Source organism: Ornithorhynchus anatinus, chromosome 4 (genome assembly GCF_004115215.2).
Source record: "Ornithorhynchus anatinus isolate Pmale09 chromosome 4, mOrnAna1.pri.v4, whole genome shotgun sequence".
Taxonomy (NCBI): domain Eukaryota; kingdom Metazoa; phylum Chordata; class Mammalia; order Monotremata; family Ornithorhynchidae; genus Ornithorhynchus; species Ornithorhynchus anatinus.
This window is the reverse complement of record NC_041731.1, coordinates 103,338,039-103,482,217: the sequence shown is the minus strand read 5'-3', so window position 1 is coordinate 103,482,217 and position 144,179 is coordinate 103,338,039. Positions and strand designations below refer to the sequence as shown.

The 144,179-nt window shown below is 44.7% G+C and overlaps 2 protein-coding genes and 3 non-coding genes across 9 annotated transcripts; 1 reads left to right on the top strand and 4 right to left on the bottom strand.

The window, feature by feature from the left end:
* Window positions 1–18,165: 18,165 nt before the first annotated feature.
* On the bottom strand, window positions 18,166–18,303 carry LOC114811373. Its single transcript, XR_003759077.1, has one exon. It is a non-coding gene; the product is annotated as a small nucleolar RNA SNORA7 (small nucleolar RNA).
* A 7,201-nt stretch (window positions 18,304–25,504) lies between these two features.
* On the bottom strand, window positions 25,505–94,882 carry MCOLN2 (mucolipin TRP cation channel 2). Of its 3 annotated transcripts, none has more exons than XM_029064109.2 (14): window positions 94,767–94,882; window positions 76,163–76,322; window positions 66,064–66,237; window positions 64,310–64,463; window positions 62,617–62,704; window positions 62,424–62,520; window positions 61,857–61,956; window positions 50,102–50,214; window positions 45,377–45,526; window positions 44,589–44,690; window positions 44,356–44,478; window positions 38,807–39,013; window positions 36,113–36,234; window positions 25,505–26,425 (listed from the first exon to the last, which is right to left on the bottom strand). In XM_029064109.2, exons 1-14 carry the CDS (start codon window positions 94,871–94,873, stop codon window positions 26,389–26,391), a joined length of 1,734 nt encoding a protein of 577 aa, XP_028919942.1. In that variant the 5' UTR covers window positions 94,874–94,882; the 3' UTR covers window positions 25,505–26,388. The 3 variants fall into 3 exon arrangements, with proteins under 3 accessions (XP_028919942.1, XP_028919944.1, XP_039767817.1); XM_029064111.2 differs by having other exon boundaries at window positions 66,064–66,210; XM_039911883.1 differs by lacking the exon at window positions 94,767–94,882 and adding an exon at window positions 92,485–92,506.
* Window positions 70,117–70,254, bottom strand: LOC114811612. Its single transcript, XR_003759308.1, has one exon. It is a non-coding gene; the product is annotated as a small nucleolar RNA SNORA7 (small nucleolar RNA).
* Window positions 73,950–74,087, top strand: LOC114811685. Its single transcript, XR_003759381.1, has one exon. It is a non-coding gene; the product is annotated as a small nucleolar RNA SNORA7 (small nucleolar RNA).
* A 10,635-nt stretch (window positions 94,883–105,517) lies between the features above and the next one.
* MCOLN3 (mucolipin TRP cation channel 3) lies at window positions 105,518–143,383 on the bottom strand. 3 transcript variants are annotated; one of them, XM_029063034.2, is made up of 14 exons: window positions 143,201–143,383; window positions 140,150–140,403; window positions 135,933–136,100; window positions 126,512–126,665; window positions 125,297–125,381; window positions 125,124–125,220; window positions 120,543–120,642; window positions 117,923–118,035; window positions 117,670–117,819; window positions 113,062–113,190; window positions 112,857–112,979; window positions 111,016–111,222; window positions 109,522–109,655; window positions 105,518–107,095 (listed from the first exon to the last, which is right to left on the bottom strand). In XM_029063034.2, the coding sequence occupies exons 2-14, from the start codon at window positions 140,396–140,398 to the stop codon at window positions 107,086–107,088; spliced, it is 1,719 nt and encodes a 572-aa protein (XP_028918867.1). In that variant the 5' UTR covers window positions 140,399–140,403; window positions 143,201–143,383; the 3' UTR covers window positions 105,518–107,085. The 3 variants fall into 3 exon arrangements, with proteins under 3 accessions (XP_028918867.1, XP_028918865.1, XP_028918866.1); XM_029063032.2 differs by lacking the exon at window positions 143,201–143,383 and having other exon boundaries at window positions 140,150–140,542; XM_029063033.2 differs by lacking the exon at window positions 143,201–143,383 and having other exon boundaries at window positions 113,089–113,190; window positions 140,150–140,541.
* Window positions 143,384–144,179: the final 796 nt, after the last annotated feature.

Genomic DNA, 144,179 nt, shown 5'->3' with positions numbered 1-144,179 from the left:
AGATACAGGTTGTTCCATGTGGGGCTCACAGTCTTAAGTCCCATTTTACAGAAGAGGTGACTGAGGCACAGAGAAGTTAAGTGACTTGCCCAAGGTCAAGCAGCAGGCAAGTGGCGGATCCAGGATTAGGAATTGAATACCGAAGTGCAGAGCTGATGAGAAGCACTAAAGCAGCAACAGGTGGGGAACTAGGAGGCAGAATCAGGAGAACCAGGCTAAGCATTCCCAAATCTCCACTCACTCAGGTTAACAAGGTCCAGCGCTCATTCTGTTCTTCATTTGGCAACTAACTTTGATTCCCTAAATTGCCTTTGCAAGGCATTTGCCTTTTGCAAGGACCGCCGACGTAGTCCACGTGAGCTTTGCGTAATTATGGAGGGGGTTCCTAATATGGGACACCTCACAGAATGGCACCTAGAGAGTTTCCAGGCCTCTACCAGTCTCAGCTACGGGAGGTGGAGTCAAGCAGAGGCATAGCCATTCCATTCCTAGCTTGGCAGCGTCTAGCGAGTGGAAGGCAATCTGCTACAAGTCAAAACTCACCTGTACTGGGCAGCAGCGACATAGGAGAGAGTTGAGGGTGGAGATTCAAGTTTACTGTGCCAAAGAAGGCAGTAGTAAACCATTTTCATATTTTATCAAGAACACTACCGGATTGATTGCAGATGGAGCCAGGGTGTTCCGGGAGAGATGTGATCATGGAGTTGCAATAGGTTGGAGATGACTCGACAGCATAAGACAAGACACAGTGCAGGAAATGATGTGGGATTGAAATCAGATCCATACTGTTAAGGGACAGAAGAGAGGCCCTGGCATGGCTAAGGAAGCAGTGTGGCCCATTACGACTACTAGTCAATCAGTCAGTCAATCGTATTTATTGAGCACTTACTGAGAGCAGAGCATCGTACTAAGCACTATACTATATACTATAGTATATACTATACTATACTTGGTAGAGTATAATATAATAGATATGACTACTACAGCTACAGCAGCATGGCTCAGTGGAAAGAGCCACGGGTCATGGGTTCTAATCCCGGCTCCGCCACCTGTCAGCTGTGTGACTTTGGGCAAGTCACTTCACTTCTCGGTACCTCAGTTACCTCATCTGGAAAATGGGGATTAAGACTGAGAGCCTCATGTGGGACAACCTGATTACCTGTATCCACCCCAGTGCTCGGCACATAGTAAGTGCTTAACAAATACCAACATTATACCAACATTTATTATTAACTACTACTATAACTGCTATTGGAACTTGCCTACTGATTAAAGCACAGCTCCCTGAGTCAGAAGGCCCGGAGTTATAATCCTGTCTCTGTCACTTGTCTGCTGTGCAATCTCGGGCAAGTCACTTCACTTCTCTGGGCCTCAGTTCCCTCATCTGTAAAATGGGGATTAAGACTGTGAGCCCCATGTGGGACAGGGACTGTGCTTAACTGGATTACCTTGTACCCACCCCAGCACTTAGAACATTGCCAGCCACATAGTAAGCACTTCAGAAATACCATTTAAAAAATACCAAAAAACCTTCTCTAGTCCCTGTCCTTTTACAGCAAAAACTGTAGGGCTCTTTACTTTGCCCCAGTGTGAAGAGCCCTACAATTTGCTCCACTTTGCCCCCGTGTGAAGCAGAACTTTCTTCCTTTCCTCGGGAATTCCTCAGTGTCAGCCCTCTCCCCGTCTTCCCTGTGCCTTCCAGAACCCGGAAAGTGAAGCACTTTCCCTCCCCACAGCACTTGCGTATATTTGTATATATTATTCATTACTCTATTTATTTTATTAATGATGTGTATATATCTATGATTTTATTTCTCTTGATAGTATTGATGCCTGACTAGTTGTTTTGGTTTCTGTCTCCCCCCTTTTAGACTGTGAGCCCGTTGTTAGGCAAGGATTGTCTCTATCTGTTGCTGAATTGTACATTCCAAGCACTTTGTACAGTGCTCTGCACACAGTAAGCGCTCAATAAATATGATTGAATGAATGAATGAAGCAGTGTGGTTTAAGGGACATAGTGTGGGCTTGGGAGTCAGAAGGACCTGGGTTCTAATCCTGATTCAGCCACATGTCTGCTGTGTGACCTTGAGCAAGTCACTTCACTTCTCTGAGCCTCAGTTACCTCATCTGTAAATTGGGGATTAAGACTGTGAGTGTCCCACATGGGACAGGGACTGTTTCCAACCAGATTAACTTGTTTCTACCCCAAGGCTTAGAACAATGAGTGCATATAGTAAGTGCTAAACAAATACCATAATGATCATTAATACCCTGCTCTCCTTGCTATCATTCAAGCAATGTGGTCAATAACCCCCTTCTCTCCCAACTGTTTCCTCTCTCCTCTCCATCTCTCAATGCCACACACAGCTTGCAGGATACCTGCCATATCAGATTGTTTTTCTTTTAAGGAGATAACCCATTTAATTATCAGTCAGCCTCAAAAGACTGAAAGATAAGACTTGGGAAATCCAAAAAAATTAAGTGACTTTTCAGAGTCACTCCCCTCTCAGGGTCACACCTGGAGAGTTTCCAGTCCTCTACTAGTCTCTGCTACGGGAGGGAGAGTCAAGCAGAAGCCTGTCCATTCCATTCCTAGGTTGGCCAGTGGCTAGCGAGTGGAAGATAAGCTGCTACAAGTCAAAACTCACCTGTGCCGGCCAGCAGCGGCATGCGAGAGAGTCAAGTTTACTACATGGAATAAGGCAATGGTAAACCACTTCCGTATATTTACCAAGAAAACTCTATTGATACATTACCAGAATGATGGCACATGGAGGCGGGGCGTTCTGGGAGAGATGTGTCCATGGTGTCGCTATGAGTCGGAGACAACTCGATGGCCTAAGACAAGGCAAGATAAGTCATTAGAGGTGGGAGAAAAGAATACATTCTCTAGTCCACCTCTGTGTAAAATGTGAGATTAGAAAAATCTCCCTACAGTCCTCTCTACAGCATCCATTCCTCGCATCTAGGATTTTTACTTTAGAAGAAATGAAACAATGATGATAATAATAATAATAAGATTTCTTAAGTGCTAACTATATGCCAGGCACTGGTGTAGGTACAAGATAATCAAATTGTACACAATCTCTTGTCCCGCACAGGACTCACAGTCTTGATCCCCATTTTTCAGATGTGGAAACTCAGGCACAGAGAAGTTAAGTGACTTGCCTAAGGTCATACAGCAGACAAGTGGCAGAGATGAAAAGATACCAGCCGTGGAAGAAAGCAATGCTGATAGAACTTGATTTTCTTCAGGATGGCAACATTTCTTCAGAAGGAAAAGAATCCTGGTTTTCTGCTGAGGTTTTGTACTTACTTTGTGAAAAAGAAAATGAGAGTCAGTCATATTAATTAATGTATGGGGTCTGGTAGGATATGATGTCCATTGTCACTGTGGGACTGAAGAGTACCTGACCAGGTCATTAGATAGCGGAACCACTGCTTACCCTCTGCCCACCCACCGGGATTATAGGATATTTCGTTCCTGATCTGCTGCGGCCGAGAAGTGGCCATTATCTTCATCTTCCCTCTTTCCTTCAGTCAGATCAGGGTGTGGCTGCCTAACTCCCCCAGGTGATAAAGGCCCAGGTTCATACATTTTTAAAATTCAGAAGCTGTCTGCCTTCAGAAGCAGCATGGCTTAGGAGTCAGAAGGTCATGGGTTCTAATCCTGGCTCTGCCACTTGTCTGCTGGGTGACCTTGGGCAAGTCACTTCATTTCTCTGGTCCTTAGTTACCTCATCTGTAAAATGGGGAACAAGATTGTGAAGCCCGTCAGGACAGGAATCGTGACCAACTCGATTTGCTTGTATCCACCCCAGCGGTTAGTACAGTGCCTGACATAGTAAGCGCTTAACAAATACCATCATTATTATTATTACTTCACATCTACTCAGCCCCTGGTTCTTCTGCCTTCACACCACCTCAGGCTGTTTACTCCTATTCACTGTCTTCTTCACTCCCAAGGCCCCAGGGACAATTCAACCATCTCCTCAGCGTTCCCTTAAACACTGGACTCCTCACTCTCTTGGCCTCAAGGACAATTCAACCATCTCCTCAGCGTTCCCTTAAACACTGGACTCTTCACTCCATTGGCCCCAAGGACAATTCAACCATCTCCTCAGCGTTCCCCTAAAAAATGGACTTTTCACTTTCAAGGCCCCAAGGACAATTCAACCATCCCTCACCCCCCTCCACCCAACAACACCCCCCCCCCAGACTCACTGGAAAAGGAGTTGTTGGCTCTCTTCTTGCACCCCAGTGCTGCTTTTGCACCATTCCCCATGCCTTTCTTTCCCCTCCTTTGAAGCCCATATTGTCCACCCCTACAACCCACTCCAGATTCTAGTAACCGTCATCTCCAGCCCTGATCTCTCTCTCTCTCTCTGCAGTCTCACATTTCCTCTTGCCTTCAAGACATCTTTCCTTGGATGCCCTCCCATTACCTCAAGCTTAACATGGCTAAAAGAGAACTCCTTATCTTCCCACCCAAACCCTGTCCTCTGCCTGACTTTCCCATCACTGATCATCATCCTTCCTGTCTCACAAGCCCGTAACCTTGGTAATATCCTTGACTCCTCTCATTCAACCCATATGTTCAATCTTGTCAGTCCCACCTTCACAACATTGCTAAAATCTGCCCTTTCCTCTCCATCCATATTGCTATCATGTTAATGCAATCATTCATGCATTCATTCATTCAATAGTATTTATTGAGCGCTTACTATGTGCAAATCACTGTACTAAACGCTTGGAATGTACAAATCGGCAACAGACAGAGACAGTCCCCGCTCATTGACGGGCTTACACACTCATCCTACCCAACCTGGATTACTGTATCACCCTCCTTGCTGGTGTCCCAGATTCCTGTCTCTCCTACTCCAGTCCATTCTTCACTCTGCTGCCTGGATCATTTTTTTTCTAAAACGTTCAGGGCATGTCTCCCCACTCCCCCCGCAAATTCCACTGGTTACTCGTCCATCTCCATATCAAACAAAAACTCCTCACCATTGGCTTTAAAGCAGTCCATCACCTTGCCCCCTCCTACCTCACCTCACTACTCTCCTACTACAACCCAGCCTGCACACTTTGCTCCTCTAATGTCAACCTTCTCCCTGTGCCTCCATCTCAGTGATCGACCTAGGGCAAGTCACTTAATCTTTGTGGGTCTTGGTTTTCTCACCTGTTAAATGGGGATAAGATAGAATGGGAATCCTGATTGGGATAAGGACTGTGCCTGGTATGATAACCTTGGATCTGCCCAAGCACTTAGCCCATAGTAAAGTCTCAGTGAATACTATAATTACAGTGTTATCCTCTGAAGGTAGGTAAGTAACACAGGAAAGATCTATTGCAGTTGTGATGTTGCAAAGATGTCCCTATCACAAATTCAACCCCAACCATATTCACAGCCTTCTCATAAGACTTATTATGAGTAGTAACTGTGATAATAATAATTGATATTTGTAATATTAGTTAAGCACTTACTATGTGTCAAGCAATCCACTTAAGCACTGGGGTAGGTACACGATAATCAGGTCCCACATGGGGCTCACAGTCTAAGTAAGAGGGAGAACAAATACTGAATCCCCATTTTGCAGATGAGGGAACTAAGGCACAGAGAATAATAATAATGGCATTTGATAATAATAATGTTGGTATTTGTTAAGCGCTTACTATGTGCAGAGCACTGTTCTAAGCGCTGGGGTAGATACAGGGTAATCAGGTTGTCCCACATGAGGCTCACAGTTAATCCCCATTTTCCAGATGAGGTAACTGAGGCACGGAGAAGTTAAGTGACTTGCCCACAGTCACACAGCTGACAAGTGGCAGAGCCGGGATTTGAACCCATGACCTCTGACTCCAAAGCCCGGGCTCTTTCCACTAAGCCATGCTGCTTCGATTAGCTTTGATTAGCTCTTACTACGTGCTTGGCACTGTACTAAGTGCCGTGATGGATACAAGCAAGTCGGGTTGGACACAATTACGGTCCAACACCGCGCTCATAGTCTCCATCCCCATTTTACAGATGTGGTCACTGAGGCAAAGAAGTGAAGTGACTAGCGCAAGGCCACACAGCAGATAAGTGATGAAGCCGAGATTAGAATCCATGACCTTCCGACTCCCAGGCCCCTTTTCTATCCATTACTCCATGCTGTTTTGTGACTTTTTCAAGGTCACACGGCAGACAAGTAGCCAAGCTGGAATTAGAAACCGGATTCTCTGACTCCCACACCCTTACTCTTTCCACTGCACCACACCACGTCACTTACCAGAAACATCAAAACCAAGGGCTACAGCCAGGCTACTTCTAGGATCCTAAAATTCTTTCCTTGGATGTGACTGATGGAGACCAGCATTCCTATGTATTGAGCACCTCCTGTGTGAACTAGGGAATTGGAAGCAAGCTATCAAAGTAGGAGACACAGTTCCTGTCCTAGAAGAGTCTCTAACAATCAATCAGTGGTATTTATTGTGCACTTACAGTGCTTACTTTGTGCAGAGCACTGTACCAAGCTCTTGATGGGCTAGAAAGGCTGTTACGAATCACACACATAGAATTGGAACTGGAGGGGAACATAGCTCATCGTTATTATCATCAGTAATAATTACTGAGTGCTTAGCACTGTGCTAAGTGCTGGGGAGAATCTCCCAGAAGCAATGATTACTGCCCTGCAGGAGACAGCAATCGAATGGGTTGGTCACGCAGACAAAAATTATTTACAAACAGTGGGAGCAAGATGGGAGACCACGGAACAGGAAATAATAAAAATGAATTTATGTAAGTAAATAAGAATTGAGGATAGGAATAAACTATAGACATGCAATGGGGAGTATAAGATTGAAGAGCCTGGGTTGTTGGGAATTAATCAGGGGAGGCTTCCTGGGGAAGGTGGGCTTTTAGGAGGCCTTTGAATGTAGGTGGATACAACCCGGTCCTCTCCCAGACTTCCCTATCACCGTGGATGGCACGACCACCCTTCCCGTCTCTCGGGCCCGCGATCTCGGTGTCATCCTTGACTCGTCTCTCTCGTTCACCCCACGCGTCCTATCCGTTACCGACACCTGCCGGTTTCACCTCTACGATATCGCCGAGATCCGCCCTTTCCTCTCCACCCAGACGGCTACCTTACTGCTACGGGCTCTCGTTATATCCCGGCTAGACTACTGTGTTGGCCTTCTCTCTGACCTCCCTTCCTCCTCTCTCGCCCCGCTCCACTCTATTCTTCACTCCGCTGCCCGGCTCATCTTCCTGCAGAAACGATCTGGGCATGTCACTCCCCTTCTTAAACAACTCCAGTGGTTGCCTATCGACCTCCGCTCCAAACAGAAACTCCTCACTCTAGGCTTCGAGGCTCTCCATCAGCTTGCCCCTTCCTACCTCTCCTCCCTTCTCTCTTTCCACCGCCCACCCCGCACGCTCCGCTCCTCCGCCGCCCACCTCCTCGCCGTCCCTCGGTCTCGCCCGTCCCGCCGTCGACCCCCGGGCCACGTCCTCCCGTGGTCCCGGAACACCCTCCCTCCTCACCTCCGCCAAACCGATTCTCTTTCCCTCTTCAAAACCCTACTTAAAACTCACCTCCTCCGAGAGGCCTTCCCAGACTGAGCTCCTCTTCTCCCTCTACTCCCTCTACCACCCCCCCTTCACCTCTCCGCAGCTAAACCCTCTTTTCCCCCCATTTCCCTCTGCTCCTCCCCCTCTCCCGTCCCATCCCTTAACACTGTACTCGTCCGCTCAACTGTATATATTTTCATTACCCTATTTATTTTGTTAATGAAATGTACATTGCCTTGATTCTATTTAGTTGCCATTGTTTTTACAAGATGTTCTTCCCCTCGACTCTATTTATCGCCATGGTTCTTGTCTGTCCGTCTCCCCCGATTAGACGGTAAGCCCGTCAAACGGCAGGGACTGTCTCTATCTGTTGCCGACTTGTTCATTCCAAGCGCTTAGTACAGTGCTCTGCACATAGTAAGCGCTCAATAAATACTATTGAATGAATGAATGAACTGGAAGCAACAAAGGTAAGCAATACATGGATAAATATGTGGAACCAATGAATCAATCCACTCACATGTGTGCTAACTGCAGCATGGCCTAGAAACAGCCTGGGCTAGTGAAAAGCACATGGGCCTGCTCTGTGACCTAGGGCAAGTCACTTCATCTTTGTGGGTCTAGGGGATAAGATGGAATAGGACTGCTGATTAAGATAATAACTCATCTGACAATCTTGGATCTACCCAACCATTTAGCACATAATAAAGGCATAATAAGTACTATAGTTATTCAGTCACATTTGTTAAGCACTTGCTATGGGCCGAACATTGTACCAAGCACTTGGGAAAGCACAACACAACAAAAAACGGTGACATCCACTGTCCACAATGAGCTTACTTACAATGTTATCCGCTGAAGGCAGGTAAGTGGCATAGGGTTCTAATCCCACCTCTTCCACTTGTCTCCTGCATGACTTTAGTCTAGTCACTTCACTTCAAGTCACTGTACTTGACACATGGTGAGCGCTTAACAAATATCACAATTATTATTACATAGGCTTCTCCTGTAGACTGTAAGCTTGTCAAGAGCAAGAAATGTGTCAACCAGCTCTCTTATGTCACTATATTGTCCTCTCCCAAGCACTTAGTACAGTACAGTCTATACTTCACTCTGCTGCCCAGATTATCTTTCTCCTGAAATGTTTTGGGCATGTCACTCCCCTCCTCAAAAATCTCCGGTGGTTGCCTATCAACCTTTGCATGAAGCAAAAACTCCTCACTCTTGCTCTCACTTCAAAGCTCTCCATCCCCCGGCCCCCGCTACCTCACCTCCCTTCTCTCCTTCTACAGCCCAGCCTGCACACTTCACTCCTCTGTCGCTAACCACCTCATTGTGCCTCATTCTCGCCTGTCCCGCCGTCGACCCCGGCCCGTGGCCCACATCCTCCCTCTGGCCTGGAACGCCCTCCCTCCTCACATCCGCCAAACTAGCTCTCTTCCCCTCTTCAGAGCCCTACTGAGAGCTCACCTCCTCCAGGAGGCCTTCCCAGACTCAGCCCCCCTTTTCTTCTGCTCCTCCTCCCCTCCCCATTGTCCCTACTCTCTCCCTCTGCTCTACCCCCTTCCCCGCGGTTGGCGGTCAGCCGTGAGATAGATGAGATTGAGGCACAGTAAGGTTAGCATCAGAGAAGTGAAGTATGCGGGCTGGGTTGTAGTAGGAGAGAAGCAAGGTGAGGTAGGAAGGGGCAAGGTGAATGAATGCTTTAAAGCCAATGGTGAGGGTTGCGAAGGGAAGAAGAGGAGCCAGTAAAGGACACTGAGAAGTAGGGGTGAGCCAAAGAGACTTAATCTTGATAGGAAAAAAAATGGCCAATTCTAAATAGTATGGAAGAAGCAGCGTGCTCTAATGGAAAGAACACAGGCCTGGGAGTCAGAGCACCTGGGTTCTAATCCTGACTCCTTCACTTGCCTGCTAACTCCTAACGCCTCTGTGTCTTAGTTACCTTAACAGTAAAATGGGCATTAAATCCTCCTCCCTCCAATTTACACTGTGAGCCCCATATGGGACAGGGCCTAGGTCCAACAGGATAAACTTGTATCTACGCTACAGCTTAGAGACGTGTGTGATTCATAGTAATTTCTTAATAGATACCTTAAAAATAGTATTCAAAATCAGTGGTTCAACAGCATTTGTGAAAACCTTTTTAAAGGTTTAAAACCAATCTGAATTATTTGAAGGAATATCAGTCTATTCACTTGATGATAATAATAATGTTGGTATTTGTTAAGCGCTTACTATGTGCAGAGCACTGTTCTAAGCGCTGGGGTAGATACAGGGTTATCAGGATGTTCCACGTGAGGTTAACAGTTAATCCCCATTTTACAGATGAGGTCACTGAGGCACAGAGAAGTTAAGTGACTTGCCCAAAGTCACACAGCTGACAAGGGGCAGAGCCGGGATTCGAACCCAGACCTCTGACTCCCAAGCCCGGGGTCTTTCCACTGAGCCATGCTGCTTGAGTCACTGAGCCACACTTCCACACAACTAGGATGAACACCAGCCTTGCTTCCCTAGAATCTATTTAGTCAGGGAGAGTCAATCCCTACCCTTCAAGGGGAAGCTGACGCTAGGACCAAAGATGATGTTTGTTCCTAGTCTGAAAAGTCTTTCTTAACATACCACCTCCACCAACATGGGGAAGTTCCAACCACATCCTGAAAAGAGAAGCAAGTCAAGAGTGGAACTTCCTCTAGACCCCAGACAAAGACTAAAGGATATATCTAAAATGAGTATATTCTTGCCTCTGTAGCTGTCAAGGGATAAGATCCTTTTAGTGAAGAAAGGGGTTTACCTAATCTGGTTTTATATTGTGAGGTCTTTGTGGACGGGGGATGCGTCTATCAAGTCTCCTGTACTGCATTTCAGAAAGGCAGTCTGAGCAGGAGATTGTAGGCCAGACTGAAGAGGGTCGAGACTGGAGATAATTTATTTATATATCTGTAATTTATTTATTTGTATTGACATCTGTTCCCCCCTCTGGGATGTAAACTCGTTGTGGGCAGGGTATGTGTCTGTTTATTGTTGTATTATATTCTCCCAAGCGCTTAGTACAGTGCTCTGCACACAGCGAGTGCTCAATAAATATAACTGAATGAATGAGTGAATGAATGAGGTAGGTAAACCGGTAAGCAGGTCGATGCCATAGTCTGCCAGAGTGGAAATTATGGCCTAAATGCTTAGCACCGGTCTTGGTTTACAGTAAGCGCTCGATCAATATCATTTATGGATTGATGGGCTTTTTAGGGCATAATCAATCAGTGGTATTTATTGAGTGCTATGTGCAGAGTACTGAAATAAGCACTTGGGAGAGTGCAGTGCAACAGATTGGACACGTTCCCCGCAAACAATGAGCTTACAGGGCCTAGGTTAAGGGGAATCAGATGTTGGTATGATCACAAATTCGGGGATTGCATCCAACTATCCTCCGCTCCTCAGCTTTGTGACCTTGGGCAAGTCACTTAACCTCTCTGAGCCTCAGTTCCCTCATCTCTAAAATGGGGATGAAGACTGTGAGACCTATGTGGGACAACCTAATTACCTTGTATCTCCCCCAGCGCTTAGAACAGTGCTTAGCACATAGTACATGCTTAACAAATATCATTATTATTATCATTAACTACCCAATAAAGCCTCTAGTGAGAGCCACTAGTGGACCATAAGTCTAACCGGAGGTCTGTATGCTTATTACAGTGCATGGCATCCAGTGGACACTCAATAAATGCTCTTAGGCACTTGGCACTACTGACCCCAGTGGCAACAGAAATACAGTTCTCAATCAATCATTAATTATTTATTGGGCACTTATTGTGTGCAGAGCACTGTACTAAGCAGTGTTGGTTTATGAATAGAGCACGGGCTTGGGATTCAGAAATGCCTGGGTTCCAGAGAAGCAGCGTGGCTCAGTGGAAAGAGTCCGGGCTTGGAAGTCAGAGATCATGGGTTCGATTCCCGGCTCTGCCACTTGTCAGCTGTGTGACCGTGGGCAAGTCACTTAACTTCTCTGTGCCTCAGTTACCTCATCTGTAAAATGGGGATGAAGACTGTGAGCCTCACGTGGGACAACCTGATTACCCTGTATCTACCCCAGCGCTCAGAACAGTGCTCTGCACATAGTAAGTGCTTAACAAATACCAACATTATTATTATTAAGTGGGAAGTCGGAATTAGAACCCAGGTCCTAGAACCCAGAACCACAGAGACCGGAGAGGAGAGACCAAAGGATTCGGTCCATTTCTGCAGATCGATGGAAAGCAAACTTGGTGACATGGCATTCACAGGGATTTCCAGGGTGACAAACAGGACTCTGGACAGGAGCCTGAACAAGCCGTAATATATTTTCCCGACTCACAGTTATTTCACAAACTTTCTCCGTTAAGTTGGTGTTAGAAAAAAATCATTATTAACGCCTGCATTCTAGATGCTTTACAGAAGGCTGGATGTGGGTTCACCACATATTTATTTTAAAATATAAGTTCATATATTTTATATGTACCTGTCCATTACAATTTAGCAGGGAGGCAGACACATACAGATTTGAAAATAAAATTCAGACAGAGTCAAGGGCAACAAAAAAGCCTTATAACTTGCTTACCTGCTGGATCGGCAGTCATTTTGGATTTAATTATTAAGCATTTAAAAAGGATTCCATAAGACATCAAGGGAAATGAAGGTTTCCAGGCATGAGAAGGTATTTAAAAAAATACAGAAAGTGCCCCTTATGCCAATTGTTAGAGAAGATTTTTAGAAATGGGTAGCTGCTATATTATGTTTTCTTAAATTCTCTGAATGGTATTGAGATCAGAAACAGGATTTCTATTATGGGTTTTTGGCAAAAAAACCCAAAACCCAAACATTATCTTTCAAATACTAAATACTCTTGATGTATGAAATCAAAGATTTTAGAACTGAATAACCAACATGTAAGCTCCTTGTGAACAGGGAACTTGTCTACCAACTTGGTTAATTGATCCATCGATCCAATGTATTTACTGAGCATTAACTGTGTGCAGAGCACTGTACAAAGCGCTTGGGAGAGTGCAATGTAACAGAGCTGGTAGACTTGTTCCCTGCCCACAACGAGCTTCCAATCTAGGAGGATACGGTATTCTCCCAAGGGCTTAATACAGTACTCCGCAGGCAGAAAGTGCTCAATAAATATCACCGATGTATTGATGCAGCCAAGAAAATTATTTTGAGAAGAGTAATCAGATGAAATACAGTCAAACCTTTACTCCACTTTTCCTGCCACCACTTTGGTTGAAGACCTCATCACTCTGGTTGAGTTATTGAAGTAGCTTCTTTTACTGGTTTTCCTGTCTCAAACCTCTCACCACTTCGGTCTGTCCTACAAAGAGCAGCATGAATCATCTTTTAAAAACAACTCTAAAGAATGTACCACTTCTCTCCTCAAAAATGTCCGGTATCATCCAATCTCCACCCAAGAGTACCTACCTACTCTCTTCTCCCTCTACACTCAAGTTGGTCAGGAAATGAGTCTACCAACTCATTAATAATAGTGGTATTGGTTAAGCACATACTAGGTGCCAGGTGCTGTACTAAGCACTGGGGTGGATACAGGTAAATCGGGTTGGACACAGACCCTGCCCCACATGGGGCTCACAGTCTTAATCCCCATTTTATAGATGAGGGAATTGAGGGCCAGAGAAGTGCAGTGATTTGCCCAAGGTCACCCAGCAGACAAGTGGCAGAGCCGGGATTGCAACTCAGGTCCTTCTGACTCCCACGTTTGTGCTCTACCTACTAGGCCACTCTGTTATATCGTACTCGCCCAAGCATTTAGGGCAGTGCTCTGCACACAGTAAATGCTCAATAATACCAATGATGATGATGAGCCCTGCAAAGTAACCTTCTAACTGGTTCTAGCTTGTAACTCTCCTGCCTTTGACTCACTGCCCTAGTCTTCCTTGGCACAGAACTCCTTCCCCTCTCAGCTCCGCAAAACCACACCCCACCTCCTTCAAAACCCTCCAATAACGTCATGTCTTGTGAGCAACATTCCCTCACTAATTCCCTACTTCCCAGTTAGCTTCCCCATCAGAGAGGCTACTTTAGACCTCTTGGGGAAATAAACCTATCGGTACGTTTATTTAATTCTTTACTTTTATCGTTTGTCTCTACTCTTACAATTGACATAATAGTTGTGAAATTATTTATAGTTATAGAGATACCGTGAGAAGGCGGGCTGGGGAGGAATGGAGTGAGATGGAGAGTAGAGATGGAGAGAGTGGATAAGTAAGGTGGGCTGAGAGCCTTGAAACCTTGAATCCAGGGTCACGCAGACGGCAAGTGGCAGGGTTGGGATTAGAACCCAGGGTTCCTTACTCCAAGGTCCGTGGTCTTTCCACCATGGTTTTGTATCCAGGGCTGTCATTCGCTCAATCAATGGCATTTATTGAACACTTCCTTTGTGCAGAGCATTAAACTAAGGGCTGGGGAAAGTCCAACAGAGTTGGTCGATGTGGTCTCTGCCCACGAGTAGTTTACAGTCTTCTATAGAGAAGGCAAGCTCTTGTAGAAGCTCCTTTTATTCTGGGTCAAGCCAGTGTGATGCAGAAAGGGTGATGAGAAAGGGAAAAATAGAAATGGCTTACTTGTAAGTTTGCCCAAGCTAAATAAGCGTTCCTAAATTGAGGAAGGTGTTTCTATTGGATGGTCTAACAGTCCATTGCTTAATTTGCCTTAGGTAGTCAGCCTAAATGGATAATTCAGGCACAAAAATGGAATTTTGAGGTCCTGAATTTTCCACTTTAGATTTTCTGCAAGCACCAAATTAACTAATTTTTCCATCGTACATTTCATTTGGACTTAAAAGACCAACCAGTGAAATAGGGAGGAAGGCAATTAGTAGTTGAGATTATGAAGCTTCTAAGGCAAACCTTTCAACAAAATTCGTGGAAAAACCTTCCTATTTCTACACTACAAAGCTACATTTATCATGGTGCTGTTTTTGGTCTTTTTTTCTTTTCCTTTTTGCAGGAGGGGGCTATTTGTTAAGAATTTACTATGTTCCAGGCACTGTACTAAGCACTGGGGTAGATACAAGTTTATCAGGTTGGGCACAGTCCCTGTCCCACACGGATTAAGGCTCATAATCTTAATCCCCATTTTACAGATAAGATAACCGAGGCACAGAGGAGCTAAGTAACTTGCCCAAGTCACTCAGCAGACAAGCAGTATAGCCGGAATTAGAATCCAGGTCCTGCTGACTCCCACTAGACCCTTGCTCTACCCACTAGGCCATGCCGCTTATCATTTTGAGAGGTCCTATTTGAGAGTTGAAGCGAGACTGAAAACCGAAATGGACAAAAAATTAACAAATGGAAATACTCTCAATTCAACAAATGGACCTCCAGCATTATATTTCCTTTGAAAAAAATTCAAGCATATCAGGAAACAAATATGGAGTGCATGAGGTTTAAAGTATTTACTGTTCCATCCAAAGTTTAGCTTTTCCTTTCCCAAATAAATGCGGTAATAGGTTTAAAGTTAAAAACCAGGGAGGAGATGCAAGTCCGCCAATGTTTACAGGGAACAAGAGGGTGGAAAAGTTTATACCAGTCGCTGATCTAAATAAAACCTAGTCGAGATAACAGGCAATGCATTTTCAGCAGCAGCAGAATTGAGACGCATGTAGAGTTTTGCCCAACTTGTTGAAATATCAGGGCTCATGTCATAATTCTAGGGTCCTGTTTTCTCCCACATCCATTCCGTTACAGCACAAGACCAGCCAGTGGCTTTAGTCTAGCTGCAAGTAGAAGTCGGATGTCTCAAACTGTTGGAGGTTGGTGCCCATTTTATTAATAATAATAATGGTATTTGTTAAGTACTTACTATATGCCAAGCCCTGTTCTAAGTGCTGGGGTAGATACAAGATAATCAGGTTGTCCCACGAAAGGCTCACAACCTCACTCCCCATTTTACAGATGAGGTCACTGAGGCCCAGAGAAGTGAAGTGACTTGCCCAAGGTCACACAGCAGACATGTGGAGGAGCCAGGATTAGAATCCGGGTGCGTCTGATTACCAGGCCTGGGATCTATCCACTAAGTTATGTTGTTCCATCCTACAAGTGGCCAAATGATGGCAAGTGGCCCATTTCAGGTGTAATTTCTTGCATAGGTCTAATCCTGGCCTCATCACTTGTCCACAGTATGACCTTGGGCAAGTCACTTCATTTCTCTGTACCTCATTTCCCTCATCTATAAAATGAGGATCGAAACTGTGAGCCCCACGTGGGACAGGGACTGGGTCTAACCCGATTTGCTTGTATCCACCCCAGTGCTTAGTACAGTGCCCAGCACATAATAAGCACTTAGCAAATACCATCATTATTATTATTATAAATGCAGCAGCGTGGCTTAGTGGAAAGAGCATGGGCTTGGGAGTCAGAGGTCATGGGTTCTAATCCTGGCTCCTCCAACTTGTCAGCTGTGTGACTTTGGACAAGTTACTTCACTTCTCTGTGCTTCAGTTATCTCATCTGTAAAACGGGGAGTGAGGTTGTGAGCCTTTCGTGGGACAAATTACCTTGTATCTACCCCAGCGCTTAGAACGGTGCTTGGCACATAGTAAGCATTTAACAAATTGGGAATTAAGACTGGGAGCCCCATGTGGGCCAGGGACTGTGTCCATCCTGATTAACTTGTATTTACTGCAGCTCTCAGAACAGTGTTTAGCACACAGTAAGTGATTAACAAGTACCATAATTATTAGTATTATTATTGGAAAGGAGAGCTGCAGGTATAAGAACTTGCCACCTATACAGTCAGCTCTCACTAAACGGAAGCCTGATAAATGACCCTTTAAAAGTGTAATAATAATGTTGGCATTTGTTAAGCGCTTACTATGTGCCGAGCACTGTTCTAAGCGCTGGGATAGACACAGGGGAATCAGGTTGTCCCACGTGAGGCTCACAGTCTTAATCCCCATTTTACAGATGAGGTAACTGAGGCACCGAGAAGTTAAGTGACTTGCCCGAAGTCACACAGCTGACAAGTGGCCGAGCCGGGATTCAAACCCATGACCTCTGACTCCAAAGCCCATGCTCTTTCCACTGAGCCACGCTGCTTCAGTGAAGAGATGAAAGACTCCAAGAGTACGGGTCAAGTGCATAGATGTATGTATATACACATGCCTATATGTATGCATATATATACATGCCTATATATGTGCATATATATATATGTATATATATATATATATATATATATTCCATTTACCAAACACAAAATGAGATTATAAACTCCTTAAGAACAGCAATTGCATCATATTTGATGATGATGGTATTTGTTAAGCACTTACTATGTGCCAAGCACTGTTCTAAACCTTGGGGTAAGATACAAGGTAATCAGGTTGTCTTACATGGGGCTCACAGTCTTAATCCCCATTTTACAGGTGAGGTAAATGAGGCACAGAGAAGTTAAGTGACTTGCCCAAAGTCACGCAGCTGACAAGTGGCAGAGCCAGGATTAGAACCCACGACCTCTGACTCCCAAGCCTATGGTCTTGCCACTGAGCCACGCTGCATCTCCGTTGGTATTCCAACTCCAAATGCAGTACTTCAAAGGACAGTAAACATTAAATAAGTATGTCGCTGATTAAAAACGATCAGGTTTTTATCAGGGATTCGCTCTTTAAAGGATCTCCAAAATTTTAAATGGTGTGCTTTTAAGTTAACACTGAAAAATCCAATAGTTTAGTGGAGATAATTATAATAATAAAAGTAATAATTGTGGTATTTAAGCAGTGACTATGTACCAAGCGCTGTCATAAGCACTGGGATAGATACAAGATAATCAGGTCCCTCACTGGACTCGTAATCTAAGTACGAGGGAGTACAGATATTGAATCCCATTTAACTGTAAAATGAGGATTTAATACCTGTTTTCCTTCCTACTTACACAGTGAGCCCCATGTGGGACAGGGACTTTGTCCAACTTGATTAACCACAGTGCTTAGAACTGTATCTGACACATAGTAAGCGTTTAACAAATACCATAAAAGAGATTGTAGCCTCTTTCTTGAAAAAGAGACTGATCCTTTCTATAGTTTTTACTGTACTTAACATCAGAGCAGAAGTTTCTCCTGTGGTTTGACTATCATCCGCTTTTCATTTCCATATTTTGACCATCTTAACTCTTCCACATTTTTCCTAAAACACTTATATAAAAGAGGATAATTGCTAAACTTTCCATTCAAAAAATACATTCCTTTGCCGTCCTCTCTCCCATCCCGTCCCCCAAATTGGGAAAGATTCAATACTGATAACTTTCTGATTTCACCCACAGGCATTCAAGAATGTGAAACCAATCCTCTTGCTATTCATCCTACACAATCTACCTCATTCTTCTATCTTGTCCCTTAGCTGTTCCACAGAGTGGTCAGGTGACTGCTTGTCTAGCCTTTTGCCGTCGGGTCGTTTCCGACCCGTTGCGACACCACGGACACACCTCTCCCTGAAACGCCCCGCTCTCCATCTGCAATCGTTCTGGTAGTGGATCCAGAGAGTTTTCTTGGTAAAAATACAGAAGTGGTTTACCACTGCCTTCTTCTGTCCCGAGCCGCTGCTGCCCAGCATAGGTGAGTTTTGACTTGTAGCAGAATGCCTTCCACTGCCAAGCCACTGCCCAAGCTAGGAATGGAATGGGTAGGTCTCTGTTTGACTCTCCCTCCTGTAGCTGAGACTGGAAGAGGACTGGAAACTCTCCAAATGCGACCCTGAGAGGGGCAGATGACTGCACCGTCCTTAAAATGAACACCGAGAAGCGGCATGGCCTAGTGGAAAGAGAACAGTCAAGAGAGTCAGAGGAACTGGGTTCAATTTCTGGCTCCACCCCTTTTTTATGGTATTTGTCAAGCACTGTTCTAAGCACTGGGTTAGGTACAAATTAGGTTGGATATGGTTCCTGTTCTGCATGGGACTCACAGTCTAAGTAAGAGGGAAAACAGGTGTCCTCACTTTACAGTTGAGGAAACTGAGGCACAGAGAAGTGACTTGCCCAAAGTGACATGGCAAGAAATTGGCAGAGCTGGGATTAGAATCCAGGTCCTTCTGACTCCCAGGCCCGGGATCTCTCTACTAGGCCACGCTGCTTCTAAGCATTCATTTTGAGGGCGGGTCAGTCACCTACCCCTTGTCAGCTGTGTGACTGTGGGCAAGTCACTTCACTTCTCTGGGCTTCCGTTCCATCTGTAAAATGGGGATGAAGACTGTGAGCCTCACATGGGACAACCTCATTCCCCTGTATCTCCCCCAGAGCTTAGAACAGTGCTCTGCACATAGTAAGCGCTTAACAAATACCAACATTATTATTACCACTCTATAGGACAGCTAAGGAACAAGGTACATTGGGATAGATTATGTAGGAAAAATATGGAGGTTGGTGGTCTAGTGGGTAAAGCAGGGGCCTGGGAGTCAGAAGGACCTGGATTCTAATGCTGGCTCCGCCAGTCATCTGCTGCATGACCTTGGGCAAGTCACTTCACTTCGCTGAGCCTCAGTTACCTCATCTCTAAAATGGGAATTAAGACTATGAGCCTCTTTTGAGATAGGGACTGTGTCCAACCTGATTAACTTCTATCTACCTCATCCCTTAGAACAGCATTCGACACGTAGCGAACACAAATACCTCCATTATTATCGAATGCCCGTGCGTGAAGTCAAAAAGCTGTCTGTTGTGAGACTTTAAGCGAGTCACTTCACTGTGCCTCAGTTACCTCATATGTAAAATGGGGTTTTAGACTAAGCCCCATGTGGGACATGGATTGTGCCCAACCTGATTAGCTTGTATCTGCCCCATCGCTTAGTTCAGCGGCTGGCACACGTAGTAAGTGTTTAACAAATACCATTAAAAAAAAACAATAATAAAAAGGCACTTCTCCTTTGGGACCCATGATTTCACCTCAGTAAATTGCCAGAGCCCATAAAAGGAGATTGATGTACGCACTGCTGCTTTGCAATTAATGGTTGAAAACAAATATCTTCACTGAAAATACAGTTTTAACTATTTGAGTTGTGGCTCAAGGGATGATGCATTTATTAAGAATATGTCGCGACATACTAATGAATAGTCACGTCAGCTGACTAGAGTCAATTATTCCCAAGAGTCTTTTAGTTGCCCTAATTATATACGTAAGAAAGATGAGGTGAAAATTGTGTTTGTCTCCATGTTGGGAAGCAGTGTGCCTAGTGGAAATAACACGGGCCTGGGATCAGAGGATCTGGGTTCTAATCCCAGTTTCTCCATTTGTCGCTGTGTGACCTTGGGCAAGCTGCTTAATTTCTCTGTGCCTCAGTTCCCTCATCTGTAAAATGGGAATTAAGACTGTGAGCCCCATATGAGATAACCTGATTAATGATAATAATGTTGGTATTTGTTAAGGGCTTACTATGTGCAGAGAACTGTTTTAAGCGCTGGGGGAGATACAGGGTAATCAGGTTGTCCCACGTGAGGCTCGCAGTCTTACACCCCATTTTACAGATGAGGTCACTGAGGCCCAGAGAAGTGAAGTGACTTGCCCACAGTCACCCAGCTGACAAGTGGCGGAGCCGGGATTCAAACCCATGACTTCTGACTCCCAAGCCCGGGCCCTTGCCACTGAGCCACTCTGCTTCTCTGATTACCTTGTATCTACCCAGCGCTTAGAACAGTACTTGGCATATAGTAAGTGCTTAACAAATATGGTAATAATTATTATTATTATTCACCTCTCTGTGCCTCAGTTTCCTCAACTGCAAAACAGGGATTCAATCCCTGTTCTCCATCTTACTTAGCCCCATGTGGGACAAGGACTGTTTCTGGCCTGATTGTCTTGTATTCTCCAGCACTTAGAACAGTTCACAACACATAGTAAGCACTTAAATTCCATTAAAAAGGGCAGATTCTTTGGCAAATACCTAAGGAGAGGTTTTTCTGACTGTTAGTATCATTTCACTGTGTCATTTAAGCAACAACTGCATACATTAAGAATAAATGTTTGCAACTGTTTCCCAGTTGTGCCATAGTTTTTCTTAATACTCTTTAGGTATCTATGTGTAGATTGTGCTTGTCTTCAATATTCCTCCCATCCACCAGCCTGTTTCCCTAATAGGCACACCATGCAAAAAAAAAAAAAAATCAGAGAAGCAGTGTGTGCAGTGGAAAGAGCACTTGCCTCGGAGGCAGAGGACCTAGGTTCTAATCCCTGCCCAGCCACCTGCCTGCTGTGTGACCTTGGGTGAATCACTTCACTTCTGGTGCTTAGAATAGTGGCTGGCACATAGTAAGCACTTAAATACCATCATTATTATTCTCTCTGTCTCAGTTTCCTCAACTGTAAAATGGGAAGTCAATCCCTTTTCGCCCCCTTGCTTAGACTGTGAGCCCCGTGTGAGACAGAGACCATGTCCAGTCTGATTAACTTGGATCTACTCTAGCACTTTGAACAGTGTTTGATACAGAGCAAGCACTTAACTACCATCATCATTCTGCCTCAGCTTCAAGGATGAGCAGGAATTTCATGACTGAAAAGTCTGAATAGATATGCGTTTGTCAAGAAAGGCTTCTTGGAGGAGATAGGATTTTAGTCCAGCGTTGAAGATGGGGAGAGCGATGGCTGGTTGAATACGAAGAGGAAAGCCAGACTCTTCAGAGCCCATAATGATTTCCTCATGGACAAAGCTAACAGACTCTGTCCTATCCTAATCCTCCTTGACTTCTTATCCATCACTTGGCTGCATATCCCCCTCCCCCACCCCGACAGCACTTAATAATACTACTGATACGAATAGTAATATTTATTAAGCAGTTACCATATGTCAAGCACTGTTCTAAGTGCTGGGTAGACACTATCTAATCAGGTTGGACACAATCCCTGCCCCACATGGGGCTCATGGTCTTAATCCCCATTTTACAGATGAGGTAACTGAGGCCCAAAGAAGTTAAGTGATTTGCCCAAGGTCACGCAACAGACGAGTAGCGGAGCTGGGACTAGAACCCAGGTCCTATTGACTTCCATGCTGTTTCCACTAGGCCATGCTGCTTCACTTGCTTGCATATCCTCCTGTTCTACTATTTGCCCTACCTGTAATTTATTTTAAATGTCTGCGTTTGGATTTGTACCCTTCATTCACTCCACCCTCAGCTCTCATATACATATCCATAGTTCATTTAATGTCTGTCTCTCCCTGTAGACTGTGAACTCGTTATGGATTTCCCCTCACTATCCCTCACAACTTGCTCCTTCAGCTCTTCTATGAAGTCTGTTGCTAAATCCTGCCTGTTTTTCCTTTGCAACTTTTCCTTGATCCACCCCTTCCTCTGAACCAAAATGGCCAACACCCTAGTTCAGGATCTTGTCTGTCTGCTGGCTAGACATGTGTCTGCTTATTATTATATTGTACTCTCCCAAGGGCTTAGTACAGTGCTCTACTCACAGGAAGCGCTCAATAAATAAGAGAATAAATTAATGAATCCTAACTGGTCTTTCTGCTTCCAGCTTTTCACCTCTTCAGTCCATCCTTCATTCTACTGCCCAAATAGTTTTGTTTTTTTCTGAAAAGTCACTCTGAACACATCCCTCCTCTCTTAAAAGACCTTCAGTGGTTACTCATTCCTCTCCGCAACACGCAGAAGCTTCTGGTCATTGGCTTTAAGGCACAAAGAAGTGAAGTGACTTTCCCAAGGTCACACAGCAGACAAGTGGCAGAGCTGGGATTAGAACTCATGACCTTCTGACTCCCAGGCCCCTTCCCTAACCACTATGCCATGAGAAGCAGCGTGGCTCAGTGGAAAGAGTCCGGGCTTGGGAGTCAGAGGGCATGGGTTTGAATCCTGGCTCTGCCCCTTGTCAGCTGTGTGACTTTAGGCAGGTCACTTAACTTCTCTGTGCCTCAGTGACCTCATCTGTAAAAGGGAGATGAAGACCGTGAACTTCACGTGGGACAACCTGATTACCCTGTATCTACCCCAACGCTTAGAACAGTGCTCTGCACATAGTAAGCGCTGAACAAATACCAACATTATTATTAAGGCACGCCATCAACTCTCTCCTTCTTACTAACCACTCTGCTCCCTGACCAAATTCCAAATTTCACTTTTCATTCCTTCAAAGCTCAACTCACTATGTGTCTGGTTCTTAACACTTCCACCCCTGGCCTCTAGTTCCACACCCTCCACCGGCTAGAAATTTCCTGCGCATCCAAATCGAACACAGCCCTCTCCATCTCCAAAGTCTTTCTAAAATGCCACCTCTTCCAGGAAGTTTTCTCTGATGCATTTTTTCTTTTCCCAAGTTCCATCTGAGCACTCACAACCAAGCATTCATTTATTCAATAGTATTTACTGAGCGCTTACTGTGTGCAGAGCACTGTACTAAACCCTTGGAATGTACAATTTGGCAACAGATAGAGACAATCCCTGCCCAATGATTGGCTCACAGTCTAATGGCACGGTGCATGGCAAAGGGGATAGAGCAGGAACCTGGGAATCAGAAGGTCATGGGTTCTAATCCCAGCTCCACTTGTCAGCTGAGTGACCTTGGGCAACTCATTCAATTATCTGGGTCTATAAAATGAGGATTGAGACCGTGAGCCCCACGTGGGACAGGGCCTACATTCAACCCAATTTGCTTGTATCCACCCCAGGGCTTAGTACAGTGCTTAGAACATGGTAAGTGCTTAACAAACATCACAATTATTATTATTGATCCTATTAATGACTATATAAGTACTTACCTATACCCATATCCATCTTTCCAGTTTCTTCTCTGTCTCTGTCTCTCCCTTTAGATTATAAGCTCCTCAAGGCCATCAATCACATCTTCTACTCCTACTGAACTCTCCCAAGAGCCTACTACAATCATCTGTACCTAGTGGACGCGCAAATACAACTGATTGGTAATAGCTCAACCAATGGCATTCCTTGAGCCTTATGCATGCCAAGCACCATACTAAGAGTTTGTTGGTACGTTCCCTTCCTGCAAGGAGCTTAGAATCTCGACGGAGACAAATATTCAAGGAAATTATGGATTTGTACCTAAAAGTGCTGTGGGGCTGAAGGTGGGGTGAATAGCAAACGCCTAAAAGGGTACGGATCCCAGCGCATAGGCAATGCAGAAGGGAGAGGAAGGAAATGAGGGCTTGGTTGGGAAAGATTAGCTCACATCCTAAATCATTGTTATTGGGTTATCAACAAAGAAGAATTAGAGAGCAAATTGGAAATATTTCATATAGTCTCAGAGACAAAACTAAGAAAAAGCTTATTGATGGTAATAATAATAGGGGTATTTGTTAGGCACTCACTGTGTGCCAAACACTCTACTATTTGCTGTTGAAACAAAGTAATCAGATCAGACATAGCCCCTGTCCCACATGGGACTCACAGTTTAAGGAAGAGGGAGAACACACATTTTATAGATGAGGAAACCGAGGCCAAGAGAAGTGAAGTGAATTGCGTAAGGTCACACAGCAGACAAGTGGTAGGGAGTAGAATAAGAACGTAGGTCCCCTGATTCCCAGCATTTTCCATTAGACCATGCTTCTTCTCCGATGTATAAATTGTTTTCAGAATAATATGAACTCCCATACAACAGCGATTGGGTTTTTTGAGGATAAGTCCCTAAATATCATTTACTGCAAACATTTACTGTTTGCAAAAGCAAACATCTTAAACATATTCTCAAGATAACAGGAGAAAGACAAGTACTGAGTACAGGGTATTAGACCCAGTGGGAGCCCAATAAAACCCATTACCACTTCTCCATTAAAGCAGCTTTAAGCTTACCGTGGAGCATCTCACTTGGAAAGTTTCCAAATTTTGGGAAGAGAGCACTGATTATTCAGAATAATTGATAGATCAGAAAAAGTGAACAAAGAAAGTGAGCTTAGAAAGCGGGGCAACTGCAAAGAAAGAAATTGGATCTGACCCTAGTAGAGAAATATGGGCGGTCATTTTGAAAATAAGAGTGTACCCTAGAAAGGAGGGAAGAAATCAGAGTCAGAAAGTCTGCTTTACCCTCGCTTGTCGATTTTCTGTAGAAGGGTGAGAGCCTGCTGTGCAATAAATCTGAACAGATACCGCAATGGGCAATGGGTCAACTGGCAAGATTTTAATGAAAACACACTGTTACAATATATCCAGGATAACCTTGAGAATGGATTTTTGTTCCTTTCATTTTTTCCAGATAATACTGCAGGGAAGCAGAATAAACAGAAAGGGTTGTGTTTGGGAGGCGATTGTTCAAATAATGAATAATTGGAACACAAGAGACCCTCATTAATCATCCTGTAATCAGACAGCCTGAATATGTGGGGAATGGGCAAGAGGGTGTCGACGCCGTCTTGGATGTAAAAACGCAGCTCTTTGGGGCTAGGTAGTCCCCAAACTTAATAACTTGAATCAAATTGAAATCTTTCATGATTGCAGAAACAAACAGCACCACTTCCCCGAACTTGGCTTACAATCAAAGACTTTGATGAGTGACATTTTTACCAAGTGAACTGCGCAGGCCATGAAATCATCCAGAACTTGCCAATGTTAAGTACTTACCCTTCTGAAGGCTCCAAAATGGAGGCACAGAATTCCCCCCCCCCCCTTTACCCTGGGGCATCTGAAAACACCATGCATCCACTTTTCCCCCTACCCGCCCCCCCCCCCCCAATAACTTCAAAAGATTCCTCCATCGGGATCCTGCCTGATTCAGTCTTTGCCGTACCAGGAATTCCATTTGAAACGCTTTATTTCTAAAATGACTTCCCGTCCGGAAATAACTGGCACCTATTCAGTAAACTCAGCCCTCACTGAGCTTCCTTCTTGCCCCTTCTTTTAAGAAAAGGGGCAGAATCCCTTTCGGGAAACAAGCTGTGCTCCAAACTCCAAAGTTTAAAAGGCAATAATTTACTACCCGGTAATATAACATTCTAGCAATCAATGAAAATAGTAAACCTCTAATGCTGTCATTAAAAAAGATTTATTGAGGAAACGACTGCCTATCATAGCACGAAGGGTGTGTCACCAGGTGGAGTTATATTTTATTTCGGTTAAAACCTTGTGCAACATTCCCGCCGTCTGCCTCTCCACTTTATGCTGGCTCACCCTTCCCGGAATGAGTGGGATATTGACAAGGTGCAGGGGTGAATCAGCCTTCTCTGTGGCCTAATGAAATCACAGTTTCAATTTGCTCCGACGAGGAGAGGCACAGGAAAGCAGAACCCCCCCGTCACCCCTCCCCCCCAAAAATAAAAATAAAAATTTGAAAGCTTCCAATAATGGTAAGCTTTTAGTTCCCTGAAGAGTTAAAGGGAATACACCGATTGTTAGATAGCTTCACAGCTTCACGTAGTCCACTTAAAGAACCAAAATTGAAGAACAATTAAAGTGCAGTTGGTGATTTACTCAAATGTTTTCCAACCCATTTGAATCAACTTCCAAACAAACTGGAAACAGGAATTGGAACAGTGAACACATTACCTGTGACTATGTGACTGTGAAAAACAGTGACCAAAATACGTTATTTTCTTTAAACTAGTGATTATTGTTTGCCCCCTCCTCCCAATATTTTTAGTCTATAATTCCTGAGGTGAGAAGGGCGAGATGTTCTTCATAGGTCCAGTTCATAAAGAAGTAGCTTTGAGACTTGAGAGTCACGGTCAGCCAGCTGACCACAGTCAGGCACGGCTTCTCTTTCCTGCTCCAAAATCGAGTCTTTTTATGAAAATACGAGTCCAAACCATGGGAGAATCTGCAGTGTCATTTTTCCACAATAGCTGGAGCCTTCTCTGCATCTCCTCTGGGAACGGAGGCCTGAAGTTTCATTTTCTCTCGCCAGTGGGCTTTCAGCTAATAAGTATCAAGTTGTCATCGCTGCCTTGCCTGTTCACAGAGACGGGAGGGGGGAAACAAAAAAGATGGGCTGACCACAGAATTCTCAACCGTTACTGAGAAAGATAATGAACACAGAATATTAGTCACATTTAATCCGCCACACACTATTACATTTTTCAACACTGGATAATTTCAAAACGAGGAATTTGCCTACTTGTAGGGCCAAGGACTTGTTTTATAAAGGAAATGGGTTACTTTTTCTTTTTAATGGGTTTAAACGCTTCTTACAAATGTATGATGGAGGCTAGACAAAGATGGCCAAATCACATGCTCTCTGCCATCCCAGAAGTCTCTGGAGCAGGGATTGCAGGAAGCAGTAGTCAACCAAGTGTGAAAAGTAGCATGGCCTAGTGAAAACAGCACAGGCCTGAGAAGCAGAAGGACCTGGGTTCTAATATCCTGGCTCCGCTACATGACTCCTCTGTGATCTTGGGGAAGTCACTTAGTCACTTCACTTCTTTGTACCTCAGATACCTCATCTGCAAAATGGGGTGGGGGGTGGGGGTTTAAGACTGTGAGCCCTAGACTGTGTCCAACCTGATTAGCTTACCCCAGTGCTTAGTACAGAACCTGGCACATAGTAGGGACTTAAATACAATAAAAAACCCCAAAAAACCTTTCCTCTACCCTCTCCCACTTGTCTCTTTCTTCCTTCTCTGCCACTTTTTCTTTATGGTATTTATTAAGCACTTACAGTGCCAGGCACTGTTCTAAACGCTGGGATAGATAATAATAATAATGTTGGTATTTGTTAAGTGCTTACTATGTGCTGAACACTGTTCTAAGCGCTGGGGTAGACACAGGGGAATCAGGTTGTCCCACGTGGGGCTCACAGTCTTAAATCCCCATTTTACAGATGAGGTAACTGAGGCACCGAGAAGTGAAGTGACTTGCCCAAAGTCACACAGCTGACAAGTGGCCGAGCCAGGATTCGAACCCATGACCTCTGACTCCAAAGCCCGTGCTCTTTCCACTGAGCCACGCTGCTTCTCTAATAAAAAAAATAATCGGGTTAGATACAGTCCCTGTCCCACATAGGGCTCATACTCTTAATCCCCATTTTACAGATGAGGGAACTGAAGCACAGAGAAGTTAAGTGACTTGCCCAAGGTCACACAGCAGACAAGTGGTGGAGCCGGGATTAGAACCCTTGTTTCTATCCCACCTTCTCCTCCACTCTCCTCTTTTCCTGACGCTTTACTGTCCCACCTTCACTCAGTCATATTTATGGAGTGCTTACTGTGTGCATGACTCTGTACTAAGCACTTCCCAGAGTGTAACACAATATAACAGACACATTCCCTGTCCACAAGGAGCTTAGAGTCTTGAGAGGGGGACGGATATTAATGTATATGAATTATACATATTATTAGAGACAAAAGTACTGTGGGGCTGGGCGATGTAGAGGGAATGGGAAAAGAGGAAATGAAGGTTTAGTCTGGGTAGGCCTCTTGTTGGAGATGTGCCTTCAATAAGGCTCTGAAGATGGGGAGAGTAATTGTCGGTCTTCTGGAATCATTTGTACCATCTAGGATAACCAATTACAGCTGCTATCATTTTCTTCAGAACTTTTTTTAGTGGGGAGAGGAGGAAGAGGAAGGGAAAACACAAGCCTCCAAATCAAAAAATAGAAATTTTGCATCTGGCACCCGGGGAGTAGGACAGTTCATGGATAAAATGGGAAAATGCAGGCTCATGTAAAGTGATAGTTTAGTCTAGCCTAATAATTGTAGTATTTAAGCGCTTAGTATGTGCCATGCACTGTATTAAGCGCTGGGGTGGATACAAGCAAATCAGACTGAACACAGTCCATGTCCCACAGGGGGCTCACAGTATGAATCCCCTTTTTACAGATGAGATAACTGAGGCACAGCCGAATGAAGTGACCTGCTCAAGGCCACCGAGCCGACAAGCGGCAGGGCCGGGATTAGAGAAGCAGCGTGGCTCAGTGGAAAGAGCCCGGGCTTGGGAGTCAGAGGTCATGGGTTCGAATCCTGACTCTGCCACTTGTCAGCTGTGTGACTGTGGGCAAGTCACTTAACTTCTCTGTGCCTCAGTTACCTCATCTGTAAAATGGAGATTAACTGTGAGCCTCACATGGGACAACCTGATTACCCTGTATCTACCCCAGCGCTTAGAACAGTGCTCTGCACATAGTAAGCGCTTAACAAACACCAACATTATTATTATTATTAGAGACGATGACCTTCTGACTCCCAGTCCGGTGCTCTATCCTATATATATGCTGCTCCCCAAACCCACCACTTTGTCACATTTATCACAGACTTCATGAAAATTTAATAAAATCTGGTATATACATTAAGGACCCAGCTAAAGCTTCTGACTTTCAGCAGAGAATCCAGGCCCCAGTCTGAACATGCAAAACAATTTCAAATCCTACTGATGCACAACCCTAACTGGGCATATGATTACGGCTTCTTCAAGACATTTGACTTATGCGAGGCTCAGTGGAAAGAACACGGGTTTGGGAGTCAGAGGTCATGGGTTCGAATCCCGGGTCTGCCACTTGTCAGCTGTGTGATCTTGGGCAAGTCACTTCACTTCTCTTTGCCTCAGTTACCTCACCTGTAAAATGGGGATGAAGACTGTGAGCCCCGTGTGGGACCACCTGATTACCTTGTATCTACCCCAGCACTTAGAACAGTGCCTGGCACGTAGTTAGCACTTAAATACCATTATTATTATTATTATTATTATGGGTGCTCTGGGCTCTCACCTTGAAAACAAATGTTTATTTCAATCTTCAAATCCCTGTGCTTCCTCTATCTAGTATGTAGAAACAAAGTACTTGAAATTCCTTTCCCATTCTCCATCCTGCTAAGGCTGTGAACCCTATGTGGGATCTGATTAACTTTGATCTACTCCAGCGCTTAGGACAGTGCTTGATATACAGTGAGCACTTTAATAGCATAATAACTTAATATTTCCAATTTTAATAAAAAAATCATTTGCTACTTAACATCGTATGTCAATCATCCAATGGTATTTACTGTGCGCTTTATATGTGCAAAGGAAATTACGGAGCACTTGGGAGAGTTTGAGAAGCAGCATGGCGTAGAGGAGAGAGCACGGGCCTGGGAGTCAGAAGGTCACGGGTTCTAATCCCAGTTCTTCCACTTGTCTGCTATGTGACCTCGGGAAAGTCACTTCATTTGTCTGGGCCTCAGTTACCTCATCAGGAAAATGGGGATCGAAACTGTGAGCCCCATGTGGGACAGGGACTGTGTAGGTCTCTTAGTACGGTGCTCTACACACAGTGAGCACTCAATAAATACAGTTGAATGAATGAATTACCACAATTATTATTATTATCGTTACTTTATTATTTTTGTTACTATGTTCCAGACACTACGCTACGCTCTGGGGTAGATCTAAGCTAATCAGGTTGGACACAACTTATAAATCCAATATCCAATGCTTAGTACAGTGCCTGGCACATAATAACAACAAATAATAATAATAGTATTTGTTAAGCGCTTACCATATGCCAAGCACTGCTCTAAGCGCTGGGGTAGATACGAGGTAATCAGGTTGTCCCATGTGGGGCTCCCAGTCTTAATCCCCATTTTACAGATGAGGGAACTGAGGCCCAGACAAGTGAAGTGGCTTGCCCAAGGTCACACAGCAGACAAGTAGCAGAGCCAGGATTAGAACCCATGTCCTCTGACTCCCAAGCCCGGGCTCTTTCCACTAAACCAAGTATTATTATTATTACAATACAACATAATTAGCGGACAGGCTAAGGACCTTTCACTAGGTTTCAAACAGCTTGAGGTTTTAGGCAAACCATCTCAATGAACCCAGAAAGCTGAGAAGCAGTGTGCCTTACTGGACCGAGCACCATCCTGGGAGTCAGGAGGACCTGGGTTCTAATCCCAGCTCTGCCTCTTGTCTGCTGTGTGACCGTGGGTAATCCACCTAACCTTTCTGTGCCTCTCTTACCTCACCTGCAAAATGGGGACCAATATTGGGAGCCCCATGTAGGATATGGACTGTGTCCAACCTGATTAGCTTGGATCTACCCCAGAGCGTAGCATAGTGTCTGGAACATAGTAACAATAATAATAAAGTAACGATAATAATAACAATTGTGGTAATTCATTCATTCAACTGTATTTATTGAGTGCTCACTGTGTGTAGAGCACCATACTAAGCGCTTGCACTGTTTGTGTTAAGTGCTTACTATGTGCCGGGCACTGTGCTAAGCGCTGGGGTGGACACAAGCAAATCGGGCTGGACACTGTCCCTGTCCCACATGGGACTCATACTCTTAATCCCCTTTTACCGATGAGGTAACCGAGGCCCAGAGAAGTGAAGACTGAGTGGTCTCCAGTGGTTGCCTACCAAACTTCACATGAAACAAAAACTCTTCACTCTTGGCTTCAAAGCTGTCCATCCCCTTGCCCCCTCCTACCTCACCTCCCTCCTCTCTTTCCACAGCCCACCCCGTACACTCCGCTCCTCTGCCGCTCACTTCCTCACGATCCCTCATTCGCACCTGTCCAGCCGTCGACCCCCGGGCCACATCCTCCCGCTGTCTCGGGACGCCCTCCCTCCTCACCTCCGCCGAACTAACTCTCTTCCCCTCTTCAAAGCCCTATTGAGAGCTCACCTCCTCCAGGAGGCCTTCCCAGACTGAGCCTTCCCTTTCCCTCTGCCCCTTCTCCCCTCCCCATTCCCCCTACTCCCTCCCTCTGCTCTACCCCCTTCTCCTCCCCACAGTACTTACATATATTTGTACATAGTTATTACTCTATTTTATTAATGTGTATATATCCATGATTCTATTTATCTATTTTGACGGTATTGATGCCTGTCTACTTGTTTTGTTGTCTGTCTCCCCCTTCTAGACTGTGAGCCCGTTGTTGGGAAGGGGATTGTCTCTGTTGCCAAATTGTACTTCCCAAGGGCTTAGTAAAGTGCTCTGCACACAGTAAGCGCTCAATAAATACGATTGAATGAATGAATGAATAAAGTGACTTTCCCAAAGTCACAATCGGACAAGTAGCGGAGTCGCCATTAGAACCCAGGTCCTTCTGACTCCCAGGCCCTTACAGATACCATTTGAAAAAAAGATCCCTGAAGGCTTAGGTCACATCCTCATTTGGATCTTAGGTCTTTAGACTCCTAAAAAGAGGACCAGCTAAAGTCAATCTGCCTCTGTTTGAGCTAAAGTGCTAAGAGTGAAAGGACCATTGAAAACAAATGAGGTGAAAAGCCTTTCCCTAAATCCAAAGGGAGGATCTACTTGGCAGAATTGCTCAAAGTGCTAAACATTAGCTTTTTAACTTTATTTTTCCACTGCTACTTTGTGTACTCACCTCATTTATAATTCTCAGTTCATTTGCTGTTGATTAATTAACAGGAGCTAATGAGTTTACTTTACCTGGTGTATCTATTGTCTATTTACTTAGGCTATGGATGACTTCTGGTTTAAAAGCTCTATTCATGTTACTTTGGTTGTTTGCTGTAAAATTGCATGCTGAACAAACTTGCTTTTTAGCTGTCAGTCACTTGAGCTCCTTCTTGTCCTTATTACAACAGCTTTTCGCTTTCATTGCTAAGTGGGTCTTTGTCAGTTGGTGTTTTTTTCTTTTTTGACGGTATTTGTTAAGCGCTTAGTATGTGCCAGGCACTGTACTAAGTGCTGGGGTAGATATAAACTAATCAGGTTGGACACAATTCATGTCCCTCATGGGGCTCTTTACCCTCACTTTACAGATAAAGTAACTGAGGTGCAGAGAAGTGACCTCTCCAAGGTCACAGAGCAAAACAAGTGGCAGAGCTGGAATTAGAACCCAGGTCCCTCTGACTCCCAGACCCGTACTCTATTCACTAGGTCGTGCTGCTTCTCCAAATACTATCACACTGAAACATTTTAAATAAACTTTTTTTTTTTTATATATTAATACCTGTCTCTCCCTGGAGACTGTACGCTTGTTATGGACCGGGAAAGTATCTGCTAACTCTGTTGTACTGTACTCTCTCAAGCTGCTTAGCACAGTGCTCGTCATATATTCCCCCCTTCTAGGCTGTGAGTCCATTGTTGGGTAGGGATTGTCTCTATTTGTAGCCGAATTGTACTTTCCAAGCGCTTAGTACAGTGCTCTGTACACAGTAATCACTCAATAAATATGATTGAATTAATGTAGTAAATGCTCAAATAGTTTTTTTTAAACCCTCGCAACTTTGCTAAAATTCTCTTTCCTCTCCATCTGAACTGCTACGCCGTTAACCCAGGCATTTACGCTAAACTGCCTTGACTTCTACCTCAGCCTCCTTGCTGACCTCCCTGCCTCCTGTCTCTCCCCTCTCCAATCCATACGTCAGTCTGTTGCCTGGCTCACTTTTCTACAAAAATGTTCGGTCCACGTTTCCCCATTCCTCATGAACCTCAGGCGGTCAGCCATCGACCTCTGCGTCAAACAGCAGTTCCTTACCGTCGGCTTTAAAACTCTCAATCACATCGCCCCTTCCTATTTTACCTCGCTGCTCTCTTACCACAACCCAGCCTGCACACTTTGCTCCTCCAATGCCGACCCACTCACTTTACCTTGAGCTCGTCTACCTCGCCGCCGACCTCTCACCCACGTCCTGCCTGTGGCCTGGAACAACCTCCCGCTTCGTATCTGACAGACGATCTCCCCATCTGCCTCTTGTCTCTCCCCACCTTCAAAGCCTTATTGAAGGCACACCTCCTCCAAGAGGCTTTCCCTGACTAGGCCTCCATTTCCTCTTCTCCTCCCATCTAAATCGCCTTTGCACTTGGACTTTCTCCCTTTATTCACTCTTCCCTCAGTCCCACAGCACTTACGTACATACCCATAATTCATTTATATTTATGTCTGTAGATTGTAAGATCCTTGTGGGCATGGAACGCGTCTACTGATTCTGTTATATTGTACTCTAAATGCAGTAAGTGCTCAATAAATATGATTGGTCACTGACTGAAGGATTAAACATTATTTTGAAAACCCCCTCTAAACCGTCAACTCCCTCTACACTGTAATCTCATTACAGGCAGGGAACATGTCTATCAACCCTGCTGCATTGGTCATGGGTTCTAATCCCAGCTTGGCCACTTGTCTGCTGTGTCACTTCATTTCTCTGTGCCTCACTTCCCACATCTGCAAAATGGGGATTAAGAGTGTGAGCCTTCTGTGGGACAGGGACTCTATCCAACCTGATTACCTTGGATCTACCCCAGCGCTTAGAACAGTGCACGTCGCAAAGTAAGCACTTAACAAATACCATAATTATTATTATTATTACTAGCCCAAGAGTTTAGTACAGTGCTCAGCTCACAGTAAGCACTCAGAAAATGTAACTGATTGATTATTGTCATTCCTATTATTTCTAATCAGCAAAGGAACCGCTGTAGGTCCCTTGGGGAGAGCACTGCTCTGGAAATCAGAAGACCCGGCTCCTTAATTCTGGTTTGGCGTTGAGTTGACTAATGGGGGCGGAGACCACACAATCAACAGTGTGACTTAGTGGCTAAAGTATGGGCCCGGGAGTCAGAAGGACCTGGGTTCTAATCTCAGCTCCACCACTTGTCTGCTATGTGACCTTGGCCAAGTCACTTCACTTCTCTTGGCCTGACTTACCTCATCTGGAAAATGGGGATTAAGGGTGTGAGCCATCTGTGGGACAAGGACTGTGCCCAGCCCGATTAACTTGGTTCTACCCCAGCGCTTAGAACAGTGCTTGGCACATAGTAAGTGCTTAACATGTACCATAACAATAATAATAATTATTATTTCGAGCACTCTGCCCCATACAGCACCCCTGCCTTCCCCTAGCTTGTGGCACTCATTATTTTAAAAGTGACGTCGAGTCATTTCCGATTCATACTGACTCCGTGGATATACTTTTTTCAGAAGGTCCTGTCCTCTGCCATAATCCGCAACCTTTCTATGGGATCTTCCGTTATCGTTGTTATGGTCTCTATCCATCTAGCTGCCAGTCTTCCTCTTCCACGTTTTCCCTGGACTTTTCCTAGCATTAGTGTCTTCCCCAGAGAATCACTCCTCCTGATTATGTGTCCAAAATACACTAATCTAACTAGAGTCATTTGGCCTTCCAAAGACCATTTTGGTTTAATTTGCTCCTAATCCATTTGTTTGTCTTTCGGGCAGTCTCCTTATCCCCCTGAAAAGATGGCTGAAGGGAACAAGAGAATATGCAGCTTCTCCATCTGCAAGTCTCAGGACAGGGGTTCGACTGTCGTCTCTGACAGGAGGCTCCATCAATCAGTCAGTTAGGAAGAGGAAAAGCGGAGGGGGAAGGCGAGAGGAGCAAACAGCAAGGAGGGAGAAAAAAAGAAGGTTTTTACCGCCGCAAGTAATAGGAGAAATGGTATCTATTGGGCACCCGCTAAGAGCAATGCCGTGGTCTAAGAACTTTTCATTCAATTCAATAGCATTCAATGAGTGGTTACTGTCTGCAAAGCACTGTAGTAAGCACTTGGGAGAGTAGAACAGAAGCACAGGACATGTTCCCTGCCCACAAGGAGCTTACAGTCTAGTGGGGGGAGACAGATATATACAAAGGATTTACAAACAGTGGAAGCAGAATGAAAAAGTGACTGTACAATTGACAACATGAGAGGATGGGCATCAGTGAATCTGTAAATGTTTAGAGGTGACTATTGAGCGATTTGTTCAGCTGCTTTGTCCTGAGGTGTTATAATAATGCTCTGCACATAGTAAGCGCTTAACAAATACCAACATTATTATTATTAGTAATAATAATAGTACCTGTTGAGAGCTTACTAAGTACCAAACAGTTTTCTAAGGGCTGGAGTAGATATAAATCAATCAGGTTGGACACAGTCCCTGTCCCACATGGGGCTCACACTCTTAACCCCCATTTTTACAGATGAGGTAACTGAGGCCCAGAGAAGTTAGGTGACTTGCACGAGGTCACAAAGGAGACATGTGATGGAGCTGATATTAGAACCCAGGTCCTTCTGACTCCCAGGCCTCTGCTCTATCCACTAAGCCACATTGCTTCCCTTTTTACCGCTTCCATTTTATTGTTGGTCTCTCTCCTGCTTACACTATTGTGCTTCTTGCGTCGTCGCCCCCATTAAACGGCAAGGTCCTTGACAGAGAAGCAGCGTGGCTCAGTGGCAAGAGCCCGGGCTTAGGAGTCAGAGGTCCTGGGTTCGAATTCCGACCCTGCCACTTGTCAGCTGTGTGACTGTGGGCAAGTCACTTCACTTCTCTGGGCCTCAGTTCCCTCATCTGTAAAATGGGAATTAACTGTGAGCCTCATGTGGGACAACTGAATTAATGTATCTCCCCCAGCGCCTAGAAGAGTGCTCTGCACGTAGTAAGCGCTTAACAGATACCAACATTATTATTATTAAGACAGGGCTCGTATCTTGCTACCACTGTGCTCTCCCAAGTACTCTGCTCAGCGCCTAGCATTCTGTAGGCACCCCAACACCACTGAATGATGACACACATTCAGTATTGCACAACTGCATTTTAAAAATTCACTAATTCCGACTTGCTGACCTCTGCCCCTTGAGTCTGAACTAAGGAGGTTTTTCTGTAGCTTTAACCTTGAAATCTGTCATTTCCAAGCAGGGGAAAATAAACAGCTCATTTTAGGAACAACAACAACTAATAGCTCAGCGATACTGACCTCCTACAGCAGCAGAAACAGGACATGGAAAACGACGGTTCTCCTCGATATTCCTCTATGCCACCACATTCCTTCAGAAATTCCTGAAGATCCGTTGAAGGAAAGCCATTCTGCTGGTATTTCTTTAAAAAGCATATACACAATGATGTTACCTTTTTTTTTTTTTTTTTCTACCGGGCATGAAAAATCGCTCCCATTGTCAAAGGACCAAGCCCACCTCTTCTTAAATACGGCTCTCCCACATTGCTCGCTCAGATCCAAATGCCGATATTAACTAAGATGAATCAAGCTGTCATTACTGGAGCGAGGCAGGCAGGGCCACCGTGGGAACAGAGATAAAAATTAAAAAGCGAACTTCAGGAAGAAAGGAGGGTGGAAAAAATGGCAACAACTTTCAAGTTTTCGAGATTCCCGCAGGCCATTCCTTATTTGTGTCGTTTGCTTAATGTGTTTTCCCCCCTCCATCTTGGCTGCCGCCACAGAATAAAAAGGCAGTTTGTCATCTCTGGGGCGAGCTTTGGGAAAATTGAATGTCCAGGAAGAAGTGGTGAACATCCGTTTAAAAACAATATGTCGCATTAATGGCCGGGTGTGCTGCAAACCATGAGGCATGGCTTAGTGGACAGCGCCCGGGCTTGGGAGTCAGAAGGACCTGGGTTCTAATCCCGGCTCTGCCACATGTCTGCCGGGTGACCTTGGGCAAGTTGCTTAACTTCTCTGGGCCTCGGTTACCTCATCTCTAAAATGGGGATTAAGGCTGGGAGCCTCATGTGGGACGTGGACTGTGTCCAACGACAAACTTGTTACGGGCAGGGAGCGTATCTACTGATTCTGTTGTTTCTGTTGTATCGTACTCTCCCAAGCGCTTAGTACAGTGCTCTGCACCTAGTAAGTGCTCGATAAATATGATCGCTCGATTGATTCCTGCCGAAAACAAACTCTGACAATGAGTCGGGGCCGTGCAGATGGCGGGGGAGTCCACTCGCTGAAATGAACATCAGGAGGGGTGGGGCGGGCTCCGCCTCCGTTTCCGGCTTCCTCCCAGGCCTTTCCCAACCGACGAAGGTGAAGCCGAGCCCCGGACGCGTGAGGCTTTAAAACTCTCTTCCCCTCAGATCTTCACAGCCCCAACGGTGCTGCCGGTGCTCGCTTGATAAACCAGAGGTGCTTAGCATATCACTGGTCACCCGGTGGTGTTCCCAGGGGCCCACTTGGGTAAGACAGCTTCCAACTCCGTTTACCCGGACTAGACTGTCAGCTCGATGCGGGCAGGGAATAGAGAAACAGCATGACGTAGTGGATAGAGCACAAGCCTGGGTCAGAAGGTCATGGGTTCTAATCCCGGTTCTGCCACTTGTCTGCTGTGTGAACTTGGGAAAGCCTTTTCCCTCTGCTCCCTCTGCTGCCTCTCTGCCTCCCCCTTCACCTCCCCTCAGCTAAGCCCCTCTTTCCCCCTTTTCCCTCTGCTCCTCCCCCTCTCCCTTCCCCTCCCCTCAGCCCTGTGCTCATTTGTATAGATTTTTATTCCCCTATTTATTTTGTTAATGAGGTGTCCATCCCCTTGATTCTATTTATTGCTATTAAGTTGTCTTGTTTTTGTCCATCTGTCTCCCCCGATTAGACTGGAAGCCCGTCAATGGGCAGGGATTGTCTCTATCTGTTGCCGAGTTGTCCATTCCAAGCGCTTAGTCCAGTGCTCTGCATATAGTAAGCGCTCAATAAATACTACTGAATGAATGAATGAATTTCACTTCTTTGTGCCTCAGTTACCTCATCCGTAAAATGGGGAGAGAGACTGGGAACCCCACGTGGGACAAGGGACAGTTCCAACCAGATTTCCTTGTATCCACACCAGCGCTTAGCACAGTGCCTGGCACATAATAAGCGTTTAACCGATACTACAATTATTATGTGTCTATTGTTGTATTGTACTCTCCCAAGCGCTTAGTACGGTGCTCTGCATTCATTTATTCCATCATATTTATTGAGCACTTACTGTGTGCGGAGCCCTGTGTTAAGCACTTGGGGGAGTACAATACAACAATAAACAGACGCGTTTCCTGCCCACATCGAGCTTACAGTCTAAAGGGAGCATAAAGTCTACACAGTTAGCGCTCAGTAAATGCAACTGACTGACTGACTGACTTTACTGGAGAAGCTTAGGTGCTGGGATTTGATCCGTGAGCCAAAATGTCTTTTTCCCCTTTAAGATCTTAATAGAGTGGACGTCTTCCTCCCTCCCTCCCAAAGTGGAATGGGACAGGGCCAAGGCCCATTTATTTTAGACACACTTTAAAAGCCAATTGGTAGATGAAAATCGATTCTTCCAAAGCACACCAGAGAGCATGGGCCTGAGAGTCACGAGGTCATGGGTTCTAATCCCAGCTCTGCCCCTAGTCTGCAGGGTGACCTTGGGCAAGTCACTTCACTTCTCTGTGTTTCAGTTCCCTCATCTGCAAAATGGGGATTAAGACTGTGAGCCCCACGTGGGACAGGGACTGTGCCCAACCCAATATACTTGTATCCACCCCAGTGCTTAGTACAGTGCCTGTCACATAGAAAGAGCTTAACAAATACCATAATTATTATTATTATTATTATTTCCAGAACCTGAATCACAATCCACCCGCATAGGAGCGAACCCTCTCCCCGGCAGAGGATGCTGTTGACTAATGGATGAAAAAATCGATTTACCTTGATGGTGTCGTAGGAGTCTGTGATGAGTGCGATGAAGAGACTGAGGATCATATATATAAACAGACTGATGAAGGAATACAAATACAAGCGACTGAACAGCCACACCAGGATACTTTTCTGCTGGATTTGGGCAAATGTCGCGAACATGTCATCTCCGTTGACTAAAGAGAACAGGCACTCTGCGACTGTGTTCAGATCTTCAAACTAGAGTTGGGGGTGAAAAAGACAAATTTTAAATTCTGAAAAGCAATTGAGCTGATGGGAAAGAGAAGGGGGAGTGTTTTGGGGTGGAATTTTCTAGCACTAAAACAACACCATTCCCCCCCAATTCCCCCAAAGAAAGACATGTGTTTCTAATGTCTACAACTAGACTAATCCCTTGGCATTTGAGTCATCAGAATTTCCTGACTTGTAACGGAATATTTTACTGCCTCGGTGATTGAAAGGATCCATAGTCCCCTGTGTCGACGGGTTGAAACACTCACTGCAAAATGAAATAGACGTCACCAAAGTGCAATAATAATCCATTAGGTGAAAGAATATACTTCTCCTTCCAGAAACTCATTAGTAGAAATGGGTTGCCTGGCATTTTTAAATTCCAGGATCAAATTCAGGCTCTGAGAAATTACAGGTTTCAGTTGAAATCTGGAAGTTTTACATAGGCAGCAGTGACCTAGGACGATTCTAATTCTTCTCCCGCTATTGGTAACTGCCGGTGGAGCATTTGGTAATCCTGATAATTAATAATAATAAATGTGGCGTTTGTTAAGCACTCTTTATGTGCCAAGCACTGTACTCAATGCTGGGATGGATACAATAAATATAAGCAGATCAGACCCAATTCCCATTCCAAATGGGGCTCACAATTTAGGGGGAAGGGAGATCAGGTATTTCATCACCACTCTACAGACGATGAAACTGAGGCCCAGAGAAGTTAAGAGACTTGGCCGAGGTCATACGGCAGGCACGTGACAGAGTCAGGATTAAAACTCAGGTCTCCTGATGCTCTTTCCATGAGGCCACCTTACCTCCCTTTAGTGAGCATTCAGTTGTTTCGCTGCTTCCCTCTGGACCAGACGTTCGCTACGGGTCTTTCACCGCTGTTGTTCATCGCCAGAGCTCAGTACAGTGCGCCACAAACAGAAAGCGCTCAATAAATACCATCGATGGATTGATTCTGTCCAACCAGACTGTGCTTTGCTTTCCCCCCAAAGCTTGTCCTTTCTAGACTCTACTAGTCCTTTCTAGACTCTACTAGGGACTTCTAAAATGTACAGTCCTTTAAGCAGCGGTGGGAAGGCAGGGGTGGGGTCAGGGCTGGGAATGCAATCTCAGGACCACTTGGGTCCATCAGGGAGGGCAGTGGACTGTACGGTGGAATGACCAGGGTTCCCAGTGTGAAACACAGCCACCCTGACCCATCCCTGGCTTTAAACCAGGCAAATTAAAAGAGGAGTTGCAGATGTCAGTCACGCCGCGACAGAATCATTAATAATTCAGGTCTATTTCCAAGTACTTCATCAGAATTCAGTCAATTTAATTTTCTTAATCGCCAGAATCAGGAAATCCCATGCTTCACAAATGTTGGGAATTATAAGGGACCGGGCCTTCTACGGTAAGGGCGGCACTGGAACTGTTGACTGGGTTGGTGGTCAATGTCAAATTTACCCCCTACATTTTTACAGCAGATGAATTAGCAGTAATAGATAAGTTTCAAGAGCAGCTAATATCAGAAGGTGCAGTAAAACAGCTTAAAAACATTAAGCTGTCTGCCCTCCTGTGAATACAGAACTGAGCAGCATAGCCTAGTGAAAAGAACCAGGATTGGGAGTCAGGAGACCTGCTGTGGGATCTTGGGCAAATCACTTTACTTTTCTGTGCCTCAGTTTCCCCATCTGTACAATGGTGAATATAATAAATTTTCTCCCCCTTAAACTGTGAACTCCTTGTGAGATAAAGGACTGTGTATCCTATGACTGTATTGTTCCTACCCCAGTGCTTAGCACAGAGTAAATGTTTAGTAAAAGATTATTATTATTATTACACCTCAAAGGAGAAAAACAAAGCCCTGAGAAGTCAGTGAATTCACTCACTCAGTGCTATTTTTTGCTTTCGCCTCTTAGGAGCCAACACTGATCACTGGCTGCTCATGGGTGGTCAGCTTGCTCACTAATCAATCCATAGTTTTATTGAGCACTTACTGTGTGCAGAGCACTGTACTAAGCACTTGGGAGAGTACAACAATAACAGAGTCGGTAGATATGTTTCCTGCCCACAAGGAGCTTAGAGTCTAGAGAGGAAGACGGACATTAATACGAATAAATTTTGGACCTGTACATAAGTGCTATGGGGGGAGAGGGTGAATAAAAGGTGCAGTTTCCCCCTCCCCCCCACTCCAGAAGCATAAAGCAGCGTGGCTCAGTGGAAGGAGCTCGGGCTTGGGAGTCAGAGGTCATGGGTTCTAATGCCCGTTCAGCCGCCTGTCAGCCGTGTGACTTTGGGCAAGTCACTTCACTTCTCTGTGCCTCAGTTACCTCATCTGTAAAATGGGGATTAAGACTGTGAGCCCCATGTGGGACAACCTGGTCACCTTGTATCCCTCCAGCGCTTAGAACAGTGCTTTGCACGTAGTAAGTGCTTAACAAATACCATTATTATTATTATAAAGGTAGAAAGGGACGGAGAAAGGTTCAAAGGTAGAAAGAGACAGGGATCTAGCACATCTAGATTGTTGGCCTCTTGGCTAACATGTTTTGGGCTCCTTCAAGCCTAGCTTCAAGCCTCAGCACCAACTATTTTTTATGGTATTTGTTAAGCGCTTACTAGGTACCAGACACTACACTAAGCACTGGAGCAGATACAAGCTAATCAGGTCGGCCAAAGCCCATGACCCGCATGGGGCTCACAGTCTTAATCCCTATTTTACAGATGAGGTAACTGAGGACCAGAGAATACAAGTGATTTGCCCAAGGTCACAAGTGGTGGATCCAGGATTAGAACCCAGGTCCTTCCGGCTCCCAGGTCCTTCTGGCCCGGGCTCAATCCACTAGGCCATGCTGCTTCTCGGACTCTAAAGTTCTAGGACTTCGGTGGACACCCCGGTATCTTCTCAAACGATACATGTCTGTCTCTTAGATAAGACTAATTTGAGGGTATGTCCGAGGCAAACTCCATAATAATAATAATAATAATTATGGTAATTATTAAGCACTTGCTATGTGCAAAAGTACTGTTCTAAGTGCTGGGGTAGATGCAAGGTAATCAATTTAGACACAGTCCCTGTCCCATATGGGGCTCCAAGTCTCAATCCCCATTTTACAGATGAGGTAATTGAGACCCAGAGAAGCTAAGTGACTTGCCCAAGGTCACACATCAAACCAGGGAACACTCATGGATATCTAAACCCTTTCTCCACCAAAGCACAGATTCTTAATAATAATTAGGGTACTCTTAAGCGCTTATTATGTGTCAAGCACTGTCCTAAACACTGGGATAGAATCAAATTTATCAAGTACAAGTTAGTCTTAAGCAGGACACAAGTCACTGCACAGAGATAGAGTCCGGGGTTCCATAGTAAATGATTTCCATTTCCATCACTGACTAATAGTAATAATAATAATATTGGTATTGGTTAAGCGCTTATTATGTGCCAAGCACTGTTCTGAGCGTTGGGGTAGACACAAGATAATCAGGTTGTACTATACGGGGCTCACAGTCGTCATCCCCACTTTACAGATGAGGTAACTGAGGCACAGAGAAGTTAAGTGACTTGCCCAAGGTCACACAGCTGACAAGCAGAGGACCCATGATCTCTGACTCCCAAGCCCGGGCTCTTTCCACCGAGCCACGTTGACTAGATGAGGGGATGAAATGAAGGGAGAAAAGAGGATCTCTGAAATGGACTGTAAGCCCATCAAAGGGCAGGGACTGTCTCTGTTACCGATCTGTATATTCCAAGCGCTTAGTACAGTGCTCTGCCCATAGTAAGTGCTCAATAAATACTACTGAATGAATGGAATGGAATGATGAGGATGGTATTTGTTAAGCGCTCACTACACACCAAGCACCGTTCTAAGCGCTGATGGTCACCTCCAGCCTGGCTACAACTGCTGACTTGACTCCAGATCATACTGTGCCGCTTTTCGGGATGCCGGTTGATTAAGTGGCCTCAGAAAGTGTCCTAGTCATGGAAGTCTAACCAGGTAAATACCAAAATGGGTATTAGCGAGGAGGGTCTCCGCTTCTGAGATCCCCCTGCAGTGAGTGAACGGGGAAAAAAAACAGGCCAGGGCTTCATGCAGTGCAACTGTGCCATCTCCTGGCACGCTGACGAAACCGGCTTCTCTTCTCAACCCCCGTGAGAAGTGGCGAGCAAAACGATTCGGGTTTTTCCTAGCCTTTAACAGACTGTACTTTCCAAGGCTGAAGGTCTAACAGATGAACTCAGCTGACTGGGTCACTTTCTGAGTACGTGACAGAGTGGGAAAAATCATCAGAAATGATGGCACTTGAAATTTATTGATGTCTGCTCCTCTGTCCCCGCCCAGACTGTGAGCTCATTGTGGGCAGGGATTGCCACTCTTTGTTGCTGTAATAATAATAATGATGGTATTTATTAAGTGCTTACTATGTGCCCAGCACTGTTCTAAGTGCTGGGGTAGATACAAAGTAAGCAGGATGTCCCACGTGGGGCTCAGTCTTAATCCCCCTTTTACAGAGGAGGTAACTGAGGCACCAGAGAAGTTAAGTGACTTGCCCAAAGTCACACAGCTGATAAGTGGCAGAACCAGGATTAGAACCCACGATCTCTGACTCCCAAGCCTGTGCTCTTTCCACTAAGCCACGCTACTTCTCTTTCAAGCGCTTAGTACAGTGCTCTGCATACAGTAAGCACTTACTAAATACGACTGAATGAAAAAATGAAAGAATGAATATGGGAAACGGCATGGCTTGTGGAAAGAGCACGAGCCTGGGAGTCGGGAGATCTGGGTTCTAGTCCCGACTCCTCTACTTGCCTGCTGTGTGACCTTTGGAAATCCACATTTCTATGCCTCAGTTTCCCACCTGTAAAATTCCATTTAAAATCAAATGAAAAATAAAATAATAAAATAGCTCATCTCCCTCTTTCAGACTGTAAACCTTGTGGGAAACAGGGATTGTGTCCAAAATGATTATCTCATATCTACCCCAGCAATTAGCACAGTGCTTGGCCCATCGGCAAGGCCTTAATAAATACCATCTTTATGATTATTTTGAATTGACTGGGTTAAGATTAGACTCCTCTTTTGGCCACAAAGGAGGAGGTTTCCTCTTTTCACCCTCTCTTTTTCAGTATCCAAATGAGTTTCAATAGCCTGGAATAACAATAATAAAAATAATAATAGTATTTAAGCACTTACTCTGTGCCAAGCACTGTTCTAAGTGCTGGAGCACTGTTCTCAAGGGGTAGTACCTCATACAACAAAGGGTCTCTAAAAACTCCGGACTTGTCCCCTGACCACACAGATCAACAAAGGGGGGGAAAAACAGAATCCGACATTCAGTACCTTCTCATGGTAGGGTCCTAGGACGATCCAGCCACAGAAAGTGTAGCCCAGATAGATCATTCCGGCACAGCAACAGAAGCGGAGGACTTTGGGTAAAGAGGCCTGCATGGTCAAAATCAGCACCTGCCAGTGAACAGAACAAGGGATTGCTCCCGATCGAAGAAACAGACCGAAGGGAAGCAGGATTTGCACTCGGTACAGCGACTGAACATAAAAACGCAGGGTTGTCTTACGTTGTATGTCTGGAAATAACCCAAGTATCGTATAACTCCAACCCAAACGAACAGCGTGGAGGTTCCAAGCAAAATGCTGCACAGGTCGTAGTTTGTGAGATTCTGAGAAATTGAAGAGGAGACAGATTGATGGTGAACAAAATACACGGTGAGCCCCGTGTGGGATAGGGACTGTGTCCAACCTGATTAGCTTCTATCCACCCCAGCACATAGTCCAGCGCCTAGCACATGGTATGCACTTAACAAATAGTTACCACCTGGCGCTAATTGGGCCTCGCTTCAATTCCGTGGCTTTTTTAAGACCGTTTAACTTCCTTCTGGACCATGTAGCAGTAAGGGATTTTATCCAATTGCTCATCTCTCTTCAGTGTCAAAATGGTCTTACTAAACAGTCACCTGAGTTGGGATCACTGAATATAGAACCTAGCACAAAAACAGCGTTCCTCAAATCTTAATTACTGTATCTATAATTTATTTTAATATCTGTCTCCCCTCCACACTGTAAGCTCCTTGAGGGCAGAGAACTTCTCTATTAGGTCAGTCAATCAATCACATTTATTGAGCACTTACTGTGTGCAGAGGATTGCACTAAACACTTAGGGGAGGACAATATAACAGAGTGGACGAACATGTTCCCTGCCCACAGCGAGCTTACTGTCTAGAGGGGCAGAATAACCTGGGGAGATAAATCCATAGAAGAGAATTGAAATCTACATATTTTAAAACTTTGCTTTTCCCTACTGGATGTCAGGGTTAGAACAGTTAGGAAATAAAGGCTCAAATCTCACCTTTGCTTTGATTTCCATTTTTAATATTGATCCAATTATTGTCATCATATCGCTGATGATCACCAGGACATACCAGCCATTGATGAACTCCCAGCGGTCAGCATCGCACACGGGTCGCTTGTACTTTTCCAGGAAGAACTTCAGAAATCTCTGGGGCAAACATTGACAAAGTGTTTCTTAACAGGTAGCCCTCTGCAGGGAAATACACAAGTAGTGCTCCAAACAATCATAATCATAATAATTACGGTACTGGTTAAGCGCTTACTATGTGCCAGGCACGATAACTGTCATAGCTTCAGGTCTGCATGGCTAGAGACGTAACAACACATTACAACGGTGGCCGCTAAGACCAACTGACGCAGAAAGAGGGGAACACAAGCAACGCGGTTACTTGAGCAAGCTGCTGAAGGGAAAATGACAGGACTCCTGAATGGAACTGGAGCGGAAATTAAAGTGACCAGGTGTCCCCAAATGAGCTGAGATATCACACTCTTTGGGGTTCTGTTCCATCCACCGCTTGTCTGATTTGTGATCTTGGGCAAGTCACTGAACTTCTCTGTGCCTAAGTTATCTCCTCTGGAAAATGGGGATTAAGACTGTGAGACCCGTGTGCGACAGGGACCGTGTCCAACTTGATTTGCTTGTATCCACCCCAGCACTTAATACAGTGCCTGGCATATATTAAGGGCTTAACAAAAACCAAAAATTATTATTATTATTATTATTATCACCTTCTGCATCACCTTTGCACTTGGATTTGCTCCTTTCATTCACCCCCTGAGCCCCACAGCACTCGTGTCCATAACCATAACTTATTTATTTATATTAATGCTTGTCTCCCCCTCTCGAGTGTAAGCTCGTTGTGGGCAGGGAACGTGTTTACCAACTCTGTTATATTGTACTCACCCAAGCTCTTAGTACAGTGTTCTGCACACAGAAATTGCTCAATCAATATGACTGACTGAATACCCAGGAGGGCAAAAGCATTAGACTAGGATGATGATGATGATAGTAGTGCTGCAAAAACAACATTGCATCCATCAATCAATGCCATTTATCGAGCATTTTCTGTGTACAGAGGAATTCTAAGTGCTTGAAAAAGTAAGGTAAAATAGAGTTGGTAGATGCTATCCTTGCCCACAAAGAGCTTACGGTCTACAGGGGGAGGCAGACATGAAAAGAAATTACAGATAAGGAAAAAGGCAGATTAGAAGAACGTGTATAAGAAGCGATGCCCCTTCTCAGGGTCGCACCTGGAGAGTTTCCAGTACACTACCCGACTCAGCTACGGGAAGGAAAGGCAAGCAGAGGCCTACCCGTTCCATTCCTAGCGTGGCCAGTGGCTAGTGAGCGGAAGGTCATCTGCTACAAGTCAAAACTTACCTGTGCCGGGCAGCAGCGACATAAGAGAGGCTCAAGGGAGGAGACAAGTTTACTGCGCAGTAGAAGGCAATGGTAAAACCCTTCCATATTTTTACCAAGAAAACTCTACGGATACGCTACCAGAATGACTGCAATTGCCGAGTGGGGTGTTTCGGATGAGCTGTATCCATGGAGTCGCTATGGGTCAGAGACGACTCGACGGCATAAGACAGTATAAGTGTCGTGCACCATTTCCCTAAAAAAATATGACGGTGCCTTTACCTTCACCACCATCATCAATTATCAGTGGTATTTACTGAGCACTTCCTGTATAGCAACTGTGTTTGCTACATCCCACCTATTTCGGCCAACCCCTGTAGACTGTTGTGGGCAGACAATGTATCTACCAACTCTGTTGCACTGTATTTTCCCAAGTGCTTAGTAGAGTGCTCTGCACACAGTAAGCGTGCTCAACGCCAGCTGCAGCCGCCTGGCTCAGGTAGCCTAAGTGTTGTAGGTCACTAGCTGGGCTGGGTGGAGGCAGAGAAGAGCAGTGCAGCGGATGAAGTTTATTTATCAATCTCTCCTCTCCCTGTCCCAATCTCTCCTTCTCTCTCTTCCCTGTTCCCTTCTCTCCCTGACTCCACATACCCCACCCCTCTCCACCTACGGCAACTCATTTTCTAACTACCTATCATGAATCCTAACAGTGCTATTTATTGAGCAATTACTGTCTGCAGAGAATGATACTCCGCATTTTGGAAAGTATAACAGAGTTGATAACCACGTTCCCTGCCCTCAAGGAGTTCAGTCTAGTGGGGTAGACAGACACTAAAATAAATTCCGGCTAGCAGCAGAGTTTAGGATTACTATACGTAAGTGTTTTGGGGCTCGCCTGAATCATTTTTCTAAGGAAAAATGACTTACCCAAGGTCACACAGCAGACAAGTGGCGGAGCTGGGATTAGAACCAATGACCTTCTGACTCCCAGGCCCATGGCACTTAGGAACATATCCCTCTAGACTGTAAGCTTATTGTGTGTAGAGAATATGTCTATGGCAATATTGTATTCCCCAAGTGCTTAGTACAGTGCTCCGCACTCAGTAAGCACTCAAGAAATTTGATTGATGGACTGATGTGTTCTTATTCCCCATCAGTGTCACCATCTGCAATTTATTGTAATATCTGTCTCCCCATCTGGATTATAATCCCCTTGTGGTCAGGTACTGTGTCTGCCAACTCTATTGTCTAGTACTCTTCCAAGTGCTCAAGTAGTGCTCAATAAATACCACAGACAGAGAGGGGTGAGTATCAAAGTATTTAAGAGTTATGGACCCAACTGCATAGGGGATGCAGAATTGAGTGGGGAAATGAGAGGTTAGTCAGGGAAGATGTCTTGGAGGAGATATGATTTTACGAGGGCTTTGAACATGGGGAGGCTGGTGGTCTGTTATACTTAGTACAGTGCTTGGTAACAATAATCATTTTGGTATTTGTTAAGCACTTATTATGCACCAAGCACTGTTCTAAGCCCTGGGGTAGATACAAGCTAATCAGGTTATCCCACGTGGGGCTCACAGTCTTAATCTGCATTTTATAAATAAGGTAACTGAGGCACAGAGAAATTAATTGGCTTGCCCAAGGTCACAAAGCAGACAAGTGGCAGAGCTAGGATTAGAATCCACATCTTCTGACTTCCAAGCCCAGGTTCTTTTCACTAAACCATGCTGCTTCTCTTACATTGTACAATGTAAGTGCTTAAGTACCACAATCATTATTACTAATTACCACCATACTGATAACCAAGAATCTTTCCCTGCTCTCCCTCCTCCCCTTAGCTTTGATTTCCTGATCTCTTCCCATTCTCTGCAAACCAAAAGCACATCGATTCCTCACTTACGACCGGTCCTCTAGACTGCAAGCTCATTATGGGCAGGGAACCTGCCTGCTAATTCTGTTGAATTGTACACTCCCCAGCTCTTACTACAGTACAGTAAGCACCCAGTAAATAGCACTGATTGATTGATTGATATTTCCTCCGTTTGTGACCACTGGCAGGCCAGAGAAAACCCAGGAAGTTTCTTGGGCTACCAGAGAGCACGGAAAATCGCCATAAACTGTCAGTGGAGCTATGAAATGAAGTAAGTGTTGTTGATCCAGCTATGATATAGCTGGAGCCCGAATTTCTAGCCTCAAATTTCTGGTTTATTTACTACAGTAATAAATGCTTAATACAGTGCTCAAGAGCTCAGTACAGTGCTTTGCACAGAGTAAGCGCTCAATAAACTGCACTTGGATCCGTGACCTTTGGGCACTTGAAATCTGCCTCACCCCTCAACCCCACAGTGCTTATGCATATATCTATAAATTGTATATTATAAATCATTTATATTAATATGTGTCTCCTCCTCTAGACTGTGAGCTCGTTGTGGGAAGGGAACATGTCCGCTAACTGCTGCGATGTGCTTTCCCGGGTGTTACTATGCTTTGCACACTGTAAGGGCTCAATAAATGCCACTGATTGATAGAATAAAAAATCACTGATGATACAGTAATGAGAACATGTGACTTTTTTTTAAAAAAAGGGTAAAATTCACTCCTACTCAAATCTTTCAGCTACTTCTAAGAGGCAAAAGTAAGTTTGAGTCGGGAAACATTTAAAATGTTCAGTCTTTTGCCAGAGCAGCAGTGACTGTTTTCATTCATATTTAGATGTATTGATGTCTGTCTTCCCCTCTCTAGACTGTAAGTTCATTGTGGACAGAGAATGTGTCTGTTTATTTCAGTATCGTACCATGATTGAATGAACTTAAGAAAAGGAGAAGCAGCGTGGCTCGGTGGAAAGAGCACGGGCTTGAGAGTCAGAGGTAGCGGATTCTAATCCTGGCTCTGCCACTTGTCTGCTGTGTGACCTTGGGCAAGTCACTTAACTTCCCTGTGCCTCAGTTACCTCATCTGTAAAAATGGGGATTAAAAAAAAATGTGAGCCCCATGTGGGACAATCTGATTATCCTGTATCTAAACCAGTGCTTAGAACAGTGCTCTGCACATAGGAAGCACTTAACAAATGCCATAATTATTATTATTATGTGTGATTACTTGAAAATGTCTCACTTGTCAATAGGTACAATTTATCTCCTACACTTCAGACTGGTTATAGCGCACACACTCTCACATTTCACACATCAAGGAATCTTACTCTAAGGACTTAAACTCTGGAGTGGTGGGCATGATGGAACGCTGATCAATCAGTGGTATATATTGAACACTTACTATGTGCAGAGCCCTGAACTAAGCCATATATTACTTGTGTCAGGCATATTGAAGAAATTTAAAAGGAAATGAAAAAATGTAAGCACTTACTTTTTGCAATCTCAGAGCAAGAACAATGGATCTCGAGCAGAGAATCAGAGAAGTGAAGCAACTTAAAATGACAAATGCATCAAACACCAGAACATACTGAGTGTTCTTCTGAACTACAGGAGGAAAAAAAGCCAAAAAATTAAGATTTGGGGTTTTTTTTTGCCTATTACTTATATACTTACTTATACTTATATTACTCATATACTTATATAATTATATTGAATTTTCTTCAATAATCTGAAAAGTTATAAACCAAGTTACATTGAATCAATATAATGTTACGGTCTGCTGTGTGACCTTGGGCAAGACACTTAACTTCTCTGTGCCTCAGTTACCTCATCTGTAAAATGGAGATTAGAACTGTGAGCCCCACGTGGTACAACCTGATTAGCCTGTATCTACCTCAGCGCTTAGAACAGTGCTTGGCACATAGTAAGCACTTAACAAATACCACTGTTATTATTACTAACCATGTTATAGATTCTAGAGTTATAGTTACTTGGCTCAGTGGAGACATCATGAGCCTGGGAGTCAGAAGGACGTGGATTCTTATCCAGACGCCACGACGTGTCCGCTGTGTGACCTTGGGCAAGTCACTTCACTTCTCTGGGACTAAGTCACCTCCTCTGTAAAATGGGGACTAAGTCTGTAGCTGTGGTTTTTGTTGAGTGCCTTTGTGCCAGGCACTGTACTAAGCGCTGGGGTGGATAAAAAGCAAATCGGGTTAGACACAGTCCCTGTCCCAAGTGGGGCTCACAGGCTTAGGACTGTGTTCAACCTGAGCAGTTTGTATCCACCGCAGCACTTAGTATAATGTTGGTATTTGTTAAGCACTTACTATGTGCAGAGCACTGTTTTAAGCGCTGGGTTAGATACAGGGCCATCAGGTTGTCCCACGTGAGGCTCACAATCTCAATGCCCATTTTACAGATGAGGTAAGTGAGGCACAGAGAAGTTAAGTGACTTGCCCACAGTCACCCAGCTGACAAGTGGCAGAGCCGGGCGCATTGTAATGCTTAACAAATACCATCATCATCATTATTATTATTATTAAGTACCATGGGGCTGGGGTGAGAATCAAAGTACTTAAAGGATACACAGCCCATTCATTCATTCATTCATTCATTCATTAGTATTTATTGAGCGCTTACTATGTGCAGAGCACTATACTAAGCGCTTAGAATGTACAAATCGGTAACAGATAGAGACAGTCCCTGCCCTATGACGGGCTTACAGTCTAATCGGGGGAGATGGACAGACAAGAACAATAGCAATAAATAGAATTGAGGGGATGAACATCTCATTAAAACAATAGCAAATAAATAATAATAATGCTGGTATTTGTTAAGCACTTACTATGTGCACAGCAGTGTTCTAAGCGCTGAGGTAGCTACAGGGTAATCAAGTTGTCCCACGTGAGGCTCACAGTTAATCCCCATTTTACAGATGAGGGAACTGAGGCCCCGAGAAGTGAAGTGACTTGCCCACAGTCACACAGCTGACAAGTGGTGGAGCCGGGATTCGAACCCACGACTTCTGACTCCCAAGATCGGGCTCTTTCCACTGAGCCACGCTGCTTCCCATATTCTTGATAAATAGAATCAAGGTGATGTACATCTCATTAACAAAATAAACAGGGTAATGAAAATATATACAGTTGAAGTGGACAGCTGACACAGAGGGAGGGCGGAGAGAGGAAATATATACCAGTGACAGATGGATTGAATGGATTGATCTATGGATGGTGCTAGAAATGCTCTGGCTTCAGTTTTGGGATTCCTGAGCACAACACCCAGCGTGGCTCAGTGGAAAGAGCATGGGCTTTAGAGTCAGAGGTCATGGGTTCGAATCCAGGCTCCACCGCTTGTCAGCTGTGTGACTGTGGGCAAGTCACTTAACTTCTCTGTGCCTCAGTTCCCTCATCTGTAAAATGGGGATTAAGACTGTGAGCCTCACGTGGGGCAATCTGATTACTCTGTATCTATCCGGCGCTTAGAACAGTGCTCTGCACATAGTAAGCGCTTAACAAATACCAACATTATTATTAACACCCCAAACTGGCTTGGGGTGAGTTCCCTAACCTGGAGTCCCTAAACTCCAGAGACATTTCAAGGGCCCTCAGCCAGTCTGGCCGGATAAAGCTTTGAGGTGGCTTTTAACACCCCTCAGGGAATCTATCCCATTGAAGGCCTGTTCCCTGCTTTGAGGCTCAGAAGCTGAGTAGCAGCATAATAGTAGCCGTCTTTATTGAGCGCCCACTCAGTGCGATGCAAGGTACCATCTCCTCGGAAAGAGCAGAAACATCAAGTGACTTGATCCTCACCCACAAGAAGCTCACGCTCTAATGGGGGAGACAAACCTAAAAATATTTACAGCTGGAGAGGTCAAAAAGAAATAAATCAAGTGGACACATACCCTGTGAATACTAAGCAGCATGGCCTAGTGGAAAAAGTATGGGGTTAAGCGGTAGAGGGCCCTTTTTAGGGTATGTGTTGAGTGCTTACTAGGTGCCAGGCACTGTACTAAGCACTGGGGTAGATACAAGCTCATCAGGTTGGACAAAGTCCCGTTCCACATGGGGTTCACAACCTTAATCCCCATTTACAGATGAGGGAACTGAAGCACAGAGAAGTGAAGTGATTTGCCCGAAGTCACACAGTAGACATGTGGTGGAGCCAGGATTGGAACCCAGGTCCTTCTGACTCCCAGGTCCATGCTCTATCCAGTAAGCCATGCTGCTTCTCCAGGACCTGGGTTCTAATCCCGGCTCCACTACATTCCTGCTGTGGGACCTTGGGTAAGTCACTTAACTTCTATGGTTTTCAGTTTCCTCATCTGCAAAAATGGGGATTCGATACCTGTTTCATGCCAACTTGGACCATGAGTCCCATGTGGGGCCTGATTATCTTGTATCTACCCCAGCGCTTAGTACAGTGCTTGGCACATAGTAAGCACTTAAATCCCACATCAATTATCATCGTAATCATCATTATTACCAAGGAGAGTGTAGAGACGGTCATAACCACTAGTGTTGGTTGGAGGGATGGGATACTGGAAAATTAATGGAGGAGGTGGAATTTTAAGGAGGGATTTGAATTTGGTGAAAGCTGTGATCTGATGTGGGGGAAGGAGGAGGCTCCAAGCCGGGGGAACGGCATGAATGAGGAGACGGAGGCAGGAAAGCCGAGACAGCTAGAAGGTTAGGATGGCAGTGCTGTCGACTGAGGTGGGAAAGTTAGGAGTGGGGTGGGTTTAAGGGAAGAGATAAGGATTTTTGAATGTTGAGTTTGAGGTGCTGGCAAAACATCCAAGCTCGCTGTGGGCAGGGAATGTTCATTCCTTCATTCGGCGCATGAGCCTGGGAATCTGGAGGTCATGGGTGCTAATCCCGGCTCGGCCACTTGTCTGCTGTGTGACCTTGGGCTAGTCACTTCGCTTCTCTGGGCCTCAGTTCCCTCATCTGTAAAATGGGAATTAATGACTGTGAGCCCCACTGTACTAAACACTTGGAAGAGTGCAATATGACAATAAAAAGACACATTCACTGCCCACGTTGAGCTTACAATTTAGGGAACGGTTTAGAGTACAGGAGAGTTTAGAGTTTACAGTTTATTGCTGTACTGTACTTTCCAAGCGCTCAGTACAGTGCTCTGCATAGAGTAAGTCCTCAATAAATGCAGCTGAATAAATGAATGTGTCTGCAATATTGTTATATTATACTTTCCCAAGCACTTAGTAGAGTGCTTCGCATACAGTAAGCGCTCAGTAAATACCTCTGACGAACTGATGAAGATATCCTGGAGACATTGCAGGCCAGGTGAGAGGTCAGGGCTACAGGAAGGGGTTTGGGAGTCATGCTCGTAGAGGTGGGAATTGAAGCAGTATGGATAATAATGATAATAATAATAATAGTATTTGTTAAGCCAAATACTGGGGTAACTACAAGTTAATCAGGTTGGACACCGTCCCTGTCCCACGTGGGTCTCACAGTCTCAATCGCCATTCTACAGATGAGGAAACTGAGGCACAGAGAAGTGAAGTGCCTGCCCAACATCACTCAGCAGACGTGGCAGAGCCGGGATTAGAACTCAGGCCCTTCAGACTCCCAGGCCCGTGCCCTATCGCCCAGGATAAGTGAGTGAAAAGCGAGAAGTGGAGAAGACCTAGAATAGAATGTCACGGGTTCTAATCCCATCTCTGTAACTGAGGCACAGAGAAGTTAATTGACTTGCCCAGAGTCACACAGCTGACAAGTGGCAGAGCTGGGATTCGAACTCATGACCTCTGACTTCCAAGCCCGGGCTCTTTCCAGTGCGCCTCCCTCTCTCCCAGACCAATGGAGCGTTTCACCCCTAAGGAGGAATAATAATAATAATGGATATAGTAATAATGATGGTATTTGTTAAGCACTTACTATGTGCCAAGCACTGTTCTAAGTGCTGGAGTAGATACAAGTTAATCAGGTTGGACAGAGTCCCTGTCTCACTTGGGGTTCACTGTCGTAATTTCCATTTTACAGATGAGGGATCTGCGGCCCAGAGAAGTTAAGTGACTTGCCCAAGGTCATACAGCACACATGGCAGAGCCAGGATTAGAACCCAGATCCTTGTGACTCCTAGGCCCGTGCTCTATCCACTACACCATACTGTGATAGTTGTATTACTATTATACTATACTAGGTGCAAGAAAAGTTTCCTGACCACTGGTTTTAATGCAACATTATTTTTCTCCCCTCTATTTCTCCATTCTCTTCTCCCACTGCACCCCAGCTCCCACTTTTCTTTCCCCTCAAGTTAACTTACTCGCTGGGCCTCTAGTTCACACCCTCCACCCTCACTGTGGGCAGGGAACGTGCCCCCCAACTCCGTTATACTGTAATAATAATAATAATAATGTCGGTATTTGTTAAGCACTTACTATGTGCCGAGCACTGTTCTAAGCGCTGTGGTAGACACAAGGGAATCAGGTTGTCCCACGTGGGGCTCACAGTCTTAATCCCCATTTTACAGATGAGGTAACTGAGGCACCGAGAAGTTAAGTGACTTGCCCACAGTCACACAGCTGACGAGTGGCCGAGCCGGGATTCGAACCCGTGACCTCTGACTCCAAAGCCCGTGCTCTTTCCACTGAGCCACGCTGCTTCTCTACCCTCCCAAGTGCATTGTACAGTGCTCTGCACACAGTAAGCGCTCAAATACCACTCACCGATTTCTCCCCACTGCCCGAGTTCCCTCCCCTTCACCTCAGACAGACCATAGATCTCATCTCCAAGGCTTTTCTGAAATCTCACCTCCTCTGAGAGGGCTTCCTGATTAATCTATACTCTTTCCTCCTTATCGGAGAAGCAGGGTGGCTCAGTGGAAAGAACCCGGGCTTGGGAGTCGGAAGTCATGGGTTCGAATCCCAGATCTGCCACTTGTCACCTGGGTGACTGTGGGCAAGTCACTTCACTTCTCTGTGCCTCCGTTATTTCATCTGTAAAATGGGGATTAACTGTGAGCCTCACATGGGACAACCTGATTACCCTGTATCTACCCCAGCGCTTAGAACAGTGCTCTGCACATAGTAAACGCTTAACAGATACCAACATTATTATTATTATTACCCTCACCTTTCACATCAGCCCTTCTGCACCACCTAAGCACTTCAGTTCTCACAACTTCACTCGAATTAATGTCAATTATTTTAGGGCTTGTCTCCCTGCTAGACGGTAAACCTCTTGAGGGCAGGGACCACGTCTACGAGCTCTTCCATGCGATTAGTATAGTGCTCAGCACTCAATCCATCTTCAATAACTACTACCGATTGATGACCAGCAAGCAAATTTCTGCTCATTATTGGTGGTCACAAGAGGGAGCAATAGGCTGAGAGCCGAGAGATGCGTCCACGGAGTCGCTACGGGTCGGAAAGAAATGGATCGGAAAAGACTCGACAGCAGAAGACAAGACGGCTTTACTTACGCGCTTCTCTGCGCTTAGGAGAAGCAGCGTAGATCAGTGGAAAGAGCCCGGGCTTGGGAGCCAGAGGTCATGGGTTTGAATCCCGGCTCTGCCACTTGGCAGCTGTGTGACTGTGGGCAAGTCACTTCACTTCTCTGGGCCTCAGTGACCTCATCTGTCAAATGGGGATGAAGATTGTGAGCCTTAAGTGGGACGACCTGATGACCCGGTATCTCCCCCAGCGCTTAGAACAGTGCTCTGCACATAGTAAACGCTTAACAAATACCAGCATTATTATCATTATTATTATTAGAGTCGGGGAGAAGGGAGTCGAACGAATGAGTTGGTGCTAATGGACCTCGCTGGATTAGCAGCTCTTTCAGATTTGTGAGAAGCAGAGGGGCCTAGCGCACCGAGCACGGGCCTGGGAGTCGGAGGCTTCTTATCACTGCCACTTGTCCGCTGTAGGAACCTAGGCTAGTCACTTCACTTCTCTGGGCCTCTGTTACCTCATCTAGACCGGGAGCCCATTGTGGGCAGGGATTGTCTCTATCTGTTGCTGAATTGTACTTCCCAAGTGCTTAGGACAATGCTCTGCACACAATAAGCGCTCAATAAATACGACTGAATGAACGAATCTGTCAAATGGGGATTAAGACAGTGAGCTCTGTTTGGGACAGGGACTGTGTCCAACCCAATTATCTTGTATCTACCCCAGTGCTTTGTACAGTGCCTGGCACATTGGAAGCGCTTAACAAATACCACAATTAATATTATTATTATTTGGCTTTTGTGGAAGCAGTGTGGTCTAGCGGGTAGAGGACGGGTTTAGGAATCAGAGGACCTGGGTTATAATCCGTTCTGCCATATATCTGATATGTGACCTTGGGCAAGTCACTTACCTTCTCTGTGCCTCAGTTCTCTCATCTGCAAAAAGGGGGACCACTACCTATTACACTGCGAGTCCCACGTAAGACCAGATTATCTTTTATCTACCCCAGCACTCCCTGCAGTGCTTGGCACATAGTAAGCGCTTAACAAACAGCAGTATTATCACTTTGAGGCCAAGGCTTTGGCTCCAGCTGGTTGTCAAATCACCCCTTTTCTCAGAGAGGGCACGGACAAGAGCACTGAAGCAAACAAGCCTCTCAAAGGAAGTGGTAACGACATTTTAATTTCCATACAAATGGTCTGAAAGCTCCCTATTTTTTATGACAATTTTTATGTGCTTACTATATGCCAGGCACTGTACCGAGTGCTGGGTGATAATAATAATAATAATGTTGGTATTTGTTAAGCGCTTACTATGTGCAGGGCATTGTTCTAAGCGCTGGGGTAGATACACGGTAATCAGGTTGTCCCACGTGAGGCTCACAGTCTTAATCCCCATTTTACAGATGAGGGAACTGAGGCACACAGAAGTGAAGTGACTTGCCCACAGTCACCCAGGTGACAAGTGGCAGAGCCGGAATTTGAACCCATGACCTCTGACTCCCAAGTCCGGGCTCTTTCCACTGAGCCACCCTGCTTCTCCACAAGGCTCAAGGTGATCAGATTGGACAGAGTGCCTGCAACACATGGGGTTTACAGTCAATCTCCATTTTACAGATAAAGTAACTGAGGCACTGAGGCACAGAGAAGTTACGTGACTTACCCAAGGTCCCACAGCAGACTACCAGAACCAAAATTAGAACCCAAATCCGCAGGCTCCCAGACCTCCAAATCCTCTGACTCCCAGGCCTTTGCACTAGACCACAATGCTTCTATTCCATATACATGGCTACTAACACATTGAGGGCATGGGATGTGTCTTTCCAGCTTGGTTATATTGTAGTCTCCCAAGCACTTAATATACTACTCTGCACACAGTAAGTGCTCAATAAATACAATTGATTAATTTTTGGGGACTTCAAGTCATCCTTGACTTTAGGGGAGGCGATCCTCAGAATCACAAAAGTTCACCAAGTGACAAGTGGTGGGGTGACAGCTGGTTGAACGCTTTAAAAGTCGAGAAGTTTCGGGGGAATAGGGAAGACATGTGTAGAACAGTGTTTTAGAAAAACGACGTGGGCAGCAGAGAGCAGTGTGAACTGGAGAGGGGAGAGACCAGAAGCAGTCCGGGAGGTGGGAATATGATAAGTGCTTGGAGCAGCAGATGAAGCTTTGAACGGAGAGGAATAAGCAGATCTGTGGGAACAAGCCCCGGGATACTCCTTGAATACGTGGCTGTATTGGCAGAGAGAAAGGACTTCACAAGTGTCACAGTTATGTTGGAAAGCTCTGCATAGAAAAAGCGTGTGCCATTTAGAGAAAATAATGGCTCTGAGGATTAAAAGAGCTACATATTGGACACATTTTCCAGTTTAAATAACTCAATATGAACAGTAGTGATTGGGTTAGCTCACTTCTCACTGTTACGTCTTATCGTGGGTGGCTTCTAAATGGACTAGAAAAAAATGAAAGTTTTCAGAGATCATAATGGGCATTCGAAAGAGGGCAGTATACATAGCCACCCTCTAGAGTTTAAGCTCGTTGTGATGATGATGATGGTATTTGTTTAGCGCTTACTTTGTGCTAAACCCTGTTCTAAGCACTGGGTTAGATACAAGGTAATCAGGTTGTCCCACATGGGGCTCATAGTCTTAATCCCCATTTAACAGATGAGGTAACTGAGGTGCAGAGAAGCTAAGTGACTTGCCCCAAAGGGCAGGGGATGTGTCTGCTGTATTGCACTCTCCCAAGTGCTTAGTGCAGTGTTCCGCACACAGTAACTGCTCAATAAATGCGACTGAATGAGTGAATGTATTGTGAACTGTTAGATTGTAGGATTCAGTTTTCCACTGCCTTGGATGGAGTTTGTTCTTTTCATGTCACTGGCCCAAACTTGACAGGACAACCAAAGCAGCACAGCCTAGCGGGTAAAGCACAGGCCTGGAAGTCAGAATTCTAGCTCTGCCACTTGTCTGTTATGTGACTTTGGGCAAGGAGCTGTACTACTCTGGCCCTGTTTCCTCATCTGGAAAATGGGGATTAAGACTGTGAGCCTCATGTGGGACAGGGACTGTGTCCAACCTGATTAGTTTGTATCTACTCCAGTGCTTAGAACTGAGCTTGACGCATAATAATGCAACATAAATGCCATTATCATCAACTAAGCCCTACCAGGTGAGTCAAAATTATCCTGTCTATCCTTCACTGGTGTTCCACTTTCCTTGTCATCTTCCCCTGCCCTATTCCTAGGTACTCCTAGAAATATCCCCATATTCCCCAAAATGCCTTCCCTTCAGTCCGCTTCCACCCTACCCACTTACCCAACATTTTTTTTTTTTTTTTAAACCAAGGCCTTACATGATTCTGGCTCAAGCTGTTAGCAACAATCACTGTTTCTAGTAGGAGGAGGACAGAAAAATGATTGGCACCTCAATAGCCCCACCGCAAATCCTGACACCCACAACATCCACCTTCTGGAGGCTAGCCGATGCAGTTTTTCCCCCTTTCCCTCTTGTCCTTCCTGTCGTCACCTGTTCTGCCTACTGTTAACTGCCTGCCAGTCCTGGCCACAGTCAGGAAGCAGAGGAGGATGGAATAAGGCAGGATAATAATAATAATTAATGATAATTATGGCATTCATTAAGCTCTTACTATGTGACAGGCACTGGACTAAATGCTCGGGTGGATACAAGCAAATCGGGTTGGACATAGTCCCTGTCCCACATGGGGCTCATGGTCTCCATTCCCAATTGATGGATGAGGTAACTGAGGCCAAGAGAAGCGAAGTGACGTGTCCAAAGTCACACAACAGACAACTGGCAGAGTCAGGATTAGAACCCATAATAATAATAATGTTGGTATTTGTTAAGTACTTACTATGTGCCAAGCCCTGTTCTAAGGTCTGGAGTAGATACAAGGTAATCAGATTGTCCCAGGTTGGGGTCACAGTCTTAATCCCCATTTTACAGATGAGTTAACTGAGGCACAGAGAAGTTAAGTGACTGGTTCAAAGTCACACAGCTGATAAGTGGCAGAGCCAGGATTAGAATCCATGACCTCTGACTCCCAGGCTCATGCTCTAGACACTAAGTCATGCTTACCTTCTTGTACCACAGTGCTTAGAACAGTACTTGGCACACAGTAAGCACTTAAATACCACAATTATTATTATTATTATTATTGGAAACGAGAGTTGTCTGTGTGGGGAAAGGAACAATTTTGTGGGGAACTTGTATGTGTGGCTGAGATGGCAGATTAGAAGGGTTGTGTTCAGAGAGTGAGATTTCAGAGTTGTTGAGTGTAGGAATGGTACCATGATTGGTGGTATATTTGATGAGGGGAATGATTTCTAGGTTTTTGAAAAGCCTCATCTTCAGTGATAGATGGTGTCTTGAGGAGGGCAATCCAGTGTTGTTGCCGGCTCTTCAAGACTCCATCTGTGCCGGTCGAGAGGCTGGAGTCATGTTCCCTCTTCGAGGGTACTGTGACGGTGTGTACAGGGTCATGAAACATCCCTAATGAAGTGGAGACGTTTCTTGGTTACGTGGTAATCTATTTAGCAATTGGATCCCTTTAGGTCAAACTACTGGGGAAGGGAAAATATCGCCCTCAGACAATTTCCATCAAATAGGAAGGATTGAATTAGAATGGCAGTAAAGAGAATAAGGAACCTGAGTTGAGCAATGGAATATACAATTACGGTATTTGCTAAGTGCTTTCTATATGTGAAGCACTGTTTAAGTTCCGGGGTAGATATGAATTACTCAGGTAGGACATAAGTCTCCGCCCTATATGGGCCTCACAGAGTAGGTGGGGGTGAACTTATAAAAAGGAAAGGAATTTCAAATATTGATATTTATTAGAATGCATAAAAGAGTCACCACAGGGAAGAATCAGGGCCACTGTTTCCATCACATAAAACTGGAGTCACTGATCAGACTTGTCTTTGTGTACATTTGAATGTTTCTTAAAGCAGCAAAAGTGGAAAAGTATTGGCCAACATGTCTCTTGTTTGAATTCTGTTTCCTGAGATTTGTTTCTCAATATGGAAACATGGTATGATTTGTTTATAGAAGGAAAATTGCTCAGGTGAGAATTAACTACTATCTGATTTTTCCCATTTTTATTTTAAGAATCCAGATATCTCAGAGAGCTCGATCAAGCTTATGCTCTTTTCACAAACAATATGCAGAAGCAACACAGAGTTTAATAATAATGATGGTATTTGTTGAGCACTTACTATGTGCCAAGCACTGTTCTAAGCACTGGGGTAGATACAAGATAATACAAATACGATTGAATGAATAATCAAGTTGTCCCACGTGGGGCTCGCAGTCTTAATCCTCATTTTACAGATGAGGTCACAGACACAGAAAAGTGAAGTGACTTGCCCGAGTTCACACAGCAGACAAGTGGCGGAGCCAGAATTAGAACCCACGTCCTCTGACTCCCAAGCCCATGCTCTTGCCACTAGGCCATGCTGCTTGGCAAAGTTGGAAGCTACTAAACATTTAGGGTTCTTACATATTAGTTCTATACCTGGTCTTGTCAGTCAACTTTTCAACCTAATCTTGCTTCACAGATCCAATGCATTAAAATGGTTGTAGCCACCTCTATGACTAACAATTACTAGAGATTAATAAAAAAAACTAATTGGCTGATTTATTAAATATTAGGAATTTAAGGCATTCACATACACTTCGAAACATGCTACTAATGGGCTACTGAAACCATACTTTAATCAAAAGAACCAAATCTAAACACCAAGACCTCGTTGAAATAATCAACTTGTATAAATACGGTGGGTGCATACATGTCATACTTACTAGATCCAGATATACGCCAGTCCTTGCATTCTTGAATGTTGGCATCGCTATCGAAATAGATTTTGATTTTACCGCTGTGTGCTTTATTGTCAAAGGTGATCTGAAGAGAGAAATGTGAGGAAAATTTACCACCGAGTGAGAAGCATGATCGACAGAATCAAGGCTATCTGGTTGAAAATTTGGGACATCAAAATCAGTTTGCTGACTTAAGGACAATTACATTTTGACTATTTATTTAGTTCACTGGGATAAATACATATTAACCAAATCCCATTTACAGTTGTGACTTTTCATTTTGGTGACCTAATTGGGATCACAGGAAAAGTGATTTGGCAATTTTTCCTTACACTATCATTTTTAACCACTAGAAAAACAGGGAATATTTACAGGATTTCCAAAACTAAACTCATTAGAGACAGTGGATTGCTAAAATATACGCCGCTAAAATAAAACACGACCTTTTATTCAAAATGGTTTTTACATTGGGTTGCTCAGAACAAGGGGAAAAGCATTAAAAGCATTACCAAAAGTCAGTGTAGAAAAAAATAAAATCATAATTTCACTTACAGTATTCTGAAAGGCATAACAATCTGGTAATTCACGGGCATGAATTGACTGTAGGTCAATACCTTCGAGGTTAAAGGAGATTTCAACTTGTAAGAGCCTAAATAAAAAATATTGCTGAGTAATGAACCTGTTATATAAAGCTCCAAATGACTTTAATCCTTCATGGGGGAGAAAGTTTTTAAAATAGATTTACCGATAAAATTCCAGGCTAAAAAATGATGAATTCATCCAATCCTGGGAGTTCTTGTTTGAGAGCGTTTGTAGATCTAGGTGAATGCAATCTGTAGCAACAGAGACGGGGGGGAAATGGGAGAGTCAAAGTTAGGGATAGGCCAACATTAGCTGGTATCTCACTTCCAGGACAGGAAACAACTCTTAGAGAAAGGAAGCAATATTCTTCTAGCCAAGGAGGCAGGAATTCCTCATTTGATTTTTGTTGTACTTTAAAAAAAAGGGGGGGAGGAATTGTTAAAAAAAAAAAAGATTCAACATGGAAATGTGAAGGATGATTTGTTTATAGATGGAAAATTGCCCGGGCAAGAATTAGCAACTTCCTGATTTTTCCTATTTTTATTTTCAGAATCCAGATATTATCTTTGCCAAATTGAGATGTTGCTGTTCTGAGAGCAGCAAAGCATAGAATGGAATAATGGGTGTAGATTCAAGTGCAAGCATTAGAGGAGTAAAGTGTGCAGGCTGTGTTGTAATAGAAAATCAGTGAAGTAAGGTAGGAAGGGGAGAGGTGATTGAGTGCTTTCAAGCTGGTGTTAAGGAGTTTCTGTTTGAAGAGGAGATGGATGGGCAATCACTGGAGGTTCTTGAGGAGTGGGGAGACATGGACTGAACATTTTTATAGAAAAATGACCCAGGCAGCAGAGTAGGATATGGATTGGAGTATGGAGAGAGAGGAGGCTGGGGGGGGTCAACAAGGAGGCTGATGCAGTAGTCAAGGTGGGATACAATAAGTGTTTGGATCAGTGTATTAATAGTTTGGATGATGAGGAAAGGGCAGATTGTAGCCACGTTGTGAAGGTAGAAATGACAGGATTTGGTGACAGAGTGAATATGTGGTTGAATGACAGAGATGAGTTGCAGAGAAGGTTAAGGTTACGGGCTTGTGAGATAGAGAAGAGAGTGGTCCACAGTGATGGGAAAGATGTGGGAGGACAAGGTGTGGGTGGGAAGATGAGTTCTGTTTTAGATACATTTAGTTTGAGGTATCAGCGGGGCATCCAGGGAGAGATGTACTGTAGGCAGGAGGAAATGTGAAACTGCACACATTTGCTAACCTTTTTACTGTGCCTCGTTCTTGCTTACCTCACTGCTGACCACTCGTCCGCGTCTTGCCTATGGCCTAGAACGCCCTCCCTCCTCAAATCTGACAAACAATTACTCTCTCCCCCTTCAAAGCAGCGTGGCTCCGTGGAAAGACCCTGGGCTTGGGAGTCAGAGGTCATGGGCTTGAATCCCGGCTCTGCCACTTGTCAGCTGTGTGACTGTGGGCAAGTCACTTAACTTCTCTGGGCCTCAGTTACCTCATCTGTAAAATGGGGATTAACTGTGAGCCTCACGTGGGGCAACCTGATTACCTTGTATCTACCCCAGCGCTTAGAACAGTGCTCTGCACATAGTAAGCGCTTAATATCAACATTATTAAAGCAGTCTGAATCTCAGAGATCAGCAGATATTTCACCTTTCTCCAATCTTACTGGATCTTGGATTTCCCAGCAAAAGTCTTTTCTAGGTGAATATTTTTTAAAAGCATCAAATGGGTTAGTCTTTGCTAAATAGCTAATTACTGCATTTCAGTCACCTACTTGAACGGCTTTTTCTGGAACCATAGTGAACACTATTACAATGGCTTTGACTTTTTAGAAGATCATTACCTATGTCTATGTCGCTGTCTATATTCAGAGTGTCATTGGAAGAAAGCATTGTTCCTTTCTTGTAATGTTGTTTACAGACTTTTAAGCCAATTCTATTATCTTCATTCTCTTCATAACCAAGTGTACCCAGGGATATGTTCTTTAGCCGATGATACTGTTGGAACAAAATACCCATCCAACGGTCAAAGTTAGAGAGCAACAAAGTAGTTTTGTTAAGCAGGGGAAGTACTGGAATTTGCTCAATTCCAGACAGAGTAATGCTTTGATTTTACTTCCATTTACAGCTACACATATCATTAATAGTAACAATAATAACTGTGGTATTTGTGAAGCTCTTACTATGTGCCAAGCACTGTACTAAGGCTGGGACGGATACAAGCAATTGCAACCCACACTCTACTGGCTACCCCGTAATGCTTTGCAGACCTGAAAATGTCCAATAACTGTTTTCAGAAGCTGGGAAATAACTCCATATCACACAGCCTGCCGTGGCCTTGTGGAAAGAGCCCAGACCTGGAAGTCAGAGGATCTGGGTTCTAATCCTGCCTCTGCCACTTACCTATTGTGTGACCTTGGGCAGTCACTTTTCTGTGCCTCAGGTCCCTCATCTTCAAAATGGGGATTCAATACTCCTCCCTTCTACTTAAAATGTAGGCCCCATGTGAGACCTAATAATCTTGTATCTACCACAACTCTTAGTGCAGTGCTTAACACATAGTGAGTGCTTAACAAATGCTCCAATTATTATTATTATTATTATTAATACTACTATTATAGGGCAATGGAAGCAAAAAGGTGTAAAGATTCCTCTCAGATTCTTCCCTTCCTTCCCCCTCCTACCCTGGACAGACCACTCATACTTGACTCTTGCTTATGCTAGAACTTTATGAATTTTATCACTAAAAATTTGTTTCAGATTTAGCACCAGTTTTCAAAAGATGACAGAACTAATACCTCTTCTGGCACCCATTCTTAAGGAGCTGAAAAAAATGCACTTTCAGCTAACACTGGGAGAAAAATGTCAGCCAAATTGGAAAAACAATTTCAAAATGAGAGGGAGGGAGAGAGGAGATACTATTCAACAGATAGAGAATCAAAAGTCTGAAAAAGAGAAACGGGTTGTTTTCTACAATGTATTCATGTTTTAATCTACTCTGAAATATATTTATAGAATATTTTTAAAGTAGATTGAGCTATATTATATTTCAAACTCCCCATAAAAACAGTATGCAAAATAAAAATATCCTAAGATTAGTGCAACAATCTCAGGGTATTGCAGAAGTCACAATATTCTTACATCTGGAAATGCCTGGAAGTATGATTAAAAAGTCAAAATATACATCCTTTTGCTTGGACAATTTAACTGGAGAAAAAAGACCACTAATTTTTAATCGGGGTTTTAAAACTCATTTTATAATTTAAAAAATTGAGGGTTATTATGTATGAGACTATGGTTCACAGAATGAAAGCCTCTCATACATAATTAAAGGAAGTGACAAACCTCCTGAGTTGATTTTGACTAATTACATTTCATTCTGATAGAATTATTCCACAGCTGGAACAAACTTTAAACAACCCTACATCACTTATATCTGAAAAATGGGTACAGTAATATGCACTTGCTCTTTCCTTAACAGACTTCTTGTGAGGAGTAGAAGGGGAAAATAAGTAGATTTGGTTTCCTACAAAGAAGATACTATACAAAAAGTAGGGAATGGCATTTGTTATCCTGACAAAGATCCCAAAATGCTCACCTGATGAATAGCAAAAAAAATGCTGTCATAGACATCCTTCTGGGTATATACACTGCAACTATAGTCATCTTCATCCACGCCGGAATAGTTTTTCAGAAATAAGTGCTTAAAAGCAACAGTGTTATCTTCTTTGAAAGAAACCACCAGCTGGTTATTCAAACCAAAAAGGACAAGCTAAGAGAAAAGTTAAATTAACATATCATAATTAAAACAACTGATGGTTTCTTAAATGTTTCCTCACATGCAGCACACATTATAAATGCCTTGGGGTGTAGCCAATAATGCCTTATTTTTCAAATTAATTGAAATGATTTTTAAACTCTGTGTTTCATTAAGTTTAGGTGATAGAAATTAAACACGCCATTTAAACTTTAAAGCCGATTCTGACTTTAAAATAATGTTTACATTATTGTGAACTCTGTAGAGATAGAACATTTCACTAAAATACATAATTGACTAAAAATATATTTAAGGGGAAAGAGTGTAGTGATTTTTTTAGGCTTAAATTTTATGTAAATGTTTAGTTTCTGTACACTTCGTATATTTAAATTATTCTTCTCTCCTCCCCTTGTATTCCCCCATTCTGATTTCTCTTAGAAGCCTTTGAGTTTGGGCTCTACGAAAAAATAACTATGAAACAACCTGGAGAACAAACTTGCCTCTATTTCAAAAGATTACATTTATCTGAGAATGACTGCTATGTGACCCAATTAAGTTATGAAACATTTCTAGATATTATATCCTAATGTATCAAACCTCAGTTTAAATCAGCTGTTGAAAGCTAAAGCAATTAATATTTTTAAAGTATATAAACCTCCTAATAAAAGTCATCAACATGAAGAACTTTAAACGTAAATCATTTTCTTGAGATGCATAATTAGATTTGCATTCCCAACCAGATTTATGCTTACATATATATTTTTGGTGCTCCTTTTAAAAATTGATTATATGGGATAAATTTTCCTGATGAGAGATATTACATGCTTAATCCCAGAATAAAGGAACCAAGATGACTCATTTCTCCACATGCCAAGGATTTCACCATACAGATCTAGCTAAGAAAGGAATTAACACCTTTATAATAATGTTGGTATTTGTTAAGCGCTTACTCTGCGCCAAGCACTGTTCTAAGCACTGGGGTAGATACAAGGTAATCAGGATGTCCCACACAGGGCTCACAGTCTTCATCCCCATTTTACAGATGAGGGAACTGAGTCAAAGAGAAGTTAAGTGACTTGCCCAGGGTCACACAGCTGGCAAGCGGCGAAACCGGAATTAGAACCCATGATCTCTGACTCCCAAGCCTGGGCTCTTTCCACTGAGCCACGCTGCTGTAAGCTTGTTGTAGGCAGGGATTGTGTCTGTTATATTGCCCTCTCCCAAGCACTTAGCAAAGTGCTTTCTATATAGTAAGTGCTCAATGAATACGATTCAATGAGACAGCGTTATAATTTCAGTGATCAAAATACATGACTGTTGAACCTACATACCTTCATCTAAGTACTTTTCAAAAAGGGAAAATGGCAATATTATAAGCCAGTCATTTGATATGTATCCCGGATAGGAGTTTGTGCATTAAAGGGGCAGCAGGAAACTCAAAGGGGACGACTCACCCTGTTCTGCTACAGTGTTATCGCTCAATTCCTGAAGAGCCTTTTGTTGCAGAAAAATTACATTATAGTAGCTATCAATGCAGGGGAATGAATGAGTAGATGACAAAAATGGATTATGGCTGACCTTTTTGGAAAGAAATTCCTAGACTGTGTATTGTGTGTTCTTTTTCAACAACATTCAGTGTTATCTTCTGCATTATTAACAGCAGCATCAAGTGCGAAAAACCCAAAGCGGCTCACAATATGGTAGAGTCCGGGAAGGCTGGTGGGCAGCTGCGGGATGCCGAGGGAGAGGTTGGGTAGCATCATCCCAGCATTCCAGAAGGCCCCCACACCCACGTGAACAGTTGTTCCTGCCAACAGCCGATCTCTACTTGGGGAGATAGAATGTGAATTCTACCTACTCTAACTCACGTTGGAAGAAGATGTGAGAAGCAACGTGGCTTAGTGGCAAGAGCCCAGGCTTGGGAGTCAGAGGTCGTGGGTTCTAATCTCGGCTCCGCCACTTCACTTCTCTGTGCCTCAGTTACCTCATCTGTAAAATGGGGATTAAGACTGTGAACCCCATGAGGGACAACCTCATTACTTTGTATCTACCCCAGCACTTAGAACTGTGCTTGGCACATAGTAAGCGCTTAAGAAAAACCACTAAAAAAAGACTATTCCTTATCAGTCCTCTATCCGATTGTGCAATGAGCACTGTACTGAATAACTGTGTATTTTCTACATTTTAGAAGTTTCTTCTCAGGAATTTTCTCTACCCGAACCACTCCCTTTTTCCTGCAACACACACACACACACACATTCATGATAATAATTCATTATGGTATTTAAGTCCTTACTATTTGCCAGGCACTATACTAAGCACTGGGGTGGGTACAGCAAATCAGTTGGACAAGTCCCATGTGGGGCTCACAGTCTCAATCCCCATTTTACAGATGAGATAACTGAGGCATAGAGAAGTTAAGTGACTTGCCCAAGTCACATAGCAGACAAGTGATGGAGCCAGTATTAGAACCCATGACCTTCTCCCAGGTCTGTGCTCTATCCATTACGCCACAATGCACAAGCCTGGGAGTCAGAGGCCGTGGCTCCTAATCCTGTTTCTGCCACTCAACTACTGTGTCGCCTTGAGTAAATCACTTAACTTCCCTGTGTCTGAGCTTACTGGGGAAGCGGCTTGGCTTAGTGGAAAAAGCACAGGTTTGAGAGTTGGAGGTCCTGGGCTCTAATCATGGCTCCACCACTTGCCTGCTAGGTGACCTTGGACATGTCACTAAACACCTCTGGGTCTCAGCTTCCTCATCTGCAAAATGGGGATTAAATACCTGTTCTTCCTGCTACTTAGACTGTAAGCCCCATAAGGGACAAGGACTGTGTCCATTCTGATTATCTTGTATCTGGAAGCAACATGGCATAGTGGATAGAGAGCTCTCAGCTAATACCGGCTCTGCTACTTGTTTGCTGTGTGACCTTGAGCAAGTCACTTCACTTCTCTGGGCCTCAGTTACCTCATCTGGAAAATGGGGATTGAGACTATGAGCCCCATATGGGACAGAGACTGTGTCCAACTCGATTTGCTTGCATCCACCCCAGCTTTTAGTACACTGCCGAGCATATAGTAAGTGCTTAACAAATACCATAATTATTATCCCCATGTTTAGTACAATGTTAGGCACATAGTGCACATAGTAAGTGCTTATATACCACTATTTACTATGTAATACCACTATTGGCCAAGAATGACAGTCTAGATTGCTCAGATGATGATGCTCTTTAGGGGGAGCCATATAAAGTGCTCCAAATGATAAAGGAAGACAACTTCTTATAGTAATCAAGATAGCAAGATATAATATTCATAATAATGGTATTTGTTAAGCACTTACTATGTGTAAAGCACTGTTCTAAGCGCTGGAATAATAGTGGTATTTGTTAAGCGCTTACTATGTGACAAGCACCGTTCTAAGCGCTGGGGAGGATACAAGGTAATCAGGTTGCCCCACGTGGGACTCACAGTCTTAATCCCCATTTTAAAGATGAAGCAACTGAGGCCCAGAAGTGAAGTGACTTGATCAAGATCACACAGCTGACAAGTTGCGGAGGCGGGATTAGAACCCGTGACTTCTGACTCCCAAACCCAGGCTCTTTCCGTTGAATCACGCTGTTTCTCATGCCCTAGGGTCTTCAGCCCATTCCCACCGCTTCCGCCTTCTTGTCTTGTCTTCTGCTGTCGGGTTCTACCCGACCCATAGTGGCTCCACGGACACATCTCTCCCAGAACGCCCCACCTCCATCTGCAATCGTGCCGGTAGTGGATCCAGAGAGTTTTCTTGGTCAAAATACGGAAGAGGTTTACCACTGCCTTCTTCTGCGTAGTCAACTTGAGTCTCCATCCTCGACTCTCTCGCATGCCACTGCTGCCCGGCACAGGTGAGTTTTGACTTGTAGCAGATTGCCTTCCACTCGCTAGCCACTGCCCAAGCTAGGAATGGAATGGACAGGCCTCTGCTTGACTCTCCTTTCCATAGCCAAGACTGGTAGAATACTGGAAACTCTCCAGGTGCCATCCTAAGAGGGGTCACTTCCCTTACCTGTAATTTAGTTTAAAGTCTGTCTCCTCCACTGTATTATATACTTCTTGAGGGCAGGGATCATGTCTATTAACTCCTGAACTGTCCCAAGTGCTTCTGACAGAATAAGAGCTCAGTAAAAACTACTGACAGATTGATCATATGGTATTTTTAAAATCAATTTTAACCCTCTGGGAATCAACGATTAAAAGTTTATTGAAAGCTACAGCAATATTTTTTTTTTTCTGTATGTGGTACATTTCGAACAGCTCCAGATGGGAAACCTGAATGCACCTTGTTTTCATTTCCAGAATGCTTTAGGGAAATTCGTTCTCACTTCTGAAAGTGTACCTAAGACTCCTTCACTCTCTTGATCCACTAACTACTGTGCAGGTTTCTGATGCATCTCCAACTCAGTGTGCCTTAGTAGATAGAGCATAGGCCTGAGAGTCAGGAGGACATGGGCTCGAATCCTAACTTTGCTGCCTGTCTATGTGACCTGGGGCAAGTCACTTCACTCCTCACTCTAGGCTTCAAGGCTCTCCATCACCTTGCCCCTTCCTACCTCTCCTCCCTTCTCTCTTTCTACCGCCCACCCCGCACGCTCCGCTCCTCTGCCGCCCACCTCCTCGCCGTCCCTCGGTCTCGCCTATCCCGCCGTCGACCCCTGGGTCACGTCCTCCCGCGGTCCTGGAACGCCCTCCCTCCTCACCTCCGCCAAACTGATTCTCTTTCCCTCTTCAAAACCTTACTTAAAAATCACCTCCTCCAAGAGGCCTTCCCAGACTGAGCTCCTCTTCCCCCTCTACTCCCTCTGCCATCCCCCCTTTACCTCTCCGCAGCTAAAGCCTCATTTTCCCCTTTTCCCTCTGCTCCTCCACCTCTCCCTTCCCATCCCCACAGCACTGTACCCGTCCGCTCAACTGTATATATTTTCGTTACCCTATTTATTTTGTTAATGAATTGTACATCGCCTTGATTCTATTTAGTTGCCATCGGTTTTTACGAGATGTTCTTCCCCTTGACGCTGTTTAGTGCCATTGTTCTTGTCTGTCCGTCTCCCCCGATTAGACTGTAAGCCCGTCAAACGGCAGGGACTGTCTCTATCTGTTGCCGACTTGTTCATCCCAAGCGCTTAGTACAGTGCTCTGCACATAGTAAGCGCTCAATAAATACTATTGAATGAATGAATGAATGAATCCTCTGGGCCTCAATTACCTCCTCTGGAAAATGGGGTTAAGACTATGAGCCCTATTTGAGACAGGGGCTGTGACCAATCCACTTGTATCTACCCCAGCGCTTAGTACAGTGTTTGGAACAGAGTCAGTACTTAACAAATTCCAGTTATTATAATTGATAATAATAAAAAAAGTTAAAAATCATTTGGGGAGAAGGGATTCAAGAGAGAAAGGAACCAGGCCGTCGTCCACTAAGCAATTTTTGCCCTTTCAGGGAAGCCCACCAGTAGAGCCGAAGTCTGTCATGGGTTCCTGGCTCCCACTGCCTGAGCTAAACCAGAAAACTGACACTGCGTCAATGGAGAATGGGTAAACCAATAGAAAACTGGTAAATGATTTTCAGAGGAGGATTTGGGTTCACTGCTTAATCCCATTAATTGAATACACTACATTAGCTGACTGAATAAAGAAAACATTAGACAGGGAGCAAAGGAAGAGTCAAGTAACAACTGCACAGAAATTCCTCTCCTGGAGTATGCTGGAAGAAAGGTATTTTTGGTTAATAATCTAAGTGATTAGAACATGCTTCCCCTCCCAATCCAGACCTAATGGAAAAGTTGATTACCACCATTTAACCAAGTCTTGGGTCTTGTACATTGATTAATCACTACTCCAAATGATAATAGTATTTATTTAGTGCTTATTATGTGCAAGGCACTGTGCTCGACTCAGGCCCAGAAATAAAATAATCTGATTAAAAACAGTCCTTGGCCCACATTAGGCTGGTAGATAAAGAAACAGGCAAAGCTACTTGGCTTAGGGAATATAGTGTGGGCCTGGGAGTCAGAAGGACCTGGGATCTAACCTCGGTTTCACCACTTGTCTGCTGTGTGACCTTGGGCAAGTCACACTTCTCTGTGCCTCAGAGTTCCCCCATCTGTAAAATGGGGATTAAGACTGTGAGCCCCAGGTGAGACAGGGACTGAAGCCATCCTGATTACCTTGTATCTACCCCAGCGCTTAGAACAGTGCCCGGCATATAGTAAAATGCTTAAAAAAACCATTAAAAAAAAGTGGGCATGTCACATTGCAGGTGGATGGAAGAACTGGAATCAGAACCTCAATTTTCTGACTCCCATCTCATGCTTTTCCCACTAGGGTTTGTTGCCTCCCCTCCAGGGTGGCTGACATCCCATGGCCCTCTTTCTCCCTTTCCTCCATCAGCAGCTAATTGGTACCTGGGCTTAACCATGCCAAACCCTCCCCTGTCCCACCACCCCTCCCACATTGGGAGGAGCAGCATAGCTCAGTGGAAAGAGACCGGGCTTGGGAGTCAGAGGTCATGGTTTCGAATCCCGGCTCTGCCATTTGTCAGCTGTGTGACGATGGGCAAGCCTCACTTCTCTGTGCCTCAGTTACCTCATCTGTAAAATGGGGATTGTGAGCCTCATGTGGGACAACCTGATTACCCTGTATCTATCTACCCCAGTGCTTAAAACAGTGCTCTGCACATAGTAAGCACTTAACAAATACCAACATCATTATTATTATTGGTGACCACTCTGTCTGCTGCTGAAGACGGGCAGGAGCTGGGAAGGCCTGCTTCTCCACGTGGCATCACTGGCTTTAACAAAATCGTAGACAGGGGAGACTGGCCAGGAAGGGCCACGATAGTCTAGAACGAGCCAGAGCAGGAATGAAATGGTGCAAGAGGAAGAGGAGGCAGGGAGGGAATTGATTTTCTGACAGCAATTCAACTAATCAATAGTATTTTTTGAGCATTTACCCTGTGTAGAACATTGTTCTATGTGCTTAGGAGAGTATAATACAATAGAGTTGGTAAACATGATCCCTGCTGTCACGGGGCTTACAAACTAGCTGGGGAGAAAGACATTAAAATACATTACTGCTAAGGGAAGGAGCAGAGTATAATAATAATAATGTTGCTATTTGTTAAGCGCTTACTATGTGCAGAGCACTGTTCTAAGCGCTGGGGTAGATACAGGGAAATCAGGTTGTCCCACGTGGGGCTCACAGTCTTAATCCCCATTTTACAGATGAAGGAACTGAGACACAGAGAAGTTAAGTGACCTGCCCACAGTCAAACAGCTGTCAAGTGGAAGAGCTGGGATAAGGATATGTACATAAGAGCTGTGGGGATGGGGTGAATATCAAAGTGCTTAACGAGTACACAGCCAAATAGGTTGACAGGATGAAGAATGGGATGGGGAAATCAGAAGTTAGTCAGGAAAGGCTTCCTAGAAATTTGATTTTAGTAGGGTAAGTAGTGGTTTGTCAGATAAGAAGGGGGAGCCATGTAGCCTTGTGGAAAGAGCAAAGGCCTGGCAGTCAGAGGACCTGGGTTCTAATCCAGGCTCCGGCATGTCTGCTATGTGACCTTGGGAAAGTCACTTCACTTCTGTGCCTCAATTACCTCATCTGCAAAATGGAAAATAAGACTGTGAGCCCCATGTAGGATGGGACAGAGACTGTGTCCAACCCGATTATCTTGTATCAACCCCAGTGTTCTCTGAGGATGGCACCTGGAGAGTTTCCAGTACTCTACCAGTCTCAGCTATGGGAGGGAGAGTAAAGCAGAGGCCTACCTATTCCATTCCTAGCTTGGCCAGTGGCTAGCAAGTAGAAGGAAATCTGCTACAAGTCAAAACTAACCAGTGTTGCTCAGTGGCAGCATGGGAGAGAGTAGAGAGTGGAGACTCAAGTTGACTGCACAGAAGGAGGCAATGGTAAACCACTTCCATATATTTACCAAGAAAACTCTAGGGATACACTACCAGAATGATGCAGATGGAGATGGGGTGTTCTGGGAGAGATGCGTCAATGGAGTTGCTATAGGTCATAGACAAATCGACAGCATAAGACAAGACCCCAGTGTTTAGTACAGCGCCTGGCATAACAAATACCACTTAAAAAAAAAGGGGAGGGAGTTTCAGGCAGGAGGGAGGAGGTGAGCACGGGATCTATGGAGAGAAAGATGAGACTGAGGAACAGTGAGTATGTAACATTGGATAAGGCTTTTTGGACCTGGACTTCGTCAACAATTAGGGTACAGTGAAGTTCCAGATTTTACCTACCGTAGTCATCTAAAACCAACAGAATATTTATACTCTGCAAAGAAGGCTATTTCTAGTACAAATAAAAAAGGAGAGTGGAGAGCAAACCATGAAATGTGAAGACTCTTCCCAAAAGAACATAAAATTCTTAAGTAATTTTATACCAGGTGTATATTCTTCAAGAAGAGGTTTCAAAACAAAAGGATAAAAAATTTCAATTTAAACATCAGCTCCAATCGTTTACCATGGTGAAATCCATCTCAACTTTTCAAGTTCATGTTAGTTTGCATTAAAAACAGATATATAGGCATTCCAAAAACCCTGAAACGAATGTAAAATGCAAAAAGGAGAGACTTCAGCTTTACTTTCACTTTCTTCTACTTCTTCCACTTCTGGGGAGCAATTTTTAATAAAATTTCTATATTGGCATTATGCTTCCTGTTCAGTAATCAGTTTATTACTGATGTTTTTCCATATTATCTATTTTAATTTGTTCATTTTTGTATTTTTGACCCAAGAAGATTTCAAAGATGGTGCAATTAAAAAACATACACATATTTTTAAAATCCCTGAGTGGCCATTGCAACCACCTACCTTGAAAAAAATCATCCCGCAGACAAAATAAGGGGAGGAAATACAATCACAAGTACAAGCTTTCTGCAACTGTTTTATTCCCTTGCTAATCAAATCAAATATAAAAAGACAGAGCCTTTCACTTTTCAAAAGATAGCTACTCTACTGACAAACGTGACTAATTCACACGGGACACACCAACCAAGATATTCCAGTTTTACCAGGCCCTGCAGCTACAGACCCTCTGGAACAGGATTTTGAGAGTCTTGGTAATTGCCCAGTTCAACAGCACAAAATCCGACAAGTGGTCAAATTCCATTCTTTGCCCACCAAAGTCCAGCTATGCTTCCACACTGAGATTATTACTTATTTCCAGCAATTGGCCATTGACAAACATTAAATATAATTTAGCAAGATGTCAAAGTAGTCGAACTGCAGATTTCAGGGATGAAGTCCTTTAAGTTTTCAAAACAAACAAAAACCAGAATCACTCGAACTGAGCTTGTTGCACACATTTAAAAGGCAAAAGAATTTTACCAATCTGCAAACAGTTCGGAGAATTCCCAAGTCAGTTACTTGAACTTAGCACAATATCAACAACTGGGGCCCTCCTAACCTTTTTGTTCTAAAAATGTAAATATTTTATACACTTGGACACAAAGATTTCCACTGTCAGAGAACTTTTTATTCGTAAAGTTAAATTTCTGCAAAGAAGTTTTCATCTATTTATTAAACACAGAATTTTATATTCCTTAAGTGGTCTTCCTGTTTAGTTGTGTTTTAAATGTTGCAGCGTGCTTACTAAGTGTAGAGCACTAAACCAAGCACTGAGATGGATACACGATAATTTAGTCAGAAAACATGGAAGTACAGAAGATCCTGGAGGGGAAAAGCAGTTATAATTCAGACAACCCTCCAAAATATCCTCAGGTCTCAGGTTCTCCTCTGTATTTATGGCCATAATTGAAATAACATTCACAAGACAATATGCACAAGGTAAAGGTCGACAACCTCTAGGGGGTCAGAGTAGTTTGAATCCTTTTCAAGTAGTCGCTGTGAGGCCCTCTGCTTCTAGACAGTAAGTAAATTACCTGTGTGGTAACCATTACAATCTTCAAAATCTGCAACCCCAATTTCCATGGAATCTGGTGTCTAGCTCTGAATTTCTGACATGGATTCATGAAGTAGAACTTCAAGTCTTCCTTCAGACTCTTCTCTTTCAGATCTGAATCTGGGTGAGTCATTTCAGTCCTGCCAAAAACAAGGAGTAATTTTAAATATTTGTAGAATTCCTGGGTAAAGTTCATCTCACGGCTCCTAGTATTTGTTTTCCTTCATGCTTCATATTTCCAAAAACTGAGGATAAAAAAAAAAGTTGTTGCACATCAACTACGAGCACAGAGCAATGTACCAGACACCTGAGGAACATAGTTTAGAGGGGAGTTTCAGAAACACTCCAATAGTCTGTTATGATTTAGGGTATTGACCCACCCTGTCAAAATGGCTCCAAAACACCAGTGAGTTTATGTCCTTCCCAAAAGGACAGCATTAGAATTTGACTTTTCAAAGAATGGCTTTGCATCACTTTTGAATCCTTGCATTCTAGCCCTATAAACAAGCATTTATGACTACTAACCAGAGTTCAGTTTTTTTAATGCTTTGGCTTTAAAAAAAAAATGCATAGGCATACTTGTTTCTATGACATCACAAGTACTGTGCTAATCATGAATGGTTTTTTATGGTATTTGTTAAGCTCTTGCGCCAACCACTATCCCAAGCACTGGGATGGATACAAGTTAATCAGATCAAGCATAGTTTTTGCCCTGTGTAGGGTTCACAGTAAGTAGGAGGGAGAACAAGTATAGAATCCCCATTTTGAAGTTGAGGAAATTGAGGCACAGAGAAGCTAAGCAACTTGCCCGAGGTCACACAGCAGGTAAGTGTCAGAGCAGGGATTAGAACCTAGGTCCTTTGGCTCCCCAAAGGCCATGTTGTTCCCCAGCGATTTGGTGCCACTAGAATGAGACTTCTAGAATGAAAAGGGATTTCAAAAGGTCATTTTTGCCTCACTCCCTGACTGCAGGCTGTATGACAACAAACCATTCTTGCCCTCACAGTTTATTCTTTACCCAGTGACCAGGAGGAATGGGAAAGCTACACTCTCCCTTATTGTTAACACTCTCTCTAAATATCTGCCTTTTTCATAAGTCTTCCCACTATGAAAAAGTTGAAAACAAAAGTAGATATCCTCATCTATTTTCAGCTCCGCCCCTCCTCCCCATCAGAGGGCAAATTATTTTCTTGTCCTATTCTTGTGTCCTCACAAAAGAATTAAAGAATTACTGCTTTGTTATTTTTGCACGTTGAATTCAATTCTACTGGAGCTTTCTAGATAGGATTACTGGAGCCTAATTCAAGCAAGAGTTGGTTTCCAGAAGTAGCTGGAGTATTAGTTTTTATTAAGCATCCACTTGGTACAGTACAATGTACTAATCCCTTGGGAAAGTGTCACAGAAACCTGAAACATGTTCCCTGCTGACAAGGGGTTTACACTTTAATGGGGGATACAGACATAAAAATATTTACAAATAGAGTAATTGGAGTAGCTGAATAATATATGCACAACAGTGAATAGGATGGGTATAAATAAGTGCATCGCTCTTGGAGATTGCTTGGGCATTTGTATGACTTGGGGTGCTGGGAATTAACTGGAGAAAGCTTGTTGTAGGAGATGGGATTTTAGGAGGGCACAGAAAAGAGGGGGGCACTGTGATCTGTCAGATTAAGAAGGGAGGGAGTACCAGGCGGGAAAAACAGCATGAGCGGGATAAGGGCCGGCAGGGTGAGAGCCTTGAAGCCAAGTGTAAGGTGTTTTTGGTGGATGCGAAGGAACACAGGAAGCCAGTCGGGGGTTTTGAGGAGATGGGGGATGTATGCCAGGCGACACACCAAGACAAAAATCCCTGCAGCATTGTAAGGTCTAGATTTGAGAGGGGAAAGGCTGGAGGCACAGAGACCAGCAAGGAGACTGATGCAGTAGTCTAGTCACAATATGTCTAGAGTTTGTACCAGAGCAGTAGCTGTCCAGAAAGATCTGAGAGCTACTGCATGGAAAGAATGCTTAGGATTTGGCAGTGGAATGGATGTGAAAATTGAAAGAGAGAGTGAGAGTCGGGGACAGGGAGGATGGTGGTGTCATCAACAGACAAGGGGGAGATAGGAAAAGGGGTGGGTTTAGCGGAGTAGTTGCAATCCAGATTTTTTGTTTGCTTTATGGTATTTGTTAAGTGCTTATTAAGCGACAGACACTACAGTAAGCGCAGGGATAGATACGAGCTATAAAGTTGGACACAGTCCCTCCTGTCCCATATGGGGCTCACAGTCTTAATCCCCATTTTGCAGATGAGGTAACATTTAGCATAACCAAGTGGCAGAGCCGGGATTAGAACCCAGGTCCTTTTGAGTCCCAGGCCCGTGCTCTAACCAGTAGGCCATGCTGCTTCCCCATATGTACTATATATATATATATATATATATATAAATACATATATAGTTTTTTTTACAGTCAATTCATTCTGATTACTCCATCTGGAAGCCACAAAAAATTAATTTATTAAGAATCCATCCCTAATTAATCTACTTTCCTCTCGGGTTAGTCTCCCAACTAACCCTCCAGCACTTCGCCTCGACTCTGTACTTTTGTACTGACAACCACCTGAAGCTTTTTCTACTCACCAATTTTAAAATATCCAACCATTTAAGCCCTAGCTCATTAAACATATCCACTTCTTCCTCCTATATGTAAATTTTTTCAGTGTCTGTCTCCCTTACTAGAGAGCTCCTTAAGGGCAGGAAACATGTCTACTAACTCTATTGTATCTTTCCAAGCACCTAGAAGAGTATTCAGGACTTAATAGGTGTGCAATAAATAGTAGTGATTGATACCACAATTGAGAGAACAGTTATAACAGGCAACAAATAAATAAAACTAAAGGGTTGAAAGGAGAACAGTTTGACTACATGAAAAAGTCATTAAAAAAGCAAAACCCTTTCTGGGGTTTGCAGTTGTGACAAAGACACTAACTAGGAATTTCCAGATTCCCTTACAGTTGTCTTTTATATTCAAAGAAGACACCAGTGGCAGTGAAGTTCAATGAGTAGGAGTTCCTGTAAAATCACCTCTAACGACCGGTGTGTCTCGGTCAATCTGAAAGCCGAACTACAACTGAGCTGCTGTCACGAGATGGGAAACTCCCTGTTTAAAATAATTCTGCAAATCAGTGAATCAGAAAGAAAACAAGAAAGGTGAGGGAGGATATGGCAATTCTTTATCCCTTCTGACATAATTGTCCACTCCATGGGACCAGTGATAGGGCAATAGCCTCTCTCACAACCATTCCCAGACAGATCTTTAAGTTGGCAGATCTGTTCATCCTTGCTCTCTGACAAGACCTGAGAGTTTCCAGTCAGGGCTGAAGAGCCCCCCAGTTTGTGTTATTTGTGCCTATTCGCTCTTGGAAGTCTGTTACCTCCCAGTCCTCATCTTTCCTAAAACCCCTGCCCCCTTTTCACCCCCATGCTCAAAATGAAAGTTCACCACTCTGGCTCCTGTTACACGGAGAAATTCCCAATGAGAAAACCACTGGTTGCCAAGAGCAAGGAACAGATACGATCTCAAGGTAGAATATTGTTCCTCCCTCCATCAGCATTATTGCCACTTGGATCTGATGAGAAAGACTCCCAAAATCTTTTATTTTGAGAGCGCATTATGGTCCAGTGGAAAAAGCACAGGTTTAAAAGACCCACGTTCCAAGCCTGTTTATGCCACTTGCTTAAGACTGTGAGCCCATCATTGGGCAGCGATTGTCTCTATCTCTTGCTGAACTGTACATTCCAAGCGCTTACTACAGTGCTCTGCACATAGTAAGCCCTCAATACATACTACTGAATGAATGAATGACCTGCTGGCAGTGTGACCTTGGGTAAGTCACAACCTCTCTTTGCCTCAGTTTCCTCATCTGTAAAATGGGGATCCAATATCTGTTCTCCCCATCTCAGATTGTGATCCCTTTGTAGGACAAGGACTGTGTCCAGCTGATTATCTTTGATCTATCCCAAGGTTTAGCACCATGCTTGTGTTATGGTAAGTGCTTAATAAATACCACCACTAATAATTATTAGAACTTTCTTCTGTTAGTGGAGGCATTCTGTTTAAACAAACAGCAACAGAGTTTGAGTAATGTGAATCTAACAGTCTTGGAGAATTCCTCTGAGAACTCAGTCAAAATATCTAGGGTCTTTGCATTATTACTTCTTTTACAAGCTGAAAACCAAACACAATAGACAGCAGAATTCAACTGATTCCAATGCATAGGTTTGACCGGCAGAGAGGTAACATAGTTTTCTTAAAAGGCAGATACCCCATTGTAGCTTTCAAAGAGATGTGGGGAGTGGCCTAGAATCCCACTGAAAAGGCAAAAGAAAGTGTGCCAACGATATGCCTTTCAAAAAAAATGCCCACCAGAACCGTGAGAAAGTTGAAGCAGTGAACCGAGAACGACCTCGCCATGCCAGGGGGCAGTGGAAATCAGAACTGATGGTTTGCAGGACAAAGTAGAAAGTTCACCAAGAAGTAAAATTTTTAAAAAGGGAGAGAGTAACAAGATACTTGTCAGAGCAAAAGTAAAACTGGAAAGGCTCCTCAAATACTTGGCAATACAATGAAAATAAAATTAAAGAAGAATCTAAAAGTACAGAATCTCTTCCCTGTGCACAGAACTTTCTCCCTCTCAAATCCAAGAAACCACAACTCTCCCCCACATCCATCTTCAAAGTTGCCTCCTAGCAATCATTTGATGGTATTTTTTCAGTGCTTATTCTGTGCAGAACACTAAACTAAGCACTTATTAGAGTTAACAGATATTCATTTATTCATTTTTAGCCCTGCCATTCCTTTTTTCAGCTGGATCAATCAATGGTACTTATTGAGCACTTATTGTGTGCAGACCAGTGTACTAAGCACTTGGGGGAGTTCAATAATATAGAATTTTTAGACTCAATCCCTCTCTCCTTTTGTTTTGCTTCCTATTCCATGTAAACAGTTTGTGTCTGCCTGTCTTCCCATCAGGACAGGAACTATGTCTTCTATTTTTATTAAATGCTAAGTGTCTAGAACAGTGCTTTTCCCCATGAGCCGACAGAGAGATGATGGCCCTGCCCAATAGGCTGATATTCCCCTTTTACTTCCTTACTCTCCACTCTTGCCCCATTAGCCCAGCTGACTAGAAAGAGTGGATGTTGACACTCAAAAGAAATCTTAAGTATTTTCAGGGCAGCGATCAGGTTTACTAACCCTATTGTGCTCTCTCAAGTGCTTGGTACGGTTCTCTGAACAGAGTAAATGCTCAATTGATTAAAAATGGGTAGTACTCTTATTAGAAATGAAACCAATCAGTGATGTAGTATCAGAACACCCTAAATCCCCCAAGTCAGGAAGTCACCCTTCTGTTACCTTCACTAGTCACATCCTGTTGGTAGGTTTTGCTCACTATAGTTCCAAATAAAAAAATAAGCAACAAAGATTGTTGTCCTTTGGAGAGAATATTGAAGAGCAATCTAGGAAAACATGCTTTAAAAATATCTCTGGCTAACCTCTGGGTTAATGAATGTGTCTTGACAATACTGAGCAACAGGTGTTTTCAGTTTAGGTGAACTTTAGCTCTGATTAAGATAGTGAGAGAAAAAGGGATGGGGGGGGGGGGGTGGACCGTGAAGAGAATGACATTAGGAAAAAGTAATTCAGTGAATATGGGCCAAGGGGACATAGAATCTCCTGAACGGACTATAACTTCTGGAGACCATTGGTCATTGAGTCCCTTCTACTGCTCTGATTTCAACAGGTCATGTGGTTCAGTAGCTCAGGGACTATCCTATCTGGCACAAGCATGTGTCTGTTGTTTTCTATCAAGCTCCTGGGATGGGGACTGAAGACAAACTCCAATGTTTCATGGCCTTATTATTCCCTTAGGTTCCACTCAGCTCACTTCTGCTTTCACTTTAGCTCACTTTCTCTAGTCCACCCCTCCATATATGAGAATTAGTCAGCATTCTACCCATTAAAACCTTTGTTGTGCTTGAAGACCACTAAAAATTGCCTCATTTCCTCTGGAGAATTGAAGATAAACCTCAAACCCTCTAAGCATATAGTGCCTATTTTCCATCTCTCCAAATGTTCTGTTACTTTTCTTGTTAAGTTTCTCAACATCGTTAAGGTGAATGTGCTCTGAGAAGGGTCTGAAAATGCAGGGTATAGTATAACAGAAGAATCACCTTCTGTCTCTTAAGTACTTACTTTGTGCCAGGCACTGTACTAAGTGCTGGGCACAGTCCATATCCCACATGGGGCTCACAGTCTTAAACCCCCTGTTACAGATGAAGTAACTGAGGCACAGGGAAATGAAGTGACTTGCCCGAGGTTACCCAACAATCTTCTGTCCCAAATTCCTCTCCTCCAGTTCTCTCCTTGACGCCCTCCAAAGTGGCTTCGGTCCCCTTCACACCACAAAAACCGCCCTCTCTAATGTCACCAGTGATCTCCTTCTTGCCAAATCCAACGGCCTCTACTCCATCCTAATCCTCCTTGAACTCTCAGCTGCCTTTGATACTGAGGATCACCCTCTTCCCCAACCTTGGCTTCACTGATTCTGTCCTCTCCTGGTTCTCCTCTTCCCTCTCTGGCCATTCATTCTCAGTCTCCTTAATGGGCTCCTCCTCTGCCTCTCGCCCCATAACTGTGGGGGTCCCTCAAGGTTCAGTTCTGGGTCCCCTTCTATTTTCCATCTATACCCACTCCCTTAGAGAACTCATTCACTCCCATGGCTTCAACTACCATCGCTAGGCGGATGATACACAAATCTGCATCTCCCACCCTAATCTCTCTCCCTCTCTACAGACTTGCATTTCCTTCTGCCTTCAAGACATCTCTACTTGGACACTCTGTCACCTCAAACTTAACATGTCCAAAACAGAACGCCTTACCTTTCTACCCAAACTCTGTCCTCCCCTTGACTTCCCATCACTGTAGAGGGCACCACCAATCTTTCTGTCTCACAAGCCCATAACCCTGGCATTATCTTCGACTCTGCTCTCTCATTCAACCCACATATTCAATCCATCACTAAATCCTGTCAATCCCACCTTCACAACATAGCTGCAATCTGCCCTTTCCTCTTCATCCAAACTGCTACCTCGTTATTACAAGCACTCATCCTATTCTTCCTGGTAAGTCTCCTTGCTGACCTCCCAGCATCAGTGTCTCCCCACTTCCAGTCCATACTGCCCAGATCAGTATGATCAGTATGATCTGCTGCCCAGATCATTTTTCTATGAAAACCTTTAGGACATGTCACCCTGCTCCTCAAAAAACTCCAGTGGTTGCCATCTACCTCCATATCAAACAAAAGCTCCTTACCATTGGCTTTAAAGCTCATCACCACCTTGCCTCCCTCCTACCTCACCTTGCTACTCTACTTCTACAACCCAGCCTGCACACTTTTCTCCTCTAGTTCCAACCTTCTCACTGTGCCTCGTTCTCACCTGTCTCGCCCATGATCCCTAGCCCACATCCCACTTCTGGCCTGGAACACCCTCCCGCCTCAAATCCGACAGACGATACCCTCCACTCCCTTCAAAACCTTACTAAAGGCACATCTCCTCCAAGAGGCCTTCCCAGACTAAGCTCCCCCGTTTCCTCTCCTCCCACTCTCTTCTGCATTAACCTGACTTGCTCCCTTTTTTCTTCCCCCCACCCAGCCCCACAGCACTTATGTACCTATCTGCAATTATTTGTATTGATGTCTGCCTCCCCACCTTTAGATCCTAAGCTTGTTGTGGGCAGGAAATGTGCCTGTTTATTGTTGTATTGTACTCTCCCAAGCTCTTAGTACAGTGCTCTGCACATAGTTACTATTCAATAAATACGATTGAATGAATGAATGGCAGTGGCAGAGCCAGAATCAGAATGCAGGTCTTTCTGACTCTCATGCCTGTGCTCTAACCACTTGGTCACGCTACCAGGCGCCATACTCTTGTAATTGCAGTGCAGATTTGTTTTTTGTTTTTTTAAAGAAACAGTACTGCAATGCTAACAGTTATCTTGTAATCAATAGTGACACTGAGGTCTTCTTCTGTTGTTGGTAACTTTGGTATTTGTTAAGTGCTTACTATGTGCCAAGCACCATACTAATACTGGAGTAGATACAAGATAATAAGTTCCTACAAGAGGCTCACAATCTTAGTAGGAGGAGGTATAGGTATTGAATCCCCATTTTGCACATGCAGTAACTGAGGCACAGAAGTGTTCAGTGAATTGCCCAAGGTTACACAGCACAAAAATGGTGGAGCTAGAATTAGAACCCACATCCTGATTCCCAGGCCTGTGCTCTTTCCGCTAGGCCTTGCTACTTGTCTTCAAGCTGTTCTTGTGATCCAGTTCCCTGCTCTGAGCTGCACAATTCCAAAACAGTGGGGCAGTTTTTTCAATTCTCAAACGTATCTAAAGAAAGACATTTCCCCATCTCTGTTAATAATAATGATGGTATTTTTAAGCCCTTATTATGTGTCAAGCACTGTTCTAAGTATTGGGGTCGAAACAAGCTAATCAGGTTGGACACAGCCCCTGTCCCACATGGGGCTCACAGTCTTAATCCCCAATTTACAGATGAGGTAACTGAGACACTGAAAAGCTAAAGTGACATGCCCAGGGGCACACAGCAGACAAGTGGCAGAGCCGAGATTAGAACCCAGGACCGTCTGACTCACAGGCCCAGGCTCTTGCCACTAGGCAATGCTGCTTCCTTTAGGTCAAAACGGGCCTAGAAGTCCTCATAGAAAGATGGAGCCAAGATCTCTTTGGTTGCAATTTAGACTTCAAGCTCATTGTGGACAGGTAACAAGTCTACCAACTCTGTTATATTATACTCCCAAACGCTTAGTACTGTGTTCTGCACACATTAAGTGCTCAAAAAATACCATTGATTGAATTTCTGCTTAATTCTTTGCTCTGCCTTCCATGCAGGCAGAGAGTGGTTTTTATTACTTCTATGAAGTGGATATAACACAACACCCACCCTTAAGTCTCTAAAGTTTGTGGCAGGTGGGTGAAAGGTGCCCATAACCACAGGTTGGCACAGAGTTAGTCCCAAGTCCACGCGGGATCCATAAGGCCTTTACAGTCTCCCTGCAGCCCCTCCATTTGAGGGGAAGTAGAGGTAGGGGGAAAGGGTTTAGGGGACAATGGACCACCATGCTGGAAGCGAAAGCCTTGGCCAAATCTGAAAGTAGCCCTGGGCTTCTGGAAGCTTCCTCCCTGAGCTGCTGAGGCGACAAATTTCCAGCAGACAGAGGGGCAATCCTACATGATGCCTTCAAAGTGAGGTCAAGTTCACTTCTATTTCAACCTTCTCCCCATTCTGCACTGTGGTCTGGAGCCAGATCTGGGAAAGGCGCAGACAGGGAAGGGGTGGATCTGCCCCTGGTTTCCAGCCTTGGTGGATATCAACCTTCCACCTTCTCTCTGGAGATTTCCAAGGCATTGGGCAGGCCTGCCGAATAATGCCGGCCCGCTTCCCCCAGCCAACGGGTGCTTTTCAATCACAGTTAATCACAGTAAAAAGAATCATCATCATTATCATTAAAGGTATTGACTGAGCGCTTACTGTGTGAAGAGCACTGTATTAAGCGCTTGGGCGTGTTCAATACAAAAGGGTTGGTAGACCTGTTCCCTGCCTACAATGAGAGGGAGTGCAGAGAGGACTGGGCTTGCTCCCTGTTGCAGAAATCATTTCCCTTCAGGATCACTTTGAGATCTGAAGCAGGGATATGAGGAAGTAACCACAAGGGAGAGAGTACATTTGCACCACTAACGGGTCATTTTCCATGCATACTAATCCATCATTAAGCAAAAAAAAAAAAGAAAAGAAAATCCCTTCCTGTACCCCTAATACACAGTACTCACCCTCAGACTCATGTAAAAATATTTTCAACTTTGTTGCTTCCCCTACCCATAATTTATTTCATTGTCTGTCTCATGGGCTAGATTGTCCGTTACTTCTCCTTTGAAGCCCATATCATCCACTTCTTTCACCCCTCCCAATTACTGTTCACCACCATCTACTCCCACCTCAATCCCAATGACAACTTTCTGAATCATTTCGATCCCCTTGTCAGGTTCCTTCTCTCCTCCATCCCCACTCTGATACTCACATTCCCGATGACCTCCTCGTTGCCTGCTTCCTCGCACTCCTCAACTCTACCTGCCTCCTGCTTCAACCCTGCTCTACTTCCACACTCATCAATTTGGACACACCCTTGATTTCATCATCTCTAGTCATTGTGCAATCTCTACCCTCACCAACTCCAAAATCCCACACTGACCACAACATCACTAAAATCCACCCTTGCTTCTTCATCCAAACCGCCACCAGTTAGTACACTCATCCTATCCCGCCTAGATTACTGCATCGGCCTCCTTTCTGACCTCCCAACCTCTCCCCACTCCAGGCCATACTTCACTCTGCTGCCCGGATTATCTTTCTACAGAAACTTTCAAGGCATGCCACCCCCCCTCCTCAAAAATCTCCAGTGATTGCCTATCCACCTCTGTATCAAACAAAAAACTCCTCACCATTGGCTTTAAAGCTCTCCATCACCTTGACCCCTCTAACCTCACCTCCCTTCCTCTCATTCTACAACCCAACCTGAACACTTTGCTCCCCTGATGCTAACCTTCTCACTGTTCCTCAGTCTCCCTGGCTCACGTCTTACCTCTGGCCTGGAACGCCCTCCCTCCTCAAATCCACCAGACAATTACTCTCTGCTCCTTCAAAGCCTTACTGAAGGCATATCTGCTCCAGGAGGCCTTCCCAGACTAACCCCTACTTTTCCTCATCTCCCACTCCCTTCCGCATCATCCTGACTTGCTCCCTGTGCTCTTCCCCCCTCCCCACAGCACTTATGTATATATCTGTAATTTTATTTATTTATATTGATGTTTGTTTACTTGTACTGATGTCCGTTTACCCTGCCTCTAGACTGTGACCTCGCTGTGGGCAGAGATTGTCTCTATTACTGTATTTCCCAAGCGCTTAGTACAGTGCTCTGCACATAGTAAGTGCTCAATAAATACGATTGACTGAATGAATGAACATCCTCATCTGCCTCTTCACCCATGTACTGCTCCCCACCCCCCAAAGAACAGTCCTGTTCCATCATAGAGACTTCCAACTTCTCCACCCCTTTCAATTTTCCAAGTTTATCATGCCTTATTTGGTCTCCATTGCCACCCTACTTTCTCTTGATGTAAAAACCCATGCCCTCAACTCTGTCCTCTCCACTGAACTGAACATCCTTGAACCCATCAAGTCTCATACCACTGAACAATCAATGGCATTTACTGAGTGCTTACTATGTGCAGAGCACTGTACTAAGCACTTGAGAGTATAATACAACAGAGTCAGCCGACACACTCCCTGCCCACAATGAGCTTAGTCTAGAGGAATTAACAGACATTAATTCCAACCCAGAATCCCACTACTTGCAGAAATCCAGACATCCATTTCAAACTCATCTTCATCTGTCACTCTCCTCCTGCCCCCTCTTCTACTCCCCCATCCTTCAATGCAGAATCTCAAGGGATCTCCCACCGCCTCTTAAAATGTACCTCCTCTCATCAGTCATCAATGGTTTTTATTGAGCACTTACTATGTGCTCAACTGAACACTTGGGGATTGGGGAATGGGGAATGGGGAACACTTGGGAGAAGACAACCAAGTTGGCAGACAGGTTCCCTGCCCACAAGGAGCTTACATTCAAGAAGGGGAAACAGACAAAGAAATAAATTACGGACAGCGGGAATGGCAGAATTTAAGATTACTTACCTATGCGCTATGGGGTAAATATCAAGTTCTTAAGGGATACAGATCTGAATGAAAAGGTGATGCAAAAGGGCTACATCAGAGAAGGCCTCTTGGAGGAGATGTGATTTTAGGAGGACATTAAACGTGGGTAAATGATTGATTTTTGGCCATTAAGGAGAAGGGAGTTCCAATCTGAGGGAGGATATCAACCTGACGGGGTTAGGGGCAGGATAGACAAGGTCAAAGTACAGAGAGTAGGTTGATACTAGAGGCGAGACTTGGGAGGGTTGGCAGTAGATCAGTGAGGTAAAGTAGAAGGGGGAGAATCAATTGCTCCCTCTGTCCTTCCCTCCCTGACCACCCATCTTCAACCACCGAATCTCTCATGGCTTCTTACCACTGTTTTCAAACATGTCTGCATATTCCCCATTTTAAAAACTCCTATTTGGCTTCAGAGTTACTGTCCCATCTCCCTCTTATCATTCCTTTCCAAACTCCTCAAGAGTTGTTTACACCACCGCCTCCACTTCCTCTCCTCCCTCTGCTATCTGGTTTCCAGCCATTCCACTCTACAGAAACTGCCCTCTCTAAAGTCACCAGTGACCTCTTTCTTGCCAAATCCAGTGGACTCTGCTCCATCCTAATTGTCCTAGACCAAGCAGCTGCTTTAGACACCAGACCACCAGCTTCTTCTGGCTCCCCTGGCACTGTCCTCTCCTGGTTCGCCTATCTCTGATTGTTCCTCAGACTCTTACTGGCTCCTCCTCTGCCTCCCACCTTCTAACTGTTGGAGTCTTCCAAGGCTCAGTTATGGGTCTTCTTCTATTCTCCATCTACACCTAATGCCTTGGAGACCTCATTTTCTCCCAAGGCTTGGACTTCCATCTCTATACATATGACTCCCCAATTTACCTCTCTCCATCTCTACAGTTTTGCATTTCTACCTGTCTTTAGGACATCTCCACTTGATGTGTCAATGACACCTCAAACTTAAGATACCCAAAACAGAACTCATCTTCTTCAAACTCACCTTCATCTACTATAACTCTGCCCAGCAACAATCCTTCTTCGCCCTTATTGACTCCCATGCTCCTTTATCCACAGCAGCTGTTTCAGACTTTTAATCTCTCCTTAAACGCCCTTCCTTCATCTCCGTGTCCCCCTGACAACTTTCCCCATCACTGTAGACACCACCACCACCCTGTCTCACAAGTCTGTAATGTGGGCATTATACATTCATTCAATCACATTTATTGAGCGCTTACTGTGTGCAGAGCACCGTACCACAGGCTTGGAATGTACAATTCGGCAACAGATAGAGACAATCCCTGATCAACAGTGGGCTCACAATATGGGGGAGACAGACAACAAAACAAGTAGTCAGGCATCAATACCATCAAGATAAATAGAATCATAGCTATATACACAACATTAATTAAATAGAATAATAAATAATATAAACAAATATACACAAGTGCTGTGGGGAGGGGAAGGGGGAAGAGCAGAGGGAGGGAGCAGGGGGAATGGGGAGGGGAGAAGGGGCAGAAGGAAAGGGAGGGCTCAGTCTGGGAAGGCCTGGAGGAGGTGAGCTCTCAGTAGGGCTGTGAAGAGGGGAAAAGAGTTAGTTTGGCAGATGTGAGGACGTGGGCTGGGGGTCAACAGCGGGCCAGGCAAGAACGAGGCACCGTGAGGAAGTTAGCGGCAGAGGAGCAAAGTGTACGGGGTGGGCTATAGAAGGAGAGAAGGGAGGTGAGGTAGGAGGGGGTCAGGGGATGAAGAGCTTTGAAGCCAAGAGTGAGGAGTTTTTGTTTCATGCAAAGGTTGATAGGCAACCACTGGAGGTTTTTGAAGAGGGGAGTGACATGCCCAGAGTGTTTCTGTAGAAAGATAACCCAGGCAGCGGACTGAAGAATAGACTGGAGCGGGGAAAGACCGGAGGATGGGAGATCAAAGAGGAGGCTGATGCAATAATCCAGTCAGGATATTATAAGAGTTTGTACCAGCAAGATAGCAGTTTGGATGGAGAAGAAAGGGTGGATCTTGGCGATGCTGTGAGTGTGAGACCGGCAGGTTTTGGTGACGGATCAGATGTGTGGGGTGAATGAGAGAGCAGAGTCAAGGATGACACCAAGGTTGCGGGCCTGTGAGACGGGAAGGATGGTAGTGCCGTCCACAGTGACAGGGAAGTCAGGGAGAGGACAGGGTTTGGGAGGGAAGATAAGCAGCTCAGTCTTGGGCTCCTTGGGACTGAGCTGCTTATCTTCCCTCACGCATTATCATTCAACCTGCATATTTAGTCTGTCACCAAACCTTGCTGGTTCTGAATTCACAACAATGAAAAATCTGTTCCATACTCTCCAAACTGCTTTCTTGCTGGTTCAAACCCTTTTCCTATTTCACCCCAATTCCTGACAACTTAACTGTAGCCTCTGCACTGACCTCCCTGCCTCCTATCTTTCCCCAAACCAGTCCATACTTCATTCTGCTGCTTGGATTGCTTTTCAAAAAAAAAATAAGAAAAATAATAGTAATTCTATGCACAAGTCTGCACATCTCAAAAACCTCCAATAGTAGCCCATCCCTCTCTGCATGTAACAGAAACACCTCATCATCTGCTTTAAGGCACTCAATCAGCTCTTCCCCACCTTCCTAACCTCGCTCAAATCCCACTATAACGGAGCCTGCACACTTCAGTGATGATGATAATGATGACTATGGTATTTGTTAAGCACTTACTATGTGCCAGGCACTGTATTAAGCACTGGGTTAGATACAAGCAAATCAAGTTGGACACAGTCCCTATCCCACATGGGGCTCCCAGTTTCGATCCCCATTTTCCAGATGAGGTAATGAAGGGCCAGAGAAGTTAAGTGACATGCCCAAGGTCACACAGCAGACAATTAGTGGCAGAGCCGGAATTAAAACCCATGACCTTCTGACTCCCAGGCCTGTGCTCTATCCATTACACCATGCTGCTTCTCTAACACCAATCTACTTTCTAAACCTTGATCTCCCCTCTCTTGTCACTGAACCCTTGCGTGGCTCAGTGGAAAGAGCCCTGGCTTGGGAGTCCAGAGTCATGGGTTCGAATCCCGGCTCTGCCACTTGTCAGCTGTGTGACTGGGGGCAAGTCACTTCACTTCTCTGAGCTTCAGTTACTTCATCTGGAAAATGGGGATTGAGACTGTGAGCCCAGCATGGGACAGGGACTATGACCACCTCAATTTGCCGGTACCCTCCCCAGAGCTTAGAACAATGCCTGGCAGATAGTAAGCATTTAACAAATACCATTATTATTATTAGTGTTTAGTACAGTGCTCTGCATACAGCAAGGGCTCAATAAAAACTACTGTGATTGACAGATCTCATCCGCTTTAATGTATTCTCCCACATGCTTAGTACAAAGCTCTGTACACAGTAAGTACTAAGTAAATATGATTGATTAAAGTATGGGGGTCATGTCAACTTTAAGTGGCATTTTTAAGCGGAATTCCTAGTGATTTGTTGGTAAAACTGTCTCTCCCCATTCCAATCCATACCTCGCCTTGCTAAGCGTTCAATAAATAGGATTGAAGGAATGAATGAATGCCCAAGTCATTTTTCTATAAAAACATTCAGGACATGCTTCCCCACTCTTCAAGAAACTCCATTCGTTGCCCATCCAACTCCACACAAACAAAAACTCCTCACCACTGAATTTAAAGCAATCACCTTAACCCCTCTACCTCACCTCACTACTCTCCTACTACAACCCAGCCTGTGCACTTTGCTCCTCTAATGGTAACCTCACTGTACCTCCATTTCACGCTTCTCACCACCAACCCTTTGCCCACATCCTGCCTCGGGCCTGGAATGCCCTCCCTCCTTAAATTAGACAATTACTTTCCCCCTGTTCAAAGCCTTATTTAAGACACATCCCTTCCAAGAGGTCTTCCTTCCTCCTCTCCTCTCACTCCTTTCTGCATCACCCTGATTTGCTCCCTTTATTCATCCCCCTTCCCAGCCCAACAGCATTTACGTACATATCTGTAGTTTATTTATTTATATAGTCTCCCCCTCTAGACCGTAAACTCAATGAGGGCAGGGAATGTCTATTTATTGCTATACTGTACTCTCCCAAGCGCTTAGTACAGTATTCCTCACACAATAAACACTCAAATATGACTGAATAAAACTGAAAACCCAAGATCGACTCTCTTTCAAAGAGCAGGAGTTTCCCCTCAAATCTTTAAGAGAATTTAACCCAGATGTTTCTTGGGTTTTTAATCCAAGGTAAATGACCATCAGCAGTTCTAAGACATAATTTTTCCTCCACCATATGTCTTTCTTCACTAGTCGTAAATGAATTTGCAGTCCTGAGAGTTTATTCCTAGACTCTGGAAAAAGAAGTCTCAGAATATCATTAAAGTTAACAACCACCTAGTGTCTGTGTTAGCTTTTGGAGGAGGAAAAAAAAAAAAGGCACAGCACTATGTGTGAGTGTGTATATGTTTACATACCTTCCCTTGTGTGGAGTTGAACTGGCAATTCAGTACTTTATAGGTCTGAACTATGTATTCCCTTATACAGGAGAGTGAGGGCATCCAGCACACACTTACACTGGCCTAGCCTTGTAGAACTTGAGAAGCAGCCTGGCTTAGTGGAAAGAGCCCGGGCTTGGGAGTCAGAGGTCATGGGTTCGAATCCTGGCTCTGCCACTTGTCAGCTGTGTGACTGTGGGCAAGTCACTTTACTTCTCTGGGCCTCAGTTACCTCATCTGTAAAATGGGGATGAAGACTGTGAGACTCACGTGGGACAACCTGATTACCCTGTATCTACCCCAGCGCTTAGAACAGTGCTCTGCACATAGTAAGTGCTTAACAAATGCCAACATTATTAACTTTGTAGTCCTTCACAGGCAGGGACAGACAGAATAAGGTGGAGGTGTAGCAAGAAGATTGCAAACTCCAACGAATAGCAAATCTGTCATTTAGGCATGCCTATCAAATCCTTGGTGACCGGTTGACTTTGTAGTTGGTAGCCTTTTTTTTTTTTTTTTTAGTTTAGAGCCAACAAGCACCTCATTCGGGTTTTCCTTTAGACGCAGGGTTTCCATCTGAGCTACCCAAAGCCTCAGGATGGAGGGCCTCCTTTTTCCTTCCTCATCTGTTAGTCCATTTGATCACACTTGATCCTGCAACCTGAACCGACCTGTCTTCTGAGACCAGGGTCCTGATAAGGAGAGTGGGCTTAGTCCAGCAACATCCCTAACTACTGGCAACTACTGGCAAGAAGGCACCCCGGGGTTCCTCGCTCACCTTGCTGAGCCCCATCCAACAACCCCCTCCTCCTGGTCCATCACTGCTCTGAAACTCAGCAGGGAGAAACAGCGTGGTCTAGTGGATGGGGCCCGGGCCTGGGAGTCAGAAGGACCTGAGTTCTAATCCCACCTCTGCCACGTGTCTCCAGAGTGGCCTTGGGCAAGTCACTTGACTCCTCCAGTCAACAGTTCCCTCATCTGTAAAATGGGGGTGGAGAGTGTTAGCCCTATATGGGACAGGGACGGGGTCCAAACTGACTATACTGGATCTACTCCAGGGCTTAGGCCAGCGCTTGGCACGTCGTGGGTGTTTAACAAGTACCATGTTAATTATGAATGGTTGATAAAGGGGCCGGGGGATGCTGTGAGCCGCATGGGGGCTGAGGGCTGGACGACCCCCCAACACTGTGTCCCCCTTCCCTCCCGGGAGGGGGCTGCGTGGGATGGAGAGGGAGATGGGGGCGGGGAGGAAGTGAAGCAGAGTTTTGGGCTCCCCTATCCCCCAGGCCCCCCAGCAAGCCCCAAGCCTGCCCAGCTCAGCCCAGCGGGAAGCCCCGGGAGGGGAAGGGGAGAAAAGGAGAGGGAGAAGGAGAGGGAGAAGCAAAGAGGGAAGGAGAGGGAGAAGCAAAGAGAGAAGGAGAGGGAGAAGCAAAATGAGGGAGAAGCAAAGAGAGAAGGAGAGGGAGAAGCAAAGAGAGAAGGACAGGGAGAAGCAAAGAGAGAAGGACAGGGAGAAGCAAAGAGAGAAGGAGAGGGAGAAGCAAAGAGAAAAGGAGAGGGAGAAGCAAAGAGAGAAGGAGAGGGAGAAGCAAAGAGAAAAGGAGAGGGAGAAGCAAAGAGAAAAGGAGAGGGAGAAGCAAAGAGAAAAGGAGAGGGAGAAGCAAAGAGAAAAGGAGAGGGAGAAGCAAAGAGAGAAGGAGAGGGAGAAGCAAAGAGAGAAGGAGAGGGAGAAGCAAAGAGAGAAGGAGAGGGAGAAGCAAAGAGAGGAGAGGCAGAAGGTGAGGGAGAAGAAGGAAAGAGAGAAGGAAAGAGAGGAGAGGGAGGAAAGAGAGGGAGAGAAGGAGAGAAGGAAAGAGAGAAGGAGAGGTCAGAGGAGAGGGAAAAGGAAAGAGGAGAGGGGAAGGAAAGGAAGAGAAGGAGAGGAAAGGAAGAAGGGAGAGGGAGAAGGAAAGAGAGAGAAGGAGAGGGGAGAGGAAAGAGAGGAGAGGGAAAAGGAGACGGGGAGAAGGGAAGAAGAGGGAAGGAAAAAAGGAGAGGAAAAAGGAGAGGACGGGGGGGTTTGGTCCCGCAGGCAGTGTTTTCCCGTGCGAGCCGCGTCCGGGGCGGGCGGGCAGGCAGGCCGGCCGGCCCTCTCCGAGTCCCCGGCCCGGGGTTTGCAGGGAGGCTCACCGGGAGCCAAGTTGCAAAGCTCGGGGCCCTCCTCCCCGCCCCCCGGACCGCCTCCTCCTCCGGGCAGCCCCCCGGGCGGCGCGGTTCCCCACCTGTGTCCTGGGGCGCCGCCGGTGCGGGAGCGCACGGGCAGGTCCATCCCCTCCGTCCCCGCCGCTGCCTGCCCGCATCCCCACCGGCACCGCCACGGCCGGGACATCGCGGGGGGACCGGCCCCGGCCCCGGCCCCAGGCGGAGGCGGAGGCGGAGGCGGCCGGCCACGGGGAAGGACGGGCCCGGAGGCTTCTGCGGAAACCGTCACGTGGAGGAGGGGGAGGAGAGGGAGGAAGAGGAGGAGAGGAAGATGATGTGCACAGCGCTGTTCTAAGGTAGATACTGGCTCATCAGCTGGCCCCACGTGAGGCTCACAGTTAATCCCCATTTCACAGATGAGGGAACTGAGGCCCAGAGGGGGCGAAGTGACTTGCCCACAGTCACTCAGCTGACAGGTGGCGGAGCCGGGATTCGAACCCGTGACCTCTGACTCCCAAGCCCGGGCTCTTCTCTTACTGAGCTACGCTGCTTCTTTGGAAGAGGAGGAGAGGGAAGGGGGAAAGAAGGAGGAGGGGGGAAAGGAGGGGGGAGAAGGAGGGGGAGAGATGGGGGAGAAAAGGGGGGAGATGGGGGGGGGAGGAGGAGGAGGAGAGGGAGGGTGAGGAGGAGAAAGAGAAGGGGGGGAAGGAGGAGGAAGGGGGGAAGGACGGGGGGAGGAGGGAGAGGAGAGGGAAGGGGGAAGAAGAGGGGGAGGAAAAAAAGGAGGGGGAGAGGAAAGAGTAATAATAATGATGGTATTTATTAGTGCTTACTATATGCCAAGCACGGTTCTAAGCGCTAGGGGAGATAAGCTCATCAGGTTATCACACGTGGAGTTCAGTCTTCATCCCCATTTTACAGAGGAGGAGACTGGAGGACAGAGAAGTGAAGTCACTTGCCCAAAGTCACACAGCTGACAAGTAGCATAGGCGGGATTGGAACCCAAGCCCGGGCTCTTGCCACTGAGCCACAATGCTTCTCAGCAAGGGGAGAAGGAAGAAGAGGAGGACGTCAGCACCAGCTTCCCTCCTCCGCCCGGCCAGGTGGGGTCCAGTCCTGTTGGGCTGCGGTGAGTTTGGGCCTGGGGATGAGGGCGGGGGATGGTGCCAGCACCCCCAGGGCAGGACCCGAGAAGCAGTGTGGCCTAATGGCTAGAGCCCGGCCCTGGGAGTCAGATGGACCTGCCTTCTAATCCCAGCTTCGTCCCTCGTCTGCTGTGTGACCTGAGTCACTTCGCTTCTCTGGGCCTCCGTTCCCTCACTTGTAAAATGGGGAATGAGACTGTGAGCCTCATGTGGGACCGGGGACTTTGTCCAACTGTCCAAGCTGCTAAGTGTCCTCCCCTTCCCCCATCCTCATTCATTCATTCAGTTGTATATATTGAGCACTTATTGTGTGCAAATCACTGTACTAAGCACTTGGGCCCCCCATCTTTTCCCCCTTTCCTCCCTGTCCTCCCCCTCCATCCTCCTTTCCCCCATCCTCCCTTTTTCCTCCCCCTCCATCCTCCTTTCCCCCCAGCCTCCCATTTTCCTCCTTCCTCCTCTTCCCCTTCCCCCCCCCCCCCATCCCCATCTCTCCTCCACCCCCAGCACTGCCACAGGGGCCCAAAAACTAAATGCTCTCATGAAGCTTCATTAAACAGTGGGGGACTGGGAGGCTGGGGGATGCTGTGAGCAGTTGCGGGATTTCCCTCTTGCTCAACGCAGCTCTCAATCAACCAGCTGTGACCTAGCTAGCTGATAGCCAACCTCTAATACTCCCCGGTTTCTAAAGGGAAGAAAATTCAAGCAATCAATCAATCAATTAGTGGTATTTATTGAGCACTGACTGTGTGGAGCATTCATTCATTCAATCGTATTTCTTGAGCACTGTGTTCAGAGCATTCATTCAATCAATTGTATTTATTGAGTGCTTACTGTATGCAGAGCACTGTACTAAACTTTTGTCTTACGCCTTCGAATCATCTCCAACCCATAGTGACCCCCATGGACACATCTCTCCTAAAGCACCCCACCTCCATCTGCAATCATTCTAGTAGTGTAGCCGTAGAGTTTTCTTGGGAAAAATACAGAAGTGGTTTACCATCGCCTCCTTCCGCACAGTCAACTTGACTTGAGTCTCCACTCACTCCCATGCAGCTGTTGCCCAGGTCAGGTAAGTTTTGATGTGTAGCAGATCCCCTTCCACTCACTAGCCACTGCCCAAGCTAGGAATGGAATGGGTAGGCCTCTGCTCGACTCTCCCTCCCGTAACCGGGACTGGTAGAGGACTGGAAACTCCTCTACCAGTTTCCAGATTTGACCCTGAGAGGGGACTAAGCGCTTGGGAGAGTACAATACAACAGGGTTAGGAGATGAGATCCCTGCCCACAGTGAGTTTATAGCTTAGAGGAGAAGACAGCAAAGTAGATTTAGGGGTAGGGGGATAAAATATCAGAATATGGCTTGCCCTCTGTTAGGAAGATCATAATATCTGGTCACTGAGTTCAAAACCAAGTATTTCAGAGCCTAATTTTTACTGGCCACTTTGGGAAGAGCATTAACTCTTTCACACCACTTCTCAGCAACACACCAAACTGTGGGCTGTTCATTCACAGTGTTTGGTATGGAGCTTCATGTCTGTGTCTCCCAACTCCATCATCAGACATATGAGAAAAAATAATAATAATTGTGGTGTTTGTTAAGCGCTTACTAGGTGCCAAGCACTGTCCAAAGCACCAGGGTGGATACAAGCAAATCGGGTTGGACTCAGTCCTTCTCTCGCTTGGGGCTCACGGTCTGAATCCCCATTTTACCGATGAGGTAACTGAGACACAGAGAAGTGAAGTGACGGGCCCAAAGTCACAAATCAGGTTGGTCACAGTCCCTGTCCTTTGTCGGGTGCAGCGTTTCAGGACTGTGTCCAGCCTGATTAGCTTATATCTACCTCAGTGCTTAGAATAATGCTTGTCACATAGTAAGTGCTTAACAAATACCATCGTTACTATCACACTCTGACTCTACCCATGCATTTCTATTCTATTAAATATTGATTAGATCAGGGTTTATCTCCTTCCAAACATTGTCAATGCATGAGTGAATTTCTTATAAAAATCTCCCTCAAAATCTATTACTGCTCCTTTTCCAAGTTTCATGATTAACTATTTGGTAGAAGTTGATGACCCAGTTAGAAGTCACAGTTAAAGGAGTTTAAAGTGATCGACTCACTTTTTGAGGGACTTGGTAACAATCCAGGCAGGGGGCTGGTTAAATAAGGCAAACAGCTATTTCATTTTTCTTTTCAGTAGCGGTGAAACTTTCCAAAGATGATATACTTCACAGGAATAAGTAGGAAGAGAAAGGTTCTACAAAGGGGAAAAGATTCTTCCTCGTGTGCCTCCATCTGAGATAGCAAATGTTAAAATCTTACCCAGCTGCATATTTTTTTTTTCCTGTGTGAAAACATACATTCCCCATCTTTATGCTTCTAGATGGTTACACGGGATGTTATCGAATGTTGCCTTATCGTGTCACAATGCCCTGGTTAAATGTATAAAGAGTTACAAGGCTGCAGAAGTCCTAAATTTAAATTACTGCTACTGGAGCCCTAGGCTTAAGCTCTATCTGACCCATGTGGGCAATCATACAGAAAATAACAACAATAATTATTGTTAAGCGCTTTCTATGTGCCAAGCACTGTTCTAAGCACTGGGGGAGATACAAAGTTATCAGGTTGTCCCATATGGGGCTCACAGTCTTAATCCCCATTTTACAGGTGAGGTCACTGAGGCACAGAGAAAATAGATTACAGAGAGGGAAAATAGCAGAGTATAAGGGAATATACATAAGTACTACAGGGCTGGGGGTGGGGTGCTTATAAAGGGGAACAGAACCAAATGCATAGGAGGTGCAGAAGAGAGGGTGAATTAAGGAAAGCCTCACAGAAGGAGATGTGATTTAGTAGGGCCTTGAAGATGGGGAGAGTGGTAATAAGTGACTTGCCCAAAGTCACACAGCTGACAAGCAGCAGAGCATGGATTGGAACCCACGACCTGTGACTTCCAAGCCCGTGCGCTTTCCACTAAGCCACGGTGCAAAGTCAGTATCTCATGTTGTCGAATTGTCCATTCCAAGCGCTTAGTACAGTGCTCTGCACATAGTAAGTGCTCAGTAAATACGATTGAATGAATGAATTTGCCTAGGCCTGAAAGGCAATACTTCAGAATTATGGAGGAAAGGACTCTGTGGCTGGTAGAGTAACAAAAATCCAGGCAGGTGAGCAGTTGCAAAGTTGAAGGGGAAGCATTCCAGTACTGAAAGAAATTTTGCTAGTAAGAGCCAGTTATGCTTCCAACTCTTAAGCCCTAAATTAAGAGATTTCTCATATGCTACTTGCTTGCTCAATATCTAAACAGCGAAAAAGTACAATGAGAACTCATAAAACTACAGGAGGCACAAGGACCAAAGTGATAACTTGTTTTTAAGTCCCAGCATAGAATGACCCTATTTGGGGGAAGCTCCAAGAGTGATCGGGGAGGGCAGAGCTGAAAAGACTGGGAAGATCCAGTCTAGACTGCAAACTCGTTGTGGACAGGGAACATGTCTACCAACTCTGTGCTGTTGTAATAATGTTGGTATTTGTTAAGCACTTACTACGTGCAGAGCACTGTTCTAAGCGCTGGGGTAGAGACAGGGGAATGAGGTTGTCCCACGTGAGGCTCACAGTCTTCATCCCCATTTTACAGATGAGGGAACTGAGGCCCAGAGAAGCGAAGTGACTTGCCCACAGTCACAGCTGACAAGGGGCAGAGTCGGGATTTCGAACCCATGACCTCTGACTCCCAAGCCCGGGCTCTTTCCATTGAGCCACGCTGCTTCTCTGTTGTACTCTCCCAAGTGCTTCATTTGATGCTCTGTGCACAGTAAGCACTCAATAAATATGATTGAATAAATGATTGACTGAAGATCAAAAGATAGAAGATGGGTTGGGGTGGGGGGAGAATAGAGAAGGGAGGGTGCAAAAGCAGGACCAGAGAAAAGGGTGGCAAAGGGGACAATAAGATGGGGGGCAGAGCAAGGCATCAGGATGTACCCCTAGATTTACTTATCTTGTACCTCCAGTGGCACCACTGCAGCAGGCTGGCTATCCGTCCGTCCGTCCATCGCCTTTGGCTGGGCCTCGCTGACAGGGCCCTGCTGAACCCCAGCCATAGCTCTCTCAAGCAGTGTGGTCCATGGACCTGGGAGGCAGGAGGACCTGGGTTCTAATCCTCGTGGTGGGCAGGGAATGTGTCTGTTTATTATTGTAATACAGTGCTCTGCACACAGTAAGCACTCAGTAAATACGATTGAATGAATGAATGGATGAATGACTTTGCCACTTGTCTGCTGTGTGACCTTGGGCAACTCATTTCTCTGGGCCTTGGTTACCTCATCTGTAAAATGGGGATGGAGACTGTGACATGAGACAGGGACTGTGTCCAACCCGATTGGCTATTGGCTTGTATCTACCCCGGCGCTTAGTACGGTGAAGGCACATAGTAAGGGCTTAACAAATACCAATATTACTATTATGTCACTTTATATTTTTGTGTTTCCCAAGCACCTAGTACAGTGTACTGCACCAAGTGGGAACTCACTAAATCCTGCTGCTACTCCTCCTCTTACTGCAACTATGACTACCACTAAGCAGCATGGCTCAGTGGAAAGAGCACGGGCTTAGGAGTCAGGGGTCATGGGTTCTAATCCTGTCTCCGTCACCTGTCAGCTGTGTGACTTTGAGCAAGTCTCTTAACTTCTCAGTGCCTCAGTTACCTCATCTATAAAATGGGGATTAAGACTGTGAGCCTCACATGGCACAACCTGATTATCCTGTATCTACCCCAGTGCTTAGAACAGTGCTCGGCACATAGTAAGCGCTTAACAAATACCAAATTATTGTTACTATTACAGTGAAAAGAAGTTATAGTGGGCATCAGCTATGCAAGAGAGACAAGAGGTAACATGATCCCAGATGATGCCCTGTCATTAGAAAGCTGGGTCACGATTATGACCATTCTGATCATTTTGTAAAGTACCGCAAATCCTAAATACTAATCACCAAAAACTTCAAGTGTCATACTAGAGAAAGAACTTCATGTCACTGGGATGGAATTAAATGAGACCAATCTGTCGATGAAAGTTTCAGTTTTTCATTTAAATCGGACAATGGGGGTTTATTACTATTACCATGGCAAGATTATAAAGACTGAAAATGAAATAAGTCCAAACATGAAAACTGAGTTATTAATGTAAGGAAGACTTATCGCTATCACTATTTTTAGACACCATTCACTGTCACTATAATGTCTAAGAAAGGAACCCCAGTTTGGGTTCTGGCTGCAAGTGAGAAGTTTAATTTAGTCTGACGGGTGTTCCTCCTACAAGACCATAGTGACCTGGAAACTACGGCACTTATTGCAAAATATCAAGATTTCTCTCAAGGACTAGGATGTTTGCCATGAGAACTCATGATCCAGACAAATAATGAAATACCTTCCATGATGCATTCCCATTCGGGAAGGTGACCTTTGCTCTCATGATAAAGTTAAGGCAGATTTCCAAGCTCAAGTCTTATCAATTAAGCAAATCAGCATGCCCTAGTAGAAAGAGCACGGGCCTGGGGGTCAGAAGAACCTGGGTTCTAATCCCGACTCCACCTCTTGTCTTTTGTGTGACGTTGGGCAAGTCGCTTCACTTCCCTGTACCTCAGTTACCTCATCTGAAAAATGGGGATTAAAACTGGGAGCCCCTGTGGAACATGAACTATGTCCTACTTGATTAGCTTGTACCTACCTCAGCACTTAAGACAGGGTCTGGCACCTAGTAAGCGCTTAACAAAATACAAAATAAATAAATAAGTAAATAGGTAGTCTGTGAGGCCCATGTGGGACATGGACTGCGTCCAACTTTGTGACTACCCCTGTGTTCAGTATAGTGCCTGGCCCGAAATAAGCTCTTAACAAATACCATTTAAAAACTCATAACTATAGTGAAGAAATAGTAAAAGAGTTGATCAACAAATAGCATCCTTCTCACCATCATTACTTTGTGAAAAGCGCTGTAATAAGTGCTTGGGAGAGGTACGATACAAAGAGTTTTAAGATCTGTTCCCTCCCCACAAGGAGCTTCCAGTCTAGAGAATCCTGCAGCTCCTTTCGTGTTTGCCATCATCTTTGTATTTTTGTTTCATCCTTCCTTATGGGTTTGTTGTTAGCCTCCTCCCCACTTAACTGTATATTGTAAACTTCTTCAAAGGTGGGGAGTGGGGTATGGGTTCTGTCTTTATCTCACCTCTGTACTTCTTTTCCTGTGCTTGGTTCAGTGCTTTGTATACTGGGGAAGCAGCGTGGCTCAGAGGAAAGAGCCTGGGCTTCGGAGTCAGAGGTCATGGGTTCGAACCCCGGCTCTGCCACTTGCCAGCTGTGTGACTTTGGGCAAGTCACTTAACTTCTCGGTGCCTCAGTTCCCTCATCTGTAAAATGGGGATTAAGACTGTGAGCCCCACGTGGGACAACCTGATTCCCCTGTGTCTACCCCAGCGCTTAGAACAGTGCTTGGCACATAATAAGCGCTTAACAAATACCAACATTATTACTAACTGAGGCACGGAGAAGGTGACTTGCCCAAGGTGACCCAGCAGACAGGTGGTGGAGACACAATTAGAACCCAGGTCTTTGCCTGCTGTATGACTTTGGGTATCATGTCATTTAACTTCTCTGTACCTGTTCTCTTAACTGTAAAGTGGGAATGAAATGCGTGTTCTTTTTGTATTTAGAGCCCTGTGTGGGATGGGGACTGTTTTTGACCTAATTCACTTATATGAACCCCAGTGCTCGACATATAGTAAGTGCTTAACAAATGTCATAAATTTCTACTTCCCTCCTTAGTTTTCTCCTTCAGCCATTCATTCTATGATTCATTTAAATTGTTTCATTGTTAATTCTAACCTTTGTGCACCATTCATCTGCCTGAAATTAGGCAAACTGGATTAAGTAATATTTCGTGTGGTCCAAAGCATCGACTTCTGGCACCTCACAGCACCAGTAGCTGGGCTCATTTGCCTGCCCGCTGAAAGGCTGTGAGCTTCTAGGTCCTTCAGTCCTGAGTGCTTCCTTGTGAGGTGAGTCCACCACTCATTCTCGTAGGCAGTTATTTGAAATGAGAATCTCTAACATTCATCCTGTTTCCAGTAAGGATGTTTAAACACCCCAGATTACAGGAGCGCTGCTGATGCTCCTAGCTCCCACCGGTATGTCACTCAATAATGATGTGCGACTGGACGAAACAGCATGAGAAGCAATGTGGCCGAGGGGAAAGAGCCAGGGGCTGGGCATCAGAGGACGTAGGTTCTACTCTTGGCTCTGCTGCGTGTCTGCTGTGTGACCTTGGGCAAGTCATTTCACTCCTTTGTGCCTCAGTTACCTCATCTGAAAAATGGGGATTAAGACTGTGAGCCCCACATGGGACGATCTGACTGCCGTGGCTCAGCGGGAAGAGCCTGGGCTTGGGAGTCAGAGGTCATGGGTTCGAATCCCAGCTCTGCCACTTGTCAGCTGTGTGACTGTGGGCAAGTCACTTAACTTCTCTGTGCCTCAGTTACCTCATCTGTAAAATGGGGATTAACTGTGAGCCTCACGTGGGACAACCTGATTACCCTATATCTACCCCAGCGCTTAGAACAGTGCTCTGCACATAGTAAGCGCTTAACAAATACCAACATTATTACCCCAGAGCTTAGAAGAATGCTTGGCACATAGTAAGCATTTAACAAATACCATAATAATTATTATTATTACCTCATTTGTAGAATGGGGATTAAGACTGTGAGCCCCATGTGGGACAGAGACTGTGTCCAACCTAACGACCTTGTATCTACCCCAGTGCTTAGATCAGTGTTTGGCAGCACTTATCAAATACCATAATTATTATTATTATTATAGGTTTCTTTCATTTCTCATGTTCTCTATCTCCTACATTCATTTTCCAGTTCCCTCATTCATCGCATACCTTTCCTGTCTTTATTCTCATTCCATCATTCACACGGCTACTGTCTCTTCAGCAATGGATAACATAATCTGGTCACGGCTTTGGCCTGGAATTCGTCAGGACAATGAGTTCCGGCCAGGTCCATGTGGTCAGTCACATGGCCGAATCAAGCCGTCTGGGAACGTGACGCTATCTTATGCTCTGAACATGCATTCTGGAAAGGTGATTTCATTAACTATTTACCCACTCTTGACTACCCAGTATTTTTTTTTTCAGATGAGGTAACTGAGGCACAGCTATATGACTCGCCCAAAGTCACACAGCAGACAAATGGTGGATCTGGGATTAGAACCCAAGTCCTTCTGGCTCCCAACTCTACCCATTTGGCCACACTGCTTCTCAGTATGTAATCTTCCTTTGTTGATATTCCTCTCCTTTCCCATAACACCTATTAACTTTAGTTTCTATGGGAATGTGCTTTAAGGTCATTCTTCATATTTAGATAAAGCCAAAATGCACTTCATCAGCAGCAGCAGTATTGATTGAGTGCTTACTGTGGGCTTGGAGAGTACAATATAACGAAGTTGGTAGACACGTTCCCTGCCCACAACAAGCTTACAGTCTAGAGGGGTCTCCTGTATTAGCTTAGAATTAATGTCCTTGGGAAAGCCCTCTCAACTTGGCAGATGGAGGCAGATTTGAGATTACTCTTCAACCCCGCTGCCCCTCGTCAAATTTGTAGATTCCACATATTTAAATCCCACGTCTGTGTATTTTCTGGCTAGTCCACACTGAACCAATCGATCACATTAGCCTCAGACTGCTTAGACTGTGAGCCCCATGTGGGACAGGGACTGTATTCAACCTAATTAATTTGTATCTATCCCAGTGCTCAGAAAAATGTTTGACACCATAGTAAGGTCTTAATAAATGCCTGAAAAAAATTAGTCAACTTTCCACTCTCTCACTCAGTGATCCTCTGTCCCACCACCCACATTGCTGACAGGGCAGCCAGGTGCAGTCTGTCGTCACAGACAGGAGAGCCCTGATCCCTCTGAGAAGCAGCGTGGCTCAGTGGAAAGAGCACGGGCTTTGGAGTCAGGGGTCATGAGTTCGAATCCCGGCTCCGCCACTTGTCAGCTGTGTGACTGTGGGCAAGTCACTTCACTTCTCTGTGCCTCAGGTACCTCATCTGGAAAATCCTGATGAAGACTGTGAGTCCCACATGGGACAACCTGATTCCCCTGTGTCTACCCCAGCGCTTAGAACAGTGCTCTGCACATAGTAAGCGCTTAACAAATACCAACATTATTATTATTATTAAGCAATGTGGCCTAGTGAAGAGAGTGGGGGCTTGGGAATCCCAAGGAAGTGGGTTCTAATCCCAGCTCTGCCAGTTATCTGCTGCATGACCTTCACTTCAGCTCCCTCATCTGTAAAATGGGGATGAAGACTGTGAGCCCCAGGTGGGACATGGACTTTGCCCAACCTGATTAGCTTGTATCCACCCCAGAGCTCACTACAGAGTAAGCATTTAACAAATACCATAAAAAACCAACACTCGCCCCCCCCCCCCCAAAAAAAACCCTTCAAAAGGGGCAGCAGACCCTGCTAAACCTCCAGTAATTCGGTAAGCCATCGTTGAATCCAACAGTCCGATTCCTTAAGTATGGGGTGGTGGTGTCTCTTCCACTTTGTGAAAACAGGAGAAGAACCTAATTAAATTTGATGAAAATGATAGCTAAAAAGATGAAAGTGACAGATGAAAGTTGCCAAACTCATTCTATTTATTTACCATAAATGTAAAACACAACACTACGGTTCTGTTCAAAAAGTCTGAAACTTTGCTATACAGTACCACGCATTTAGTCATTAACTTAGTTTTATACATTTTTCTGTATTTCAATTTGTAATCATCAGCAAAAAGGCATCCATAAGGCATTTAGAGGGAGATTCCAGGCTAAAGTATGTATTTTTACTTTCATTCACTTTTTTGTATTTTCAGTCAAGCTGAAGCTGATTCTGGATTAAAAATACAAACAATATACTGCACGGTAAAGCTGTGTACTGGGGTAGAGAGGCTCTCAGAGCATGAGGTTTGTGATTTAAGCTTTGGTTAAATGACTGGGGAGAATGTTTAGTCTCTTTTTCCTCTTTGCACCACATTTACTTGAAAGGAAGGCAGAGTTTTTCTCCGCCTTTCTTGGAAAGTGAGAATAATAAAAAAACAAAATCTTGCAATACCAAATCCACAAATACATTATCTTGGCTGCACCCTGACAAGACTTCCAATCATGCCAAATTGTACATTTACTCTAGTTTTAGACACCTGATGCTGCTTCGGAAAAGGGACTTGAGGGTTTGGCGTTTGGGGCTAACCAGTAGAAAGGTGTCCACGGGCTGGGCAGGAGGAGGAGAAGGAGGAGGAAAATGAGTGGGGGAGGAGGAGGAGGAGGAGACAAAAAGAATCGTGGGGAAGGCAACAAACAGGATCTTATAAAACATTATGTTTCTCGTGCCTTGAGTGTCCTGTGATGGCAGGATCCAGCCCATGGCTTTCAGCCTTGGAGGACCAGGTTGGACTAGTTTGACTCCAAGGCTGGCTGGACTCAGACAGGGATGTAGCTTCTTGGCATGGCTATTTCGGGCAGGGATGTTGGGAGGGGCACGGACCTAAGCAGGAACCCTTCTGGGTCCAGCTTTTTATACATCTGTGGTTGTTCCAGTAAAATGTATACAAATACTCCCTGCGTGAGAGAGAGTGAATGAATCTGTGTGGGGGGAGGGGGTGAGAGGGTGGGATATAAGCACAGTAGTGTCATCCTGAAGTAGGCCTGAAATCACTTCCGGTCCTCAGGCCATCGTACTTAGTTAAGTCCGAGCCAAACTGAAACTCTGGGGTCTTTGGCTTGGCTCGGTGGGCTAGGCTGTGAGGTTGCCTGGAACATTTTGCATTTGAACATCTACCATTTAACTGTCCCAGAAGAGACATTTGTAATCACTTGAGGTGTAGCAGAACGATTCAACACACGCCAAAAGAGATGGTCTAGTTCTATCACAAACATGCAAATTTCATACTGCCATTTAATTCTAGTGGCAGTCCAACAGTGACTGATACAAACATGAAGATTCTAAGGTTCGAAAAATACAATCCAAATGGGAGAAATATTATTTTCCTAATTTGACTTCCATATTTCATTATCACATAGTCAAAACTCAAAAAACAGCTTTCAACCTCTTTCTCTTTGGTAAGCCAAACATCATCCTTATTGCTAAGGATGTGAAGAAATGTCTTGTGAAGAAAATGAATAACTCCACATCTTAAATATCTTCATTTAGACCTTCAGGGTAAAAACAAAAAGACAAACCAAAGACACATACACAAAAAACTTTGTTACACCAGCAAAAAAGAGAGCAATACACAGTGTAATTAGAAAACACTTGTTTGTACTGAACTTCCTTCCACAGAAGTGTTTTTCGGAATGAACGGCTCACCCCAAATGGGGAGGAGTTCTAGAAAAGGAATCTCAGAACTGCCTAGCCTGCCCGGATCAAACCAGCTTCACCAGAAGTCTGTGCCTGGTAAACTTCATTCTTAATGATAAACCTTCATGGATGATTTAATAAGAGTAATTGTGGTATTTTAGTGACTACTATGTGCCAAGCACTGTACTAAGCTCTGGGATAGATTCAAGGTAATCAGGTCGGTCCCTGTCCCATCTGGGGCTCACAGCCTAAGTAGGAGGGGAAAACAGGGATTTAATCGCCATTTTACAGATGAGGAAACAGTTATACTTAGGAAATAGCTACTGAGTCATGAATCATCAATACACTTTGAAAGCAATCAACTCCCAAAAAGAAGGATACATCAGTATGGCAGCAGCAAGTGAAAAGCACTAGGAAAACAGTGTGTCTTAGTGGATAGAGCCTGGGCCTGGGAGTCAGAAGGACTCACAGGCTCTAATCCTAGCTCTGCCACATGTCTGCTGGGTCATTTGGACAAGTCATTTGACTCCTCTGGACCTCAGTTACCTCATCTGTAAAATGGGATAAGAGTGTGAGTCCCATGTGAGACGGACTGTGTCCAACCTGATTAACTTATATCTATCACAGAGCTTAGAACAGTGCTTGACCCATAGTAAGCGCATAACATAATTAAAAAAAAAAATTATTACCTGCCCTCTGTGTGACCTTGGGCATATAACAACTTCTCTGTGAATCTGTTTCCTATTCTGAAAAATGGGGAATTAAATACCTGTTCTCCCTCCCTCTTAAAATTGTGAGCCCCATGTGTGACACGGACTGTGTCTCACCTCATTATCTCATTATTATCTACCCTAATGATAATAATAATGATAATGGTACTTGTTAAGCACTTATGTGCCAAGCACTGTTCTAAACACTGGGGTTGATCCAAGTTAATCAGGTTGGACACAATCCCTGTCCCACATAGGGCTCCAACTATTAATCCCTATTTTATAGATGATGTAACTGAGGCCCAGAGAAGTTAAATGACTGCCCAAGGTCACACAGCAAACATATGGGGGAGCCAGGATTAGAACCCAGGTCCTTCTGACTCCCTGGCCCCTGCTCTGTCCACTTAGCCATGCTGCTTCTCTAGTTCTTAGTACAGTGCTTGGCACAGAGTAAGTGCTTAACAAATACCACATTTATTATTAATATTATTATCTACACCTACCACTGCCAAATTAAGGCTGTTTGCATCTTTGAAAAAGCTGTATGACCCTCCAAACAGCAGAGCAACCTTGCTGAAAGAATGTAGTTGAAGCCAACCTCAGAAATCCTGGAGCAAAAACGGCAACAACACTTCAACAGAGAAAGCGTGTTCAAGAGACTGTTGAGGAGACCTGGCTGAGATGAGGGGTCCGGTCAATGGCCTTCGAGGGCTTCCTGGGTGCCCAGAACTTCAGTAGGTGCTTGACAACCTACAGTGTGACCCAGATTTTGGCTGCCCGACACCTTTCTACTGTTTTTATGGTTCTTACAAAACTGACATAATCGTTAGACATGGTTCTGATAAGCAGGCAAATTAGAATTTCCCAAAGTGTATGGAGAGATCATGAGGTTCCTCTACAAGTGGTAATATCAGCATTACTGGCATACCATACGCTTGTCTAGGAGAGCTAGTCGTGTTCAATTCGGTCTACGTTGCCGGGCTTAAGTGTGTAATAAAATGCAGAATCCTGATGTTGGATTTGGACTTTGATCGTCTAGGAACTTCCAACAGCCTTAGAGGAGTGGGCATCCTCTCTCTCTGTCTCTGGACCGGGATGGGGTGCATACTACCTGAACTGTGTCTGATTGGATTGTGGCCAACCACACACACATACACACACTGATATATGGAGAATTATGTAACACTTAACTGAATCAATCTAGCATCATGGTCTGATAATAAGCCTGAAAAAAGAATCTTGTCTGCATTATAAGATCTTCATTACCTACACTTTCTTTTAACGGTACTTGTTAATCAATCAAACAATTGTATTTATTGAGTGCTTACCGAGGGCACTCAGTACACTGTAAGTACACTGACCTTACAGACTTACTTTGGGCCAAATCCCCTTGTTTCAGGAAGAAAATGAGTCTAGAATAGCACATCTGTTAAGAAGCTGGTGGGATCTGCTCAGATATTTTTTAATATTTCGAACTGCTTCATTATTCACCTCATGTAGACACGTGCCTGAAAAAGGCCTATTAAATTAAATTTACAGTTCTTTTCAATTGGCAAGAACTAAAAACTTACATTTTGGGGCAACAGCAAAAGATGGACTCTGGAGTCTTGTCATTTAACCTGTACCTGCCAGAGTTGGGCAGATCTTTGCACTCGGCTATAAATGCATGGAGCTCACTCTCTGGAAAGCCGTCTTCTTGGTGATGCTATAGCAGGGATAAAAGAGTTTCTGATTTATCATCCCACAGACCTCTTGCAATCCCAGTTCAAAACAGATTAGGCTCCCTTACCCCGAAACCTCACATCTATTAGAAAATGCTCATAACAATAATAATTATAGTATTTAAGTGCTTACTATATGTCCAGCACTGCTGTAAGTACTGGAGTAGATGCAAGATAATCAGGTTGTCCCACATGGAGCTCACAGTCTTAATCCCCATTTTACAGATGAGGTAACTGAGGCACAGAGAAGTGAAGTGACTTGCCCAAGATCCCACAGCAGACAAGTGGCAGAAGAGGGATTAGAACCCCAATCCTCTGACTCCCAAGCCTGTCCTCTTGCCACTAGGCCATGCTGCTTCTCAAATTCATCTAAAGATTGTCTGTTCATCTTCTGTTTGTTGTGTGTTGAGCGGGGAGGAGGCGAGGAGGGAGGACTGTCCTTGAGTGCTGCTCTGTGACTTGTCTGCTGTCTGCTCTGTGACCTTGGGCAAGTCACTAAACTATTCTGTGCCTCAGTTATCTCATGTGTAAAATAGAGATTAAAGACTGAGCCTCATGTAGGACAGGGACTGGGTTCAACCGGATTATCTTGTATCTACCCCAACACATAGAACAGTGCCGTCCACAAAGGCAAATGTGCTCAACAAATACCATTAAAAACCCAAAGAAGCACAATTAAAATAATAATAAGGTACTCAGACACCCAGCGTTCAATGGGGAAATGATTCTGCCTGGCATTTCTGTAGCCGCGAAATGAACAATGTGCTGGAAGCCTAAACCAGCTAGACACAACTAAACTCAGGCTAAGCTACTGCCAGACACCAACCAATTACTCTACCTCCTCTGTAGCTTCAAGAACCAGTGGCACTGCCTGAGGATTTAGTTCAGAACAGAATGACTTTTCCACCCTGTAAATTCTGTGCTGCACCATCGAGGGGACCCTGGAAGAGCAGAGCAGGGGAGCCAGGCTGGGTCGTCTATGCTTGTTCGCCCCTCACGCAAACCAGCTGGAATATTCCCTGGAGACAATCTACTCTGCTTCCTCTAGAGAAGCCTCAGGCCAGATCCAAAACTCTAGCTCTAGAAAATTCCCTCAGGTCAGCAGTCCTGCTCCCTACTTTTCAAAGCCCAGAAAATATATAGGGGGAGAAATCAGATATTCCACATATTCCATATAGTCTGTCTTCCTGATTTAACGCGTTCACTCATTCCTCATCCCCCTAAATGCACACTTTAACTCCAATCAAAAGTTCCCTGTCAAAACTCATTTCTGTTCTGTAAGAAGCAGTATTCTAACAACGGTCTTCTAGCTCATTTAGAAATAGTTTTCAGAACAAAGCCTACCTTAATTGTTTCGTAGGTGTCAGTAATCAGTGCAATGAAGAGACTTAAAACCATATAGATAAAAAGACTGATGAAGGAGTAAAGGTAGATTCGACTAAATAGCCAGACCAAATAACTCTTCTGCTGCATTTTGGCAAATGTCGCAAACATGTCGTCTCCATTTATTAGGGAGAACAGACATTCAGAGACCATGTTCAAAGAACGGAACTAAAAGAGAGGGAAAAAGAGAAGATGAATTTAAATCGATGATTGTTTTCATGTTCCTGGGGAAGTTCTAATATTCAACAGGTAGTGCCAGTTGCCTTCAGCTTTCATTTTCAAATAGTTTCAAATGGCTTTCTGAAGAGCTCCCATTTCTTGTCCCTGTCCCATTCTGAAGACCTCTTTGGAGACCCCTTCTGAGTGTAGGAGATAATGGACAAGCACATGCTGTTAATTCCCCTGGTATGGGGAACTTTCAAACCATCTTCCCTCTAACCCTTGGTTTCCCACTGAAACTGTGGACAACACAATTTTGTGTTAACTCAGGGGACTGCAGGACTGTGAGTCTGTAATCGGGCAGGGATCTTCTCTATCTGTTGCCAAATTGTACATTCCAAGTGCTTAGTAGAGTGCTCTGCACATACTACTGAATGAATGCAAAGATGGCATGTATATTTGTGTGTGTGCACGTTGGTCAGTCAGTTGTATTTATTGTGTGATAATTGTGTGCAGAGCTAAGCGCTTGGAAGAGTGCAGTGTAACAATATACAGGCACATTCACTACCCACAACAAGCTGACAGTCTAGAGGGGGAGATAGATTTTAATATATGTGTATTTACGCTGACTCAAGGCTCCCTGGGTTAATAGTAATAGTAATAATATTAATTGTGGTATTTGTAAGTACTTACTCTTCTAGACTCTGAGCTCCTTGTGGGTGGGAAATGTGTATGATGTTATATTCTACTCTTCCAAGCATTTAGTACAGAGCTGTGCACGCAGTAAGCGCTCAATAAATACAATTATTATTAACAATAATAATAATATATACCAGGTACTGTACTAAGCACTGGGTTGGATACAGTCCCGGTCCATATAGGGCTCACAGTCTCAATCCCCATTTTCCAGATGAGGGAACTGAGGCCCAGAGAAGTCAAGTGATTCGCCCAAGGTCACACAGCAGACAGTGGCAGAGTCTGGATTAGAATCCACGATCTTCTGACTCCCAGACCCGGCCTCTATCTACTTTGCCTTGGGAAGCAAGAGTCCTAACCACATTCACTCCCAGGTTCTCTGATCCTCAATTCCAGCCTCAGAAGTCTACCCCCTTAGCATCAAAAATCAGCCACTCATACTGGGCCACCTATTGTTATTATTATTACTATTAATAATGATAGTAGTATTAACACAGTGCTCAGATAATCACCGATAATCACTATTTGTTAAGTGGTTACTATGTACCAAACACTGCAGTAAACACTGGGGTAGATAAAATAATAATGATGGCATTTAAGTGTTTACTGTGTGCCAAGCACTGTTCTAAGCACTGGAAGATAAAAGATACAACCCCTGCCCTTGAGCTTACAATGTAGCAGTCCATATAATTAGAAGGTCTGGAAGCAGCAGTTTTATCAGGGAATGAGGAGCAGAGTTAAGCAGGACCACATGGGAGAGAAATATAATCATATTTATTGAGTGCTTACTGGGGGCAGAGCACTGTACTAAACGGTTGGGAGAGTACAATATGACAATAATGGGACACATTCCCTGCCCAGAGCGAGCTTAGAAACAAGCCCTCCTCTTGGAATTTTCCTGGCCTGATCTGAAAAGTCCCACCTTTGAGAAGGGAGTTTCGCCATACCTTCACATGGTAAGGTCCCAGGACTATCCAACCGCAAAAGCAGTAGCCCAGATAGATCATAGCAGCACAGCAGCAGAATCGAATCACATTAGGTAATGCCGCTTGGAGCGTCAGAATGAGGAGCTGTAGAATTAGGGTCAATAATTAGACTCCGGATGGGATTGGGAGATGGCGGTGCAGTAATGATAAAAAAAGAAATACCAACGGCACGGAGGTTCCGGGAGTTCCTTACATTGTACTTCTGAAAGAAACCTAGATAGCGAATGACTCCAAGCCACACGAGCATGGTGGAAGTCCCTAGAAAGATGCTACAGACGTCGTAACTGGTTAGACTCTGGAACACAAAGAGAGACAGTCGTAAATAGATTTAGGCTTATAATTAGACCAATAATAACAATAGATTTATGAGAAGCAGCCTGGCCTAGTGGCAAGAGCATGGGCTTGGGGTCAGAGGACGTGGGTTCTAATTCCGGCTCTGTCGCTCGTCTGCTGTGTGATCTTGGGCAAGTCGCTTCCCCTCTTGGTGCCTCAGTTACTTCATTTGAAAAATGGGGATTAAGACTGTGAGCCCCACGTGGGACAACCTAATTACCTTGTATCCACCAGTACTTAAGAGCTTAACAAATCCCAGAATTATTATATTTATGATTATTATTATTATTTTCAGGTCACATTTCTCTGGCTTCCCCACAGAACAGCATTTAGATGACAAGTGTAATGATAACCTGCCCAGAAGAATCATGTTAACATTTGATTCAAAGATAATTTGGTATCTCAAGGATTCAGATACTTTCTTACTCCGCCCCGCCTCCTGTTTTTTCCCTTTCCACTTTCTCATGATTGCCACCATACATTCATTCACTCATTCAATCAAATTTATTAAGCACTTACTGTATACAGAACACTGTACTAAGCACTTGGAAAAATACAATCCAACAGCAAACAGTGACATTCCCTGCTCATCAAAGACCCCATCCTACTGCCTCTCACCCTGGTTTCTCTGGCTCCAATTAACAACACTCCCACACTACTGTTTTTCCCTCTTGTTCCATTATTTTTTTTACGGTAATTGTTAAATGTTTACTTAAGTGTCAGGCAGTGTACTGAGCACTGGCATAGGTACAAGATAATCAGCCTGGACACAGTCCAGGTCCAACATGGGGCTCATAGTCTTAAACTCCTTTAACAGATGAGGTAAATGAGGCACAGAAAAGTGAAGTGACTTTACCCAAGGTCACACAGCAGGCAAGTGGCAGAGTCAGGATTAGAACCCAGGTCCTCTGTCTCCCAGACCTGTGCTCTATCCACTAAGCTCCACTGATTCCCTTTCTTCTATTTCCCTCACCATTTCCTTCCTCTCCTATTATTCACTTTCCTCTTGCTTCCATGCCAGATACTCCCAGGACAGGGAGAGGGGAAAATCTAAAACCTTTCAGGCCATGTTTTCTCACTCCTCAAGAAACTCCAGTGGTTGCTCATCCACCTCTGCATCAACAGAAACTCCTCACCTTTAGCTTTAAAGCATACAATCACCTTGCCCCCTCCTCCTCACCTCTCTACTCTCCTACTAAAACCCAGCCTGTACACTTTGCTCCTCTAATGCTTACCTGCTCACTGTACCTCAGTCTTGTTTATTCCACCGCCAATCTCTCACTCACATCCTGCCTTTGGCCTGGAATGCACTCCCTCCTCATATGCGACAGACAGTCACTCTCCCCTCCTTCAAAGCCTTATTGAAGGCACATCTCCTCCAAGAGGCCTTACCTGACTAAACCTCCTTTCCTCTTCTCCCACTCTGTTCTGTGTCTCCCTGACTTGCTCCCTTTATTTATTCCCCTCCCATCCCCACAGCACTTACATCCATATCTGTAATTTATTTATTTATATTAATGTCCGTCTTCCCATTTAGACTGCAAGCTCATTGTGGGCAGGAAATATGTCTGTTATAGCGTACTCTCCCAAGCACTTATTATAATGCGCTGCACACAGTAAGTGCTCAGTAAATTCAGTTGACTGACTGACAGAGGCTAAAAATTTTGTTTTCAGATCTTCCACCAATACTGTTACTATTTCCGTGAAGGGATTCCCCTGTCCCCTGGGTTCTTGCTCCAAATGAAAAGAGTTTTGGGTCAAGGGATGGCAGAGGAAAAGGACAGGAGAAATAAGTGTGGCCTAGCCTTCATTTGGGGGCAGTAAAAGAAATCAGCGTGGCTCAGTGGAAAGAGCATGGGCTTGGGAGTCGGAAGTCATGGGTTTGACTCCCCACTCTGCCACTTGTCAGCTGTGTGACTGTGGGCAAGTCACTTCACTTCTCTGTGCCTCAGTTACCCCATCTGGAAAATGGGGATGAAGACTGTGAGCCTCATATGGGACAACCTGATGACCCTGTATCTACCCCAGCGCTTAGAACAGTGCTCTGCACAAAGTAAGCGCTTAACAAATACCAACATTATTATTACTATTATTAATAATAGTAATAATAATCATGATGTTACTTTTTAAGTGCTTACAATGTGCCAGGCACTGTTCTAAGCCGGGGTCAATACAAGCTAATCAGGTTGGACACAGTTCCTGTCTCATTTGGGGCTCACATCTTAAGCCCCATTTTCCAGATAGGTTTCTGAGGCCGAGAGAAGTGAAGTGACTTGCCCAAGGTCACCCAGCAGATGACTTTCGGAGCCGAGATTGGAACCTTTTGTGTTCTATCCATTAGGCCACACTGCTTCTCGAGCTATTGGCATATGGCAGGATCAGGCATGGAACCAGTATTCTGCTCTGCTCTGCCATTCTGAATGCTATTGTCTGAAAACAGGGATGGGGCTGAAGGCAGCACTGAGCGGCAGCAGCATGAAGGTTTTGCCGTTCCTTGCAACTCTATTTCTGGCCCAGGAGTGAAAAGGGCCTGTGTTGGCTCCTTTAGCCATCAAGGCTCCCAGCTGGTCGGGCGTGACAATAAGGTGCCCTTGAATTCTTGTTTTTGGCAACCAAGTAGACGTGATCCGTTGCTTGCCCTCAGATTTTTAGGAAGTGAAAGGACATGATGAATCACTTGACAGGTTGTCACATTTTAATGTCACCAATGTCTTATACATTTTGAGGACATTTATGCATCACCATCTCACTGACTCAAAAGCTTACCATAAGGGGGGAAAAAAAAAACTGAAGCTCTGGTTTGGGAGCTGAGCTGGATGCAAGAGTGTGTTGCTGGAGGTGAGAAACCTTTACTGGGCTTCGGTTTCAGCCAGGGGTTCCTGAATGGATTTCTTTACCAGAAATCGGGCAGGAGACAGTCGTTATTGTATTGTCTACACACCATTTGGACTCCCATCTCTACCCGGGAAGATGAGGAGCCACATCAGCATGAGACCCCTCAACTTTTTCAGAATGTGTCTGTCACCATGACTGCGGCTGTGACTATCTGGCTATGTCCTGTGAGGAGCAGGGTGCCTTAGTGGGTAGAGCATGAGTCTGGGAGGCAGTAGAACCTGGGTTCTACTCCCAGCTCTGACACTTGTCTGCTGGGTGACCTTGGGCAACTCACTTCTCTGTGTCTCAGTTACCTCATCTGCAAAATGGGGATTAAGACTGTGAGCCTAAAGTGGGGACAGGGACTGTTTCGAATCTGATCATCTTCTACAGCCTTTAGTACAGTGCCTGGCACACAGTAAGGGTTTAAATACCATAAAAAAAACCCAAATCGCTGTTCTTCTAGCTATAATGCCCTAGAATTCTTTTTGAATATCCTGGGCTATTTTAGTTTTTGTTTTATAATCCTTATTCTCTCAAGTGTCTGGTACAATGCTCAATAAATACACTGACTGACTGAATGGCTGAGTCTTCCTTGTTATAGCCATCCCCTCTCCTCTCTTTATTTCTAGGTTATTAGCTCCAAGGGGGTCAAAGACTGAGTCTAATTCTCACCTGTGTATTTTTCCCCCCAGCGCTCAGTACAATGCTCTGCACTTGGTAACTACCACAACTAATACTTTCCATCCGACAAGCTCATTTGATTAATTCTCACCATAAAAGGTTATTTTGCCTCCTGTGTGCTGAATACAGTGCTACTTCAATGAGGAACTACTTTAGAATGCAAACTTTTCGGCAGCTTTGGTGGAATTTACTTGATATCAATCAATCAATGGTATTTACTGAGTGCTTACTATGTGCAGAGCACCGTTCTCAGCGCTTGGGAGAGTACAACAGAATTAGCAGACATGTTTCACACCCATAAAGAGCATAGAGTCTAGAGAATATAGTAGATCTGTGCTACTATAGAATGTAGAATGTAAGAGCAGGAAACGAAGGCAATAAGGAGGAGAGGAGGCTCCTTAATGATTATCAGGATTCCCACCTTTCCTCTTCTCCCCCAAAAGAACACTTTTCTAGGACAATGGGGAGGTGCATCTACGGTAGTGCTTGAGAAGCTACAACCAAACAGTAAATACAATGTATTTATTGTGCACCTAAATCAATTAACCGGTGGTATTTATAGAGCATTACCATGTTCTAAGTGCTTGGGAGAGTACAGTACAAAAGAATGTTCCCTGAATCATGTGCAGAGCACTTTTCTATGCACTTGGCAGAATACAATACACTAGAGTTGGTGGAGGAGATAACAATAAGGGACACAATAACAATAAGGATAATAATAATGATAATGGTGGTGTTTGTGGTATCTGATCTCTGCCCTCAAGGAGTTTACAGTCTAGTCTGGTGAAAATATCAAGATATCACTCAGGGAAGGAAAGATGCAAAGGTTGGGGTAGTCTGGCAAGAACAAAAAGAGTTCAGGAGCAAGAAACTAAAGCCTTACCTTAGCTTGGATTTCCATTTTCAGAACTGAACCAATGATGGTCAGCACATCACTGATGATAATTAGAATGTACCATCCATCGATAAATTCCATTTGATCGTTAACAGAAACTTCCTTCTTAAAATGGAAGAGGAAAAAGTTTACAAATTCCTTTGAGGAGAAGGGGAGGAAAAAAAAAAAGCACCGTCACGTTCTTGTTGTTCCACTTCAGTCAAAAGAAAAATCATGTCCCTAGTAAGGGTTCAATACTCACCCTCTGCAGCTGAAATCCTTTAATCACCGATCGTATGCAAAGGACTAATGAGGCTAAGCAAGTCAAAATGACCAAGGCATCAAAGATCATCATGTAATGAGTATTTTTCTGTACTGCAAAAGATAATTACACTCTTACATAATAGCACCTAAGATTAGAAAGGTAATACTGAGTTTTAATGGTTTTGTAGATGATATAGGTAATCTCATCAAAGTCAAATAATAGGAAGATATTTTATTAATGGAAAAGCTGTCCAGCAATCAATCGATCCATGGTATTCACTGAGTGCTTATTTATTCATTCATTTAATCGCATTTATTGAGTGCTTACTGTGTGCAAAGCACTGTACTCAGTGCTTGGGAGAGTACAGTATAGCAACAGACACATTTCCTGCCCACAATGAGCTAGCTCACAGTCTAGAGGGGGAGAATTAATATACATAAATTTAAAAATTACAGCTATATATACAGATACAGTTATATATAGATGCAGTAAATGCTTCCTGTATTAAGCATGTAAGAGAGTATAATACAACAGAATTGGTAGACACATTCCCTGTCCACAAAGAGCTAGAGTGTAAGCTCATTGTGGGCAGGAAATATACCTGTTTATTGTTATACCGTTCTCTCCAAAGCGCTTAGTACAGTGCTCCACACACAGTAAGCGTTCAACAAATACGACAGTGGATGAATGAATGGATGAAGAGAGGAAGTCAGAAATTAAAATAAATTACTGACATGTACATAAGTGCTATGGGGGTGAAGGAGGGGTGAATATCAAGAGCTTAACGGGTACAGATCCAAGTACACAGGTGAAGCAGAAAGGAAAAGCAGGCTTAATCGTGGAAGGCCTTTGGGACATTTGGTCAATCAAGTAATCGCATTTATTGAGCGCTTACTACGTTCAGAGCACTGTGCTAAGCACTTGGGAAAGTACATTACAACAATAAACAGACATTTCCTGCACATAACGAGCTTAGGATCTAGAGGGGGAGACAGACAGTAATATGAATAAATAATTTGTAATATATAATTTAAAGATAAGTACTGTTAGATTGGGGGTGGGACGGGACCTTAATAAAGCCTGATCTAAATAAGGCTTTGAAGTTGGAGAGAGTGGTGGTCTGGTATATATTGGAGGGGGAGGGAGAATGTGGGAAAGGGGGTCGGTAGTGAGCGATCAGGGCAAAGCGAGCAAGCTGGCATTAGTGGAGGAAAGTGTGCAGCCTGGGGCATAGTGGGAAATCCGTGTGGCAAGGTACGAGAGGAAAGCTGGTTGAGTTCTTTAAAGCTAATGGGAACACGTTTGCTTGATATAGAGGTGAGTGGGTGACCACCAGAGGTTCTTGAGGAATGGAGAGATGTGAAGTGAACTTTTTTCAGAAAAGTGATCCAGGGAGCGGAGTGAAGTATGGACTGGAGTGGGAAGAGACAGGAGGCAGGGAGGTTGGTGAGAAGGCAGATGCAATAGTCAAGGTGGGATAGGACACACGTGCTTAGATCGGCTTAGTAGCAGTTTGATTGGAGAAGAAAGGGTGGATTTTAGTGAGGTCGTGAAAGTTGAACCAACAGGATTTAGTGACACTGAATGGAGTCAGTGTTGTTAATAAAGTTGCTGGAGGCATAATAGTAATAATAATAATGGCATTTGTTAAGTGCTTACTGTGTGTCAAGCACTGTTCTAAGCACTGAGGTAGGTACGAGGTAATCAGGTTTGACTCACTCCCTGTCCCACATAATAATGTTGGTATTTGTTAAGCGCTTACTATGTGCTGAGCACTGTTCTAAGCGCTGGGGTAGACACAGAGGAATCAGGTTGTCCCACGTGGGGCTCAATCCCCATTTTACAGATGAGGTAACTGAGGGACCGAGAAGTTAAGTGACTTGCCCAAAGTCACACAGCTAAGTGGCCGAGCAGCTATTCGAACCCATGACCTCTGACTCCAAAGCCCGTGCTCTTTCCACTGAGCCACGCTGCTTGAGCTCACAATCTTAATCCCCATTTTCCAGATGAGGTAACTGAGGCCCAGAGAAGTGAAGTGACTTGCCCAAGGTCACACAGCAGACAAGCAACGGAGCCGGGCTTAGAACCTAGTTCCTTCGGACTCCCAGACCCGGGGTCTATCCACTAGGCCTTGCTGCTTCCCATAAACACTGCTCTAAGTGTTCCACACGTAGAGGAGGCTGGTGTTTCAGCAGCAGCGTGCCCCTCCATGCTCTAGGTCTGAGCGGGTACCACAGATGCCCAGCCTGGGGGCGGCCACGGCCTCTGCACTGGGGCTTCATGCCGGGTTCTGAAGTGAGCCTGTCCTCTTTCTAGGAGTCCCAGGGGCTAGAGGAAGACTAAAACAGGGGCTCAACTCCCCGGCTTCTGCCACCAGTTTTCAGGACGAGCCATCCCCTTCAGTTGCACCATGAAAAAGCCGCCCCCATCCCCTTCCTTCCCTCCACTGCCCCTCCCAGAATCGAAATTCTCTTCATTGCCATAATACCAACTTCTTACTCGGCACTACACGGAGGCAAGTGGTAATCCGGAGTGTTTGTTAAAACCTCAAAAACCATTCTAGTAGTTGTTGAGAATGTTTCTCCACCTCCACGCTCCTCCCCGAGTTGCTACTTACTTGAGCCAGCTACATGCCAATCTTTACATTCTTTGATGGTAATATCATTGACTAGACTTATTTTAATTCTTCCACTATGTGCTTTATTGTCAAAAATGATCTGTGAACAAAGAAAAAAGGGTCAAAGATACTTGTTTTTAGAAGAAACAAATCCTTACTCTTTAAAGATCAAACGAAATATCAACTTTCCAATTTATCCTTTTTTACTTTACTAGCTCACAAAATTTTCCACACCAATTCTTCCCAAACAAACCACTTAGACAAATGACACCTTTAGGGAGAATCAAGCAGTCATTGGTATTTATTGAGCACTTATACTGTGTGCAGAGCCCTGCATCAACTGCTTGTCTTGTCTTATGCTGTCGAGTCGTCCCCGACCCATAGCGACTCCATGGACACATCTCTCCCAGAATGCCCCACCTCCATCTGCAATCATTTTGGTAGTGGATCCATAGAATTTTCTTGGTAAAAATCCAGAAGTGGTTTGCCATCGCCTCCTTCCACGCAGTCAACTTGAGCCTCTGCCCTCAACTCGCTCCCATGCCACTGCTGCCCGGCAGTATTATATAACGTAGTCGATAGACATGTTCCCTTCCCTCATCGAGCTAAAACCTTGACCGCCAAGTATTTGTGAACACACACGCTCTTCGTTGTAGATCCCTATGCCCAGTGAATTTATTCATTGTTCTGGTCACACAAATTCCAAATTAACCCCAATTCTCCAAAAGTCTACTGTGCTTAACCAGATATGTTGCCATGTACTTGCTCTGTGACTTTGGGCAAGCCATTTAACCTCTCTGTGCCTCAGTTCCCCCATCTGCAAAATGGGATTCAATACCTGTTCTCCCTCCTGCTTAGAATGGGAGCACCATTTGGGACCTGATTATCTTGCATCTACTCCAGTGCTTAGTACAATGCTTGGCATACAATAAGCACATAACACATATCATTATTATTATTAGGTTACTGTAACAGTAGTGCTATTTTAACATTTTTACCACCTCTACTGACAATGTCTGAACTGATTACCATCAAGACTGGAATTTTTACTGAGCCCTTCAATCCACTGGAAATTGAGAGACATCAGAAACAGTGTGTCCTAATGGAAAGAGCACGGGCCTGAGATTGAAAGGACCTGGGTTCTAATCCCAGCTCTGCCACTTGGCTGCTGGGTGACTTTGGCAAGTCACTTCACTTTTCTGGGCTTCAGTTACCTCATCTGTAAAATGGAGAGTAAGACTGTAAGCACTATGTGAGACAGGTTACCGTGTCCAACCTAATTATCCTCTATCTTCCCCAGTGATTAGTACAGTGCCTGGCACAAAGTAAACACTTAACATATAGTGTTAAAAATACACACAAAAAAATCATCTCTGACAAAGTATTTCTCCAGAGAAGGAGCAATTTAAAGTTCTGATCAGTGGAAGTCAGAGGCCCCGGGTCTAAGACGGTTCCATCACCAAATTATACATTCAGTACTAGGGCCCCATAAATCTTCATTTTAACCAGGTTATTTGCCCCAATTTTATTACAAAGCCAAATAGTCTGGCCTGAGGAAAATAAAAAGTTACCTTAAAATGATACCAATTAGTCTCATTACTACAGGTGAATAAGAAATGAGAAAAAAATTCTATTATTAATATTCTTGAGTTTACATGGAGGAGTTTTTTGTGATTTTGTAAACCATGAGCAAGAAAGCTTATGATAATAATAATAATAATAGTAATAAGAATAACAGAAGTAGCGTGGCTTAGTGGAAAGATCACTGGCTTGGGAATCACAGGTCACGGGTTCTAATCCCAGCTCCTCCATTTGTCTGCTGTGTGACTTTGGGCAAATCACTTTTCTCCTCTATAAAACAGGAATTAAGACTGTGAGCCCCACATGGGACAAGCTGATTACCTTGTATCTACCCCAGTGCTTAAAACGGTACTTGACACATAGTAAGCACTTAACAAATACCATTATTATTATTATTTATCATTTAAGGCATTTATTATGTATCAAGTACTGTCACAAGCACTGGGGTAAGTACAGTAAGTACTGAGACGCAGCGTGGCTCAGTGGAAAAGAGCCTGGGCTTCGGAGTCAGAGGTCATGAGTTCGACTCCCGGCTCTGCCACTTGTCAGCTGTGTGACTGTGGGTAAGTGACTTCACTTCTCTGTGCCTCAGTTACCTCATCTGTAAAATGGGGATTAACTGTGAGCCTCACGTGGGACAACCTGATCACCCTGTATCTACCCCAGTGCTTAGAACAGTGCTCTGCACATAGTAAGCGCTTAAAAAATACCAACATTATTATTATTACAAAGTAATCAGGTCAGAATTAGTCCCTGTCCCAAATGGGGCTGCCAGTCTAAGTAAGAGGGAGAATAGGTATTGAATCCTCATTTTGCAGATGAGATATCTGAGACCCAGAGAAATTAGGTGACTTACCCAAGGTCATGCAACAGACAAGTAGTGGAATTAGGACCCGGGTCCTCCAACTCCCAGGCCAATCCACTTTCCACTACAAGCAGCGTGGCTCAGTGGAAAGAGCACGGGCTTTGGAGTCAGAGGTCATGGGTTCAAATCCCAGCTCGGCCACTTGTCAGCTGTGTGACTTTGGGCAAGTCACTTAACTTCTCGGTGCCTCAGTCACCTCATCTGTAAAATGGGGATTAAGACTGTGAGCCCCACGTGGGACAACCTGATTCCCCCGTGTCTACGCCAGCGCTTAGAGCAGTGCTCAGCACATAGTAAGCGCTTAACAAATACCAACATTATTATTATGGGCCAATCTGTTTAATGTACATGACATACACGCTCTTTTTAACTGACTGTACACTTCCCACCTGGATTATATGAATTCAAAAAAGAAAGCTACCTGAGGTTAAAAATGTCAGGATGTGAAGACATGAATAGATAATAGTAATAATAATATTTATAATGCTCCTACTGTGTGCAGCACACTGTATTAAGTCCTGGGGATACTCTGAGGGTAAATGTTTTCACCTGAAAGCTTGGTCAAAATTAGGGTCAGAGCATGGGGTCACTTTAAAAAAAAAATTAAACTGCATTTACTCAGATAAGGATGGTTTCCTAAGACCTGGAAAGCCTAGACTTTTCTGGAAAGTCTAGACTTTGAGAATAGACCATCACTGGCAGACCTTTCTTCCAAACCCAAGAGGTGGAGGAGAGGTAAGAGTCAGTTTATAGGTGGTGAGAGATATAATATGGAAGGAAAAGAATGCTAGCTATGCAGGCTTCGGAGTTGATTAATAATCTCAAAGGAAAGCATTATCAATTGGGATAGTAGTCTATGGACAATAGAATACCAATGCCCAATTAAGCACTGGAAAATCAGCATTATAAAAACAACTTGAAGCATAACTTGAAGCAGTTTCATAACCCCAAATTATTAGGGCCCAACAATCAAAGTTGAGATGACTTAATTTGACACACACAGACACACACAGAAAAACCGTATGCTGCATACATCATCGCTAAAATCTGCCCTTTCCTCTCCATCCAAACTGCTACTAAGCTGATCCTAGCACTTATCCTAACCGCCTTGATTACTGCAACAGCCTCTTTGCTGACCTCCCTGTCTCCTGTCTCTCCCCACTCCAGTTCATACTTCACTCTGCTGCCCACATGATTTTTCTCACTCCTCAGGAACCTCGAATAGTTGCTCATCCACCTATGCATCAAACAGAAACTCCTTACCATCGGCATTAAAGCACTCAATCAGCTCGTCCCCTCCTCCCTGACCTCACTAATCTCCTACTACAGCCCAACATGCACACTTCACTCCTCTAGCTCCAAATGGATTCACTGTGACCCGATCTCATCTATCTCGTCACTGATCCCTTTCCCAAGTCCTCCCTTTGGCCTCTGCCTCCATCTATGTCAGACCACCCTTCACCTACCTTTAAAGCATTATTAAAGTCCCATCTTCTCCAAACCTTCTCAGATTATGCCCTCTTTCTGCCTCCCCCACCAGCTCCCTTTCCTTCTGCACTGTCTATGCACTTGGGTCGGTCTGTGCCCTTTAGGTGCTTGGCATTCTCTCCACCCTCGGCCCACAGCATTTATATATGTATCTATAAATTATTTCTTCATATTAATGTCTGTCTCCACCCTAGACTTTAATCTCGTCGTGGGCAGGGATCATGTCTACCTACTCTGTTGTATTTTACTCATCCAAGCCCTTAGTACAGTGTTCTTCACACCATAGTGGATAGAGTATGGACCTGGGAGTCAGGTCATGGGTTCTAATCCCAGCTCCACCACTTATCTTCTGTGTGACCTTGGGCAAATCACTTCACTTCTCTGGATCTCAGTTAACTCTTCTGTAAAATGGAGTTTAAGACTGTGAGCCCCACATGCGACAGGGACTGTGTCCAACCCGATTTGCACGTATCCATCCCAGCTCCTAATACAGTGCCTGGCACATAGTAAGCACTTAACAAATACCATAATGATAATTAAGAATAATAATAAATACCATTGATTGACTGATGTGAGGCAGCCTAGAGATTATCACGTTTGAAAAGTGGTGGATAAATGTAAAATAAATGAAACCAAGTTTAACTCACAGTCAGGGTAAAATCATAACAGTCTGGTAGTTCATGGTGCCGTACTGTCTGCAGATTGATAGCCTTCAGTTTAAACTTAAGCTCAACAGTAAGTAGCCTGGAAAGCAATTAAAGTGGCTTTAGCTGGGTAGTCACTGTCACCGCACTGATATACCATACATGGTCTCTCTTACCTGTGAAAATCCAGAGTTAAATTGAATTTATTTCCATCCTGTGTCCAATTACTGAGTGGTTGCATTGGTTCCACATAGAAACAGTCTAACACGAAAAGACCAATCATATCATGATTGCAGATCCACACAAAAGTCATGCACTAATTCAAAAAGACATTTAAATAATGAACTCACAATCTGAAGAGATAATAGAATACTTTGCCTAAAAAGGCTATCCATGAAAAAAGTCAACTGTTACCAGTGCACATTTAAAAATGTTTACAACCTCACTGTGGGCAGGGATTGCCACTCTTTTTTGTTGTACTGTACTTTCCCAAGTGCTTTTTTACGAGATGTTCTTCCCCTTGACGCTGTTTATTGCCATTGTTCTTGTCTGTCCGTCTCCCCCGATTAGACTGTAAGCCCGTCAAACGGCAGGGACCGTCTCTATCTGTTGCCGACTTGTTCATCCCAAGCGCTTAGTACAGTGCTCTGCACATAGTAAGCGCTCAATAAATACTATTGAATGAATGAATACAGTGCTCTGCACACAGTAAGCACTTAATAAATATGACTCAATGAATAAGAGACAGGAAGAGAGGGACATAGGAAGAGGGGACACAGAGAGAGAGAGAGAAAGAGACACACAGAGACAGACATGCACAGAGACAGATACGCACAGAAGCAGAGAGAGAGAAACACAGTCTGGTAGTTGTACATTTAAGAATGTTTTGCTATTGTCTAGAGGCTTATTTCAAGGTCAAAAAGAAATAAAAACAATCAGTAGTTTACTAATCATACTAAGCAAAACTAAGACTCTAGAAAAAGTATGCAGATAAGAGGAAACTTCTAAATCAGTTTTAATAATAATAGTTATGGTATTTGTTAAGCGCTTACTATGTGCTGAGCACTGTTCTAAGCGCTGGGGTAGAAACAGGGGAATCAGGTTGTCCCACGTGAGGCTCACAGCTAATCCCCATTTTACAGATGAGGGAACTGAGGCACAGAGTAGTTAAGTGACTTGCCCAAAGTCACACAGTTAGGTGGTGGAGCCGGGAATAGAACCCATGACCTCTGACTCCTAAACCCGTGCTCTTTCCACTGAGCCACGCTGCTTCTCTTCTGTTCTGTTTATCCTTGTTTAGACCCAGGATGGTACATTTCCAGAGTTTGGGGTGCTCTAAATGTGTGTCAGATACCAAGGTAGAAAAGGCTTATTTTATGAAGGAACAGCACCGGTTTCAATTTCTGGGTCGATATCAAAGGTATCATTGCCAGGCCAGATGCTCCCACGCCTGTAGAAGTGCTGACAGATTGCCATGATGGATTCTTTGGCTCCCTTCTTCTCGTAGGCATGATTCCCCACTGACATGCTGTGCAATCGCAGGAACTTCAACCCAAAAGAAAAAAGGGGAGGAGGCCGTGAAACTAGGGAAATTCTGACACGAAAGAGGATAACACCCCACCCTCCTTTCCTCACCCTCCCCGACTAACTCCCCGACTAACTCTGCACAGGGTAAGTGATCAATAAATACCACTGATGATTGAATTGGACTGGATTTTTCCCCACTGGTTCAGATAAAAACATCAAGACTTTTTACAGAACATGTCCCATATGTACTTATTCATTCTCCATGGTCTGCTTTACTCCATCCATTTCTATACTACTGGTAAAATAAAGACTTGTTGAGAAGGACATTAATATAATTAAATGATGTATAGATACGCATGCAAGTGCTGTGGGGCTGAGAGTGGGGAAAATACCAAATATCCAAATGGCACAGGTCCCAGGGCATAGATGATACAGAACCTTCAGGTCTTCTTTTCCCTAGATCTTGCATGCAATAAGTGGCCAATAAATATCATGGATTAATTGATTGATTACAGACTTTGGATTGCTTTTGAGGCACTTGGAGATCCTCTGATCAAAGGCACAGTAGAATGTCAAATACTCTTCTCAGTACTTCAACACCTCCCTCTAGCTAAGTCAGTAGGTAGCCCTAATCGACCAGTAGCCAAGGTAGCCCATGGGGTCTTGCAGAGCATTTGTTGGTTTAAACAAACCCTCTCAGCACCATATCAAACCAGCTTTGGCCCAACTGTGGCTTTACAGATAAAGAATATACTTACCTGGCCAGGTAGAGATGACAAGCATGGCTATATTTGGCCAAATCACCACCATCGAAGGTATTTATTGAGTGCTTACTGTGTGCAGATCACTGTACTAAGCACTTGAGAGAGTACAATGCAACAGAATTTGGTAGATATGTTCCCCGTCTACAGTGAGCTGGCAATCTACAGGATCAGTTAACTTGCATATTTAATAAGACCTACAGAATTTCAGAGGAGTCATGAATACTTTGCTATGCCATTAGATACCGCTAGCTCAGCAGTGTTTATAGTACTACTATTTCTGGATCATTTTTCCTGATGGCAGGCCTTGGATATATCTGAGATATTCTCATTTCATCCTATAGCACAAAGATGCTTTATAAGGCTTGGTTCCATGCTAAAGAATCTACAGAGACATAGAAGCTGTATGCTCCTTAAAGCTAAGATAACAAGTCTTTTGGGTGGTTGATTGTGGGCCTGATAAATTAAGCACTTTGGCTTTGATCATTTATTGAGCACTAATTGTGTGCAGCGGGCATTGTATTAAATGCTTGGGAGAGTACAATAGAGATAGTAAAGATGATCCCTGCCCTGGAGGATCTTATAATCTAGTAGAAGAGAGGACAGCAAAAGAAATAGAAAGGCCTCCTCCTTCAGAGCCAACAGATTGCCAATTTCCCTACCTTCAAATCCCCACTGAAATCTTATCTGCTCCAGGAAGCCTTCCCTGACTAACCTTTCATCTCCCCACCTCATTCTCCCTCCCTTCTCTGTCACCTATGAGAAGCAGCATGTTGCAGTGGCAAGAACGCAGGCCTGGGAGTGACAAGGTCATGGGTTCTAATCCCCACTCTGCCACTTGTCTGTTGTGTGATCTTGGGCAAATCATTTCACTTCTTTGGGCCTCAGTTACCTCATCTGTAAAATGGGGATTGAGACTGTGAGCCCCACACGGGGCAGACCGTGCCAACACAATTTGTTTGTATTCATCCCAGCGCTTAGTACAGTGTCTGGCACTTAGTAAGCACTTAACAAATACTACAAATACTACCTATGTATTAAGTCTGTACCCCCTAAGTACTTTGATACCCTACTACCATTCTACTTATGTTCTACTTACACTGTTGCTTTCTCCAGCTGGCAACGTATTTTAATATCTGGGGCCCGGGCAGGAGGTGATAAATATCAAGTATCTACCGGGTGCTTAGAACAGTGCTTGACACATAATAAGCACCTAACAAATACCACAATTATTATTAGAGGGAGTCAGAGGTAAAGAGGACTTAATTGGGGTTCATCTCTTGGAGGAGATGTGATTTTAGGTGGTGGTCTGTCATATATTTATTGCCATTGTTCCTGTCTGTCTCCCCCGATTAGACTGTAAGCCCATCAAAGGGCAGGGACTGTCTCTATCTGTTGCCGATTTGTACATTCCAAGCGCTTAGTACAGTGCTCTGCACATAGTAAGCACTCATTAAATACTATTGAATTAATGAATGAATATATGAGAGGGGAGGGAGTTCCAGGCCAGAAGGGAGGATGAAGGCAAGGGGTCAGAGGACAGATGTGCGTATAGGGTTCGGTGAGATTGAGGTGAGAATGAATAAATTGGTATTAGAGGAGTGAACTGTGTGGACTGGATTGTAGTAGGAAATCAGCGAGGTAAGTTAGGAAGGGGCAAGCTGACTGAGTGCTTTAAAGTCAACAGTAAGGAGCTTCTGTGGGATACAGAGGTGGATGGGCAACCTCTGGAGGTTTCTGAGGAGTAGGGAGATATGGGCTGAGCATTTTTTTTTTTTTACAAAAGTGATCCAGACAGGAGAGTGAAGTATGGACTGCAGTGGGGTAAGGCAGGAGGCATGGAAGTCAGCAGAGAGGCTGATGGGCAGGGATTGTTTCTATTTGGTGCTGAATTGTACTTTCCAAGCACTTAATTCATTCATTCAATATTCAATAGTATTTATTGAGCGCTTACTATGTGCAGAGCACTGTACTAAGCGCTTGGGATGAACAAGTCGGCAACAGATAGAGACAGTCCCTGCCGTTTGACGGGCTTACGGTCTAATCGGGGGAGACGGACAGACGAGAACAATGGCAATAAACAGCGTCAAGGGGAAGAACATCTCGTAAAAACAATGGCAACTAAATAGAATCGAGGCGATGTACAATTCATTAACAAAATAAATAGGGTAACGGAAATATATACAGTTGAGCGGACGGGTACAGTGCTGTGGGGATGGGAAGGGAGAGGTGGAGGAGCAGAGGGAAAAGGGGAAAATGAGGCTTTAGCTGCGGAGAGGTAAAGGGGGGATGGCAGAGGGAGTGGGGGGAAGAGGAGCTCAGTCTGGGAACGCCTCTTGGAGGAGGTGATTTTTAAGTAGGGTTTTGAAGAGGGAAAGAGAATCAGTTTGGCGGAGGTGAGGAGGGAGGGCGTTCCGGGACCGCGGGAGGACGTGACCCGGGGGTCGACGGCGGGATAGGCGAGACCGAGGGACGGTGAGGAGGTGGGCGGCGGAGGAGCGGAGCGTGCGGGGTGGGCGGTAGAAAGAGAGAAGGGAGGAGAGGTAGGAAGGGGCAAGGTGACGGAGAGCCTCGAAGCCTAGAGTGAGGAGTTTTTGTTTGGAGCGGAGGTCGATAGGCAACCACTGGAGGTGTTTAAGAAGGGGAGTGACATGCCCAGATCGTTTCTGCAGGAAGATGAGCCGGGCAGCGGAGTGAAGAATAGACCGGAGCGGGGCGAGAGAGGAGGAAGGGAGGTCAGAGAGAAGGCTGACACAGTAGTCTAGCCGGGATATAACGAGAGCCCGTAATAGTAAGGTAGCCGTTTGGGTGGAGAGGAAAGGGCGGATCTTGGCGATATCGTAGAGGTGAAACCGGCAGGTCTCGGTAACGGATAGGATATGTGGGGTGAACGAGAGGGACGAGTCAAGGATGACACCGAGATTGCGGGCCTGAGAGACGGGAAGGATGGTCGTGCCATCCACGGTGATAGAGAAGTCTGGGAGCAGACCGGGCTTGGGAGGGAAGATGAGGAGCTCAGTCTTGCTCATGTTGAGTTTTAGGTGGCGGGCCGACATCCAGGTGGAGACGTCCCGGAGGCAGGAGGAGATGCGAGCCTGAAGGGAGGGGGAGAGGACAGGGGCGGAGATGTAGATCTGCGTGTCATCTGCGTAGAGATGGTAGTCGAAGCCGTGAGAGTGGATGAGTTCACCGAGGGAGTGAGTGTAAATGGAGAACAGAAGAGGGCCAAGAACTGACCCTTGAGGAACTCCAACAGTTAAAGGATGGGAGGGGGAGGAGGCTCCAGCGAAGAAGACCGAGAATGATTGGCCAGAGAGGTAAGAGGAGAACCAGGAGAGGACAGAGTCCGTGAAGCCAAGGTGAGATAAGGTACGGAGGAGGAGGGGATGGTCGACAGCGTCAAAGGCAGCAGAGAGGTCAAGGAGGATCAGAATGGAGTAGGAGCCATCGGATTTGGCAAGAAGGAGGTCACGGGTGACCTTAGAGAGAGCAGTCTCGGTAGAGTGGAGGGGACGGAAGCCAGATTGGAGGGGGTCTAGGAGAGAATGGGAGTTAAGGAATTCTAGGCATCAATTGTAGACGACTCGTTCTGTGCTGTGCTGTGCACACAGTAAGTGCCCAATAAATACGATTGAATGAATGAATCAAGGTGGGATAGGATAAGTGCTTGGATTAACTTGGTAGCAGTTTGGATGGGGAGGAAATGGCAGATTTTAGCAATGTTTTGAAGGTTGAACTGACACGATTTGGTGACAGACTGAATGTGTGGGTTGAACGAGAGCGATGAGTTGAGGATAACGCCAAGGTCATGGGCTTGTGAGACAGGGAAAATAGTGGTGCTGTTTTACAGTTCCTCTTCTCCCTCCTACTTTAGACTGTGAGCCCCACGTGAGGCCCGATTTTCATTCAGTCATTCATTCGATCCTATTTATTGAGCACTTATGAGCCCCATGTGAGGCCCAATTTTCATTCAGTCATTCATTCGATCCTATTTATTGAGCACTTATGAGCCCCATGTGAGGCCTGATTTTCATTCATTCATTCATTCGATCCTATTTTTTGAGCACTTACCTTGTGCAGAGCTTGGTATTAAGTGCTTGGTAAAGTACAATACAATAAACAGTGACATTCCCTGCACACATGACCTTATAGTCTAGAAGGGGGCAAACAGACATCAATACAAATAAATAAAATTACAGATATGGACATAAGTGCTGTGGGGGTGGGGGGCAGATCAAAGGGAGAAAGTCATGGTGACATAGAAGGGAGTGGGAGATGAGGAAAAGTGGGACTTAGTCTGGGAAAGCCTCTTGGAGGACATGTGCCTTCAAAAAGGCTTTGAAGAGTGGGGAGATTAAATGTCTGGTGGATTTGAGGAGGGAGGGCATTCCAGGCCAGTGGTAGGATGTGGGCTAATGGTTGGCGATGAGATCGAGGCACCGTGAGAAGGTTAGCGCCAGAGGAGCGGAGCGTGCGAGCTGGGTTGCAGAAGGAAAAAAGCGAGGTGAGGTAGGAGGGGGCAAGGTGATGGACTGCTTTAAGCCAATGGTGAGGAATATTTGATATTGAGGAGGATGGGCAACTACTGGAGATTTTCTTGCATCTGCTCCAGAGCTTAGTAAAGTGCTTGTCATCCACTATGTACTTAACTACCACAATTAAGATGGGAAAGTCAGGGGGAGGACAGGCTTTGGGTATAAAGGTAAGGATTTCTGTTTTAGACATGTTTAGTTTGAGAGGTCAGCAGGAAATACAAGCAGTGATTTCCTGAATGCAGGAAGAAAGGTGAGACTGCAGAGAAGGAGAGAGGTCTACAGAGGTAGAAAGGGTAGTTGAAGCCATGGGAGTGATTTTTTCCAAAGAAATGGGTGTAGATGAAGAATAGAAGGGGACACAGAACTCAGCCTTGAGGAACTCTCTCAAGGGATGGCAGGTAGAGGAGGAACTCGTGAAAGAAACCGAAAATGAGCAGCTGGAGGGATGGGCAGAGAAGCAGGAGGGGACAGTGCCAGGTAAGCCAAGATTAGATATTGTTTCAAGGAGAACGGGGTGGTCCACCATATCAAAGAGGATTAGAATAGGATGTAGGCCACTGGGTTTGGCAAGAAGAAAGGTCAGTTTCCACAGAGTGAAGGCGGCAGAAGCCAGATTGGAGGGGATCCAAGAGAAGTAGAGGCAGCTGGTGTAATAATAATAATAATGTTGGTATTTGTTAAGCGCTTACTAAGTGCAGGGCACTGTTCTAGGCACTGGGGTAGATACAGGGTAATCGGGGTGTCCCACGTGAGGCTCACAGTTAATCCCCATTTTACAGATGAGGTAACTGAGGCACAGAGAAGTTAAGTGACTTGCCCAAAGTCACACTGCTGACAAGTGGCAGAGCCGGGATCGAACTCATGACCTCTGACTCCCAAGCCCGGGCTCTTTCCACTGAGCCACGCTGCTTCTCTAACATAACTCACTCAAAGAGTTTAGAGAGGAAACGTAGGAGGGAGATGGGGCAATAACTGGAGGGAGCTAGGGGATCAAGGGAGGTATTTTTTAGGACAGGGGAGACGTGAACATGTTAGAAAGTAGGGGGGAAGATGCCATTGGAAAGTAAACGGTTGAAGATGGCAGTCACAAAGGGACGAAGGTAGGGGGGCAACTGTTTTGATGAAGTACAAAGAAATAGGATCAAGGCACAGGGATGAAATAAGGGATGAAATACCTGTTTTCTTCTCCTCCCCTTCCCCCCACTTAAACTAGGAGCCCCATGCTTAACACAGAGTAATTATTACACTACCATATTGTTATATTATTATAATTCTTATTATATTGTTGCTATTCACAGATACCATGTAAACACATTGTCTATGCAATGTTCATTGGAATGATATTTAATGATAAAGTTGAAATGCTTCTTTTATACCAGCACCATCCATAAACTTGGACTACACTGTGACTGCAGTGGGACAATTAGTTGTTGAGGATTTTTTTCCAAGATAGGTTAGCAGAGTAAGAGGCGGTAGGGTTCTTCCACACACCACTGATTCACACATTTAAAAAAACCTGTGATATGAGTAAAGTTTCAAATCTATATTCCTTGAGGTAGTTTAAATCACAGCATTATTTCTGGCAATTTGATGAGGGTCCAAATTTGTAACAGTAGATTTGTTAAATTCAAGAGTCTCAAAGTTCATTTCTACAACATAAATCCTTTTATTATTTGTTAAATTTCCAAACAAAAACTTAGTCATAGCTGGAGTCATGGCTGTAACTTAATATTTAGTCCCTAACTCTGCTCTGCTAAACCCTATATTTAATCCCTTTAAGTCTTGAGCATTTCTTTCCTCTGAGACACAGGGTCTCAGATTCTAGCCATGGAAATACCAGTTTATTTCCATTCAAGAAACATAAAACCAAATACAACAGTTCTAGAGGGAGGGATTTCGAATGACACTTAAACCAATTGACTACACTGACCTAGTCCAAGGTGGTCAAACATTGGGTCTTTTGCCACATGCCGCTCTCCTCCAATGTCAGGCAGAAAAAAATAATGATTGTGGTATTTGTTAAGTGCTTACTATGTGCCAGGCACTTTACTAAGCGCAGAGGTAGATACAAGTTTATCAGTTTGGGCACAGTCCCGGTCGCAGATGGGGTTCCCAGCGCCAAACCCCATTTTACAGAAGAGGCAACTGAGGCCCAGAGAAGTGAAGTAATAATAATAATGATAATGGTATTTCTTAAGCATTTACTATGTGCCAAGCACTGTTCTAAGCACTGGGGGTGGATACAAGGTGATCAGGTTGTCCCATGTGGGGCTCACAGTCTTAATCCTCATTTTACAGATGAGGTAACTGAGGCACAGAGAAGTTAAGTGGCTTACCCAAAGTCACCCAGCAGACAAGTGGCGGAGCCACTTCCTCTGACTCCCAAGCCCCTGCTCTTGCCCCTAAGCCACGTTGCTTTTCATTGTGGTCAAGGGATGTGTGACTTTCCCAAGGTTTACACAGCAGATGAGTGGCAGAGACAAGATGAAAATCCGTGACCTTCTGACTCCCAGGCCTGTTCTCTACTATGCCATGCTGCTACTCACTGTGGGCAAGGGATGTGTACTCTCCCCAGGGCTTAGTACGGTGTTCAGCACAGGGTAAGCGCTCAATCAATGTGACTGGCTGACTGACCAGAATTTAGGGTTAGCTGTCGGTGACAGATTCTGTGGAGTGCTGCCGCTCTGGCGTTTTCGGTGGTGCCAATCACACGAGCCCAGGCTGGAAGGAGGCCGTGGCAGGGAGATCCCACACCTCCCCCACATCACCCCAGCTGCTTCTTGCTATTCTCCTCCCTCACTTTCCCACCCCTCAGAAGGCAGTGCTCTAGGGGAAGCAGCATGGCGTAGTGGATGGAGCACAGGCTTGGGAGTCAGAAGGTCACGGGTTCTAATCTCCGCTCCGCCACTTGTCCGCTGTGTGAGTTTGGACAAGTCACTTAACTTCTCGGTGCCTCAGTTACCTCATCTGTAAAATGGGGATGAAGACTGCGAGCCCCACATGGGACAACCTGATTCCCCTGTGTCTACCCCAGCGCTTAGAACAGTGCTCGGCACATAGTCAGCGCTTAACAAATACCAACATTATTCTCTGGGCCTCAGTTTCCTGGGGAGTGAGCCCCATGTGGAACAGGGACTGTGTCCAACCCGATGTGCTTGTATCCATCCCAGTGCTTAGTACAGTGCTTGGCACACAGTGAGCGCTTAAATTCCAGAATTATTTTTAATAAAATTTAGCAGAAGGACCTGGGTTCTAATCCCTAGACTGTAAATTCGTTTTGGGCAGGGAATGTGTCTGTTTATTGTTATATTGTACTCTCCCAAGTGCTTAGTACAGTGCTCTGCACACAGTAATAGCACAGTAAATATGACTGAATGAATCCTAGCTCTGCCACTTTGCTGCTGCTGGGTGACCTTGGGCAAGTCACTTCACTTCTCTGGGCCTACGGTACCTCAGCTGTAAAACGGGGTTAAGACTGTGAGCCCCATGTGGGATGTGGACTGAGTCCAACATGACTAGTTTGTATCTACCACAGGGCTTAGAATGGTGCTTGGCACATAGTAAGCATCTAACAAATACCATTAAATAAAAAACATGTGCCCCACCCTCCTTCCCCCGGCCCAGGAACTCCTGCTGGACAATAGCATTCCCTCCTCCTCAGGAACACCTGCACACCATCCCAATCAGAAGAAATTTTTCAATCCGCACGGCTGTCGGCCACATCGTGTCTTTGGTTCACCGCTATTTAACTCACGAAGCTTCACCACCCTGTCAATCAATCAGTAACATTTATTGAGGGCTTAATGAGCACTGTACTGAGCGCTTGGGTGAGTTACAGAGTTGGTAGACACATTCCCTGCCCGCAAGGAGCTTACAGGCTAGAGGAGACAGACATGAATATAAATAAGTTGCAGATATGTGCCTAAGTGCTGTATAACAGGGACTAGATCCCTGGTCTAGCCCCTCTATAAAGAAAGTTCTACACTCACCTGGTGGATTGCAAAGAAGATCTGGTCATATACATCTGTTTGTGTGTAGACTGCATAGGTGTCATCCATGCCATCTGTAAAGCCTTTCAAGAAGAGGTGTTTAAATGCTATAGTGTTCTCCTCCTTGAAAGCAACCACCATCTGGTTACTTAGCCCAAAAAAGACCAACTGAAAGACATGAGAAAGAAAAGAGGAAAGAAAGGAACACGAGTCATTTTGCTATGATTCTTTTTTTTAGCAGAAATTAACATCCCCGGAAGAGAATCCACTTGAAGGAAGGTAGTTCCTACCAAAAAGGCTAATCGGTGGGCTAGTGTTTCTTTCCGTGATCAACTTTCGAAACCGAGACGTGTCAGGAAATCCCTGAGGTGGACTAAGAGTTTTGTCACCCTAACAAACCTAGTCACTTAACAACCCCACTGGACATGGCCGTATCTCGGAATCCAATGCGTCCCAGGCCAAATGGTGGCCTGGACGGAGGGGAGGGCAACTAGGGACAGTGTCCTGGATGTCACCTGTGAAGCAGGTGAGCTGGGTTGGATGGCCTTATCAAAAGCCTTCCCTGACTAAGCCCTTCTCTCCTTTTCTCCCACTCCCTTCTGCTCCACTCTTGCTCCTTCATTCATCCTCCCTCCTGTCCCCACAGCACATATGTACATATCTGTAATTTATTTATCAATTGATTTATTTATATACATATATAGATGTCTGTCTCCCCCTCTAGACCGTGAGCTAGCTGTGGGCAGGAATGTGTCTGTTGTTATATCGTACTCTCCCAAGTGCTTAGTACAATGTTTTGCATACAGTAAGCGCTCAATAAATATAATTGGATGAAAGAATGCATGAATGAACTGAGCCCCCATTTCCTCTTCTCCCACACCTTTGTGTGTCACCCTTGCACTTTGATTTGCACCCTCTTTTCACCCCACAACTCAGCCCTACACCTCTTACGTACGTATCTGTAATTTCTTTGAATTAATATCTGTCTCCCCCTCTAGACTGTAAACTCATTGTGGGAGGGAGCATATCTACCGACTCTGTTGTGCTATACTCTCCCAGGCACTTAGTACAGTGCTCTGCACATAGTAAGCACTCGGGAAATATAATTGATTGATGGAAGGACAGGAACTAGACCGTGGCCGGTACAATCAATCAATAATATTTAATCAATTGATAATATTTATTGAGCATTTACTATGTGTAGCGCACTGTACTAAGCACTTGGGAGAGTACAATGAAACAGAATTAATAATAATAATTGTGGTACTCGTTAAGTGCTTACTCTGTGCCAGGCACTTTACTAAGAGCTCGTGTGGATCCGAGCAAATCGGGTTGGACGGAGTCCCGGTCCCATGCTGGGCTCGCAGTCTCAATCCCCATTTTACAGATGAGGCAACTGAGGCCCAAAGAAGTGATGTGAATTGCCCAAGGTCACACAGCAGACAAGTGGCAAAACCAGGATTTAGAATCCTTGATGTTCTGACTCCCAGGCCCGTGCTCTAGCTACTGCGTCACGCGGTTTCTCAGATAGCACACATTCCCTGCCTAGAACAAGCTTACAGTCTAGAGGGGGAGACAGGCATTAATAAAAATAAGTAATTTATAAGGTAGAATTTAAAGATAAGTACATAAGTGCTGTGGAACTGGGGGTGGAGCAAATATCAAATGTCCAAAGGTCACAGGAACAAGTGCACAGATGATGCAGCGTGACTTAGTGGAAAGAGCCCGAGCTTGAGCGACAGAGGACCTGGGTTCTAATCCCGGCTCCGCCACTTGTCTGCTGTGCGACCCTGGGCAAGCCGCTTCATTTCTCTGGGCCTCAGTGACCTCATCTGGAAAGTGGGATTAAGACTGTGAGCCCCACGTGGGACAACATGATTACCTTGTATCTACCCCAGTGCTTAGAACAGTGCATGGCACACAGCAAGCGCCTAACAAATACCATAATAATAATAATAATGACGTGGAAGAGAGAGTGAGCCGGGGAAACGATAATAGCTGGAAAGGGAAAAGAGACGGGGCAGTGGGAGGGTCAACAGGTCTGAACCTCCAGTGGTTGCCCATCCACCTCAGCAACAAATAGGAACTCCTCAACATTGGCTTCAAAAGCACTCAATCAGCTTGCCCCTTCCTACCTCACCTCACTATTCATGGTGGACTGGCTAGATCAAGGGTCTGGGAGTCAGAAGGTCATGGATTCTTCACCCAGCTCCACACTTGTCCGCTGTGTGACCGTCGGCAAGTCACTCAACTTCTCTGGGCTTCAGTTACCTCATCTATAAAATGGGGGGTGGGACAGGGACTGTGTTCAGCTCGATTTGCTTATATTCACCTCAGTGATTAGTACAGTGCCTGGCACATAGTAAGCGCTTAACAAATACCATCAGTATCAATATAATATTAATATATACTCTCCTATTATAACTCAGCCTGCACACTTTAAAGCTAACCTTTTCACTGTACCTCCATCTCGTCTATCTTGCTGCCAAGCTCTCACCAATGTCCTGCCTTTGGCCTGGAACGTCCTCCCTCTTCATATCCGAGAGACAATGACTCTCCCTGCCTTCAAAGCCTTATTGAAGGCCCATCTCCTCCAAGAGGCCTTCCCTGACTAAGCCCTCCTTGCCTCTTCTCCCACTCTCTTCTCCATCACCCTGACTTGCTCCCTTTATTCATCGCTACCCCCGCAACTCCCCAGCACCTATGTACATATCCGTAATTTATTTATTTATATTAATATCTGTCTCCCCTTTTAAACTGTAAGCTCACTGTGGGCAGGGAATGCGCCTGTTTATTGTTATATGGTACTCTCCCAAGTGCTTAGTGTTCTGCACACAGTCAAGCGGTCAGTAAACACGACCGACTGACCGATCGAAACCGCCATTGGGTGGAAATGGTATCTTGTATTCCCAAGAGTGAAGGCTGGATTGAATTGAGCACTGGGTGGTTTTTTTCTTGTTTGTTTGGGGAGGTTTTGGTATTTGTTAAGAGCTTACTATGTGCCACGCACTATACTAAGCACTGGGATAGATACAAGCAAATCAAGTTGGACAGAGTCGATATCCCACACAGGGCTCACAGTCTTAATCCTTATTTTCCAGACAAGGTCACTGTGGTATAGAGAAGGGAAGTGACTGGCCCAAGATCGCACAGCAGACAAGTGTAGGAGCCAGGATTAGAACCCGGTTCCTTCTGACTCCCAGAACAGTGCTCTATCAACCAGACAACGCCGCTTCCACTAGAGAAGCAGCGTGGCTCAGTGAAAAGAGCACGGGCTTTGGAGTCAGAGGTCGAATTGAGTTCGAATCCCAGCTCTGCCACTTGTCAGCTGTGTGACTGTGGGCCAGTCACTTAACTTCTCTGTGCCTCAGTTACCTCATCTGTAAAATGGGGATTAAGACTGTGAGCCCCACGTGGGACATCCTGATTCCCCTGTGTCTACCCCAGCGTTTAGAACAGTGCTCGGCACATAGTAAGCGCTTAACAAATACCAACATTATTATTAGAGGTAAAAGAAATTGGAAGTGTATAAAACAAAGCATGTATCCCTTGTTTAATAATAGAGGAAAATGTCAGAGTAAGGACAAAATGACAGCACAGTGTTGACTGCAAACAGGTTCTCCTATATAATCTCCTCTCTCACTACAACCCACTTGCACTTATGCATACATCTATAATTTATTTATATTCATGTCTATCTCCCCCACTAGAAAGTAAGCTCATTATGGACAGGGAGAGTGTCCTCTATAGTGTTCTGTTGTACTTTCCCAAGCGATAAGTAGAGTGTGCTGCACACAATAAGTGCTCAGTAAATGCGACTCATGGATTGACTGAACCCAACTTGCCCACCTCGCCCCTCTAAAGCCAACCTATTCACTGTTCCTCAGTCTCCTCGCTGGCTCTGCCAACCTTTCGCTTACATCCTTTCTCCAGCCCAGGATTCCGGTCGACGTGGTCTTTAGAATCCTTCCCTCCTCATAATAAAAACACTTGTCAAATTAACATTTTGGACAAAGATTTTTCCACTAAAAAACCTCAGTGAATGATATGGGGAAAGTGAAATCCAAAAAACAAAGTCTATCTTGTCCAGCTTCTGAGCGAGTTGTTTAACCTTCATTACGTTTTCGTTTTTTAGGTGCAGCTGAAACTCTAGCTTTTTCGATCCCTGCCCTCTATTTAGAGAAGACAAGAGGGTAGTCGTGTAAAGAAAGCCTTACCTGGATTGTAACCATCGCTATTTTAAAAATCTGTATTCCAAGTTTCCACGGTTTTCGACCACGAGCTCCAAATTTTTCGCAAGGATTCATGAAAAAAAATTTGAGCTTTCTTTTCATCTGGTCTTCCAGGAGCAGCTCTTGAGATACTGAGATACGTCGTTTGTAGCTGTTGAATTTCTCATCTTCATGAGAGCTGCAACTAGTTACGACTACTTCAGGATTCTCCATTTCGGAAAAGAAAGTTTCCATTAAGCCTAGTGGGAAAGATAAAGAGTCTTCTCTATTTCTCTGCAAACTGTCGAAAACTTCGTTGTGGAAAGTCATTTCTTGAACCTTTTTTATGGTATTTGTTAAGTGCTAACTCTGTGCTAGACACGGTACTAAGCCCCGGGGCGGTATGAGATAATCACGTTGGACACAGTTCCTGTCCCACATAGGGCTCACAGTCTGAATCACCATTTTAGAGATGAAGTTACTGAGAGGGTTAAGAGACTTGTTCAAGGTCACACAGCAGACAATCGGTGGAACCAGGATTAGAACGCAGGTCTTTCTGGGTGTTTTGTTTTTTTTAAAAAAACACTCATTTAGTAAAGATTGCTACTTTGTAACAAAATTGAAAAAAAGGATATCCACTAATGTCACTACTAAACGACCTACTCTGGGCAAATGGGTTTTCACAGGATAAAAACTTAAAACTGTCAAATGCCAAGACTCACCCCTGCATCAGAATGACCTTTGGACTACAAGGAAATTATGAGCTATAATAAGTCAGAGTCCCTAGTGCAAAGAAGAGTCTGGCTAAAAGGTCAGGACCTCCAATTTCAAGTCCCAGTTCTCCCGGCATGGATCTGAGGACCGATAATTGTACGGCTTAGTTTCCTGCTACTAAAGTGGGAAGAGCGGATGAACCTAAGCATTTAAGCGCTTAGTACAGTGCTCTGCGCACAGTAAGTGCTCAAAAAATATGAATGAATGAACCTACCCTCGTAGACCGTGAGCCGACCAAGAGCTCGCTCTCACAACCTACAAAAGGCGAATCGGGCTCTTCCCATTTCACTGAGAGGAAACGGACATTTGCCAGACCTCAAATTCTCGCAGTATAAGGACTGTGTCTAAATTCCCATCTCTGTATCCTTCCCCAGGGTTTAGCACATTGCTCTGTGCACAATAAGCACTTACAATTACTACGACGACCTCACAAAAAGGGGAAAAATGACAAGCTTGTGTTTTAATGATCACACTCTCACTTTTAGAGTACTTTGCTTCCATGGCTCTATATTTTGCAGAGGAAAATATTGATTTTCATCTGAAAAAAACATCTACACAGTTTTTCCTGTATGTCTAGAATCAAGTGCTTAGTACAGTGCTCTGAACACAGTAAGCGCTCAATAAATACGATTATTCTTAATAGTAATAATAATAATATCAGCTCAGTTTTCTCATATTCAGTTTAGATCACACAAAATTCTTCCATTTGATCCTTCTCATAGCCCCTGGAGGGTCTTCAAAGAGGGAGAGGGACACAGAGAAAGAGAATGGAGGAAAGTTTACCACAAAGAAAGGTTGAATTAAGTCCTAAATTGAGGGATATTATTGCAATGCAAAAATAATCGCTAAAATAACATAACATTTCTAAATAAATAAGAAACCATATATGATTTCTGAGAACCGAAATGGATGGTCAAAATAAGAATCATTCTTAAGTAGCCGGTACGAACAAGTTTGAGCAGTTACAAGTACATCTTTTCCTACTCAGCTGACTTTGTGCTTTGTGCTTTCAGTTTTTTTTCATTCCTCTCTCCCCAAAGAGTCACATTAGTTTGGCATTTAGCAAAACAATATTTTCCCACTCCTAAACCGGTGATCCTAAAATTAAAATATCCATTCTACTTCTCCCTTAGATTGTGCATCCCGTGTTGGGCAGGGGGGATTGTGTCTGACCTCAAAACCTGGTATCTACCCCAGCATTTAGGACAAGGTTTGGCACACAACACTCAACAAATGCCACCCTTACTATGGACATCAGGCATGCGCTGAAATACTCCCTCAAATCCTGAGACGGGGAAGCTAGCATTCCTCTTCCCACCAAAAGGCAAGATACCCTAGATTTTACAAAAGCCTTCTCTTTTACAAAAGGCTACTTTGCAACACTCAGTTAAAAGCCTCAAAGTCCCGTAAAACCTAATTCCCATCCCCTTGTCTGCTGTGCGACCTTGGGCAAGTCACTTCACTTCTCTGGGCCTCAGTATCCTCGTCTGGAAAATGGGGAAGGAGACCGTGAGCGCTCCATCTAGGACAGGGGGCCGTGTCCGACCTGATGACCTTGTATCCACCCCAGAGCTTAGAATATTCATTCAATAGTATTTATTGAGCGCTTACTATGCGCAGAGCACGGTACTAAGCGCTTGGCATGTACAATTGCAGCATGGCTCAGTGGAAAGAGCCCGGCCTTGGGAGTCAGAGGTCATGGGTTCGAATCCCGGCTCAGCTGTGTGACTGTGACTTGCCAGTCACTTAACTTCTCCGTGCCTCAGTTCCCTCCTCTGTAAAATGGGGATTAAGACTGTGAGCCTCACGTGGGACAACCTGATTTCCCTGTATCTACCCCAGTGCTCAGAACAGTGCCCTGCACATAGTAAGCGCTTAACAAATACCAACATTATTATTATTACAATTGGGCAACAGATAGACACCATCCCCGCCCAATGACGGGCTCACAGTCTAAAGGGGGGAGACAGACAGCAAAGCAAAACAGAACAAAACAGAAACAAGACAACATCATCAAGATAAATAGAATCATGGAGATGTACACCTCATCAAGAAAATAAATAGGGTAATAAATAATATATACAAATGAGCACAGTGCTAAGGAGAGGGGAAGGGGGAAGAGCAGAGGGTGGGGGGGAGGGGGAGCAGAGGAAAAGGGGGACTCAGTCTGGGAAGGCTTCCTGGAGGAGGTGAGCTCCCAGTAGGAGAACAGTGCTTGGCACATAGTAAGGGCTTAGGAGATATGAGAATGATTCTTCTTCTAATTCTAAAAGAAAGGCCAACCCAAGGTTCCTGGATGCAGCCCATGAGAAGGGGTGATGCGGCTGGGCTGGCTGTGGCTCCCTTGGCCGCCCCTTCCCGAGCCGGTGAGGAGATCCCGGCGGGGTCCGGCTGCTGCCCAGCGGCAGGATGGCACCCGATCTTCCCCGGAGGCCGGGCAGAGCTGCTGGGCAGAGCTGCTGGGCAGAGAGACCGGGCAGAGCAGCTGGGCAGAGCAGCAGACACGGGACCCAGAGGGGCGGGCCCAGGGCGCCCGCCCGGCCGGCCGACCGACCGATCGCCTCCAGGGGGCGCCCGCCCGCCCGCCCGCACACCCACCAACTTGCCTCCAGGGGGCGCCCGCCCGCCCGCACACCCACCAACTTGCCTCCAGGGGGCGCCCGCCTGCCCGCACACCCACCGACCCGCCTCCAGGGGGCGCCCTACTGCCCGCCCGCCTGCCTGCCCCCTCATCCATTCACTAGTATTTATTGAGCGCTGACTATGTGCAGAGCGCTGGACTCAGTGCTTGGAATGGACCATCGGGCAACAGATAGAGACCATCTCTTTCATTCATTCATTCCATAGAATTTATTGAGCGCTGACTATGTGCAGAGCACTGGACTCAGCGGTTGGAATAGACAATTGGGCAACAGATAGAGACCATCTCTTTCATTCATTCATTCATTCATTCCATAGTATTTGTTGAGCGCTTACTATGGGCAGAGCACTGGACTAAGCGCTTGGAATGGACAATTGGGCAACAGATAAGAGACCATCTCTTTCATTCATTCATTCATTCATTCAATAGTATTTATTGAGCTCTGACTATGTGCAGAGCACTGGACTAAGCGCTTGGAATGGACAATTCGGCAACAGATAGAGACAGTCCCTGCCCATTGATGGACTCACAGTCTAATCGGGGAAGACAGACAAAAACAAGACAATATAGTCATGATAAATAGAATCAAGGGGATGGGCATCTCATGAACAAAATAAATAG

Bases quoted from the DNA above. Each gene is read 5' to 3' on its own strand.
- MCOLN3 (XM_029063032.2), bottom strand. From the start codon at position 140,473: ATGACTTTCCACAACGAAGTTTTCGACAGTTTGCAGAGAAATAGAGAA. The intron at 125,221-125,296 runs GTAAGAGAGACC...ATTGCTTTCCAG, and splicing joins TTAACTCTGGATTTTCACAG to GCTACTTACTGTTGAGCTTA. The intron at 117,820-117,922 runs GTGAGTATTGAA...TTCTCCTCAAAG, and splicing joins AAGGATTTCAGCTGCAGAGG to GAATTTGTAAACTTTTTCCT.
- MCOLN2 (XM_029064109.2), bottom strand. From the start codon at position 94,873: ATGTCCCGGCCGTGGCGGTGCCGGTGGGGATGCGGGCAGGCAGCGGCG. The intron at 66,238-76,162 runs GTAATTTACTTA...CTTTTCTCTTAG, and splicing joins TTGTAATGGTTACCACACAG to CTTGTCCTTTTTGGTTTGAA. The intron at 26,426-36,112 runs GTCAGTATCGCT...CTCTGTGAACAG, and splicing joins TGTTTCTGCTGCTGTAGGAG to GCAAGGCAGCGATGACAACT.